Genomic DNA, 142689 nt, shown 5'->3' on the forward strand with positions numbered 1-142689 from the left:
CGGGCATTGTGGCAGGTGCCTGTAGTCCCAGCTACTTGGGAGGCTGAGGCAAGAGAATCGCCTAAGCCCAGGAGTTGAAGGTTGCTGTGAGCTGTGATGCCAGAGCACTCTACTGAGGGTGATAAAATGAGGCCTTGGCATTTAAAAAAAAAAAAAAAAAGACCCAGAGGCCTGAGGGTCAAACAAACAAACAAAAAAATATTTAAATTATAGGATGCTGAAGGTTCTAAATTCCACAGCTCTAAAAGATCAAGATGAAAATGAAAGTTTCCAATCCTTTAATTCCCTGGACAGGTTATTTCCCCACAGGGGGCCTGGTCTTCTGGTCTGTGAATGTTCCCAAATTTGAAAAGAAAGTTTTCTGGAGGCCCAAGACCCTCTTGTAACCTTTGGATCTCCAACATTCTGCTCCCAGCTCCTAATTTCAAGCTCTGCCACATTCTCTGGAGGACTCAGGTGCAAAGGAGACCCTCTGTTATTGGGTGGTCACCATCTAATGCCTGCCTTCTTACAGGCAAATCTTTCTTTTCTTTTCTTTTCTTTTTTTTTTTTTTTGAGACAGTCTCACTCTGTCACCCTAAGTAGAGAGTGCCCCGTAGTGTCATAGCTCACAGCAACCTCAAACTCTTGGGCTCAAGCGATCCTCTTACCTCAGCCTCCTGAGTAGCTTGGGATTACAGGTGCCCACCACAACACCTGGCTGTTTTTAGAGATGGTGTCTAACTCTTGCTCAGGCTGGTCTCAAAATCCTGAGCTCAATCAATCCACCTGCCTTGGCCTCCCAGAGTACTAGGATTACAGGCGTGAGCCATGGTGCCCAGCCTATTACAGGCATATCTAGAAGAGAAGAGAAGCTACTGGCGAGAATGGCACAGCCAAGAAGGGGCAGTTTGGACAAACCCCTGAGGGATATTCAGCTGCTCTTAACCCTCTCGATGCTATGTCAGTAGGAGGGAACAATAGCTTGGCCTGAACTGGGGATTTCTGCTTGATCCTTCTGGCTCCCCCATTCCAGGTGAGCCACACCACGGTCCTCTCTGCAGGACCCTCCCTCTCACCCTGACCCCATCCCGCCTACACTTTACCCCTGCCTTGCAGGTCATTCCCACATCGTGCCACCAGAGGGAGCCACTCAACAGAAAACGGCAGCAGCTGGAACTGTAATTCAGAGCATTTCTGAAATAGGGAGAACTTGTAGCTCTTCTGGAGGGTGGAGGGCTTCGGAGGCAGGGGAGAGATTGTCTCCCGCTTCAGGTCGAAGGACACCGTTGCAATAGTGGCTTCAATGGCGCTCGCAGCAGTGCAGAGCATCAGACTGGGAGGTCCCTGGCCCAGGCCCTTCCTTGCACTGACTCGGGAGAGGATCTGAGCCCAACATCCCACACGAGTCACCGTGACATGACTTCTTGCCCCAGGTGACTTGTGGATTACTACATTTTCCATCCTATGTGGTCCTTCTAACTTCTAGTGTGCGTTCTTGTAGTTCAGCAGTGAGGAGGAGGAAGATGACAACATCACATATTTTGGGAGTATCTACCCTGAGCCAGACACTGCTCAGCACTTTAGGCACAGTGTCTCATTTCCTTTGCTTTCTGTCCTCCACATAAATCATAACTACAATTCTTCCTATGAATCCCACATTCTCCCAGCCTTTGTCTCCTGCCACCTTCACAGCAACCCTAAAACCTAACTCACAGAAGAGGAAACTGAGGCCCAAATTGAAGTCACGCGTAATCCATTAGTCTCGTTCATCCATTCATTCACTAAATATACAACAAGTGCCTACCTTGTGTCTGGTGCTGTGCTGGCTACTAGTGACAAAGACCTTGGCCTTGTCCCCCAAGCGTTCAGAACACAGATAGTTCAGTTTGGCTGGTGTGATGAGAGCTTCCATTGAGGGCAGGGTCTGGGAGGAGGGACAGCAAATCCTGTCTAAAGTCACCTCTGGAGGCCAGGAGCTCCTCCTCCAGGACCAGGTAGCCAAGCTGAGAATGAGAAGACATTTCCCAGATGGATGGGGAGGGGGGTCGTAGATAGAGCAAACAGCACGTGCAGAGGAATGGGGAGAAGCTGTTCTTGGGTATGCCAACCTTTGAATTTCTTAGCCTCTTAAGCTGCCAGACCCTGGAACATGGTGACTCAGCCCTGTGGTCTTCCAACTTTTCCACCCTGTCCCCCCTCAATGCCCAGCTTCACCCCTAGCCAGGCCTTTCCATTTGACCTGCCATCCAGGAAGTGGAATAGATTGTCCAGCCAGACCTGCCACTGAAAAAGCCACTCAGAAGTATATCCTCCAGGCCCAGCTTTTGCTGTCCCCCAGCTGCAGAGTCCTTCGAGCTAGGGTCCCAGCAGAGATAAGCCACCCACCTTGTGCTGTTTGAACTCCTGATCCTCAAAACTCACGAGCATAATAAATGATGGCTCTTTTATGCCTCTAAGGTTGGGGAGGGCTTTTTTGCAACATTAGACAACTAGAACAGGCCAATCCTGGCCTCTCTCTCCCAGGGAGGAGGAACAGGGAAGTGAGATGGGTAGGAGCAGACAGCAGGGTCACAGATCCCCTCACCACCACTGACCAGCTATGGGCCTTTAGACGAGAATCTGTACTTCTTTCTGTGCCTTATTATTATTATTATTTTGAGGCAGAATCTCATCTGTCACCCCTGCTATGCTAAAGTGCCATGGTATCATCACAGCTCATGGCAACCTCAAACTCTTGGGCTCAAGTGATCCTCTTGCTTCAGCCTACTGAGTAGCTGGGACTACAGGTACCCACCACCATGCCCGGGTAGTTTTCTATTTTTAGTTGAGACAGAATCTCACTCTTTTCTTGCTCAAGCTGGTTTCTCCTGAGCTCAGGAGAGCCACCTGCCTCGACCTCCCAGAGTGTTAGGATTATAGGTGTGAACCACCAAGTCTGGCCAGTTTCCTAATATTTAAAATGAGTTAATAAGAGTACCCCTCATGGTGTCGCCATGAGGTTTCAATAAGCTAATACGTGGGAAAGAGTTTACATATATAGTAAGTCCTCAATAAAATTTTTTTTAAATTGTCACATGTACTTCATTTGTTCACTCAACAAACATTTCCTAAGCACTAAGTCTGAGCCAAATTTAAATATTTAAATTTATCCTCCCAGAATCCTTTGAAAAGAATTTTATCACCATTCCCTTTTTTTACAGACATAGAATCTGAGGCTCAGAAAGCAAGTAGGGGAATGAGAACACAAAAACCTTGCCCTCCACCAGGTGGCCACTTCCTGCACAAGGACCCCCAGGGGCACATCCCACTTGGTCCCAGGAGGTGAGCATCATGTGACATAAGCATGTTCAGAGCTCCACTGCTCGGCATGGCTCCTGTATTGCAAAAAACACTTCATCCGGAAAAGGAAGCAAATGGCTCTGAACACCAGAAAAGCCAGTGGACCTCACTCACATCAAATGGCAGTGAAAGCACATAAAGTTACCATTTTTCACCTATCTGACTGGCAGAAAGCCAAAAATTGAAACCACTGGGCTTTGGCTGGGCTGGTGGTAAGGCACCACTCTTCCCTGCCTTCCTCGGGAGAGGGTCACTTGGCCAGACCTCTACAGAAGATGAGTTGACAGCATCTATCAAGATTTCAATGCCCATGTCCTCCATCCCAGTAGCAATCCATGTCTAGGGATTTATCCCCCAGTTAGCCTGGCCCATGTGCAAAATGACAGGTGTACCTGGATACATGGTACAAAAAGCTGGAAAGATCCTCAGAGTGTAGAGCAGATCTGTTTCAGATGCAGCTCGCTGCACGCAATGGAGGGCCACATGGCTAAGCAGCAGCGCGAGGAAGCCTTTGACATATGCCACGGGGCAATTCTCAAGGTAGATAGTTTAGGGGGAAGGGCAAATTGTGGCACCATGTACATGGCAGACTGCCACGAGGAAGAAGAGGCGGAGGCGGGAAATACATGTGCATGATTCACGCACATGCAAACCTACATGTGAAAAGACACATTAGGAATCAGCAACAGTGATTGCTCAGGGTCGGGAGGTTAGAGTGGGTCGAAAGGAGACTTACTTTTCTCCTGTTCCTTTTGAATGTTACACCATAGAAATATATTACCAAGTATAAAAAAAGAAAAATGAAATACTTCATAATGGCTTTGACATAAATTCCAAAATGAAGCATTTTTCAAACAGTGTCTTGGACACACGTCCTTCAACTCAAGAAGCGAGCCCCCAACTTTAACTCTGGAGTGTGGTACCCAGTTGCTTGCCCCTGTCCCAGCAGGCTGTCCCACTGCCCCCTAGTGGCCTTCCTCCTGTCCACACAGGCACCGTTTCCACTTGCTGTGCAAACCTGATGTGAGATTCTGCTGAGACACGTCCAGACTAGACTCAGGGATGGATTGTGTGTGACTGCGCACATCAAGGTCTCTGTCAGCCCCAAAGTGGAGAGGGTAGAAGGCACCAGTGCGTCATACAGATCTGAGTGTTTATCCCAGCTCTGTGCCCACTTGGCTGCTTGCCCTTTCACTAACCCAGTGGGCTTCCCTTTTCTGCAGCTGTAAATGAGGCTGAAAGTGTAACTCCCCTTCTCAGGGGCGGTGGAGTGGTGGGACGTTGGAGCATGAAATGATGGAAGGTATGTAAAGCCCCAGCACGTAGTAGGGCTAAGTAATGGCAGCAATTGGTATTATAACTCCATTCATTCTTCCATTCGCCCATCAATTTCCTTGACTCCAACTAGTATCTGTCCTGCATTGCCGCCCCTCCTCCAGCAAGCCTTACCTGATCCGCCATCTCTTTCTCCTGTGATTCTCTCTCCCTCCCATCCTTCCACGTTCTATCTGACGCCTCGGGCCCAGCCCATCTCTATTCTAAGTCCTATCACAGTCTGGGCCACGAGAGGGCAGCCCTGCCCAGAACACAGGCTGAGCACGGTGAGGGGCCTGGAGAAAACCTCCACCCTGCACACATCAGTGTGCTTGGCCCCACCGCGTGCCAGCCCACTGAGTGCTCAGAGCGCTCTAGCTCACTGGAGCCACGTGGCTTCCCCATGCAAAAGTGCTCCTGTCACCACCCTTCCATCATCCCCATTTTATCTCTTTTTCCTTACTTGTGTTTTATTTGGACTTTGGGTGACAAGAGTTGAGACTTCATCATTTGTATCAATTCCTGCATAGTGCCCTTGCTTAATTGAATTGAATTGAATTTCCCGTTTACGCCACCCTGCCCTTTTCCTTCCCCTCCAGCCCAGGTACTTGCTCTGTTCTCCATCCTTGAATGTGAGTAAATCCTTTTAAAGCAGTAGGGATGTATATTACATTTGTGAGATTTTTTTTTTAATTCACAGAAATGGTCTACAGATTAGACTCTCCTGTGGTTTCCTTTTCCTGACACAGACATGGGTTACCATCTACTACTGGCTTCCTCAAACAGCACCGCAGTGATCCTCAGACTCTTCCTTTTGGACCTTTGGAAGAATGTCTCTAGGGTATCTACTCAGGAGGGCAGCGCCTGGGCTTGGATATACTTGGACTCGCGGTTCCTAGGTACATACTGCCCCGGTCCAGACACCAGCAGTGTGCGGGACTCCCCCCTCCCACAGCCTCACTAGCACTTGGTAGTTACCAGCTTTCTAAAGTTTGCCAATCTGGAGGTTGTGGGTCAACTATCCAACCTCATTTCTCTGAGGTTGAGCATCTATTCATGCACGTTTGCCACCCTCTCCCCATTTCACAGTGAAGCCACTGAGGCTCAGCCCCCAAGGTTGTAGGAGGTGGGGTCGAGGGGCACAGCCAAGTATGTGACAGGCTGAGGACCTGCTTGGAGCTCTCTTGTCCCTCATAGCAGCAGTAAATATGTTCATTTTCCATTCAGTTGAGGAACATTAACTGGCACCTTCATGATCTCAGGAGACTTCTGTCAGGGACAATGGCTTTGAATGAACAGAAGCCGCGCCTGTACATTTACCCACTGGCAGGAAAGAGGAATGGTTCAGGTTCTCACTGCTGGGTAGAGCAGGGCACCAAGGAGGAAGCAGGAGGCCAGAAGCCACCAGGACCACATCAGGGCTGGTGCAAGCTACGTGCCTCCCTATTCCTGGAGTAAAATCCATACTTGTCATGGTGGCCACACAGCCCTCCATAATCAGCCCCTCTCCCTCTTGGAACTTATCTCCCACCCGCTCCACCTTGCCCCCTCCAGCCACACTGGGCTTTCTGTGTCCTAAGCTCATTCTGGCCTCAGGACCTTTGCACTTGCTATCCCCTCTTCCTGAAATGCTCTCCCCAAGCTCTCCACATGGCTGGCTCCTTCTCTTCCCCTAAGTCTCAAATGTTGCCTCTTCAGAGAGAGAGGCCTTCCCTGATAACCTAATCTAAATATCATGCCCCTCTCCAAGTCCTTCTCTATTTGTGCACCTAACCCTTAATGAGACTTAAGATTATCTTATTTATCTAGCTGTCTACCTAATCGCAGTCTGCCTCCCTTGCCTGACTGTGCTTGGCTCCCACCCACCCACCAGACTACGTGCATGAACTCTGCCTCATTTACCACCATAACCCAAGGACCCAGAAGAGCCCCTGGCACATGGCAGACTTTCGGGCAATGGCTGTAGGATGAATGAGGGAAGGAAGGGAGGCATGCATTGAGGGGTACCAGATCGCTCACTCTCTGAGGCCCCTCTGTGCCATTCAGCAGGCAGCCCCTCAGGGAAGGGGTCCTTTCACAGAATAGGAAGCTGCTGCACAGAGATTCAGTCCCTTGCTCAGGGATGCACGGCGCAGGGGTGCCAATTTCTCCTACTCTCTGTACTATAGTCAGAAGAGCTTTTGTCACCCTGTATCCCTGCCCCTCATCAGTGGCATCTTCTTTCTTTAGACCAAGGTGACACTGCATATTGAATCCTATGGCCATTTGCCCAGGTCCCTCTCTGCCCCGCGTGCCTTCCGATTTCCCCTCCCCCAGTGACCCAGCCTTTTGCAGTGCCTGTGAGATGCATCTGTGTTTCTCCTGTATCCATACTTCACTCCTCTTTGCGCTGAGTAGTATCCCATTGTTATCCATTCACCTGTTGGTGGACAATTGTTTCCAGTTGGGGCTGACTATGAGAAAAGCTGCACACAAGTCACCGTCTGAACACCATTCTCATTTCCCTTTCATTACTCTTGTAGCTGAGAGCGGGACAGTTGGGTTATATGGCAAGTATATGTTTAATTTTATAAGAAATTGACAAACTGTTTTCCCAAGTTCCAGCTGTAACCAGCACTTGGTATTTTCAGTTATTTTTAATTTTAGCCATTTGAGGGGTGTGTAGGGGTAGCCCATTCTGGTTTTAATTCACATTTCTCTGATAACTAATAAAGTTGAGTATCTTTTTATGTGCTTATTTGCCACCAGTATCTATTTTAGGGTGAAGTATCTTTGTAAATCTTTTTCCCATTTTCATTGATTTATTTGTTGTTAGTGAGCACAGTGTGTGTGAGTATGTATGTGTGTGTGTGTACTGGATACAAGTCTTTTATCAGACACAACTTTTGCAAGTATATTCTCCCAATCTGTGGCTTACTTTTTCATTTTCTTAAGAACATTATTAGAAGAGAGGTTTTGAATTTTTATTAAGTCAAATTGGTCTTTTTTTTTCTCCTTGGTTTATGCTTTTTGTGGTCTTATCTAACAAATCTTTGCCTAACTGAAAGGTGGCTTTTCTAATAACCCAGCTGACAGAGGAAAAATACACCATCATAGAGAAAGTAAGAGACGTGAACTCACAGCACAGAGTTGCCCTCCTGAAAAGAAAATTCATAACACAACTACCCCCCTTTGTTTTGTTTCATTAAAACACCTGTAGGGTGGTGCCCATAGCTCAGTGAGTAGGGCGCCGGCCGTGTACACTGAGGGTGGTGGGTTCGACCCGGCCTGGGCCAGCTAAACAACAGTGATAACTGCAACAAAAAATAGCCGGGTGTTGTGGCGGGCACCTGCAGTCCCAGCTACTTGGGAGGCTAAGGCAAGAGGATCACTTAAGCCCAAGAGTTTGAGGTTGCTGTGAGCTGTGACACCATGGCACTCTACCAAGGGTAACATGGTGATACTCAGTCTCAGAAAAAAAAGAAAAGAAAGAAAAGAAACACCTGTAGCCTAACGTGTTATCTCTAAGAGTGTTTTTTCCATAACCTTGAAAAGTCCCGAGTGAACAGCAGGGGTAGGAGCTCCCTGCTCCAACTCTGTCTCTCACCAGCACCAGATTCCAGGGACTCAGATAAGCCAGAAAGAATGCCTGCAACTATCTCACTTTAGTTATCTGTCTGCTGAAGCAGAAAGAAAAGAGTATTTTTACCCTTTAAAAACACCTACCCACTTCTCCTTGGGGGACCCCAGCACTTTCTCCCTTTCTTCTTAACATGGCCATTCTCTCCCCCCACCTCTTTTCCTCTTTCTCTCTTTCTTTCTTGGGAAAATAAATATACTTTATACTTTTCTCTTTTTTTTTTTTTTCTTTTTTGTAGAGACAGAGTCTCACTTTATGGCCCTCGGTAGAGTGCGTGGCCTCACACAGCTCACAGCAACCTCCAACTCCTGGGCTTAGGCGATTCTCTTGCCTCAGCCTCCCGAGCAGCTGGGACTACAGGCACCCGCCACAACGCCCGGCTATTTTTTTGTTGCAGTTTGGCCACGGCTGGGTTTGAACCCGCCACCCTTGGCATATGGGGCCGGCGCCTTACCGACTGAGCCACAGGCTTTATACTTTTCTCTATCCTAAACCTTGAGAATTCTTTCTCCACCCACAGTGAGCACCTACGTGGTAAGTTTACACTCTAACTTTAACCCAAGACCAACAGATTTTGTCCTATGGTTTTGTTTAAAAGTTTTAGATTTTACATTTAGCTCTGTGAGTCATTTCAACTTAACTCTTCTGTATGGTGTGAGGTGTGAGGGGGTAGAGATTTATTTTTTAACATATGGACGTAAAATGCAATTTCACTTGTGGAATTATCATACATATATCCTCCCACAAATATACAAAATGGATGTATATTGCAAAATTTACCGAAAGAGAAAAACGTTGGAAACAGGCTAGCCCCATCATTTGAAGACTAGTTAAGTGCATGTTGGCCCCTCCACGCAGCGGTAAACATGCAGACCCAGAGCTGGTGTCCAGCCATCGCCAGGTGTTGTACACAGCTGAGATCTACTCTCGTTGGTCAGCGTCCATGCTGAACAGTTGTGTGATGTCCTGTCATCAACAAAAAAAAAAAAAAATGAGGGTCTCTTTATAGAGTGATGTAGGAAGATCTCTAAAACGGGTTGTTAAATAACAAAAGGACAGTGAAGGGTAGTGTGTGAAGTTTGCCATCGATGGGTAAAATATTCCTCACATACTCTCTTGCATGTGTAGATGATGTCTCTGGGCAGAGTCACTAGAAACTGAGGACAGGAGTTGCCTCAGAAAAGTGGGATTCATCTGGGGGTCTGGAGGGCAGGAGTGGGAGACAGACTCACTTTTCACTATTTCCCCTTTTGTGATTTCAAGAATTTGTGCTATGGATTTGTATTATGCACTCAGAAAGTAAATACAAAAGAAAAATAAAACCAAACCAGAAAGCCCTACTCCCCTGGGGATGCCTGGTCTGGGCGATTCTGTCCCATGTTCACAGTCCTCTCCAGTCTGGGGAATCCTCCCATGTTTTTCTTTAGGTTTCCCTGCATATGACTGCTTTTGCCAAGCCAGCATGATGAAGAATTCTTGTTTCTCAGATGGGGAAACTGAGGCTCTGAGCAGGACTGACATTCCCAAGGTCACCTGGCTCAAACCCAGGTACTGTGACAGGTGTCTACCAGGAACAGAGGGTCTTAGAACCAGGGAAGGGGCTCTCAGTCCCTCACCTTGGTAACCCAGACTGAGTCACTTAAGGTACTGCTCAAAGGGAGCGCATCTGGAAGCTATCGCCACCATTCCCCGCCCCCGCTGCAGAGGAGTGGTGGGTGGGGACCCTGGCCTGTGCATACATCTGTTTCTCATCAAGACTTGTGCTGGGACTAGGCACCCGCCCTGGAAATCCCATTTCCCAGCTCGGCTGGGCCACCCTCAGACCAGCCACCTCCCCACTGGGACCTGAGTAACCCCACAGCGCATCTGGAGAGACAGCCCGCAGAGCTGCCACCGTGGGCTTCTAGTTTCAGAATGCATGTCCCTTGACCTCTCAGAGCTTCAGGCGACCTTACTTGGAGGCTGAGTAAATCCGCTCGTGCAAAGCAGTGAGAATGAGCTGTTACCACCTAACACCCATGGCCTTACGGCACACCAGGGCCCACACAAGGGTGCAACCACCAGTGCACCCAGCACTCTTTCAAGCCCTCAATATGCTGACTTCACAGCAGCCTTCCAGAGCCAGATGATCCTAGGAGCTTGGCCTTTTGACAACCCGGCTGAAGCCCAGTTGAGTAACTTGCCCAAAGTCACACGGCCAGCAGACGGCATAGCAGGATTTGAACCTTGGCCTGTGACTCCAACCCCTGTCACCCCCACCCCACGCAAAGCCCTTGCTGTGCACCCAAACCCCTTCCCAGTGGGGCCCTGACTGCTGTGGGTGCCCGTGGCGGTGTCTCCTGAGATGAAGACTGATGGCGGCCAGCGTTGGCTGACAGGCGGGCGGCCGCAGCATGCTGGGAGAGGAATCTTGGCCCTCCAGCCCCTGGAACTCAATGAGAAAACAAGAGAGCCAAGGGGGCTGGGGACAACAGACAACCCCCCACGGGCCGGGAGTCTAGAGCAGCCTACTGGGGAGGAGGGGTCCTCCCGCATGTGAAGGGTACACGTTGTCCCTCCACCTGTGTCTTACAGAAAGGTGCCATATGAACAAAGAGGCAGTGGTGAGGACTTGCCCTGCACCCCTGTTAAAAAGAAACTGGCTGCAGCCCAGCTGTCCATCAAGGCAGTTGGCCCTACTATGGTGGCCCAGCCACAAGGTGGAAAACTGTGCGGTGATGACACAGCCTGACGCAGGGCTCCCTCGTGCACTGACAGGGCTCAGGCCAGAGCCCATTGTTGAGCAGACAAAGGAAACTCCAGGGTGGCCTGTGCAGGGTGTCCGCAGAGCTGTCCACACCGGGAGCTGGGAACCCTGAGCGGATGAGAGGACAGGACTTTAACTCTTAAAAGTGTTGTACAAAAATAAGAAAATGACAGAGCAGGCATGCAGCGCTGTGCCTAGCCCCTGGTGAGCACCCAGCGTCACGAGCCCCTAGTGACAGGTGAAGAGGGTTGTCAGGCCCCGACCCCCAAGTACCTAACTGAGGGCGGTTCTGATGCAAGTAGCAAGAGAGGTCCAGGGAGGCAGGGATGAGGTGGCAGGGAGCCTGGAGGCTCAAGTCTTCCAGTGATTTATGGAGTGATAACAATGGGCCAGGCACCTTCTCAGTGTGGAATCTTCCATTATCAGCCACATTTTACAAAGGAGGAAACTGAAACCCAGCAGGCTTCACTCACAGCTAATAAAGAGCAAAGTCAGGCCACAAAGCCAAGGCCATCTGACATCAGAGCCCATGCTTCTAATCTCGGTTAAGTCCTGAACCCGGGAGCAACCACTGGACCGCCCAGTCCACACTCTCCTTACAAACCTTCCTGCCCAACCTGAGGGCTGGACGGGGGTCTGAGGCCAGCCTGTAACGCACTCAGGCCTCTGCTCCCTCATCCTGTCCAGTGTGGAGTGAGGGCAGCCAGCAGTGGGTGGCTGCTAGGCCAAGAAAGCTGGGAGTGATTAGGGCCAAGCTAAGTTTTCTGGACAGAGCTGCCTTCTGCATTTTAATCAAGTGGGACTAGAAAGAGTTACCATTCTGCAGTGGTCCTGGGGCAGACAGGACCTCGCCCCCTGGAGAAGTGAGAAGGGCATAGAGATGGGGGTTGGGGAGGAGGCAGGGTGGGACAGGGAAGCAGGCAGCATGTGGAGGAACTGAGTCCTCTCGGCCCTTGAAGATTTCTTCCTTTCTCTTCCTCCTCCCTCCAAAAAAATCTGCCCAGGGCCAGGCACAGTAGCTCACACCTATACTCCCAGCTACTCAGGAGGCTGAGGTAGGAGGCTTGAGCCCAGGACTTGGAGGTTGCCGTGAGCTATGATGACATCACTGCACCCTAGCCCCACGTGACAGAGCAAGACCTGTCTCAAAAAGAAAAATTCACTCTCTCAGGCATTTAGACCATAGGGACAGTTTCTGGTCCTATCTTCTCCTCCTGGTGGAAACTTTCTTTTTCAGGGGAGTAAAGCTTGCATCCTCTCAGGAGGGTGCCCGGTGAGGGGCGCTGGGAGGCTGGAGCAGCTTAGAGGCTTAGATCTGGTTCCATTCCCCACCCGACTCCAGGCACAACACTGATCATGGGTTGAGGGTCACATGGAGTAGCAGCAGCAGGCCAATTGGAAAGGAGGAAGGGACCTCAAGAAGAATCTGTATTAGTAATACTAATAGCAACACCAGTGATCACAATGGGACACCAAAGCAATAGTAATGGCCCTGATTCCCAGCAGTCACTAGCACCAGGCACCGTGCGCTTCACCCTCACCATGACCCGGGAACTGGGCCAGGTTTGGGGTTTCCATTTATTTTGTTCAAAGCTGTGTGCTCAGCCCATGAATAATGGTGGCACATCGTAGAATGAAGATCCGAGGCTGCGCTGGAAGGATGCTGATGAGGACATGCTGCCCTCTTAAGGTTCTGCCCTCTGGAGAGTATCCTCAGACACCCTCTGGGCCTCTGTGTTCCCATCTGTAAAATGGGGCTAGCTGGCACCAGCAGTGTCTTCAGTGCTGGGTCAAGGGAGCAAATCGGCCCAGCCTGGAGAACAGCAAGTGCTTTTGAATACTGGCGGAGACTCCCCTTATTGTTACCATCATGTTATTGTTATTGTTAGTCCCTCACCCTGACTACTTGTCATCTGCCATGGGCCACTGTCTGGTGGTCAAGGGGAGATAGCTGGAGGGGAGTCTGGTCTGAGCACCGCAGCGTGATCACTGCTGGCTCTTCAGTGTCCTCCCTCCCACACTCTGCCTTTGCAGAAGCCACAGGGAACACCCTCCCCAACTGACCAGCCTCCACACCTTTGCAGGTGTCCTGGGTGGTGGACGAGCCTGAAAGACACAGTGCACTGACCCACACACAGGGTTATTTCTCACTCCCCAAGAACCCAATGCGGTGCTCCTGGTGAGTGAGCAGAACTCTCAGTGATTCCAGGACCCAAACTCCTGCCATCTTGTGGCTCCACTGTCTTCCCCAATGGCTCCAGAGATCTCCAGGCCTGAGTGCATCAACCCCACAGGAAGGCAAGGAGTCTGGTGGATTTTAACTTGGTCATGTGGCCTCTCCTAACTACAGGGAAGGCTGGGGAATGTGGCCACATGTGGGGTGGAGTTGGAGCAGGAGAGGTGGGGAAAGGTACCCAGTTGATCACAGCTGTATGGTTCCTGTCTCAGGTGGGAGCAGATTTTCTAACTAGGATCTTGAGATTGTCACGGTAGGGTTTGCAGAGAAAGTGCCCTGGGTGTTGCTGCTGGCCACAGGGCCACCATGGGGCAGGCACTTGGGCCACTCTTTCTTGTGCTATTGAAGTGGGTCCTTCTGTCCCCAGTTTTAGAGGTGCAGGTGCAGAGAGGTGAGATGTACCCAGGCTGCCTGCCTGCTGGCATGACGGAAGCAGGCATGAAATCAGGGTTGTCTGCTCAAGACCTTGGGGAGGGGAAGGGCTGTGGGGCACAGTGGCATTTAATGCAGTTTTTATGGCTTGTCCTTTACTCCCAGAAGGTCCTCTAGTTGGACAGTTCCTCTGAATTATGCCCCTCTCATCTCAAATAAAAACCCTGGAGGATTGCTGAGCCAGTATCTCCATGTCCCAGAAAATGACAAAAGAAACTTAGGCCAAGAACAGGGTATTTACAACCTCTGCCGATCCAGGGGTGTGGGAAGTGTAGCCAGCACTCCCTGTTTCTCTCCTTTGCTAACAGACCACTCCCCAACCTTTGCCTTGGGGAACCATCCCTACCCACTCAAAGTCTAGGGGTTGAGGGTGGCCCCTAGAATGGCCACTTGGCACAACCCATCTCTGGTGGCCACGACAATCTGTTCCAAATGGGAGCATGACCCCCTGGGAACTAATGTGATGTGTTCCTAGGAATTTTATGAGGACTTGGGGGCCAAAGAGGTATATAGGTCAGGAATTCTTTCAGCTACAAGTAGCAGGGAATGTAATGCTGAGGCTTAAACGATAGAGCAGTGTTTTCCAACCTAGTTTATCTCACGACACACTTGAACCTATAGTTAAACTTCCAAGGAACATTTAAATTATGTTGATCAAATAAAAAGAGTAAAAAAATAGACTTAACTGCATTTTGAATCTCTTTTGAAAATAATTTAATGATCTTTAAACTTTTTCTTTTTTTTTCCTTTTTTTTTTTGATCTTTAAAATTGTTCATGGCACACCAATAGAGGTTTGTTTTTCTCTCTTGGGAAGAAGCTGGACTTAGGAGTCCAACAGCTTTACAATGTCAGGCTACTGTGATGATGGGGGTTTTTGCCTTTCCTTCATGGTTGCACAATGGTTCAGGCTCTAAGTGTCGTGCTTGTGTTCAAGACAAAGTGGGCAGGGGAAGTTCCAGCCACATCCACTCCTGTTATCAGGGCAGCAAAATCTCTCCCTGCCACTGACTTCCATTTCTGTCTCGTTGGCCAGAACTGTGTGCTGTGGCTGCCCACCTGTGGGAGAGGTGGAAAGGTGAACGTTAGGCTACACAGCCTTTATAGTGAAAAGTTGTCTAAATAAATGAATAAATCTACTTACAGCGATCCCTGGGCCAAGGACATACCTCTGTCCCAATGTGGAATGAAAATGCCCCACTTAGGAAAACAAACAAATATTAGAATTTCTGTTCTCCATAGAACTTCATCTTGCTGCCAATTCTCAGAAAACTGTTCCTGCCAAGGAGAGATCTTTGTGGGGAAGGTATGTTTGCCCTTCGGAATTTCCAGGCCTATTTCTGCCTTCCTGACCAGCCCCACTATGCATCGGGCTCTGGTTTGAGCTTTCCTTCCTCTTACTCATTTAATCCTCCCACACTCCCTGCAAGGTAGAGACAATGATCTCACCTCCCCAAGGCAGAAACTGAGCTCAAGAAGTTTAAGTGACTTTCTCGGCTTCACTCAACTGGAGATGGAGGAATGAGCCCAGGATGCCCAAGGCCGGAACCCAGGGAGCAAGCTGCCTTCTGCAGCTGGTGTGTGTGGTGGTGTGGGCTAAGCTGGGATCTCCACCCTTTGGGTGTAGGGTCTAAACTGTTGGAGGCCAGGCCTTGGTGTCATCCACATCTTTAGTGCATGGAGAGATTTTCTGTCTAGCTGTGGAACCTTGAACCTAGCTTTGCTAACACTGTTTTCCTCAACCACAAAATGGGTTTCCTAACACCCTGTTACTCTGAGGGTGATCACAGAGGTGGTAGCACAGTTCCTGATCCACAGTGAGCCCTTGGAAAATGCTCCTTGTAGCAGCTGAGACAAGAGTAACAATAACCCCAGCCACTAAGGGCCAGGATTTCAACACAGGTTTTGGAGGGACACAGTTCAACCCACAGCAGTGAGGTTAGGCCGTCACGTTACCAACAGCCCAATAGAGTAAACTTTTTTTCATTCTCATGCTCCTTGTCCAATTTGGTAAGTCTGAGCTCAGGGAACCAGGGCTGGCAGAGTTTGAGCCCTTGATTCTGCTGCTATCTCAGCCCAAGGCTTCTGATTCTCCACAGTAGGAGAAGGAAGCACAGACAATCACACAACAGTTCTGAAAAGTGTTCACTCGCATTCCTCAGTCCAAGCAAGTCATGTGGCCATGCCTAATGTCAAGAGGAAGGGGCCCAGGAGAGGAAAAGACCTGGACATCTTGGAGAGATCTAAGGACGCTCGCACCAATGCCATTAAATACCAAGTCCTCACATTTGGATTTATAGTTAAATATTGATATCTTCTAGAAAACTTGTAGGGAGGAGTAATTTCTGGAGAAAGAGGCTGCAAGAAGGACCAAGGAGAAATGAGAAAGATCACAGGTCACATCTCAGACCACTGGGATGTGAAAGATGAGCTTCTGGGTACAAGTCTTTGTCATGCGATTCTGACATGTGCCATCTCATTTGGCCTTTACGGTGACTTTGAGGGGTGAATATGGAGTTTGCCGTTTTACTAAGGAGGAAATGGGGGTTCAGCCCCTTGTCCAAGGTTCACAGCCAGTAAGAGGCCAAGCAGAGGGTTCCCTGGACCTATATCGGCTCTTGCTGTCTAACAAACCATCCAGAAAATGTATTTCTCATGTTTCTGTAGGTCAAGTGGACTTTCCTCTGGTCTGGTTTGGGCCAGCTCAGCTGTGCTGGATGGTCTAGGGTGGACTCACTCCCAGATCTGGTGGATGGTCCGATGTCAGCTGAGATGACAGGGCGACCTTGCCAAGTGAGTCTCATCATCTCTCAGGCGAACTACATGAGGGCAGGAGGTGTCTCAGGGTCCCAGGTGCAGCAAGGGAGAAGGCTCTAGTGCATAAGCCCTTCCCAGCCCCTGCTGGCCTCACATTTGAAAATTTCCCGTTGGTCAAAGCAAGTCAGGTGACCAAAGTCAGATTCAAGGGAGTGGAGAAATAGTCTTTGCTTTTTTACTTTTTGAGACAGTGTCTCACTCTGTTGCCCTGGGTAGAGTGTTGTGGCATCACTGTAACTCACAGCAACCTCAAACTCTTGGGCTTGAGCAATCCTCTTGCCCCAGCCTCCCATGTAGCTGGGACTACAGGTGTGTACCACTATGCCAAGCTAGTTTTTTCTATTTTTAGTAGAGACCAGGGTCTCACTCTTGCTCATGCTGGTCTTGAACTCCTGAGCTCGAGCAATCCACCTGCCTCAGTCTCCCAAAGAGCTAGGATTACAAGTGTGAGCCACAGTGACCAGCTCTAGACTTTGTTTCTTAATAGGAGAAACTGTAAAGTCACATTGCAAAGGAATGTGCTTATAAGGATGGGTGGTATCTGTGGTCAATTTTGCAGTCTACCATGAAAACAACTCCTGGTGTCCAGCAATAGGGAATCAGTTAAGAAAATCCCAGCAGCACCCCAATGGAGGCTTGGAGCTTATGCTGCCATGGACCACACACTTACAGAATAATATTCTGCAGAGGAAAGTAGTCTATAATATATAGAGGTATTATTAAGTAGGAAAGCAGACTATAAAATTGTGTGTACCATTTCTCAGCCATCAGACTGGCACAGAGATAAGGCCTTACCAAACCAGGTCAGAGAAGGCAGGGGAAAGAGCATTAACAATGCCCAGGCCCTCCCAGAGTGAACTCAGCAAAGCTGCTTGGAGCATGATTTGATAATTGACTCAGTCTGGCCATTTGTATGTTCCATGTCCCAAGGGGAACAGTTCTCAGTTAGTACCCTAGAGAAACACTTACTCTTGGCACAAGGGGTCCTGTATAAGATCATAATAGTAGTACTATCAGGAGTAACAAGAAAATTGAATTGACTCAAATATCCATCTGCCAAAGTCTGGATAAATGAAAAGTGGTATAATTACATGATGCAATGCTACACAGCAATGAAAAGAAAATGACCTTGGTCACAAAATCAATAAGTGTAATTTAGATAGATCTGGAAAACACAGTGTTTAAACTGGACATTGCATTCAGTATAATAGCACATACTTAAGTTTTGAGAGCACAGTTTTGGGGCACTGTTTGTTTGTTTATTGTTTTGTTTTTTGAGACAGGGTCTCTCTTTGTTGCCCAGGCTAGAGTGCAGTGCTGCAATGATCGTTCACTACAACCTTGAACTCCTGGGCTCAAGGGATCCTCCAACTGCAGCCTCCTGAATTGTGACTAGACATGTGTGCCACCACACCCGGGTAATTTTTTTTCTTTTTTCTTTCGTAGAGACAAGGTCTCCCTATGTCACCCAGGCTGGTCTCTAGTTCTTGGCCTCAAGCGATCCTCTTACCTCTCAAAGGCCTGGGATTACAGGCATGAGCCACCACACCCAATCGGAACATAAAAATATTGTACATTATTTATATATCTATGTATCTACCTCCTTCTGGGCAGGGAGAGAGAGAAAATGAGATTGAGAAGGAATTACGAGGGGTACCAACCTTTTTTGTAATATTTTGTTTCTTTAACAATCTAAGACAAATATGTAAAATGGTGACACACGCCCACTTGGAGTGATGAATATTGGGGGGTGGGGGTATATATTATCCTGTGCACCTAGTTTTTTTCCAGAAAATAAATCCAAAATAAGTAAAACAAAATTTAAAATGATTTAGGCAATGTTCCTGTGATTGTTGTTTTGATTTCTTTTTTTTTCTTCACAGAATCACCATACACAAGAAATAGGCACCCATATGCAGAGGGAAATTATTTGGGAGGGGGAAACCTCCAAAATGTTAGCTGTGGTTTTGCCTCTGGCTGGCGGGAGCACAGGCAACATTTATTTTCTCCCTCTCACCAATGTGTCTTTTCTGACTTTGCTACGAGGGACATGCAGTGCTTGTTTAATAAAAACAAACAAAACACAGAGGAGCTTGTTGGTTCTCTGGGTCACAGGGTCCTCTGGGCCTCCATGGGGTCTCAGGTTCCAAAATACATCTGCCCTCTGACCTGGCAGGCTCATTCTTCCCATCCTGGAGGGAATGCCAGATGCCGGCTCACAAGCGGCCGAGCTCCCCAGGCCTGAGAAAGGACAGGCATGGCTGGTAGCCAAGGCCTGGCACAGCCAAGGGGGGCACATGCTCCACCCTGGTCCCCTCAGCCTCTGAGGCGGCAGAACCAGGGCACTGTCATTGTTCAAAAGGGAAACTGAGGCCAAGGAGGATACCCCAGTGGAAAAAACAGTGTTGCTAATAACAGAGGCAGCCGTGTCTGGGGCCTGTCTGGCTAGGACTGGGTGTCGATACGCTGGGTGACTTGGGACAAATCCCAGTGCATTTCTGGGCCAATTTCTCTGGCAGTCCCAATGGAAATAATCCTACTTCCTGCTGCACCTTTAGCTCTCCCAGGGTCTGAAGGACGTTTTCATGCAAAGAGATGCTGGATCTTTCCAGTAATAGCAAGGATAATAATAACAGCTACCAACTATAGCTCACTTTAGTACTAAACGCTTAAACGGCATTCTCTCATCTTCCTCTCCTGCGGCCCATTGTATTTTCCAAAAATGGCCTCCATAATATTCCCCAACCCCACATGCTCTTCTGTAAACTTGCCACTGCCCATCAAGAGGTAGAATGTATTCTCCTACCCCTGGAACGTGGGTGGGATTTGTGACTGCTTCTCTGAACAGAGGGCAGAGGATTTGACCCTGTGGGCATTTGTGAGGCTAGGTCACCCAGGTCATACGCCTTCTGCCCAAATCTCTCCCTTGAGATGCTCGCTCTTGGAAGCCCGCCACCAGGCCACGCGGAAGCCCCACCCACCTGAAGAGGCCATTACAGTTATCCAGCAGAGAGCCATAGATGGTGAGTAAATTGGTGAGTAAAAGAGCTTTCAGATGACTCCAGACCCTAGCCTGCAAGTCACTCCAGCTAATTCCAAGTGGGGCAGAGTTGAGCTATTCCCACTGAATCTAGCCAAAATTACAGGTTTATGAGTCAAATATATGTTGCATGGCTTTAAACCACTAAATGCTGGCATTCTTTGTTCCACAGCACTGGTAACTAGAGGAGCCCACCGCCATCTTGCCAGTGAGCAGTTGTTCTCACCTACTGAAGTGAAATAAAAATTCAATGCCAGGAATGTGGGGCTCTTGGTCCCAGGGGCTGGGTTGTGGGGTAACCTCAAAACCCAGCCCAGCACCCATAGGATCCAGCAATCGTGTCATGGTTCTCATTTGGGGTGGTGGGATGTACAGCTGGAAGACAGTTGACAAACAGACTGGTGTCCTGGGTGGAAAGGCTCTGGCACACCATGATACTGGCACCCCAAGATTCAGGCTGACAAACACCCTGAGGGATGTCCACAGCTCAGAGCTTCCCACCAGCACCCCAGCATGCTGCTATCCATGGCTCCAAGAGATGTGAGCAGCACAGTGCAGGAGGCTGGGCCTGCTTCAAACCACCCCACTTACAACCCAAGACTTTATAAGGCAGAGAGAGACAGTGGGGGGGAGGTGCTGAATTGTGGGGAGTGACCATCTCCTGGGAGTGGGAGACTCAGACTAGTGACAGTTCTCTTCTTTTGGATCCATATGCTTGAGGAACACAAACTGGAACGTGGCCCTCCAGGAATAACCTGTCCTCCAGACCCCCATCATTCCCAGGAACAGGACGATCAGTTCTCCCAGAGAAGTAGATCCCAGTATGTGACTTTGGACAAGTGGATTCCCTCTCTGGATATCAGTTTCCCTGTGAGCTAAATGCCAGGTAAGGAACCTGAGCATCCCCAGTTACACTGAGGCTCCACTGGCTCAAATGGGGAAGTGGGTTCACTTGGCAAGTGGTCAGGTTGGAGAGGCAGAGCGCGGATGGGCAGGTATTTTGTGCTCAGAAACGCCATCCCCCTTCTGGCCATTCAACTCCAGGTGTCCTTGAGAACTATCCCACTCATTCTCAGTCCCTCTGAGTCCCATGAGGTTGACAGCTCTCCAGGGCTCCATCACAAACAACCAGTGTCCCATCCCTCTGACTACAGGAGTTGGTTTATACATATGACTCAACCTGGAACTTTCCCTAGAGCTATAAGGAAAGGAGCCTTGCATTTCTGGGGTTACTAAATTGACAGATTGGAGCTGCTGCCACCAGTGGTGGTGGGAACTGTCAGAAGAAGAAGCCAACAGAAGAGAATAAGGTTCTAGAGCTGGAAGAAAACATTTCTACTATCATTCAAGTACATGGACCCACCCACGTCTGAGGATAGATACCCTACAGTTCTCAGTTACACTGGCCGATAAGTTCCCTTTTGTCCAAGCTACTTGAGCAAAAGCCAAAGTCTCCAGATGGATATAAGTGCAGTCTCCATGCTCCACCTTCATGGTAACTACAGGATGGCAAAGGGAAAATCAGCCTGGGGTTTGTGTTTGTATTTGGAGGCAAGACATTCAGAACATCCCCAACAGATCTTCCTGCTGCCCCAACCCTGGAGAGGAAAGGGTGACTACCTTATTCTCTATTTGGGGACTGCAGCCCCCACCCAGTATCAACAAACACTCATGAGGACTGCTATGAGCCTACCGTTAGGATAGGCAACAAACACAGAAATGAAACAGTGTGGCCACTACCCTGGAAGGGCGTTCAGTGTCAACGGGGACAAAGATCAGCAAACAAGCCCTTCGTGATGCAGGGTCAGTGCTGCAGGCAGGGGCAGGAAGGTTTCCCAGGGGAGGTGATGCCTGAGATAAGACCCACAAGAGAGGCAGAAGGGAGCCAGGTGAATGCAGGTGGGACAAGTTGTCAAACAGAAGCTACTGCAAGAAGCATAGTGATGAGGCCTCAGGAGGCAGGGAGCACAGGCAAGAAGAAAGCCAGTCCCCCTTCCCAGGGACAGAGTTCCGGGGAGAATGCCATGAGGCAGGAGGCCATATCCAGAGGGGACTTGTAAATCACAGAAAGAACTGGAGTTTAAAATGGAAGTATTTTAAAAGAAGCTGGGGCTGGATTTGTGTCTTAGAAAAATCACGCTGTGTCCAAGATGGATCAACCCAAGTTCCTTCTGTAGCCGTTGGTGTCCCTGCAGGAGAGGAAACACCCCGAGCTAAGAGAGTGACGCTCCAGCTGCTGTAACAAAATGCACTGAGCTGGGTGGGTTATAAGCAACAGAAATTTATTGCTTACAATTCTGGAGGCTTGGACCAGCAGATTTGACGTCTGCTAAGAGCTCTCTGCTTCAAAGAGGGTGCTTTCTTGCTCACGTGGCAGAAGGGAAGGGCCACTCTCTGGGGGCTTGCTTATAAGGATGTTAAACTCATTCACGACACAGAGCCCTCATAACCTAATCACTTCCAAAGGCCCACCTATTAATTCCATTGCCTTGATGATTAGGTTTCAACATATCAATTTTGGAGGACTCAAATATTCAGACCACTGCAGAGGATGATGATAGCTGTGATTAAATAAGCACATACTATGAGCCAGACTCTGTGCTAAACCCTTTACAGAGATCAGCTTTTCAACTGTCTTAACATCCCTATCAAGTAATTGCCATTGTCAACCCCACTGACAGAAGAGGAAACTGAGGGACAGACAGGTTAAGCAACCTGACAAAGGCCACACAGATGAGCCAGAATTCCAATTCAGACAGGCTGGCTCCAAAAACTTGCCCAGAATAATGAAGAGGGGGTAACAGGGAGAAATATTTAAAGAGTCCTGTTGGAAGAATAGGTCTGATTGGATGGCATGGCCAGGAGAGGATTGAGGGATGAGGGAGGGCTCATGTCTTCCAGTCAGGTCCTCCTATGTAATTTGTGGGGCCCAGAGCAGAATGCAAGAGCCAAGCCCTTTGTTCAAAATGTATTAAGAGGCTGGGTGTGGTGGCTCACACTTGTAATCCCAGCACTCTGGGAGGTTGAGGTGGGTGGCAGGTGGATCACTTGAACTCAGGAGTTCGAGACTAGACTGAGCAAGAGTGAGAATCCTGTCTCTACTAAAAATAGAAAAACTAGCCAGGTGTGGTGGCAGATGCCTATAGTCCCAGCTACTTGGGAGGCAAGAGGATCATTTGAGCCCAGGAGTTCGAGCCCAGGAGTTTGCTGTGAGCTGCAACTCCAGGGCACTCTACCCAAGGTGACAGAGTGAGATTCTATCTCAAAAAAAAAAAAAAAGTATTAAGAATTTTGAGATGGTAATATTCCCTTCTAGGCTTGGGGTCCTGGGTAACTACACAAGTCACACACTCAGGAAGCAGATTTGCTCCCAGGTTCCTGTTCTAGGTACCTGAAACAGCATCCCAGCCTCCTGCTCCTTAGCAGCCCAGCTCAAGCTCTGCATTCACTCATTCAGCAGATGTTTACTGAGAAGATATTGCATATCAAATGCACAGAGAAGTGAGTAATTAGCACCTTAAGAAGGATTAAGATGAAAAGGGGTTCTTGTCTAAGTCTTGGATGGGACTCAGGGCCTATGTGTCAGCAACATTTAAGCTACAAAATAAAAGATGAGTAGAAATTCTCCTGCCTGGGGCAGAAGGCACTTTCCAGAGGTGGTGGCAGCAATATCCCTCTTTTTATGCATGCTCTTTTTATGACAGTGGTACCCCTTCATCCAGAGGCAGGGTCTATATTCTCTGCCTTGAACCTGGGCAGACGCCAACCAACAGAATTTGGTGGAAATGCCACTGAAAGACTCTCGAGCCAAGGCATAAAAGGTGACGTGGCTTCTACCTAACCCTTGAGGGATGTGCACCAATGTAGCCATGAGTGGCTGTACAGGAAGCCTGGTTGGCTGAAGCCACCATGCTGAAGAGACCATAGGCAGGTGCTGACAGGTGGGGGAAAAAGCCTTCAGGATGATCTCTCCTCAGCCACCATCTGACTGTGACCTCATGAGAGACTCAGGCAGAACTGCCCAGCTGAGCTACTTCCAGATTCCTAAACCACAGAAACTCTGAAAAATAATACATAGTTTTATTTACTTATTTATTTATTTATAGATTTGTGGATGGATTTATTTATTTGTTTGTTTAGAGACAGAGTCTCACTCTCTTGCCCTGGGTAGAGTGCCGTGGCAACACAGCTCACAGCAATTTCAAACTCCTGGGTTTAGATGATCCCCTTACTTCAGCATCCAGATTAGCTAGAACTACAGGCACCCACCATAACACCCAGCTAGTTTTTCTATTGTCAATAAAGACAGGGACTCACTCTTGCTCAGCCTGGTCTCGAACTCCTGAGCTCAAGCAGTCCACCTGCCTCAGCCTCCCAGAGTGCTAGGATTACAGGCATGAGCTACCCTGCCCAGCCAAAGGTTATTATTATTTTAAGCCACTAAATGTTGGGGTAATTTGTTGGCAGCCATAGTAATGCAAAAGAAAATAAAAATCTCAAGACCACTCCTCCCAACTCCTTATGCAAAATAGAAGGTAAAGGTCTCAGGCACCTGTGAAGAACGGGCCCACAGATCAGTCAGAAGGAAATTCCTTGTTGGCCTCCTATAAGCAAAAACATCTAAATTGTAACTTTATGTCTAAAGGCCAGGTCTAGATCCTAAAACTAAAATCTATTCTGGTTCCACACTAGTAATGAATTACAAGTTCATCTTTACAGGTGCAGAACAGAGACAAGATCATACCTTCTTTCACCCACCCAGGGATGTCTACATAATTGATGCTTCTTTTACTTTTTTCTCCTCTAACATTTGCCTTATCTTATATAAAATGTAGATTTTTCTGGGTCTCACAAGAATGTAAACATTTTTTCCCATGACCTGCCTTTTTTTTTTTTTTTTTTTTGGTATGCCTTTAAGTACTGAAACTTCCAAATTCCTCTTTGGGAAAACAGCTTTGCCCGTGATTTGTTTTTCCCAGGCCCATCCACAACTTTTGCTTAGTAAACCTCCATTGATTGAGATTTTTGCCTTAGTCACTTATTTTGGGTCAACAGTAACTAGAACACTGATGAAAGGTGGGGGCAAGGATGGGTGGGGAAAATGCTCTGGATGGAGAATACAGCACATGCCAAGGCCCCACAGTGAGGAGGCAGTGGGGAAATGGAGGTGCAGAGAAGAGCAAGGCTGTCTCTGAGGCTTTCTAGCCCTGGCACACAGGCGGAGCACACCAGCCTGTCCACCAGGCATAGAACTCTGCCTAGATTCTTCCATGGATGGGTAAATCTGTCTTTTTGTTTTTGTTTTTTGTTTTTTATTTGAGACAGAGTCTTACTCAGTTACCCTGGGGTTGAGTGCTGTGGTGTCATAACTCGCAGCAACCTCAAACTCTTACAGGCACCCACCAAAATGCTTGATTAGCTTTTCTATTTTTAGTAGGGTCAGGGTCTCACTTTGAGGCTTGAACTCCTGAGCTCAGGTGATCCACCCACCTCAGCCTCCCAGAGTGCTGGGATTATAGTGTGAGCCACCACTCCTGGCCTGTAAACCTATTTTCTCTTCTGTGTGGAGAGCTGTTGGTGCAAATATGGGTCCCATGTTTGTTTAGCAAAGCCTGTGTCAGGGAGAAAATCATATTTTGTGCATTCGTTCATTCTCTCCTTCATTAAGACCCCCTGTGCCTACCATTGTCACTTGGTGCTTCACAATAACCTTCCCCCAGGAGGTGCTAATGTGTCTCCAGTGAACGGGTGCAGAGATAGAGGCTGAGAGAGCTGGGTCCTCTGCCACTTCCAGGAAGGGGTGAGTGGGAGGCAATGGGGTGGGCTCCCAGGCCAGCCTGGGGACTGAGTCTGCCCCCTTTCCCCAGGTCCAGGACAAGCACATCCAGGCTGTGTGACTGGGCAAATCACTGTCCTGCTCCAGCAGAGGTTCTGTTCTCTCCTCTGTAAAATGGGAGGATAAGCCCTGGTGTCACTGGGGTTATCAAACAACTCAGTCAACCATAACAACAGTCACCACTTACATTTGGCCCAGGCACTTGGACAAACTCTCCACCTGCATTAACACACATCCTCCCCACATGATCAGGGTGATCCAACTCCACTCACAGTGGAGGCAACTAGGGCAGAGCTGGGCAGGCAGAGTCCTGAGCACAGGGAGGACCCCACGGGTGCTGGCATCTGATGACAATCTGCTTTTTCGCTTCCTGACAGAGCCCCACACCTGGTGTAAAGTTCTCAGTCCCCGATGAGCCTCTAGTCTGCTGCTGCTCCCAAATAGCCTGCACCTGTTCAAAACTCCATCAGCTTTAGAAAAACAAAGGAAAGAGACAACACAAAACAGCCAGAGTAGCCTCCATTCTAGGAAAACAAGAGGGAGTGGGGAGAAGCTGGCACAGCCAGGAGAGGCCCAACCAACTCCTGAGCACCTCCTGCCTGGAGACCATGATCCCAGGATCAAACCCCTGCCCTTGTCAGGTTCACATTCCAGTGGGTTGGGAGTGAGAGAGGATACCCAGGAAAAGTGAGGTCTGAGAGAACAGAGGTCTTCTCAAAGAGACCCCAAGGACACACCTGCAAGGTCCTCCCTGTGGTAACTCAGCTCTTAGGAATTCATAGAAACTTAACGTCTTGGGACCTAGAAACTAACACTTGTTTCTGCTTCTGTAAAAGACTGCGGTTCTATAAAAGCCCAAACCTGCTTCTCCAGCTTGATTCAAACTGACCAGTGAGAAAGGTATCCATGGTCCAGACCTTTTGATTGGAGATAAAAAGGAGAAGACTGAGCCAGTCAGGGAGCACAGCCATTTTAGAATTTAGTCTGCCCTTGCTCCACCAGCCAGAACAAAGCCTTTGCTCTTTTAAACACGTTTAAACACAGTATTTTTCTCCTTGTCTTTCTGCAACAGGAGAGGAAGACACAATAACTGCCAGCCCTGTTCTAACTCAATTTTCATGCCCTAGGAAGTAGGTGGTATTATTTTCTTTGTTTAAGAGGAAATGAAGGCACAGAGAGGTTAAGTGGCTTATCCAAAGTCACACAGCTGACAGGTGGTAGAACCAGTAAACCAAAAATTCCTCAATCCCTTGCTGAGGACTCACACACATTCCTCCTGCAAGAGCTGAGGTTCACCCTGGTTTACCCTGATCAGGATGGGGAGGCCCAGAGAGGTGAAGCCAGCAGTGGGGGAGCTGGGATTTACAGCCAGCTGCCTCGGACTCCAGGCAGAGCTGCAGAGGCCGACTACACCCCAAGCTCTTCTTCGCACCACAACCTCCCCATCACCCCCACTCCCCACTCCAGCTTCAGGCAGTCCCAGGCAATCTGCCCCAGGTCACCACAACTTCTCATTACTGTCACAGCAACCCAGCCAGGACCTCACCAGGCCCCGAGGGAGAAGGAAGGATGGGACCAACTCCAGCTGAGGCACCCACTTCCCTGGCCTTGGAAGGATTTCTGGGTCTCTGGAAGCAAACTAGATCTGCTGCCTCCTCCCCGGCCTCACCCTCTGCCTGCCCCCCTCTGCTCTCTCTGGGGGTCACTTCCCTTGTATTCCGAGCCATAACAGGGATCCAGAACAGGCAAGGCAGAGGGGGCTGAAACTTGAGATCCTTGGAGGGCAGGGAGGGAAGAAACAGACAGAAGAGAGAGAGAGAGAGAGGCAGGAGGAGAGAATTCAGTTGTGCTTGGTTTTCCAAAGGGGACAGCCTTGGGGTTTGGTATTCGTTGTGTGCTCGCGTGTCTGTGTGCTGTTTTCTTTTCTCCCCTCCTGCAGGGAGGCCAGGCCCCGACTGGATAATAAAAGGACTCAGAGGCCAGGCGGGCAGAGTGAGGCCCGTGCAGGACAGGAGGAAGGAAGGGAAAGGGGAAAGAATAGAGGTGAGGGGTGTTGGGGTGGGGAGTAGGAGGCGGTGAGAGGAAGCAGAGCAGCTGTGGCATTCAGACAAGTATAAATAGCCTCCTGCGCCTGCCCCGGACAGAGCTCTGGCCCCCGGGGTTTGCAGCTGCAGCAGCTGGACAAGCAGGCCCGGTCGCCGTCTGCTCTGGCGCCCTGTGTGCTGGGCACAGGGCTGGGCGGTGGGCAAGCACGGCCCCTGGGGGCTCCGACTGACACCCCTCACCATTGCCACATCCCTGGATGCTCTCCCAGCCAGCCATGCTGCTGGCTGGCCTCCTCCTCATGGTGGCCACCACAACTGCAGCTCAACGGAGGGGACAGGAGGCAGGGGGGCGCCGCAGAGCACACCGAGTCCAGCACGGCCAGTGCAGCTACACTTTCGTGCTGCCCGAGCCTGAGCCCTGCCCGCTGGAGCCTGAGACCTTTGGGGGCCCCAACAGCCTCCAGAGGGATTCCCCAGCGGCTGCACTACACCTGGGGGACTGGCCAACTCAGCGGGTGCGGCAGCTGGAGAAAGTGCTGGAGAACAACACGCAGTGGCTGCAGAAGGTAAGGGCTGGGCTTCCAGGGGCACGGGGAGGGCGGCTCTGGGTCTGTCATGATTGGCAGGTGGAACGTCCATCCCATGGACCCTCCCTGGGCTCTGAGTTGTACATATTGGGATGTACAAGGCTGAGAGAGGGGCAGGGATGGACCTAAGGTCACATGGCAAGATTGGGCAGCGTCAGAACTGGAACCTGGCTCCTTAACTGCCATTCACTCATTTATCCAACAAAAACTCAATGAGTGCTGATTGCGGGCTGGGCCATCCTAGGTGCTAGGGACACAGCAGCACACAGAATAGAACGTCTGCTTCTGGATAGTGGGGGAAAGAGGCGATAGAGTTACCCATGGTGTCGGATGGTGAAGCAAAGCAAAGCAGGGCAGGTCTGAGGTCAGGGCAGGGCAGGTGATGCAGGCCGTGGAGACCCTGGAAGGACTCTGAGTGTCATAAGAGCCACTGCAGGGTGTTGAGTTGGGAGAGATATCCCTACTCTGGTTTTAATGGAATAGACCATAGCGGATGCAGGGGAGCCCAGGGGAATAGACTGAAGGTGGATGCAGGGAGCCCAAGGAGGCAGCCACTGCAGCCCCCAGGCATGAAATGATGGAGTCCTGGAGCTGGATGGGGTGGGTAGGGGGTGTGGTTGGTTGGATTCCCGGGCATTCTGCACAAGGTGCCGATCCCTCAGCTCTGCTGATGAAATGGATGTGGGTCGCAGGGAGCAAGGATTTGAGGGCACCACTGTGGTTTGACCCAAGACTAGGGCCACTGTAAGATCTATCCCCTGTCATTCTTTCGTCTTGATGCTCTGAGCACCTACTGTGTGCCCTTGGTGAGGCACTGGGTGGGCATGGGCGCAGGGATAACATCCTGGGACTATGATGACATCTGGGGGACAGTCCACAACTGGCCAGCACATGCAAGGGCAGTGCCTGGGACAGAAGCTACCAAGGAAAGAGAGTGAAACCAGGAGACAGACCAGGAGAGTGGTGGCTGTGAGGCTTAGGGTATGGACCAATTTATGGAGCTGTAGAATGTATTTATTAAACAGCAGGCAAATGCAACAGCCTCTACCATGGGGAGCTAAGTGGGTTCCCAAGGTGCCCTCAAGGAGCACCCTCTGCTTACCCTGTGGTCTCTAATTGTTTCAATCCTGCCCCCAATCAGTAAAGAATGCTTGCTCTCCTGATACATGCATATTTATTTAATATTTACACACATCTATCCATATTAATATAATATGTACATGGAATAACACAAATAAAAATGAAACTTTTACAAGATAACATATGAAATCATGTAAATTGAAGTTTTAAGTGTTTCCTCTGTTTTTCAAAGGATTGTTTTGTGCACAGCCTGGATTTATACATCCCTTAAGTGACGAGGCTGCAGTGTACATATCAAACACGCCCTGTTCACACACGCATGCACATGTACGCATGCGCACACACAGGCCTAGCTTTCCATCTTCCTTCCTGCCCTGAGCACTGGCTCAGTCTCTCACTCACCATCTTCCCATAGCCCTTTGCCCACCCAAATATCCACCCACCTGCCCTGTGACACTTTCATCCTGCCACCACCCCATGCCTATGTTCCCCTTGAGGGAGCTTTTGGCCTCAAACACTGGAACCCAATGTGATGAGGGTTCCATGCCGCACTGAAATCTGTGTGCATCTTACCAGAAATGAGGCATTCTCCAGGCCTCACCCCATCCTTGAGCTTCCATCTTCACTTTCCACCCCTACCCATCCTCCTCCACCCCTGCCCATCCTCTCACCAGACCCTTGACCTCCTAGTTCAGTGGATGCTGAGGGGAGAGGAGGGCCCCTCAGCTGCCTTCCCCACACCTGAAGAATCACCCGTGCATCCACCAGGCCCTAAGATCTTTCTTCAGGCTCAGAGAAAAGGCATTTTCCTCCTTAAGCTGAGGCCACCCTTCTCTCCACCATGGCTATGGGACCTTCCCTCATAGCTCCTGAACCTCCTCAAACTAGCTATCCCCTCCTGTGTTTCTGACAACTTCTCCCTCTCTGCCAGTCCTTCCTATCAGTATTTAATCACACCCAACTCTCTCCCACATTAAAAAAGAAAGGAAGAAGAAGAGGGGACGAGGAGGAAGAGAAGAGGGAAACACAAGGCTCTTCTCCAACCCACAGAAGTCCACATGTCTGCCTCCACTTCCTCACTTCCCATTTACTCCTTGCCCTAAGGTCACCTGTCACCCCCAGTTCCCAAATTCAATGGCCATAGCTCAGTCTTCATCTTGCTTGATCTCTTGGCAAACTGAACATTGGTGACTAACACCATCCTTCCGGGAACTCTCTCCATCATTAAGTCCCTATCTACAGAACACATCCGGACCAGCCACCTCTATCTCCTGCCTGGACAGCTGTCCCAGCTGCCACCCTGGGCTCCCTGCTTCCACTCCAGCCCCTTCCTCCATTGTCCACTCAGCAGACTAGGGGATCTCCCTCAAAGCCTAAGTTACATCCTGTCCCTCCTCCCAGGGTGCCCATCTCATTGGAATAAAAGCAAAAACTCTTACTCCCTGGAATCCCCCTCTCCCAGACCCCCACATGTGGCTCTCTCCCCAACCTCCTATCCACTCCAGTGTCATCTCCCCAGAGGCCCTTCCTCCTTACCCCATATCAATAACCACCCTCCTCTGTCACCCTCCATCCACCCCTTTTCCTGGCTTTGCTAGTATTGTTTTCTTAACACTTACCATTACCCGGTGTTCTTTAAAGCATTTATTTTGTTCTGTGAGCTCCATGTCTGTTTTGTTCACTAGGGGTCCTCAATCCTGCCCAACTATGGTGAGGTCCCAAAGGGTGTTCGGTATACCAGCTTCTAGAACAGTGTCTGACACATACATAGTAGATGCTCAATAATGTCTGAAGAATGAGTGAATGCACCAATGTTATTCCAACCCCTCAGGCCTCAGGTTTCCATCCTGCTCCACCAGGGCACCAAATTGGCATGAGATAGGAGCCTGGGCCCCACACCTATGACTCTGCCCGCCCCCCCGACATCTCTTCTCTGAGGGTCCATAGGTGTGTCAGTTCTAAAGCTGCCTAAGACTCAACTCCTCCCTGCCCTCTTTCTGCCCACCTGTCTCTGTTTAGGGTATGACACCAGCCAGCTGGCAGGCTCTCTGTGCTCTGGAGGCCTCCTGTGATCCCCACGTTAAACCCAGGCAGCAGGCTCATCCATCTTGTCACCCTGGGCTTCTCTCATTGTCCGTTCTGTCTTCCTGGCTCAGGCCTCATCATCTTTCCTGTGGACACTGCCATCACCTCCAATTTGGCTTCCACACCCCAAATCTCACCCTCCCATCCATCTTTTCATCCCCTGGATGCCAGGTGCTTTGGAAACATTGGCTGATTCAGTTGATGGATTTAAAGTGATGGATTTAGGGCCAGAGGTTATTGGGCCAAGTCTTCAGCTGGGGGTGGTATGTCCTCTCTAGATACCCATCAGCCTAGCCTGACAATCCTGGGAAGGGTCAGTCACGTTACTGTGGACAGCTGTGGGGCCTAAGAGCACTGATGTGAGAGTCCAGCTGACCTGAGTCTGCATCTTGGTCTCAGCATCCACTTGCCACATGGCTGCAGATGAGTGAGTCTCAGTTTTATCTCAGGAGAAAAGTGATAGTATGCAGCGGGTGGCTGGGACCACTAGTGAGATGCCCACGCACCACTCAGCCTGCTGCCTGCTTCATAACGATGTGGGCTAGAAAGAATACAGTGTGTGGTGAGCTTTTGTTTAATTCAGTATAATCCCTATTTTGAGTCCCTGCACTACGGAGGGGGAAGCTCAATCTTTGTCAAGCCCCCACAGGGGTCACAGGCATCCTCGGGGCTAGGAGTGTCAGCTGTCCATGTTAGTGTTCTCAAGCGGTCCTCAATCCCGCCTGTCCCTGATGGGTTCCCAGTGAATGTTTGCTAGACTATCTCCAGGGTTAAGAGCCCCTTGGGATGAGCACCTCTTCATGCCACTTGGCATTCGGGTCACTGCCAGATCACCCCATGCCTGTGGATCCTGCCACAAGATCAGATCCGTTGGCCTAGACACACTTTCCCTGAGTCTTTCACCTCCTGGGGCAGCAGCTTGGCCTGGAAGTGAGAACCCTGACTCTGGAACCCACCTGCTGGGATTCCAGGCCCAGTTCTTCCCCTTCCTAGCTGTGTGACCTGAGGCAAGTTGCTTCACCTCTCTGAGCCTGGGTTCCCTCACCTACAGAATGAGGTAACAGTACTATCTACTTCTACAAGGATTCAATAAGACAACGCTCATGCAGTACTTGGCCCTGGTGCCAGGTATACAGTTAGAGCTCAACCAATGCTGGTTATTTTCTTTTGAGGCTCTCCCTTGAAAATAGAAACATGAGTCCTGCAGCTTTGGGGTCTGTCCTCTCTGCAGGTAGGGCACATGACCCCAGGCCCATTTGAACAATCATCTTAGCCCGACCCCGACTCTCCACAGCCCCAGTTGGGGATGCCCACCAGCTTCTGTGGCTGTGGCTGTGGCCATAACCTTCCTCTGGTTCTCCTCTTGATCTGAGCGTACCTCAAAACGCTTTATGGCTTTTGCTTTAACATCCAAAAAAGAACAAAAGACTTTAAAACATTCTTATCTAATGGCAGCCTCATTATCCTCATGTTACCTTTAGGAACAAACAAGGTCTCAGAAATATTCTGTTCACCTGGGCAGACGCAGGAGCAATCCTCCCTGCCATGAACTCCCAGTGCTGCCCCCTGCTCAGCCTGTGCCCCTAACTACCCAGCACCCCCGCCGTTCCCCCAGAGTACAGGTGAGGAAACTGAGGCCAGAGCAGGGAAGTGACTTTGCAGAGTTGTGTAGTGGAGAGAGCCAACCTGGATTCTCCTTCCTGACTCTGGAAGTATCAGGAGGCAAAGGGAGGCCGGAACTGGACAGACTGTGGTGCTCCCTCTGCCTCAGAGTCTCCAAGTCCCAATACCCGACACTCTTCCCCCAGCATTCAGCCAGCTGGTGAGCACCGCCAGTGCTTGGGGTGCACGGGGAGCCCTGCCCCACCTGCTCCCTCTCCACTTCTTCCTCACTCTCCCCCCTGCCCCTGCCTCTTCCCTCCCCTTCCTTCTCCTTGGCCTCAACACCCCATCTCCCCTCCTCCCCCTCCTGTCCCTCTGCCCCTCCCACCTCCTGGAAAGCCCCTGCCCCAGTGACTCAGATCTGGAGCTAGCTGGTGGGCTGCACATCAGCTCTGGGCTCTGCTCCACCCCCTCATCTGGGTGGAAGGCTGCAGCCAGGAATGCCGAGGGGGTGGGGAGACAGAGCCAGCTGCAGCACAGACTTCCAAAGCTGGGCCGGGCGGCCCAGGGGTTAGTCACACAGCAGAATAGCTGTGGGACCCAGCACTGGGGGCGCTCCTCAGTGGCTCCCCTGTGAGGCTGGAGAGTGAAAGCAGCTGCTCCCGACCCTGGCTGTGGAGCTAAAAGAAGCAGAACAGGCAGCGCGTGCACACACAGCTCCCTCTTGTTGCCATTCCTGCAGCTGCCCGGGTCTCCCAACCAGGGTGCCATCCTCTGCCTTGTCACTGCATGTCTGCATGTCACCACAGAACAACCCATTCTACAGATGAGGAGAATGAGGAAAACCAGGGCCAGACACAACCAGGCTCCCTGGCCCACCCCCACCACCTTGCCCGCAGGTCTCTGAGGTCCCAGAGGCAGAGCAGACTCCACACCTTGAAACTGTGGTCTCCCTGCCCCCTTTCTCATCTGAACTGAGCACAGCTGGCCAGGGGTCCATGGCAGGTCTCTCTCTGCCTCCCTATCTGTCTGGGCCTCTCTCCGTCTCTCTATCTCTGTGTCTTTCTGCTTTTTGTGGGTCTCTCCCTTGAGCTTTCACAGTTGGTGGCCCTGCCTCACTGTCGCTACCTCGGTGGGCATCTCTGAGTCTTATCCTGTCTCTCTCTGCTCTTCCTCCCCTGTCCCCTAGGCCTCTGCTTCCCTGGGTGTCCACACTGGAAGCCCCAAGATTCATTGGCCAATGGCCAGTGCCTACCCCCAAGTCGGGCTGCTCAGCGGGGACCTATTACTCTTCCTTTTCTGTGACCAAAGTCAAACCCACAGGGGTCAGGGACTGGGTAGGGACCTCCTGACCTGGCACTGCCCCAGTCTCTGCTTTTCGCTCCAGGCCCCTGACGTCAAACCTCAGAATAACTCAGCCCCTTGGCCCCGCGGTCATGAGGCCTTGCCTAGCTGGATGTGGGTCAAGAAAGCGTCCAGTGGGAGCCCCGCATGGGGTCCTGGCCCAGTCTGAGACCCTCCCAAACTGACCTGGGACTCCCAGCTGCCCCCAGCCTCCCTGGGCTGCCCATAAATTCTCGGCATTTTCAGCCTTCAGTTATACAAACAAGAATTGAGTCTTGGTTGCTGAACAAAATATCTTAGGGTTTGATTTCTTAACCTTACCACTGGCTCCCTTCTGAGCAGTTTGGGGGATGGGGTAAGGAGAACAGCATCTGCTTTCTGAAGGAATGGGATTATTTTTCCAAGAAGGGGGCCTAGAAGCACAGATGCCCCGGCCTGGAGATGACCAAGCTGGCTGGTGCCCAGAGCAAGGCTGGAGTGGGCAACAGCAGCAGCAGCCCCTCTTGGGGCTTCTCCAGAGGGACCGCGTTTATTTGTTCAAAAGGCTTGGCCCAGCCATCCCACAGGGGCAGGGCCACATGCTTCTGGCTCTCTCCCCCATGGCTCTAGAACTCAGCCAGCCTGGACGGACACAGACATTCTCCCTCTTCTTCTCTCCCTTGGGCAGGAAATGCGAGAAAACAGGCCCTAGGTCTGCCCCTAAGCCAGCACCCCCACCCCCACCCCAGCCAGACCCTGGCCTTAGATTGTTTGCATAACCTCAGAGCCAGTTCTGAAATGTCTGGAATGGACCCCAAGAATTGGCTGTGGGGTCTGGGGTGGCCTGAGCTGGGGCCAGGGGGTCATGTCCCAAGGGTACCACTGACCAGCAGTTGGGACCCTGGGGAGGCACCTGCATCAATTCACTCCCCTTTAAAGTGGAAGTCAAAATGCTCCCTGCCCCCCAGAGTGAGTGTAGGATCAAAAAAAAGTAACACAAGTAATATTATGAAATAGTGAGTACATAATCCCTTACTGAGGACTGACTCTGTTCCACACATTGTCCTATGTGCTTTGTGGGGGTTATTGCATTTAATTCCCAAAAGGACCCAATGGCAAAAGATTGTCCATTAACAGGTGAGGAAACTGAGGCACACAGAAGTTAGGTGACTTTCCCAAGCTCACACAGCCAGGAAGGTGAGGTCAGATTCAAACATCTGAGGCCAGAACTCACCATCTCAGCGCTTAGGCCCGTTTCCTGGCTAATAAACAAGACATTTCCATTGTGGGTGGGTCCCTGGATGCCTAGCTGGGACCTGGGAACACAGAGGAGCCTGATCCCTAAAGGGGAGACTCACAGCTGCAAGATTTTTCATTTACCCCAGAGCCCCTGGACCAAGAACTTCTCCAGGGTTCTTCTGCCAGAGAAGATTTGGGGGGTACCTCAGCCGGCAGGAGCAGCTCTTAAAAGCCGAGGGGCTCCAGAACCTCTGTCTGGATGTCCTCTCCTCACATTATATCCCCAATCCCTAGCACAGGGCCTAAGGCCTAGCTGACTCAGTTCGAATCCCAGCTTGTTTCTTTTCTTTTTTTCTTTTTTTTTTTTGAGACAGAGTCTCACTCTGTCGCCCTGAGTACCATGGAGTCACAGCTCACAGCAACCTCAAACTCTTCAGCTAAAGCGATCCTCTTGCCTCAGCCTCCTGAGTAGCTGGGACTGCAGATGGCTGCCATGACACCCAGCTAGTTCTCTATTTTTAGTAGAAATGGAGTCTTGCTCTTTTTCAGACTGGTCTCCAACTTCTGAGCTCAAGCCATCCTCCCACCTCAGTCTCCCATAGCGCTAGGATTACAGGCACGAGCCACTGACCCCAGCCTCAGACTACCTCCTTATATCCATTTACAGATGAAAATATTCAGCCCAGGCAAGGGCGTAACTCAACCACACTCACCGGCGGGTCAGTGGCAGGGCTTGGATCAGAACCCAGGGTTGCTGACACCCAGCTGAGACATCTGTTTTTCCCTTCCAGTGGCAACAGAACACACAGCATGTCATGAACATTGTGAAAACGCCATGTGTCCTTACAGTTCTGGGTTATGCGTGGGCACACACACAAGTATGTATGGGCATAGTTCTGAACTTAATTCACCCAAGGAGAGTATTCATTTCTGCATTCACTCAGTCATCCCTTCCTTTGATGTTTACTGAGGACTCACTATGTGCCAGGCACTGTGCAGGTGACAGGATTCGACAGTGAGCAAGGAGGACACAGTCCCTGTCCCCTGTCCCCAGAGCAGGTAGCAGACCAACCCAGCAATGTCTCATATGCAATGATCAACTGAGATCCACGCTGTGCAAGATGGGCCAAGACCTGTCAGGGGTGGATAATGGGCACCTGATCTTGATGGAGGGAGGGCAAGATGACGGGCAGAGCTGAGATCTTGCAGTTCCTAGGCAAAGAAGGGAAGGGAAAAGCATTCCTGATAAAGGGCATAGCAAGTGCAAAGTCCCCAGTATTGAACTGGGGTAGAGGGTGGGCAGGGGCGCTATCAGGTAAGCACTCCAGCCAAGGTGACTTGGCAGAAGCATAGGGGAGGAGTGGCTCCCGGACAGCCTGGCTTTACCCGTGGAGAGCTGCCTGTCCTTAGACAAGTTGCTAAACCTCTCTGTGCCTTATCTGTAAAATGGGTTGCCAAGAGTTCCTAACTCAGAGGGTGGCTACAAGGACTTAATATACATGGTGGTTACAATAGTGCCCAACACACAAATAGTGTGCATTTGCCAAACGGACACACCACCCCACCTGTGCAAAGGCTGACACAGGTGACAGGGAGGTGAGCAATCTCAAGAAATGTGTTTTTCACTTTATGTCCATTAAACTTCCAGTTGTTACACATGGAAGGATACAAAAGATCCATCTTCTGGGCCTCATTTAAGACAAACCTCCCAAGATCAAGGTGGAGACATAGACAACCACCAAGGGAGCCTGTGAGGCAAGGACGCTGCAGATTCTCCCCATCTTCTGAGAACCACCCCACATCCCAATGACAGAGCAGGCCGTCCAACCCTTTTCCCAACATTCTCTTCTCCGTGTGGCCCTTTTACCTGGGGTGGAAAGTGGGCCCCCCATCCCATAACAACTGAGCCCCAGAGGCAGGAGAGTCACAAATTTTCTACAGGTATTTGCAAGCATCTACTATGTGCCAGGCACTGTGCAAGGCGCATGAACAAAGCAAACAAGAATCCTAGCCCCCGCGGAGCACAGATTCCAGTGGCTACTCCCTTTATTCCTCCCACACCCTCCAACGAGGCCCCTGAGGCTCAGAGAAGCCACATCACTGGCACAGAAAGGCAATGGCAAAGCTGGGACTTGGGTGAGTTCCCTGACTCTCAGCACAGTGCTCCGGGCCCAGACTAGACTCGGGGCTGAAGCTGGAAGGTTGGAGACGTTGGGACTGTGCGCGAGAATTGTGGTTGAGCTGAGAGTGGAGAAGCTCATCCTTCCAGGAGAGTCTGTTGGCCCCTGACTTTCTCCTCCCCTGGCTCCTGGCCCACTCGCTCTGTTTGCTCCAAGCCCTGACCCAGAAGAAAAGCCACAGAATCTCTTGCAGAGAGGAAAACAGCTGAGGAAGGCTGGGCCCTGCTGCTCAGACATGACAAGACAAACACGCTCTGTCTGTGCTGAGCCCCAGGGTCAGGCACAGGGTGGGGCCAGGGGATGGACGCAAGTCGGAGGAGGAGGGCCCAACCCCCACTGTCAGTGCACAAGCGCCACGTTGGCCTGTTGTCACAATGAGGAAACTGAGGCCTGAGGATGGCAGGGTGGGGATGTGACTTGCCAAACAAGAGGATCTCTAACGTCTATAAATTCTGGAAAAGCAGTTATCTATTGTGGCATAATGAATCACCCTAAAACATTTAACAGCTTAAATTATAGCAAACAGGCTCGGCGCCTGTGGCGCAGTGAGTAGGGTGCCTGCCACATACACCGAGGCTGGCGGCTCCCGGCCCAGGCCTGCGAAACAATGATGACAACTTCAACCAAAATAAAAAAATAGCCAAGCATTGTGGCAGATGCCTGTACTCCCAGCTACTCGGGAGTCTGAGGCAAGAGAATCGCTTGAGCCCAAGAGTTGGAGGTTGCTGTGAGCTGTGATGTCGTCACACTCTACCGAGGGCACATAATGAGACTCTGTCTCCCCCCCCAAAAATGATAATTACAGCAAACATTTATTACTGCTAGTTTCTGAGGGTCAGGAATTCAGAAGCAACTTAACAAGGTAGTTCTGGCTTGGGGTTTTTCACACTGTTACGCTCAGGTATCAGCTGGGGCCATGTTCATCTGAAGGTTCAGAAGGGGTGAGGGCTTGGCTCAGCCTGTGTGGCCCGTGAGTGGGGTTGCCTGAGGATGGGAGGCCTCAGCTTCTCTCCAGATAGGCCCTTCCATGGGGATGCTTGAGGGTCCTTGGGACATGGTCTGCTGCTTCCCTTGAGCAAGGGATCCAAGAGAGGCCAAGATAAAAGCCAAAAGGTAACAGCCTAGCCATGGAAATCACACTCCAACACTTCCACAAGATCCAATTGGTCACACGGGCCAATCCTGACTCCGTGAGTGAGGGAATGAACCAGGGCATGAGCACCAGGACAGGGATCACCGGAGCCACAAGCAGTCCACCGTATGGTTAAGGATTTGGTCTTTGGAGCGCAGAGGTCTGTATTTTAATCCAGCCTCTCCACTCACAAGCTGTGGGGCCCATTTTCTCAGTGCCTTCTTTTTTTCATCTGTAAATGGGGACAATGAGAGAGCTAAGGATTAAAGGAATTACATTCATGAGGCCCTCAGGCTACACCTGGGACGCAGCAGCCCTTCCAATCTCTCTCTCAGGAGACCCTGGTAGCAGCTGGGCAGAGCCTGGCCCATTCTGGTGACTACTTTCTCCCAGCACCCATACAGGTGACAATGACAACTGCAACCAAAAAAGCACATCTGGGTGGCTGGGCTGAGCAGGCTGAGCACCAAGCCTGTCTCATGAATTTCTGCAAAATTCCTCCTACAGGAACCCCAAGCTGCCCCCTCCTTCCGTGCTCCCTTGGGAATGCTCCTACCTACGCTCCAGCCTGTGTGGGCATTTCTTCCCCTTTCTTTTCCACCCTGCCACCAGTTGGCTTTCTGCTCCTGCCCCCATCATCTCCATCCCCTCAACCCTCACAGGGCTCCAGCAGCAGTGGGGCTGAGCTGCTAGAAACTCATTTCTAGCAGCCAATTATTCAGTGAAAATCCAGTGCCCCTTACATAAAACTGGCTCCTTTCCCAAGGATGTGATTTATCCTTCACAATAATCCCAAAAGAAGGTGTGAACGTTCCCATTGGACAGATAAGGAAACTGAGGCTTGGAGAGAAGACACTTGGCTGGGTTCCCATGGCCAGTTAGTGAAGAAGTTGGGATTTGAACACAGAGCCTAGGGTTCTAGTGACAGAAGTCTTACCAGGCTCTGGAGGGAACACCCATGGACCGCCATGCTTCTCCAGTGGCGTCACCCACCCACGGGGCCAGTCTCCTACCCAACCAGGCAAACGAAGCCTTCCAATAAGATCCCAAAGTTAGCTGGACATGGTGGCTCATGCCTGTAATCCTAGCAATTTGGGAGGGTGAGCCAGGTAGATTGCTTGAGCTCAGGAGTTCGAGACCAGCCTAAGCAAGAGTGAGACCCTGTCTCTACTAAAAATAGAAAAACTAGCCAGGTGTTGAGGCTGGCGCCTATAGTCCCAGCTACTTGGGAGGCTGAGGCAAGAGGATCACCCGAGCCCAAGAGTCTGATGTTGCTGTGAGCTACGACACTATGGCACTCTACCAAGGGCTACAGAGTAAACCTTGCGTTCACGCTCGCGCGCTCTCTCTCTCTCTCTCTCTCTCTATATATATATATATATTCCAAAACTAAACACTGCACAGAGATGCCCTTGACTTCCAAGGGGTCCTACAGATATTTTGGGGATCCCAGCTCCCACCTCAGCCAGCTCTGTCTAACTGGGGTCATGACAATGGAGCCCATTCTGGCCCACACTCTCCTGGCCTCCCTGCATCCCCTCCCCGACCCCCACATCCTCAACCATAGAAGCTCTAAACACTTTTTGCAACAAACAAGGCCCTTTGCTGTGAGATCATGGGCATCACTCCTCACTCCAGCCCTGAGGTTGTACTGCAATCACTCCCATCTATGGGTAGGGAAATGAAGGCACAAAGGCTGGAAGTGACAAGCTACAAGGCAACTCGCCTGGGGTTTAATTTCTTTGTGAAGGCCTTTCTTTCCTTTCCTGTTGTTCTGCGTGTCTTTGCCAATGGCTGCACCACAGAGCAGCACCGTGTGGTTTATTTCATAGCTATTTCTTCCAGGGGAGGGGACAATTCATCCATTCATTCAACTTAACGAATATCAGTGGAACACCTATAAATTGCCAGACACCCTTCCAGGCACCAGAAGAAAAGGCAGATACTATCCCTGCGCTCTCAGAGTTGATGTCCCTCTGGGCGCACCGGTGAGGAAGGCTGTGTGGGAGAGGTCTTGGGGGTCTTAACCTTTCCTGTGCCCTGAGCTCCTCTGGCATCTGTGAAGCTCTGGATTCTCACTCAGAAGAATGTTTTTTAAAATGTAAAGCTTAATGCATAGATTTACAAAAGAAACAAATTGCCTTGAGATTCAAAGGTCAGAATATTTTTGAAACATCTCTGATACAGTCTCTTTTGGGGGGTGGGAACAGAGTCTCACTCTGTCACCCAGGCTAGAGTGCAGTGGCATCATCATAGCTCACAGCAATCTCAAACTCCTGACTCAAACGATCCGCTTGCCTCAGCATCCCGAGGAGTTGGGACTATAGGCACCTGCCACAATGCCCAGCTAGTTTGTTTTTAATTTTTTCTGTTTTTAGTAGAGAAGGGGGTGTCATTCTTGCTCAGGCTGGTCTTGAACTCCTGAGCTTAAGCAATCCACCTGCCTCAGCCTCCCAAAGTGCTAGGATTACAGGCGTGAGCCACAGCAACTTAGTCATAAATTGCTTCTGTATTAATACATTAATACAAGATCCAGTGGCAGATCTAGGGCCTTTCCCCATTTGGGGGTCAGCACGTTGCAGACATTCACAGCAGCTGTGACGAGACGTGAAAGCACCTGTGGTTTCTGCTCATGACAAAACCACAGGCACTGCTGCCACCAACAGAGTAGCTGTGGCCTGTATTTGTCACCATGGGAGAAGCTAATTTCAGTTAGAGATTAGTGGGAAAGAAAGTCTTTTTTTTTTTTTTTTTCATCCAAGCCAAGGGGTTCCCTGAGTTCTATTCACCGATCCCTCAAGGGCCTGAGACATCAGTTAAGAACTCCAACTCCTAGTTTATATTCTAGTTGTTAGTGTATCAACTACGCTTGCCTACCCTCATTCTACCATTTAAATCCAAGCTATTTCAAAATATGTAATGCAAAAGGAAAGTGCCATCACCATCCCCGTCTTGTAAGCCGTCCCCCAGGGCAAATCACTACGGTTAGTACTTTATGTTCTTGGTCTTTGTCTGTGAACCTACAAAAATACATCACTTGGAGCGTTCCTGCACATAAATGTCCCCACACTCCCGTAAGATTCTGCCTCTTGGTTTTCTGACTTATGAGTGTGTCTGGGCATCTTTTCAGACCAACAACTAATGCAGCTCATTCACATTCTTTTTAAAAGCTATATTGTAATCCATGGTCCATACATCCTAGAATTTGTCATGGGGTGATTATGTAACTGGGCACCAGAGTCCTCTCAGGAATGCTCCCTACAACCTGGAGGGCAGAAGCTATGAGTAGCTTCATTTTAGAGAAAAGGCTTAGACAGGTAGAGGCACCCACCTGCCCAAGGTCAAACAGCCAGTAAGGCTGCAATTCCAACTCAGGCTCTCTCTACATTCATTTTCGTCTGCATTAAATGTATTTCCCCACCATAATCCTAGCACTTCTGGGAGGCCAAGGCAGGTGAATCCCCTGAGCTCAGGCGTTTGAGACCAGCCTGAGCAAGAGTGAGACCCTATCTCTACTAAAAATAGAAAAACTAACTGGTTGTTGTAGCAGACGCCTATAGTCCCAGCTACTCTGGAGGCTGGAGCAAATGGATCACTTGAGCCCAAGAGTTTGAGGTTGCTGTGAGCAACCAGGGGAACAGAATGAAAACTCTGTCTCAAGGAAAAATAAATACATTTCCCAGACGTCAGCCCATGCACCATTTTCCATGGGGGAGACAAGCAGGGTACATTTTTGTTATTCGTCTTCCTTCTGATCCTCAAATATCAGACTCTCTCACCTCAAGGCCCTTGCACTTGCCTTTTCTTCCATCTACAATTCCCTCCTTCCCCCTTTCCCAGTAGCTGGCCCCTCTCAGACTCTCATCCCAGATGGCCCTCTCTGGTGAGGCTTCCTCTGCCACCCTGGCTGAACTTGCCCCTGACCCCACTCTTCACCCTGTCTTATTTTCTTCACAGCACCCATCACTACTGCAATGCAACTGATTTATTTAGGGAAGTGCCTTGGAATCAGAAAACTTACCAATTTTGTTCATTTCTGATTATCTAATATTGAATACAGGGCCTAGCACCATGGTAGGTACTCAAGAAATAACTCTTGAATAAGTACATGAATGAAACTCAGAGGGTGAGGGATTAGCTGGAGGAAACATTTTTAATATTATAATACGTATTTTTATATGGGACATTTTATTGAACCTGTATTATCAGGTTTGGGGAGATTTTTTTGAGATATAATCCACATTGAGGAAAATCCACCCTTTTTATATACAGTTCTATGAATTTTGACAAGTGTATACAGTCATGTAACCACCCTGACGATCACAACACCATCAACACTCCGAAAAGATACCCTGTGCCCTTTTGCAATCAATCCCCACCCTTAGGCCTCAGGTCTTGGCAAGCACAGATTCCTACTTTTCCAGAAAGTCATGTAAGTGGAATGACAGTATGTAGCCCTTTGAGTCTGGCATAGTTCACTGAGCATAATATTTGTGAGGTTCACCCATGCTGTTCTCCACAACAATCGTTTCTTCCTTTTTATTGCTAGTAGAGTCCCTTGGATGGATGGACCACAGTTGTTCATCCATTTGCCAGTTGAAGTCCTTTTATATAAATAATGCAGGAGAGAAACAGGCCTGAGCAGACCTCCATGGGCACTGAAACTGCCCACCCATCAATACGCATCTGCCATGTCTGGGACACCTTTCCTTCCTCCTCTAGCCCCCGCCTGTGAAAGCTCTTTTCCTTTCCTTCAAAACCCTTTTCAATGCCCTTTCACCAATAAAGAGCAGGATTTACTGACCCTATGTCACAGATTTATAAAGCGAGGCTCAGGGAAATGTAGCACCCTCCAAGGGGCCACAAGGAGAGTGTGGCAGAGCCAGAACTCAAATGCAGGGCCATGGAGAGAGAACCAGTATTCAAGGGACCAAAGCTCAGCCTCTTTGCAGGCTGGAGGGTGGTGAGAGGTCAAGCCTCTGTCCCTATCCGAGACCTGAGAATTTTCCAGCATGAGGATGATAGAGAAAGGGCAGGTGGGGGTTGGGGGGGGCAGCTAGAGAATAGCAGATCCCATCCTAGATAGGTTCCTCCGTTGGGACACTTCCCTCACCCTTCCAGTGGGTTCTTGAGACCTAGGCCAGACCCAACCCCCACCACCCTGGCCCGTGAGCCCCAGCCTGGCCAAATGGGGCCCATCTGGCCTGGATTATCGGTTCCAGGGCCCATGCTGATGGGTGGGTGTGACAAATTGGGTGATGGGCTCCAGCTGTGGGTGGCTTTTGTCCTGCCCAACCACTTGCAGCCACAGGACAAGTGGGCGACAAGTGAGGATGCTTAGAGAGTTCCAATCACTACAGGTGACCCTAAGCTACTCTGGTCACGAGGCCAGCTCTGTAGACCTAGAGAAGCCTCATGGCAAGGAGCCTTGGAACCTTCCAGGCATGACCTTGGGCAACTCTCCTGGGCCTCTGTTTGTCCATCTGCAAATGAGAATCTTTGGGGAGATGTCCCGGAACCTCTCACCTTGGGAGTGGATTCACTGTTTGACCATCTGGAGCAGAAGCTCAGGGCCTGAGAGTCTGCATTTTAATATAGGTTCTAAGAGGTTCGTGGCATGTGGAAAAGCCTGAGACCAGACTCAGTATAGCTCTGCTTGCTCTTATCTGCCTGGTGGGCCCAACCATCAGAATCTTCTGGGAGCTGGTAGAGGGTTAGACAGAGGGCACGAGAGGTCGACTGATGAATGGAGATGATGGCAGCCTGGCCCAGGGTAAGGTGAGTGAACAGACTCAAGATTCATGTAGAAATTACAGTGAGCAGAACTTACTAATGGGTTGAGTGTGACAGATAAGAAAAAGAGAAGTCAGTATTGAGGTCTGGGTTTGAGCCTTCAGAACCGGGTGGGGACATTTACTGAGATGGGAAAGGGAACCAGGGAGGTGTTTCAGGGATGGGGTAGAAGGAGCTGAGGACTCAAGAGTTCTAGGTTAGACATGCTATGTTTGAGATGCTCACTGGAAACCCACACAGAAATGGCAATTTGGTGGGACATTCAGGAGGAGAGAGTCTGGGTGGGAGATAGTGATGGCCCCCTCAGCATAGGGAATAGGAAAGCCCTAGGTCTGGTACCCAGGGCATGGCCTGATGCATTTGAAGCCTTGGACTCTTTGTCATCTGGTCTTGGGTGAAGGTTGAGGATCCTTTCTCCAAAATGCATAAAAGCAGAAGCACACCAATAACATTGCCATTATAATCACAATATTAAGAATAAAATTTTCAACGAAGATGTAGCATTATCCACTGGTGGGTTTGATAACATCCACAATTCCAAAGTCATACCGAGTAAAAACAATATTTGAAGATGTTATAACAAAGTATTCTGATATGAAAATATTTGTGATTTCTACTGATAATGAGTCAGAGGACCCACTAGTATGTCTGTGGTTTGTGAGCTAAGCTCTTATAATGGAAGGAAATGCCAAATTTCTGTTATAGGTTAGTGGACAAAAAATATAATTTTTTTCTCACCCAAGTTCAGGGACCCTGTAGTCTCCCACTGAGGACCCCTGACCTAGGAAAGATTGGACAGAGAGACCAGAACCCCCAACATGTAGGAACCTATAAAGAAGAAGGAGAGGGCAGGCAGCCAGGGGACTGGAGGAAAACCAAGACATCTGGAAGTATTTCCAGCAGAAGGGAGGGATGCTGAGATGTCAAGAAAGACGAAAACACAAAAGTGTCCATGATGGGGTGAATTACAGAGTGAATGGGCTTCCCGGAGCTGGAGAGACACAACTGGGGTTATTCAGGAGGAAGTGCATTATGGGTTGTTTTCTTGTTATACTCAACATCTTTATGTATGTGTGAAATGTACCATAATTACATAATTAATGTTGTTCGTTTAAAAAAAAGATGAAGGGCCAGGTGAGATGGCTCATACCTGTAATCCTAGAACTGTAGGAGGTCAAGGCAGGTGGAGTGCTTGAGCTTAAGAGTTAGAGACTAGGGCCAGGCCCGGTGGCTCATGCCTTTAATCCACCACTCCAGGAGGCCGAGGTGGGTGGATTGCCTCAGCTCAGGAGTTTGAGATCAGCCTCAACTAGAGTGAGACCCCATCTATAAAAACAGCTGGGAGCTGTGGTAGGTGCCTGCAGTCCCAGCTACTTGGGAGGCTAAGGCAAGAGGATCGCTTCACCCCAAGAGTTTGAGGTTGCTGTGAGCTATGATGCCATAGCACTCTACTGAGGGCGACAAAGAGAGACTCTGTCTCAAAAAATAAATAAATAAATAAAAAGGAGTTAGATCCCACCCAGTACAAGAGCAAGACTCCATCTTTACTAAAAATAAAAAAACTAGCCAGTCATAGTGGTAGGCACCTCTAGTCCCAGCTATTTAGGAGGCTGAGGGAAGAGATCACTTGAGCCCAGTAGTCTGAGGTTGCTGTGAGCTATGATGCCAAGGTACTATACCCAGGGCAACAGAGTAAGACTATGTCTCAATACATACATAAGAAGAGGAAATATAAAACTTTTTTCAAAGGTGAGGGTGGACGTGGAGGTGAAAAGACAGAGACAATTAGTGGTAGAAGTTTCGTGTTGAGGGGAGAAGAGACAGTGGGGAAGCAGCCAGAAAACCTTCAGGGTTGGCGTGGAGAGATGGCCATTGGGAGCCGTGCTGTGTGCTGCTGGGGACAGTGGAGGAGTTGGGCCAGGAGGAGCAGAGGAAGGAAGGGGTCTCTCAGGCTCTCATTCCCCTCTGCCATCTCGACACCAAAGTCTCTCCCATCTCAGTGACAGATGGTAGGGTGCCACCCCTGATTTCCTAGGTTCAGTAGGAACCTTGAAATTTGCATTTCTAACAAGCTCCCAGCTGACGCTAACCAAAGGACCACACTTTGAGAAACAGAACTCCAATCAATACGACCATGACTACCCCTCCAGCAGCTGACAATGGAACAGCTAAAGTGGAGGGGGGAGATGAAGGAGGCAGGTTCTGGGGAGTCACCTCTCCCTAGGGAGCACTAGTGTTCCCGGGGACTCTGGAAGCAGCCCTGCAGGACCTCCGGGAAGACTGAATGAGTGGGCAAGGGAAGGAGCCAGGGACAAGATGGGGCTGGTGGTGAGAGGCCAGCAAGTGTGCCGAATACAGAGGGATGGAGGGGCCTGGCTCTCTGCCCTGAGGCACGGAGCCCTGAGAACACACTGTCCACCTTTACAACTTAATCTTGGTGTCACGCCATAAATGCTTCTTCTGCTTTCGGGAAAGAGAGCAACCCTGTCAGAGAAATGAACATTAGCACGTGGGGTCCCAGAACATCAGAGCTGGAAGAAGCCATGGAGACTGGCCAGTCAGCCCCGTCTGGCAGCTGAAGGAGGCCAGAAGATAGAAAGAGCAGCTTGGCTGATGGACATGCAAGCTCTTGCACCAGGGAAAGGCATGTGCCCACTCTCCCTGCTGGCTCACCCCGAGAAAGCAGGGAGCAAAGGGTACACAATCGGGGCCATCTCTGACCCTTGCTGCTCCCCTTTCCTATTGATTCCTTGAACACATCATTTCCTGAGCACCCCTGTGTGCCATGGGTTGTGCTAGACATAGAGACAAAGCTGTGGGTAAGACCAAGTCAGTGGCATCGTGGAACTGACATTCTAGAGCAGTGATTTTCAACCACTGTGCCACAGCACCCCGTTGTACTGTGAGAGGATCCTAGGTGTGTCGCAAAAACTTTTAAAGATCATTAATTGAATTATTTTTGAAAGAAGTTCAAAGCCTAGCAAGTTTTCTTACTCATTTTTTTGACCAACATAATTAAAATGTGCTGCAAAAGGTTTAACTGTAGGTTCAAGTGTGCCGTGAGATAAAAAAGATTGAAAAACACTGTTCTAGGGGGTGAGAAAGACAACAAATAAATATGTAGTACAAAGTCAGGAGTGGTAAGTGTTACGAAGAAAACCGAAATGAATGAGGGAGCAAGCCCTGCAGATGGGGCTGGGAGGGGATTTCAGAGGAACATTGAGAAAACTGCATTTGCAAAGACTCCGGGATGGAAGCGTGTTTGCCGTGTTGGAGGGATGTCACCGAGGAACTGTATCTGGAGCGAGTGAGTGAGACAAAGGACTAGCAGAGGAGAGGAGAGTGGCAGCCTTGCAGGTTAGGAAGGAACCTGTGGTCACTGCCCCACCTCTGAGGAAGACTGGGACCCTGGGAAGGTTTAGAGCAGAAGAGGGGGGTGACTTGACTTAGGTTTAATAAGATCCCTCAGGCAGCTGAGTAAGGGATAAATTGTGCAGGGCACAAGGATGGAGGCAGAGAGACCAGGGAAAAATCTCCTGGGACAGTCCAGGTGAGAGATGATGGTGGCTTGGCGTCATGCTTCAAGCCCCCTGGCTACTCTGTGCCCTTCCATGGAGAACATGTGCAGGGTGATGGGAGGCTCCCTCAGCCTACCCTATGACCCAAGCCCATGGTCTCCCACAGCTAGAGAGGTACGTCCAGATGAACTTGAGGTCGGAGCTGGCACAAGCCCAGCAGCACATGGTCCAGAACCAGACGGCCACCATGCTAGAGCTGGGCACCAGCCTCTTGAACCAGACCACCGCCCAGACCCGCAAGCTGACCAACGTGGAGGCTCAGGTAACAAAGATGCTCAAGTGGGACTGAGGGGCCTACAGCTGGCCAGGGTGGCTCACAGGCCAGCTCACCTTGCCTTGACTTCTGTCCTTGGGTAAGGTCAAGGCCTCCTCTGGGCCTGTAGCCCCCTAATACCTCCCTCCTCCATGACTTTTTCACAAACATTTCCCCCCAAACTATGAGCCCCAGGGATGGGCACTGGCCCTGGCTTTTCTGTCCCTGTGACTCCAATATCCAGGACTATGCTGGACCCTGGGTGAGAGGTGAGGGGTGGAGGGACACAGTCCCTCTGCCCTTAGGAAGTTTGCACAGCACAGGAGAAAGAAGGTGGATAAGAAATAATTCAACAGACCTTAGGGGTTGAGGACTCTGAAAAGAGGTATCTGAGCAGCAGAGAGAGGGAGGGATAAATGGGAGGGTGGGGAAGTGAATGGATGAAAAAGCAAATGATAGGTTCAGCACCTGGTGGCTCAAGCGGCTAAGGCACCAGCCACATACACCTGAGCTGGTGGGTTCGAATCTAGCCCCCAGATCATAAGCTCAGTTAGGGCCTGGGAGTGAGTGATCATAGCAACTACTGGCTTAGAAGAAGGTCAGCAACTTTCTAGAGTGGAAGGCACTGTGGGCTCCTAAGGTGGGTGGCAGCTGGGCAGGGCTCCTAAGCCCAAACTCCCCCTTCTGCTTGCTGGGGCAGGTCCTCAACCAGACGTCCCGCATGGAGATCCAGCTGCTAGAGACCTCCCTGTCCACCAACAAGCTGGAGAAGCAGCTGCTGCTGCAGGGCCATGAGCTCCACCGGCTGCAGGGCCAGAACAGGTGGGTGTTGTCCCCAGCGCCAGGCTGGGAGTTAAGGTTGGGATGTATGGTGGAAACCAGAGCTGAGGGCTGGGGCTGAGGCTAGGGCTGCAGCCAGGGCAGGAAGCTGGACTTGGGCCAGGGGCTGAGATAGTGGATAGGGGCAAGGGAGCAATTTGGGGGACTAGAGCTGGAGCTGGGACTGGCTAGTGCTGGAGGACAACTGAAACCAGGGCTGGAGTCCAGACTGAGGCTGGGATGGGGGCCAGGCAGACACAGGGCCTGGCCCCATCACTGGGTGGGACAGGGATGGGCACTTTCCTGGGACTCAATACATCTTGATTCATTTATTCATTCATTCCTTTCTTCCTTCCTTTCTTCCTTCCTTTCATAAATTTAACAGCTTTGTTGAGATATAATTTACCCACCATACAATTTACCTGGTAAATTTTATTGGCTTTACTTCTTTGTAAATAAATTAATCTGATCCCATCCACCTGCTTCCCTTCCCAGAAGCAACCACAGATACCAGGCTCTTGTCTGTACTGTCAGAGTCTCCGCATTTATAAGCAAATATACACCAGGGGAACACCCTTTAAATTACAAAGAACAAAACCGTCTCAGAGTATAGATAAAGCAGAGAAATCTGAGGCTGATTTCATCTCCATTTCAAGCTGAGTGGAGAAAAATCTGCCAAGGTCAGGGTTCTGGAAGAACCTGAGTTCAGTTCTACCCACTGAACCAGCCACAGGCCTGTCAACAGGGCAAGATGTTATTATTACTTACATGCTGGGTCAGGATAAGGCCATAGGATCACCCAGCTCCCTCTGATCAGTGTGCAATTAATGTCAGTTTGCCCACCCCAAGGTCTTGGTGGCAAGCACTGGGACACTCTCAATCACTCTGAATTGGTATCAGATGCCTAGAAATCAATGGAGATGGAGGATGTCATCAGTCAACTCTTGGCCCATGAAGACAGTTAGAATTATAGACTCTGAGTGTGCCCAAATTCTCTCTCTTTCTGCAGCATAATTCGAGGTTTGGAGGAAATCCCTTCTGACCTAGCTGGATTCATTTTCTTAGTCTCCAAAATGGGTCAGCACACCTGAATGGATGGTAACGTGTCTCCCTCCCAGCCCTGCCCCTCCATCACCTACCCACCTGAGCCAGAAGTGACCACTGTTCCTAGTATCTTCCACTCATTCAATCAACTGTTATTTTTTGAGCTCTTTCTATGTGTCAGGCACTATTATAGATGCTGGGGATACAGAAGTGAAAAATAGACCAAAGTCCCTGTCTTCATGGAGCTGACGTTCTATAAGCTGATACTCCAGGGTTTCTTATGAATATGCAAATGTACACAATAAAGATCCCCAACTTATGATAGTTCAACTTAAAAATTTTCAACTTTATAACCATGCAAAAGCAATAAGCATTCAGTAGAAACTATTTTGAGTACCTTACAGCCATTCTGCTTTTCTCTTTCAGTATAGTAATCCATAAATTACATGAGCTATTCAACACCTTATTATAAAATAGGCCTTATGTTAGATGATTCTGCCCAACCATAGGCTAATGTAAGTGTTGTGACAATGTTTAAGCTAGCATATTCAGTAACTTTGCTGTATTAAATGCATTTTTTACTTACAAGATTTTCTTCTTCCTTTTTTTTTTTTTTTTTGAGACAGAGTCTCATTTCATTGTCCTGGGTAGAGTGCCATGGCATCATAACTCAAAGCAACCTCAAACTCTTGGTCTCAAGCAATTCTCTTGCCTCAGCCTCCTGGGTAGCTGGGACTATAGGCACCCACCACAATGCCCAGCTATTTTTAGAGATGGAGTCTCACTCTAGCTCAGGCTGGTCTCAAACTCTTGAGCTCAGGCAATCCACCCGCCTCAGCCTCCCAGAGTGCCAGGATTATAGGCATGAGCCACCAGGCCCCCTTGACTTCCAAGATTTTCAACTTCTGATGGGTTTATTGGGCTGTAACCCCATTGTAACTTAAAGAGTGTCTATCTGTACTTTCCCTTCTTTATCCTTTCTAAGCCCAAATGTAGCATACCTCGTTGCCATGTTTTGTTTTTGCCTAGTCATCTGGGAAAATGTATTATAACTATCTGATGTGCTTGCTCACTCTGTCTCCAAGTTCACCATGTTCTGTGCGGCTGCTCCTGTTTTCATTTCCCCAGTCCCCAATTAAGGGCATCCAGGTTGCTTCCGGTCTTTAATCCAATCGGTGCTACAATGAATAACATTTCCATCTCTCATTGCACACATATGTGACAAAATAAAATCTGAAGGGGCAGCGCCCATAGCTCCGTGGGTAGGACGCCAGCCACATAAACCCAGGCTGGAGGGTTCGAACCCAGCCCCAGCCAGCTAAAAACAATGACAACTGCAACAACAACAACAAAAATAATAAAATAAAATCTGGAGGATAAAATGCCAAAATTCATAAAATTCTTCTTTGCTTTTAAATCCATGACAAAAAGGCTTCATGTTTATTATGGTATCAGCTGGCAACAGAGACCTGTATAAAATAAAAGTGAAACTTGGTCTCCCCATCCCCCTACCCCCGACCTGGCCCCTATTTCCTCTTCCACCCAAAACCCAAGTCACAGCACATAATGGATTTTCTTTAATATTCTCTCCAAACACAGGGACCACTGTGGTCTGTCTATCCCTTCCACAGCCTTCTGTGTGTCCGCCCATATTTCTCTTTTACATTGGTCTCTCTCTCTCTCTCTCTCTCTCTCTCTCTCTCTCTCTCTCTCTCTCTCTCTCTCTCTCTCTCTCTCTTTCTCTCTGTCTCTCATCTTCCTGCACATGGTGTTAAACTATAGGCACCGATTTGTCAACCCCAAGTCCTGGGCATTTTTCCAATCTGTGCAAATACACGCTGGCTCCTTCTTCCTGGCTGCAGAACAGTTCGACGCCCAAACACAGATTCGGCCAGTCCTGGCATGTAGGCTGTTCGTAGTTCTCTTTTACAAGCACTCCTCTAAGGTTTTGCTTGCCCCTGCTCCCTGGAGAGTATCTCTGGGAGTGGACTGCTGAGTCAAAGGGTGAATATACTTGGAATTTGGCAATGCCTATCTGATTGCAGCCCTGCAACCCCACTCATTCCTCTACGGACCCCAGTCCATCTTCCTCCTCGGTCTGTGCCTGTAGCAGGCACGGACTGCTGGGCTGTGTAACCCAGGACAGGGTGCTCCACCTCTCTTGAGCCTTGGCGCGGGTCTGAAGGGACCCCAGGGCCCAGGGGAAGCCACAGGGACCACAGGCTCACTGCCGTGCGCTCTCTGCTCCGCAGCGCGCTGGAGACGCGGGTGCAGGCTCTGGAGACGCAGCAGCAAGCCGAGCTGGCCAGCCTCCGCGGCGAGAAGGAGCGGCTGCGGCGCCTGCTGGGCCGTCAGAGCGGCGCCCTCGCCGGCCTCGAGCGCAGCCTGCGCGCCGCCAGCAGCAACTCCAGCCTCCTGCAGCGCCAGCAGCGCCAGCTGCTGGAGTCGGTGCAGCGCCTGGTGAGCGCGGTGGCCCAGGGCCCGGGTGAGCAAACGGCTTGCGCCCCAGCGTGGCGGGAGAAAGTCGGGAAAGGGGAGGAGACCCTGCTCGCCCTCGTGGTTCTCTCTGGGCCTGGGCCCCATGGCGGGAAAGGAACAACAGACAGTAATAACATGGCAAACACTACAGTCCTAAAATGAGCCACTTCAGACTCTGGCGCCCCCGATTCCATGGGTGATCTTGGGCATGCCCCGTCCCCCTCTTGGCCTCAGTTTTCCCCTCTGTTTAGTGGAGGTGATGACAATGACAAAGACAAAAGCAGCCCAGGATTCAGCTCCAGCTCTACCCCTCCCTGGGCCTCAGCTTACCTATCTATAGAATGGGGAGGGTTGCACTCAATGCACCCCAAGGACTTCTCTAACTGTAATGTCCCAAGAAGGCCAAAGAGAAGTGAGGCAGCATCTCTGGCCCTGGCTTGTGGAAAGGGAGACCAATGCCTGGCATACTCCCTGCCCTCACTGGCGTTTTCTAAGGGGGTCCACCTGGGTGGCCGAGGCATTCCTGGTTCCAGCTTCAATCATTCAATCAACAAACATTTACTGAGCATCCAGTGGACAGGACAGTTATGGCCTCTATCTCTTGCAAAAATGACCACACCCCTGTCTGTGGGTCCCAGAAGGAAAGAGAAAAATGTGAATTTTCAAGTGCCTACTATGCACGTGCCAGATATTCTGCTATTAGTGTTCCTGAAGTTTCCAGGCCATGAACGGCCCAAGGGCTGTGCTAAGGAGAAGGGACTTTATCCTAAGGCCAATGGAAGACTTAGGAGGCTTTTGAACAGGGTGGTTCTATATTCAGGAAGTTCTGATAGAACCACAGAGTAGGCAATGCCTTGGTAGAGAAAAAGACCAAGGAAGGGGCTCCTACTAACCCTGGGTCGCCACAGGAAGAGACTAGAAGCCTTTAAGGCACAAGGATTCAAGCGACAGTGACAGAATTCCAGGCACCTCCATGGCTGACAGGGATTTGCAGGCAAAGGATCCTACCCTGGTTTCATCTAAGTCTGGCAGACCCTGCTAGGTGAAGGTGTGAGGCCCAAGGAAGTCACAGCAGAAGTGGGTGCCCTCCAAACCATGAAATGTGGGGTGATCCAAACCCATCACCAGTTTGTACGTAGCCCCTGGTAGCAAGGCTGCCTGAATTAACCCACATGTGGGTTTCTTGTAGCTCAGCCCAAGGCACAGGACCTGGGCCCAGCATCTCTCCCCACCAGCCCACCATTAACCCAGTCTCCAGCTGTGGCTGAATGTCCGCTCACCAGGCTGGGTGGGAGGCTATGCTGAGCAACTCACCTCGGGCACCCTTTGCCCAAACACCCTGTCCTCCTCCCCATTGTCACCAAGGAAGTACACCAGGGAGCTGCTTTGCCCCGTCTAGATGAAGAAACTGAAAGAGGGTGTAGAGCAGAGGCCTGGATGGGACTGGGCACAGGGACCTGGTGTCCCTGAAGCATGGCAGAGAGGGAGCACCCCACTGAGCAGGTAGAAGCTGGTGAAAGAAGAGGGTCATGTCTCCTGCTATTTCCAGGCACCAAGGAGCTAGGTTCAGAGGTTAGAAGGGCAGGGACACACGTAGGAAAGACCTGACCTGTGCTCAGTATAAAAACAGGATCCCTTAATGCAAACTGTGTGCCCAGCCTTATGTCTGCATGATAGTGGAGAACCAGGGTGGGGTGTGTGGTAGGAAGGGCACTGGCTTTACAGTCCATGGACCAGAATTCAAGTGCTGCATCTTTTACAGGGATTTTGCATAAGTCATTTAATTTCTCAGAGCCTCAGTTTTCCTCACCTATAAAATGGTTTCTTGCCCAGATGACCAGATCAGTGTGTGGACGTGAAGAGGCTCAGCACAGTGCCTAGGACCAAAAGGGGGTGGAACTGGTACAAATTACCAGCCCAGAGATTCAGAAGGGCCTATGCTGGGGTCAAAATCGGTTGTATTTTAATAGCAAGTCTATCCTATTCTTACACACTCCCCCACCCCAAGTATTTTTGCTGGCCCCAAATTGCCTCTAAAAGTATGTAGCACCTAGGAAACGCTAAAATACACAGTGGGTATTCCACTTTTATTGTTACTGTTATTATTGCTGTTACTGCTACTGTTGTGGACTAAGAAAAATAACAGTGGACAGAGGCTTAGGAAGGGTGGTTGGAAATCTCAGGTCAATGTCCAGCTCTGCCCTTGCCTCATTGGGTGAAGTTTGACCCATCTCTGCTCACCTATAGGCCAGCTCCCCTCCCCCCACCCCACCCCCGCCCCCATGCTTGGCCTCAGTTCCCCATGGGCAGCTAGAGAATGCCGACAGGTGGGAGAATGGAGACCCCTGCCCGAGAAACGTCTATGCACAGGCTGAGATGGATTTGTGATATGAGAACAACAGCCTCCTTCAGATAAGTACCCCAGATCCAGGATCTGAGATCCAGCTTCAGGTGTGAAGCCAAAACAGGAAGTCCCGCCTCCCGGTAGCCTCCTGGTTCTTTATTGGTGTTGACACCTATCCATCTGGAATTTTACCCCCTCCTTAGGTACCTGCCCAGAGAGATGGATAATGGTAGAATTAAAGCCCAGGCCTTTAACTCCATTCTACTAATTGAGCAGAGGGGATTTTAAATCACTGCAGTTTATTTGTCAATAGCACTTTTTCCAGGGCCTTGGTACATCTGGGTTGTTAAATTAATATCTCTTCCTTTTGGCTGGAGACACCATCTTCCAGCTTCAGCCCCGGTATCGTGAACGGCCCACTCGGTTAGGCTGCGTGGAGCCGTGTGGTCTGATGCCTTAGGAACTCCCTTCACTGTGGCTTTTACTCCTAACCTGGTGATGTTGGCGTAATTCACCAAAATGACAAAGACAAAGGGAAAGAGGAGAGGCACCCGATACATGTTCTCTAGGCCTTTTAGAAAACATGGAGTTGTTCCTTTGGCCACATATATGTGAATCTACAAGAAAGGTGGTATTGTAGACATCAAGGGAATGGGTACTGTTCAAAAAGTCATGCCACACAGTTGTTACCATGGCAAAACTGGAAGAGTTTACAATGTTACCCAGCATGCTGTTGGCATTGTTGTAAACAAACAAGTTAAGGGCAAGATCCTCGCGAAGAGGATTAATGTTCGTATTGAGCATATTAAGCACTCTAAGAGCCGAGATAGCTTCCTGAAACGTGTGAAGGAAAATGATCAGAAAAAGAAGGAAGCCAAAGAGAAAGGTACCTGCGTTCAACTGAAGCGCCAGCCCGCGCCAACCAGAGAAGCCCACTTTGTGAGAACTAACGGAAAGGAGCCTGAGCTCCTGGAACCCATTCCCTATGAATTCATGGCATAATAAGCATATAACATAGCACACAGGAGTACCAGTGGACCTGTGTTTTTAGGAGCAAGAACCTATTTATTCCCCATGAGCTCATGGCATAATATGTGTACAGCAGGGGCACACAAGATAACAAATAGTCCCCATGTAACAATGATACAAGGTGCTGAGACCTACTTCCCACGAATTCAAAAGTCAATCAACACTTTGTCACATTCAATGGCAAGGTGCCTCCCTGAGCTGCTGGAACCTCTTCCCCTATGAATTCATGGCATGGTAGATACAAATAATAGCATAAAAATGTTTCTTGTTCATTCACTACAAGTGTGGTTTTTTCCCCCCAAAGAAGTATTAAAGAAAATTTTAATGTGTCCTAAAAAAAATAATTAATATCTCTTGATCTCATGCAGTTCAAAGGGAAGAAACATGGGCCCTCTAAAATTAGTTGTTGATTCCCAGAGAGGGTAGAATGAGGGAACCTTGTCCAGGGCTACAGAAAGGTCCAGCCAAAAGTGCCGGTCTGATCCAACTCCCTTTCCCCAGCACCTCCCAGCCCAGAAACGGGCACAGAGCAGACAGGCTTGCTCTCTGCTTCTTTCCCTCTCTCTTCTAGCTCACTTCCAGCTGACTTTTGTTTTATCCCATTGCAGCCTCCATGAGGGCAGCTGAGCAGGTGTTTCATGACTGCGCAGAGATCCAGCGCTTCGGGACCAATGCCAGTGGTGTCTACAGTATCCATGTGGGCAACATGACAGAGCCCAGGAAGGTTAGGAGGCTCCCTGGGGACCAAGGCTGCCAGAGCATGCTGAGCCCAGGGCTTCCCAGACATATGCCCCTATCAACACCAGGCTTTGTCCAACATCTGTGATACTAGAGAAGGTGGGAATGGCCCTGCCTTCTGAAGCCCCCACCCCATCAGGGGTCAGATCATAGGATTAAGCAGAGGTTCCCAAAGTTGGAAGTGTATCCTTCACCAAAATCTTCTCCAGAGATGTTTTTAATTGGAATAGCAGGAGATGGTTCTGTGTAGGGTAAGGTGATGCTAACTGATATTACAAATAAACCCTGAAATTCTAGGAGCTTAGCACAAAGAAGTGTCTTTCTAGTTTACATATAGTCCAGGTGAAGGCTGGAGTTGGGGCTTTGCTCCAGATGGGAGATTAGGAACCAGGGCTGATGAAGGTGTCCCCATCTTCAGTGAGTGACTCTCAAGGTTGCCCTGAGCTTTCAGGTCAGCCAGCAGACAGGGAGGGGTCAAAGGGAAGTGTGGATGTCCAGAGAGAGGGTTTAGGGCCAGGCCCCAGAGGGGGAAAAGTTTGGGCAGCAACTATCCAGGGCTCTCATTTCATAATTCCCTTTTTCAGTTCCTTTCAACCTTTGTGAATATATCAAGGAGAATGGCTCAGATGTGTCCAGATGATCTTGAACACCTCACACCCTTGCTAAACTTTCCTCTTAACAAAAAAAGATCAAGCCTAGGGCCCTGTGCTAGCAACAATGCCTAGCTAGAATTTTATTGTTTTGTGTTCATTATATTTTCACAATTTTCTGAATAAAGGCAAATGTTACTCATTTTCCATCTATGGTGCTGGTAAGATTTCATTTTAAATTTGATTTAATCTAAATCTTTAAGGGAAAAATAAAGGACACAATTTTTCAAAGTAAATTTGCCATGTGAAACTAAGTAAATTCAGCTCCCTGGCAGCTCGGTCCCCAGGAAGCCTCCTAAAATTGCTATGTGAAACTAATGGAATTCAGGCAGGTGTAAATGGCTGAAATTTGGCAGCATTGATAGAGAGGAAAGAGCTGGTCTGGAAATCAAGAGATCTAGACTCAAAACTCAGCTTTACTTTTGACTCATTTGCCTTAAGCAAGTTCTAGCCCTCTCTGGGCCTCAGTTTCCTTTCCTTCACTCTCTGCTATCTCTATTACAGATGCTACTGTCTTCTCTTCCTTAGCAGCTCTTTCCCATCTCGGAGCCTCTATTCCTCCACTAGAAATGCCATTCCCACTCACCTCTACCTGGCAGGCACATCACTATCCAATGCCTTCTTCCAATGCCACCTCTTCCAGGAAGCCGTCCAGGGTTACCCAGCAGCTCCTTCTTGGGGGTCCCTCATGGTAGTTGCCCAAATATACACAATCAATATTCTATCTGCCCTATCATAGCTTCCTCCAGACCGAGCGAGCACTGAGGGTTCATTTATCTCTGACTTGTTGATTCCTTTAGTCCAGATACAGGCACCATATTTGTGTTTACTAAACATCAAGCATGTACTAAACTGGCTGGAAAAATACGTGAACAAAGGTTAGGCTGAAATATCAGTTGCCACAGACATAAGTTCCTTGAGAGAATGAACTCTTATCCATAGTGGCATCCCTACTGCCTTGAACAGAGCCTGGCATGTTGTAGGTGCTCAGAAAACTTTTGTCCACTGAATGATGGTAGTAACAGTATTTCCTGAGTCTACACTGTGCACTAAGCACTTTATGTCTATTAATATTTAATTCTTACAGTGCTGGGTGTGGTAACTTCAGTCTGTAGTCCCAGCTACTTGGGAGTCTGAGTGGGGAAGATGGCTTGAGCCCAGGAGTTCAAGGCTGCAGGAACTGTGATTGCTTCACTCCTCTCCAGCCTGAACAATAGAGCAAGACCCTGTCTGAGAAAGAAAGAAAGAGAGAGAGAAAGAAAGAAAGAGATGGATTTTTAAAATCATTCTTATTTTTTAAATTTAATTTATTAAGGTTTTTGGAGACAGAGTCTCACTTTGTTGCCCTCAGTAGAATATCATGGCATCATAGCTCACCGCAACCTCAAACTCTTGGGTTCTAGTGATTCTCTTGCCTCAGCCTCCCAAGTAGCTGGAACTATTGGCGCCAGCCACAATACCTGGCTATTTTTAAAGATGAGGTCTCACTCTGGCTCAGGCTGGTCTCGAACCTGTGACCTCAGGCAATCCACCCACCTCAGCCTCCCTGAGTGCTAGGATTACAGGCATGAGCCACAGTGCCTGGCCCCTTAAAAATCATTCTTACAGGCTCACACCGGTAGTCCTAGCACTTGGGGAGGTCACGGTGGAGGATTGCTTGAACAAGAGCAAGACCCCATCTCTACTAAAAGTAGAAAAACTAGCAGGGCATTGTGGCAGGAGGCTGAGGCAAGAGGATAGCTTGAGCCCAGGAGTCTGAAGTTGCTGTGAGTGAAGTTGCTCTGCTCTAAACACTTTTACAGGACTCATCTCATTTAATTCCCACAACAATCCCAGTTTGGAGAAACTGAGGCACAAAGAGGATAAGATATGAACCCTATTTTCCAAATAAGAAGGTGGCTCTGAAAGGGCAACACCCACCACTTTAGAAAAATGATGACAACAGATAAGAAATTTTAATTGGGTCTTCTGTTGCCCTTGACCGCCAGGCTCACCTGTTGCTCTGTGGGGGTCCATCAGCTGAGTCACATTTGAGCCAGCCCAGACCAGGCTCTGGGGCCTCCAAGAGTTTCCAGCTGCCCCCCCAACTCCATTCCCTCCAGGTGTTCTGTGACATGGAGGCCAATGGAGGCGGCTGGACCCTGATCCAGCGCCGTGAGAATGGCAGTGTGAATTTCCAGCGGAACTGGAAGGATTACAGACAGGTAACACTCTGCCCTGAAACCTGGGGCAAGGGGCTGGGTGTTTGAAAGGGGACTGGTTGGCCCTCCCCCTTCCCAGAAAAACAAATCAGCTCACTTAATGCCAACCACCTTCAAATAGATTTACCTAGTACACTTTTACTTTCCAGGTCCCCATCACCTGAATTTGAACACTCTTTTCAAAAGTTTTGACATATATCCTAAGAAAGAAAGTTTAACTTTATTTTCATTTTCATTTTTGGAAAAGATAATATATATACATTGCTAAGAAAAAGAAATCCTAAAGAATACAAAGGATGGGACGGAAAAGCAATCTGCCCCACCAACTCCTGACTGCATTGCTTAAGTAAATTTCCTTGTCTTTCTTCACATCCATGGCTGTGTCTGCACGAAAAGTTCTTTCACGTGGAATTGTGGGCTCCAAGACCACATGCGTCTTGTAAGATGAGAAATAGAACCTGATTGTCTTCCAAATTTTTAATTAAATTTTGAATAAAGAGTTTTATTGTAAGCTGACTTAAAAGCGCCTAAAGTTTTCAAAACAAAATAGAAAAAGATATCCATAAAGTAACAGCACAATTAGTATTTGTGTCTGCTGGCTGTTCATTTGATAAATACTTAAAAATAAATACCACATTATCAGTGTTCTTGAACCAGTCTTTAAAATGGCAAAGAGGACTAGAATGTCCAGATGCATAAATACGCAAGAGTGCGGAATATGAACCACTAAGCTAATCAGTGGCGCATCGTGACAAAAATGGGGAGCGGGGCATTGGTACGGCCCTGTCCTTGGTGCTGAATTGTTGTTCTAGCCAAAGAGCTCTGGAACAAGACACTCTTATACTCTCAGCTTTACGTTTCTAGTCGCTGAAATTTTGCAGTGGCTGCTGTCACTGGACAAAGTATGCTCTATTTATGTAGGTGATTAAAATTTTTCACTTAATTTTTATTGAGGCTTAATACACATGTGGCTAAGTGCACAAATCTCATGAAAGGGGATTAGTGAACTTTTACATGACCACCATTCAGAGCTAGACGTACACTTCCAGCACTCCAGAAGCCCCGCTTACGCTCCCTCCCAGTCAATGCCCCCCGAAGGTGGTGACTATTCTGACTTTATTACCATAAATTAGTTTTGCCTATTCTTGAACTTCTGAGAAATGTGATTATAGTTATTTCGACAGGCTTTTACATTTGCAAATGTCTTGGTCTTTTTTCCCTAGGAGATGGGGGGCTACCACCCCACAGGCCTGCTCACTCTGTACTTATGGGTTTGATCATTAGGCACAGTGGTTTTGGATAAGTTGCCCTGGGGCCTGGCCCAGCCTCGCTCCTCTGCCAGGGGTGTAGCCTCCCTCCTCCCTACTTTCCACTCTCTGTAGGGATTCGGCGACCCAGCCGGGGAGCACTGGCTGGGCAATGAGGTGGTGCACCAGCTCACCAGCCGGGCAGCCTACTCTCTGCGTGTGGAGCTGCAAGACTGGGAAGGCCATGAGGCCCACGCCCAGTATGAGCATTTCCAGCTGGGCAGCGAAGGGCAGCTCTACAGGTGGGCTTGGGCCTCAGGGGTGGTGGGCAGGCTGGGGTCCCTGAGATAGTCACTACAGAGTACACCAAGGGTCAGTCCATGGGCGTCTCCTGTTCTTACCATCTGTCCTCCATTTGGGCACACGTCATGGGGTCTGGAGGCGGCTGGTTAGCCCTCAGCACATTCTGGCTGCTGGGTGGGGTGGAGAGAATGTTGCTAGCACCAGTATGCTGGGAGCAGGAAGGGGCCTTCCAAGGTCAGTCACCCGAGCCAGCCATTTTATAGAGACCAGAAGGAGGGAGGTGACTTGCTCTGGGATGGGTTGAAAGATCCCTGAACTGGGAGGTGGGAGACCTGGGCTCATTCTAGCTCTACTACAGTTTGCAAATGTGGGCAAGTCAAGGTCTAGCTTTTCTGCATCTTCACTAGCAGGATGGGCTTGAATATGAGGATATTGTAAAATCATCAAGGTTTTCCATTCCTTCTTTAGCCAGGTTCTTGGTGTTTAGGAAAAGAAAGAGCACTTATTGAGCACCTACTATGTCCTACGCACATTACTTCATTTAATCCTCCCCATAACACTTTCAGGTATGCATTACTGAACCTACCTTAGTAATATGGAAACTGAGGTACTGAGTTTAAGTACCTCATCCAAAGGGTACTTAACTTACTGTTAAGTACAAGTTAAGTACAGTCTGGATTTGAACTCAGGTCTCCCTGCCATGGTGTTGCCTTTCTGGGAAACTCAAGCATCTCAAAGATAAGTCTGGGTGTTGGCTATCTCTGAACCAGGACAGAATGTGATCTATGGCCTCACACTCACCAGGATGCAAAGGACCTCACACATCACCTGGCTCTTCAAAGGCTGCCAGAATCCTCTCCACAGTTGCAGTCACCATTCAGATGCTGGAATACCTCCACTACACTGGAGGTTACTTCCTTCTAAGGAATCCCTGAACCTCCTGTCCCAGAATCCCAAATCTCTCTGCCCTTTAACACATTTTATACCTGATTCCACTTCTGAGTACTTACTATCATGACCCCACCTCTCTTCTTATTAAATTTTCCCTATTTCCCCCAGCTAGGTAGGACCCACCACAATCTAATAATGTTCCTATTTAAAGTGCAAGGTCCAGAGCTGAATGGGACACATTTCCTGAGTCTAGGTTGGGGAGAGCTGAGCTTGATGCCCCCTACTCCTCACAACTGACCAAGGAGTACACACAATACCCTGCCAACTGGTACTTAAGCCACTGACCACCAAGCAAAGATTTAAGTCCTAATTTCATCACTATTTCCCTGAATGACTCTGAGCAAGTCCCTCCACCTTCTCATCTGTAAAATGGGTGCCCTAAGTGTAACTACCACATTCAGAGTGTTATGTGTCTTAAATGAGACACCACACATAAAACATTAACACATGATGTGACATGTAGTAAACATTCAGCAAATAATACAATTGCTGTCCTGAGGCAGCCCTTTATACCCTTAGCTGGCCTGCTCTGTGTGACCTGGGACCAGACCTGTCTTATTCACTGCTGTTTCCATCCCCAGTGCCTGGTATATGATAAGTGCTTAAGAGAAAGCTGTCTTTCCTATACACATAGCAATTGAGCAGCAACTTCTGTGGTCCCAAGTGCAGGGACTACTATTTGTCTTGGGGATGAAACATCAGAAGAAGCATCTCATTGTACTAAAGATACAGGCCCTGGAGCCAGACTACCCAGGTATGGGTCCTGGCTCCATCACTTACTGGCTCTTAGGCAGGTTACTTAACCTCCACGTGCCTCAGTTTCCCCATCTGTAAAATATAGTGTCTATATCATAAATAGGATAATCTATAGTAGAACACATAGTATATAGTAAGTGTTAAATAAAAATTGGAGATATGCAAACAATATATTCAAAGGCAGGAATATAACATTTCTGCCATCTACCCAATTATCCATAATATTTGTGTCCATCCATGCAAATACGTACATGTCTGTTAGATTTGGATCCTCTTGCCGTGCTTTCACATGTGAACTTGATGCCCTCTCTGCCTGTCCGTCTGAGCTGTGGAGAGCTCCCTGCCCACAGCTCCAGAGAGTTGTGCCCACATTTACTTGACCTTCTGCAGAGCCTTAAATAATATTGAACACTCGCCCTGTGCCAGGCGTGTGCTGGTACTAGTCATTTTAGGAAGAATTGGAGTGGGCTCTACCTCTCAAAGTCATTCACAAGTTAAGTGTGGGGTGTGTGTGTGTCTGGGGTTGGGCATGTCCACAGGCAACCCCATCTGTCCAGGGAGACAAGAGGTGCTGAAAAGGAAAGCACGGGGGACAGGGAGATGAGTGTAGCCAGTGAAGACTCCTTGGAGGAGGTGACACCTGTAATGAATAGGTATTCTTTAGACAAAGAAAGGCTAGGAAGGGCACACCAGGCAATGGGGATGTTCTGAAAAAAAGCAGAGAGAGAGTTAACAGCCAGCCATGCCACACATACCCTAAACAGGAGCGAGACTCTTTTAAGTTCTGCTAGATCATAAGGAAAAATGTCTACTTCTTCAGGAAAAGCCTAGAGGGATTGTGGTTGGAGATCCTGGAAAGCATGGGGGTGGGGGAGAGTAACAGAGCAGGCATCGGTTCCCCCACCTTACAGGGTCACCTGGCTGGTAAGGTGAGGAGGATCCCCATAAGGAAGCCCAGAGGTGGAGCGTGTGCACAGTCAGCAGCTGGGGGGCAGGGGTGGGGTGGGAGGAGCTCCTCGGTTGTCAGATACAGGTGTGGGGACCTCATGGAGCCTGGTTGGTGTACATGTTTAAGCCTCTGAAGAAATGGCCACCGGGTGGGGAGGATGAGAGAAGGCCCAGACAGGGCCCTGGAGTCTGCCTTCCACAGGTGCCCACCACCCAGGCCCAACAAGCAGAACAAGAGGTGTGCAGAGAAACTGGGGGACAGAGACACACATGTACCTTGGAGGGCCTCACCACACCCCTGGGCTATATGCATAAGACTGCAGAGAAAGTGGCCGGGGCAGGGGACTTCAGAGCACACACACACACTATACTCACAAGCACACACAAAGACACACCTAGACACGTGCAAACATGCCTTTCAAGAACTTTCACAAGTACAACACATACAAGCCCAGGTACAGAGACAGATTCCAGAGCACATGCTCAGACTCACAGTAGATATCCCAGCACAAACTCAATACTGACACGCGTGCACACACAGGCATAAGGTATACAATCCAAATGCTCACAACTATGGGCATACAAACTCACTCACGGATCCACAGATGCAAAGAAATTACACCTTGTGTGTTTTACTTGGGGACTCCCAAGACACTCACCTATTTGAATTTCCTTAGGCCTGAGCCATGGACACATTTAAGAGCATCTGAAGTGGCAGGTCCCTGGCCCATGACTTGGGGTCCTCCAGAGGTCACAGATCCTGATCCTGCCTTCCAGAGGGGATGGAAATAGAGGTAAAGGCTGAGTAGATGACTTAGGAACAACAGAGGGGCTGGTGTTGCTGGAGTCAACCTGTGAGACCAGACACCTTTGCTCAGCCTTGATTCTACTGAGCCCCAGATTGAATGTGACCCCAAACCTCAACCTCAGCAGAAGCCCAGAACCTGGCCTTGAGCTGACATCACTGAGCCCTGAAGGGAGCACTCAGTGGCCACGAGAAGGGTGGGCCAGCCTGCCTGTCCCCACTACAGGGAGCCCCTGGGCAGGCGGGCAGGCCTCTTTGCAGGGGGCATTTGCAACACCAGTCCTGTGAGCCCAGAGTAGCAGGTGAAGAGCATAGTTAGAACATCATGGCTGCTCATTGCCATCTGGACCCCAACGGCTGCACCCCTGCCTCCCCACAGCCAGAGCCCGTGGGTGAGAGGTGTGAAGACTGAGCCAGCCACATGCTCAGGCCCCACACTCCTTCTGGACACCACTGGGAGACTCTGCAGAGCTTCCTTGAGCTGCAGGGCTGCATCTGCCATGCACTTGCCTCCGCCCAGCAGGACCTCCTGAGCTGCTTCCAACCTGGCTCCCTGCCACAGCTGCCCCTGCAGGCCCCTCCTACCCCAGCTACAACCATCCTACATCCTCTCCAATCAGCACAGCCATGGGCAAAGCGCTGAATAACAACAAGCGCTCACCATGTAAGGCAATTCTCTGCGTGCTTCACACACTCACGTCATTGAATCACAGTAACAGATAAGGTCGACACTGTCAATATCACAGACAGTGACATTATCAATTGACCAGATGAGGAACCTGAGGCTCAGGGAGGCACAGCAGTCTTCCCCAGATCAGGCAGCTATCTAGTGGCAGAGCTGGGATTTGAATACAGGGTTCTTCCCCCAGATCTCATGGTATTTATCATCAGGCAGGCACGGATGTGCCCAACAGGGCCACAGAGCCTGGCAAAGAAATATAAACGTCCTCCAGCTGGCTGCAGGCCAATGTCGCAGAGCTGGGCTGCCCCATGGCATAGATCCATGGGGGCTGTTGTGGTCAAGGAAGTGGTGGGCAGATGTGAGGAGGTATGATGGGGCTGTAGACCCCAACTCAGGCTGTACTGGTCTGGCATCTGGCTCTGACCTCATTCGCCCTGAGACCTTGGGAGGTTTCTTTGGCTTTTAAGATGTTCATTTCCTCATGTGTAAAATGGGAATAATGGAGTGTTGTAAGAGTGATTTAACCCATGCAAAGCACTTTGAACAATGCCTGGCACATAGTAGATGCTCAAAAAAAAAGTTAGTCATGTCCTCATTATTATCATCATCATGATCATTCTCACGTCTCTCCAAGACTCAGGGCAATGAGATGAGGGAGGCCAGGCACACAGTAGGGGCTTTTTCCCTGGGAGGCAGCAGGCAGAGGGGACAGCCCAGAAGGGGAAATAGTGTAGCCTCCCTACCCAGGCCGGGGCTCCTCCCCCTAGGACAGCCAGTGGGAAACCCAGCCTGGGACACAGCTCCTGGGGAGGCTCTTTCTCAACACAGCTGCAACCTGACTCTGAGCCTTTTCTCCCATGTCTACTTCTGGGTGGCTCCAGGCTTTCCCTGAGCGGGTACAGCGGCTCAGCGGGGCGCCAGAGCAGCCTGGTCCTGCAGGGCACCAACTTCAGCACACGCGACGCGGACAATGACAACTGCCTCTGCAAGTGTGCCCAGATGCTGTCTGGAGGTGGGTGCAGGAAGTTTCCACCCAGGGGCTGACCTGAATGGACACCCACGTTCCCTCCCCCGGGCCTGGTGCACCCAAATGCTGTAAGGAGGTGGATGCAGGTTAATGCCCATCAGTAACTTCTCCCAGTGGGTCCTCCAGGTCCCCTTCAAGGTCTCACCTCCCAAAGCTGCTCCTCAGTTTGCCTGAGAGCGATCAGGCTGGGGGGACACTGAAGGTGGGGCAGCAGGTAGAGGCACAGTGTCCTATTAGTCCCTACCCCCGCCCTGAGGATACCCCCTCCCAGGCCAAGCAGGAGCAGGATCGGGAGACAGGTGAACAGAGGACAAAGAGTGGGATATGGGGATAAGTGACAGCCAGAGACAGAGTGGGAAGGACAGAGGCAGAGGAGAGATCTGGGACAGAGACAGGGACAGATGGAGGCAGGGAGAGATGCCAAGGCTGCCAGCAAGCTACAGAGGGGACAGAGGAGTGCAGAGGGGGAGGCCGGGAGGCGGACACAGCATGTAAGAGAGACCGAGACAGGCAAGGCGGCAGACCAAAGACGGAGAGAGCAGAGGGAAGGAAGACACAGGAAGAGACACAGGGAGACGGACACAGCTGAGAGACCGTCAGACAGGGAGAGACAAAGTCAGTGTATGAGACTCAGAGAGAATGAAAGACACCACTAGAAGCAATGGGAGCACAGTGTGGAGAGGTGGGGGGAAGGTGGAGGGCAGCAGAGGAGGGAGGGAGGGTCGCAAAGGGCTGGGGGAGAAGGTGGGGCAGCCCCTCCCCGCCGGCCCCTCTCAGTGCAGGGCCCGTTGTCCATCCCCACCCACGCCCACCCAGCCGCATCTCCCGCGAGCTGCTTCCTGGAGCAGGTAACAGCCCCAGTCTTTGTTCTCTCTGGGGAACAGGGGCTGCTCTCACCCCATTGGCTGGGCCAGCATTCCCCAAAGCCTCTTTCTTTCCTCTTCCACCAGGGTGGTGGTTTGACGCTTGTGGCCTCTCCAACCTCAATGGCATCTACTACCCGGCTCGCCACCACGTGCGCAAGCTCAATGGCATCCGCTGGCACTACTTCCAGGGCCCCAGCTACTCGCTGCGTGCCACTCGCATGATGCTGCGGCCCGTGGGCGTCTAACAAGCAGACACGCCCCAGGGCTGGACCACACAGGAAGAGCCTGGAAAGCAGGGCCCAAACACAGGACACAGTGCCAGGATTTTGTTCTCAACACCCTGGGTCTCTGGAGCCAGCCTCCTTGCCCCAGAAGTCCAGAAGAGTCACCTGCCACCCTGTTGCCTTCAGTCAGTGAAGTGTTGGGTCTTTGGGAGCCCCTGCCTCTGTAGTACACCTCACCCCTCTTCCCTCCTGCCTCCTGCAAGGACTTCATGCCAGCCTAAGAGTCATAATACCCTGAATGAGCTGAGAACAGGCCCAAGTTGGCTCCTCAAGGTACATTGGGATCGCAAGCAGGTGGGAAGGTATTTACAGGCAGGAAGCCAACCAGAGGAAATTTCAGATTCTGTCTCTGGGGTTGGTGAAAAGGCCATTTCCCCTTCCAAGCTCCTGGTCTAAGCTTTCCTACATTTGAGATGTCCTTGGACTTCTTTTCAGGCTGAAGGGGCTATAGCCACCCCCTAATGATCTCCCCTCCAACCTCCCCCACTCCTAGGCTCTCATGTCTGGAGCTCAGGGGCTTCAGGAGACATAAAAGACATTATTACTTCACCCAGAGCATGTCTTAAAGTGTGTTCCATAGGGAATAGCTAGGGATCTTCTCTAAAAGTACCTATGATCAGCTGGGTGTGGTAGCTCTCGCCTGTAATCCTAGCACTCTGGGAGGCCAGGGCAGGTGGATTGCCTGAGATCAGGAGTTTGAGACCAGTTGGAGCAAGAGAAAGACCCTGTCTCTGAAAAAAAGCCAGGCATTGTAGCAGGCACCTGTAGTCCCAGCTGCTTGAGAGGCAGAGGCAAGAGGATCACTTAAGCCCAAGAGTGTGAGGTTGCTGTGAGATATGATGCCACAGCACTGAGGGCGACAAAGTGAAATTCTGTCTCCAAAAAATAAAAATAAAATAAATAAATAAAAGTACTTATACTCAAGTGAGAGAAGGAAATAGCAGGTCGAATCAAAGTGAATGGGTATGCTTACCTGCAGGACTTGTCAGAGCCTTTAATATGTTCATGTGCCTTGCGACTGCCCACAAAAGGACTAGAAGGGGCAAATTTCTTCAGATTTACTTACTTAAAAATGGTTCCTGTTTGTTCCAGAGCATCTCTCTAGGCTGCAGATGCCCTGGAAAAAGCTGGTCCTCACATGTCATGAGGAGTCCCAAGGCCCTGTCCTCCATCCCCAGCTATACTTAGCCCATTTAGGCTACAAGGGCCATAGTAACTGTCTCAAATAGCCTCTGTAAACAGCTGGAAGGAAGCTGTGTGTTAAAACAAATGTATACGTCCCTGAAGAAGGATCTAGAACTAATCTGTGCTATGTGCTAATGTTACTCCAAGACTGCTTCTGGCCCCATGAAGCCGATCTCTGCCCATGTGGCTGCCCTCAGGTCTCCCTGAAACCCCATCTCACCCAGGCTCAAGCAGAGGGATTTCTGGACAGAACAGCAGTCTCTGGGTCCAGATCCCTCCTGCCCCCCAGCCAGAACCCCTGGCCTCCTCTTCCCCAACACACTCATCAGCAATGCTATATCTGGGGCTCTGTGGGAGAGAAAATTGGGCTTTTGCCTGAGTCTGAGGGGCCAGGGAATCCCTCATGAGCTTCTGTCAGAGGCTGGAGACAAAGAGGGTCCACAGCCACTCTGTTCTATCACTGTGTCACTCTCTCAGCCCTTTGTCATCATTGGCTAACACCCAGGCTCAGTCAGGCCCCACCCATCCTAGCCTAGAGTATGCCTCTGTGTCCAGAAGTGGGCCTGGATGAGAGTGGACCATCAGGAATGGGACACCTTAACCCCACATGACTCTGCCCTAGCCTCTGAGTAAACCCAGCAAAGATGGACTTTAAACTTCTTCAAGGGAAACAGCACTTTCTCCACCTAAGGATGTTGTTGCTAAAGGTGACATTTCAGGCAGGATGGAGAAAGTGTTTAGCGGCAGGCTGCTGAAAGCTCAAAGTGCTTTATGCACCATTTGCCCAGTAGACCTTTACTTAGCATCTTACTGTGTGCAAGGTGGTGCTGTAGGCAGGCCTTAGGAGTACAGGGGGGAGAACCTGTATCCTGATTTTAAGATTGGTCATTTTTAAGCACCAAAGGAGGCAAGAAAAGCTTCAACTTTCTCTGCTGCACCCCTTTTAATAAAAGAATTTGTTCTTTAAATTTTGGATTCAGTCAAAGGCTACACTTAAAAACCTAGAAAGCCACATATGGCCCCAAGGCCATAGGTCCCCCCATCAATTGTAAAATAAAAATGGTAAAACTCCCTCCTCACTGGGCTATGGCGAGGGGGGAAATGGACGATGTTGATAAAATTCTTAACAGAGCCTGGCTAGACCAGGTGCCTAATAAATGTTAGTCCTCGATGAGGTGAATGGGGTAAGGAAGGCATCCCCCCAATGCATGCCATCCCGTCTCCCAGACCCAGATGAGGAAAGGGCAGTTTATTTTTGTATCCACAGCATTAATCTTTGCACTGCAGAGTTTACAGGCTGGCTACATGCTGGAGAGGAGGTGGGGCAAAGCTGTGAGCCCCTGGGTCGGGGGAAGACCCAAATCTCTGTTTATATTCCAGCGTCCTAAAAGGCCAGAATGCTGATTTGGACTACACTCAAACACCTGTTCTTTTTTTTTTCTTTTGAGACAGAGTCTAACTCTTTGCCCTAGGTAGAGCGCCATAGCATCATAGTTCACAGCAATGGCAAATTCTTGGGCTTAAGAGATACCTTTGCCTCAGCCTACCGAGTAGCTGGGACAATAGGCACCCACTACTACCCCCGGCTACTTTTTCTACTTTTAGTAGAGACAGGGTCTCACTTTTGCTCAAGCTGGACTCAAACTCCTGAGCTCAAGCAATCCACCCACTGCTGCCTCCCAGAGTGGTAGGATTACAGGTGTGAGCCACCGTGCCTGGCCAGACACCTGTTCTTAAATATTCATCTTTCTTTCCTTTCTTGTTTCCTCCTCCATGCCAGGACTCTCAGGCACAAGAATAGAAACTCAATCCTAAGGAGCAAATTGACACATGTAAATGGAAAGTCTAAGGGTGGATGCAGATGACTTCAGATGATGTCCACTCCAATTATAGGCCCTATCATCTGTCATGGTGACTTCATTCTCAGCCAGCATCTCTTCTGACAAGAATGGCTCCAGCACCCTGGGGCTCACATCCTCCCAGCTCAGCATCCTTGATACAGGGAACTCCCCTGTCCCAGTGGTTCTAGCAAAAGAATGGTTTTTCTCTGACCAGGATTGGCCCTGTGTCCATCCCTGCACTTGTCACTCTGATTCTGATTGGCTAGACCTAGGTCACATGATTATGCCTGGAACCTGGGGTGGAGTCAGTCCCACTCAAGTCATGATGCTGAGGAGGTAAGAACAGGTGTTCACCTTTCCTTCTTCCCTGTCTCTGACTCCCACCTCTCTTGTCTCCATCTCTGTCTCCTCTCCGCCTCTCTGACCCCAAGGCCTGGCCCCAGGCTCCAGCTTATCCCCAGGTTGCCTCAGACTATCAAGAACAAAGCTGTGTCCTGCCCAGGGATATTAATCCTGTTCACAGAGCTCCAACCTTCTCTGAGTCTTGGTTTCCCTTTGAGGCAATAAGGATGAAGCATCTGCCAATCTCTAAAACCCTTTCTGACAGTGACGCTGAGTTATGATGGCTGCAGACAAGACCAGCTACAGGACCGTGGGCAGCACAAGGCCCTGTAGAGAGTGTGGCTGGTACAGCCTTGGACCCAGACTGGGTCTCCTGGAGCCACAGCTCATAGGAGGTGGTTTCTGGGATACCTGCATCTGCAGATTCCCATGCAAAATCCTTTCACCTCAGACCAGTTTTCTCCCCATTTTAGTGATGAAGAAATTAGGACTCGGAAAAGGAAAGGGCTCAGAGAGGGAAAGGGCCTCACCCAAGGCAGCACAGCAATCACCACCTCCACACACTTGCATCTCTGAGCTACCTTCCTCCTTCTGCCAGAGCACTCAAGAGGCATCTTGCACTACCACAAAAATGTTGGAGTGGTGTCCTCTCCACTTATATCAAGGGCTGAAGGAATTTTCTGGAAAGGTCTCTACAACAGTAGTCTTTGGTACTGGTACCTGAAAGGTCCTGATGGAGCCAGCCAGGCAGAAGACATTGTTTCTGAGATGTCTGCACGTTCCTAGCAAAGGCAGTTTCCACATGGGGGAGACACTTCACTGTGCACACCCAGAGACAACAGCCATGGGCAAGGTAGAAAGTGGCCCTTTGCAGGGGGAGGGCATGGCAGGATGGTTTATCAGGATTTCAGCTCTTGTTCTGAGGGTCCCTTTCCCTCAGTGTCTATGTGGGCCTGCACTTCTCCCATTTAAAGATGCTTCAGAAAGCTAACCATGTTGCCTTGGCAACACCAGCATCAGCATCTTCTGATGGAACAGAGCTTCAAAGAATGTGGTTTGGTTCAGGCCATCTCTAGAATAAATTTTCTACCTTCTTATATCAGGTAGATGTAGAATCATGCAACTAAGTCTCTCATGTGTCCTGAGGGAAGGGAGGGTTAGCAGCTTTCAGCATCGGACACATTCCTGCCTTACCTTATGAGATTGTGCTGAGCCCCCTTGGGATGTAGAGAACCTGGGATCTGATTCACAGGGAAGTCATGAGAATTCAACATGATGGCAGACATCCCAGCACATTTGTTCATGCATTTATTCATTCCTTCATTCATTCCTTTAATGTATTGAGGACCTGCCTGGGCTTAGGTAATGGAGGTAGAGTAGTGAACAAAACAGACATCTACCCTCCTGCACTCAGAACTGAACGGGCTGAGGGAGACAGTGGCAAAATCCAATTAAAAAAAATACAGTAGGACCTCATGGGATTGTAACAAATCGGTCAACATAAGGAACTAGGCCTGCTGTACTAATACGTACATGTAGTGCATGTCCAGTCTATGAAAATTAGGTCAACATAAGGAGGTGGTCAACTACAGAGGTTCCACTGTAGTTTAAAAGAACAGATTAACAAATTAGTTAACATATTGCATATGAAGACAATAAGCAGAGTAGAAATAAGAGAATTACAGAGGGTTTAACTTAGGATCAGGGAAGACTCCTCTGAAGAGATGATATTTAAGTTGGGGGCTAATCAGGTGAGAAAGAAGCAGCCAGGTGAAGAGCTGTGGGTACAGGAGGCCCACTAATGGGAACAGCAGGTGCAAAGGCCCTGGGGTGGTACATGCTTGGCTAATTTGAAGCACCACAAGGAGGCCAGTGTGGCTGGAGCCCAGTGAGTGAGACAGAGTGTGGTGTGAGAATGCCTCATCTGAGCACCTCCATCCAAGACTAAACCCAACCCAACACCCTCTGAGGGCTAAATCCAGTCACCTCTCTGCCTAACTCCCTATGAATTAGGTACAAATAGGAATTTCTCCTCCTCATCTCTAGACCCCAATTTCCCTGACTATAAAATGCAGGTCAGGGATCATTAACCATCTCTGCCTAAAAATCACCCAAATGCTGATACTGTATCAATCTGGGTTAAGGGCCTATTATCTCCACTGCCCTGAATTGGGTGCACTGGGGAAGTCAGAAGGTGGAAGAGAAAATAAAGGCCTTGCCCTTGGGCTAAATGGGGAATCAGGAGGGTCACCTATGCAGGACTGAGACTTGGGTGGGAACAAAAGGCACCTCCTCCCTGCCAACTCTACACCTACCATCTCACGGAATCCTAGTAAGTTCTTTTAATAGCCCCATTTTACAGATGTGAGAACTGAGGCTCAGAGAAGTGAACAGTGCCTTGCCTGAAGTCACACTGTGGATTAGGATACAGGCTAAGCCACTATAGCAAAAAAAACCCTAGAATCAGAGAGTTAGTTAAACATATCTCTGTCATGTATGTCTGGAGCTGAGCAATCCGTGGCTGGTGCGTCACTCTGCCATCCTCAACAGCAGCTTTCTTCTCTGGGACCAGGCTCACTGTATCCAAAGATGCCATCTCCCAGGAGCAGAAAGGGAAATAGGACATCCAGCGCAGCCCATCCCTCCAGCACAGCCTGCCGCTCTCGCCCCAGCCTTGCCTTTTGCCTGGAGGATCCCAGCAGCCTCCAAGGGTGCCCATCTTTAGGTTTGCTCCCTCCCGGCCCATAATCATGTCATTTCCCCTGCCGGGTACTCTCTAGTACCATGAGAATAAAGTCCAATACTCAGCCTGCAATCAGGACTCTTTATCACCTCACTCAATCCTTCTCCAGCTCCATTTCTGCTCCAGGGGTTCTTAGTATGCGGCTCAGAGGTTTCAGGCCTAAAGTGTTCCTTCTGAAGAAAGGGTTCCAGATGATCGTCAATTGTCCTAGCAGAAGTTTCCACATCACCTTTATGTCCCTACAGCACCAAGTGCAGGGCCAGCCTGCAGTGGCTGCTTTAGGTATGTGATTTACTGGTTCTGCACAAAGCTGAGTCCAAATCCCACTTCTGCCCCCTTACAGAGATAACAGCAGAGCCTCTAAAATCCGTGTGCAGGATTAGCACATTGCAAGGCACCTAGGACAGGGTCTGTACACAATAAGTTCTCTCTAATAATTTTTTCGTGCCAAGTGCTATGCAAAGAGTTCTCTTAGGACACTCATGGAAGCCCCATCATGACCCTAATGGACAGGTGTTATCATCATCACCCCCTTTTACAGGCAGAAGTGAAGTCACTTGGCTAAAATCACATAGAGAAGGGTTAGGGTTATAGAGGTGGCTTTGGACCCAAATCACCTGCTCCAGAGCATGTTTTATCTTGATCTCGTGTTCCCTTATGTCCAAGGTTAAGGAAAAATCATTAAGTCCCTAAGCATTTGTTGAGTTCAAGCTGGCTAGTGCTTGAAACTCACACAGATAAAGGTTCGCTGTCCCTGCAATTCCCTCCTGGGGAAGAACTGGTTCTGGGGACAGGGGACAGGACCCCTCTTCCCAGCTTCTGACTTCCTGACTCTCTTGCCCTGGCATCAGCACACATGGCCACCCGTCCTGCCACCCCAGCTCTTTTCTGAGTAGAACTGAACTTTCTTCTTATTAACCTCCTGGGCCTCCTCCACTGTGCCCTGGAGGGGGAGGGGAAGGGACTCACCATGATTGCTGATTCTAATCCAAGAGCAGGGAGAGCAGTGGGAGCCTGGCAGGCCCCTTCCCTCAGCCATCACCTGTGCCCTCACCCCCAGTATCTGGGAGGGTGTCAAGACCATAGTCACCCAATCTGTGTCCACAAATGACAGAGGTCTGGACCAACCCTTCTCTCTCTGGGCCTCATTTTCCTCATCTGTAAAATGGGTGAGCAGCCCAGCCCTGCTTGCTTCACAGGGTCTCCATGAAATTCAAATAAGATTATCCCTTTCCTCAACAAGTATTTGAGTTGCTACTATGTGTGCTAGATGCTGAGGACACAGCCAAGAATATAAGCCACTGACATCTGCTCTAAGGTTTGGGGTAGGTGAGAAGAGACAGAAATTCAGTATAAATCAACCCAACAAAAAAAGAACAGTGTGGTTAGGGAACTAGAAGGTGCTGTTGGAGAAAGGACACCAAGGCAATTGGGGAAGTCATTGTTGAAGGATGAGAAGTTAGACGATGAAGAAGTCTCTAGGCAGAGGGAATGCTGTTCCCTCTGCACTTGCAAAGGCCTGGGGTTGGGGTTGGGGTGGAGCTTCAGATGGGTGGGGCGGAGCTTCAGTGGGGGGTGGGGATGGGGTTTCAGAGGGGTAGAGCCTTGAGCCCAGGCAGGGTCTTGGGTGCCAGACTGAGAAGAGGATGTAGCCAACACATGAGGAGTGCGTGGGGTAGCCCAGAGCCTGCAAGTTATCCTACTCTCCGATGTGACGCTGTGTATGTAACCTGGACAAGTTACTTCCCTTCTCAAAAACTTGGTTTTTACTCCCGATGAAATAGACACCATGGTATCCTATTTTGCCAGGGGTTTTGAGGATTAGAAAATGTATCCTCTTGAGTACAAAAGACGTACATCAAAGAACCTCTCCATAACTGATAGTCACTGTTATTTTCAGGGCAGCCTGTGGCATTTCTGGGGTTTCCCATTATTTCCTGTTTCTTGACCACCTGTCATTACTGAAACTTGCTTGGTAACAGATGAGTGGGAGCATATCCAAAAGGTTACAGAGAAAATTTTAAACTGACAGAAGCTAATCCATGTATTTGTTCCTTTCCTGTCTTTTGAGAAAGGACCCCAGGCTTCCATAGGAACCTAGTTTGAGAACAACTAGCCCCATAGAAAGGTAAAGGAGTCTATCAAACTTGATGTCTTTGCAATGAATTCTGATGAGAATGACAGAAAATAAAGGGTATACAACATATTAGTCCCTTCCTGGAAATGGCAAGAGGAAAATGGATAAATAGTGGCAAATTTATACCATAGAAAGGAGCTTTCATTGGGAGAGGGTGTTAGGATAAGAGGTGCACATGTCTTCAGTTTGTAAAAATTCATCAAGCTGTACCTTAATTTGTGAACTTTTCTCTATATATATTTCTCTATGTGTTGGAGGGATTACACATATACAAATATAGACACAAGAAAGCCACTTGGGGAAAAGTAAGGTTGGAGAAAAAATTGGCAATAGCTAAAAATAATTAAATGGGCAGTGGTCTTCATTTCTAGGAATCTACTCTGAATATAAATAACATTTGCACAAGGTTATTCTTTGTGACTTCATTCGTATTAACAAAAGGTTAGAATCACCCTGACATAAACTATTACATCTATTAATATTTCTGCACATCAAATGACCTCAATTTTAGTAGCAAAAACCAACTACCATGTATTTTACTATGTTCATGGATCCCCAGGTCAGGAGTCCAGGAGGCTTGTTTCTGTTCTATGGGGATTGGACATCAGCCTGGGCACCCACAGTGTGCTTAGCTTATACTCACTTTGAGTCTCACCCAACATCCATGCACTGTGGGTTCTCCAGAGTTCTATGCTCATGGGTCATTGTGAACACTATATGTTCATGGTGAACACCCATTTACATGTATGTCCTCTGCTCACATGTATGTTCCATGTTCTATCGGGCTTGAACTCCAATACCAAGTTCAAAGATAAAGTTAAGAATTTCAGGTTGGCGACAGCTGAGCTTTAAAACAAGAGTGGAGCCCTTCTGAGCATGGGGCCCTATATACAAGGTAAGCATGTGGCAGGCATCTCAAACATGTGTGTTGGTAGGATAACAAGGAAGTGAAGCACATATGTCCCCTACAGAGGTGCATGCTCCACCATCACATCAGGCTTCATTTACAAAGCCCAAGTTCAAAGAAAACCTTTAAGAATTTCAAGACTACAGCAACAAGTGTATAACCCTTCTGAGGACTGGGCACTGAGAGACAAAAGGATCCCACGTCATGACCCTGGTTCTGGTATGTCTTCTCTCCAGATCAGACTGACTAAGATCCCAGTCACATAATTACCTCCACTTCCCAACAGCATCCAGCCTAGAGAAAAATGCCACATCCTCAAACCCTCTTTAAAAATCACCTAACACAAGCCCTTTCTAATACTCTCCTACTGAGATACTCCAGGGTTCCCAGTGGTGTGTATTCGCTTGCTGTGATGAATAATAAACCCACCCCTCTAACCACAAATGTGTTCCTGGTGGTCTGAGCCTGGAGGGCTTGAACAGAAAATGACTTACTTGTATGTATTCATAAAATGCAGCATCAACTCCTTGGCTTTATAGTTCTCAAACAACTAAAAAACTGAAACAAAATTATGCCTTCAATACTACCACTACAAAACTAATAATAATAATGCTTAAATACTAATTGCTATTATTTATTTATAATTATTAAGATTATTGTTATTTATTCACCCAAGTACTACTATATGTACTGCCCCTGCCTCACTAATTCAGTTCTCACAACCTCCCTGAGAAATCTGCATCCATTTAGGATTAGGTTTGACTGCCTATAGCAGAAAATTCAAATGACAGACTTACAGAAGAAAATGCGGCTCGGCACCCCTAGCACAGTGGTTATGGTGCCAGCCACATACACTGAGGGTGGTGGGTTCGAACCCGGCCTGGACCAGCTAATCAACAGTGTCAACTGCAACAAAAGAAAATGGCTTTTACTACATAAAAAACTACCCTGAAGTTTAGTGACTTAGAATAACCATTGATTTGTTCATGACTCTCCGGGTGACAGTTTGACCTGAGTGCAACTTGCCTCTGGATTCATCGTGTGTCTGCAGTCAGCTATGGTCCACAGCCTCACCATGGCTGTCGCCTGGCTATAGGAAGAAAGGCAGAGGCAGCTGGTCTCTCTGACCTCTCCCCCTCCAGCAGGAAGCCAGGGCTTGTTCCCATGGTGGTCTCGAGTTCCAGGTGCTGTAAGAGAACAAGCCCCAGGGCACACGCCCTTTTTAAACTTTTTCCCATTGGCCAAAGCAAGTTGCATGGCCAAGCCCAGATTCAGGGGGTGGAAAAAGATGAGGTCTTGCTGAGAGAAGCTGCAACGTGTCATTGCAAAGGGGTGAGCATACAGGAACAGGAGGAATTTGAGACTGTTATTGCTAAACATCTACCTCTGTTTGTTTTTCTCACTTGTGAAGAAGTCTGAGGGGCCAACTGAAGGAGCCAGAGGTAGAACAATTTATGCGATAAAATAAACTAGTACTGGATTATAGCCCAAACGTAAATATACATGAGTCCATACTGATACAAATAAATGATTAAATAAATAGTTAGAAGAGATAAATCTTTCATGCAAAAGCATTCCAAATAATTCAAGAAGATACCCTAAAGGATGGGAAACACAACTTCCCACTCCTTAAGTGTGCACTGCACATAATAACTTTTTTGCAGAGAGTACAGTATGGACAGAAGGAAAAGAAAAAGAGTGACTTTACAGTGGGAAAATGCACCAGTGATCAAAGTCAACATGCACAGCGATACGTCATATTGACAGAATGTACCCCTGATATAATGTGATGTGAATGGAAATTGCCTCCACGAACACATCCCTATCATAAGAAGATCATCAGAAAAATCTCAGTCGAGGGACATTTCACAAAATACCTGACCAGTAATCCTCAAAACTGTCAAATTCAGCAAAAATAAGAAAAGTCTAAGAAACTGTCACAACCAAAATGAACATAAGGAGACATAATAACTACTAACTGTAATGTGGGATCCTGGATAGAAGCTTGGAACAAAAAGGGATATTAGGGGAAAACTGAGAAAATCTGAATGAACTTTTTGGTTAACAGCAATATAACAATATAGGTGCATTAATTGTGACATGTGTATCACGCTAATACAAGATGATAATGATGATAGAGAAAACTGGGTGTGGGGTATATAAACCCTCTCTGTACTATGTTTGCAATAACCTTTCCATCTAAACTGTCCCAAAATAAAAGGCTAATTTTTAAAAATAAGTCCAAGAAGAGTCAGTCCAGGGCTGGTGCAGTCTCCATGGTATCAGCAATGTTCCAGGTTCCTTCTAGCCTCATGTTGCTTCAATCCCATTACGGCAGGGCTTCATCCTCAAGGTCACTTCTTGATCTTAGATGGCTGCTGGGGCTCCAGCCATAATGCCTGAGTCCCATATAGGATGAAAGAGAAAGAGGGAAAATGGGTTTTCCTCCTAACCAGACCAGCCTCTGCTAAGGATAATTCCCAGAAGTCTCACCTAACAACTCACTCATTGGCCACCAGTAACTTCAAGAGAGGCTGGGAATATAGCCAGTTGGGTACATTGTCATCAAGAATAAAAACAAGATTTGGTAAAAAAAAAAGAGAGAGAGAGAGAAAGAGAAATTGCATGGGCAAATAGCCGTCTTTCAGGTGCTATTACAATTCCATTTTAGAGATGAGAAAACTGAGGATCAGAGAGGTTGAGTGACTTGCCCATGGTCTGAGGACTAGGCAAGAAGGAAGACGGATTTGAAGTCAGAAATCATGACTCTCAAGCCTGCAGCCCTGATCATTAATCTATATCATTAATATAACATTGTTAATTTAATGATGTGGAGGATGTTGCTTTGCTAAACCTGAATTGCCACTAACAGTGTGAATGGGGACATTCCACTGTGATGCCATTAGTTTTGGTTCTTCACACACTGTCCACCCAACACTGTGTGCTAATGACTTTGTTCTCCCAGCACTTGGCTGGATTTCACCCACAGTGCAATTTCTTTCCACCCCTTACTTCATCACTCAGCTTCCATTTAGTAGGAACCCTTTACATATCAAACCACCTCTGCCCTTTTCTCATCACAGTGGTAAAGCATCCTGGACAAGATCATGGGCTCATTGTTGACCTTGTTGCAAGTTACTTAACCTCTCTGTGCCTTGACTTCTTGCTCTGTGAACTGGGAATGCTGATGGTATCTATCTCATACAGTTGTTGTGAGAGTTAAATGAAAAATAGATAAAAAGTGCAGAGCAGGGTGCCTGGCCTGTAGTTCTTAGCAAATGTTATTCTTTGGTGCCAGCATGTTCCCAAGTCCAAATACAAGCTCAGGCAGGACTCACCTGTGGCCATGCGGATGATTCATGAAATGTCTAGATTACTTTTTTAGGATTATAATCAAAACAAAAGCAAACAATTCAAAAATTCCTATGGAGAACTCTTTAACCATTGCCTCCAATACCTCCCCAGATACCAGCTCAAATTTAGAGCAAAAAGCACCAGTTTTTCAGATCTGGCTCAGACTCCAGCTCTGCCATGAACTTGTAGTGTGACCTTGCACAAGTCCCTGTCCTTCTCTGGGCTCAGATTGCTCATCCTCTTTAATGGCCCTGCCAGGGCCAAATGTGAGAATTACTTGTGAAAGGAATTTGTGAGCAAATAATTAGAAACAAACTTTCTAGCTTGGAACTTTTTCTCCCATGGGCTGGGATTTGTAGGGCTCAGCTCTCCTGGGTCTGCCTTAAATCTGTTGTGTGGCTTAGTAAAGCCCCTCTTCTCTCTGGTCCCCAATTTCTCCATCTGCTTCCATCCCACATGGAGAGGCTAGGTGACTTGCCAAGGTCATGAAGCAGTAAGTCATGGAGAACCAGTTCTCTTTCTGCACCCACAGCTGCCTGTGTGGAACAGAAGACGGCTGCTCTACTCCACAGTCTGCCCTCAACCTCGCCAACACTCTGTCTCCCCATCACCATATCGGCCAAAGAGAATTAGATGAAAAACACCCACAGAACCCAGTAGTGAGTTTATGGAAAGGCCATACCAGGAGCGGGGAAGAGCAAGCCCCCAGCGTGAACAGTCCCGCAGAAAGAATGGAAAAGGGCAGTTCTGGGGCACTCAGTTGCAGAGTCTGTGGCTTTCTCCTCTTTTCTCCTCTGCTGGCAAGGAAGGACACATCTCCAACCACTCTCTGCCCATGTGCTTTCTATTCAAGCTCCATTCCAGACACAGACTCCTGACTGCCCAGCCTGCAGCCAGACCAGTGAATCAGCTGTGGTCAGAAGATGGTGTGCACAACTCAGACATGGCCGATGGTGACATCACAGTGATATCCACCCAGTTTGTGTCCATGACATACCTTCCCGCCTCCAGGCGTGTGCACAAGCTATTGCCATGCCTCTAGAGGGAAACAGTAAGTAATTCCCAGAAGCAGAACAGAAACAAATGCATATTTTCATTCCCCCAAACCTTTTGTAAGCACAGTAATACTTGGGGCCTGGCTTTAGGTGAATGCAGAGCCAGAAGGTTGGAGGGAAAAGAACTAATTTTGTTTTCACTGAAAAGTGTGTAAGCCCAGCCCAGCCTACTCTTCTCCAAGGAAACCAAACTTCTTCGCCATGTGGGCCTCTGCCCTATTGCCCTTCCAGCAGGCAGATCAAGTTCACCCATTAGGAATGGTGGTAATGATGATGCTAATGCAACTAGCTGACAGTTTCTGAGACCCTCTACAAGGTATCTGACCTGCATCTCACAGGTAAAGGTAGGTAGTATTATATTAATAGCCCCACTTTACAGGTGAGAAAACTTGGATGGCTGGTACAGTGGTTCACACTTATAATCCCAGAACTCTGGGAGGCGAAGGCGACTGAATTGCTTGAGCTCAGGAGTTCAAGACCAGCCTGAGCAAGAGCGAGACCCTGTCTCTACTAAAAATAGAAAAACCAGCTTGGCACTAGCTAGTCTCAGCTACTCAGAAGGCTAAGTAGAACTACAAGAAAATCCCCCAAACACATCTAGGATCATTTAGCAGACAGGAAAAGTGAGGCCCACGAAGAGGAAGAGGTTAGAGACATGCCTTTACGGAGCTCCTGCCCAGAGTTCCACTCTGTCACCTCACTGACCTTCTGGAGGAAGAGTCTCTACTCCCATTTTAGAGACTTGGAGACTGCATCTTGGCAAAGGAAAGTCTCTTGACTGAGTTCCACAGATGGTATGGGGTAGAGCTGAGATTCTAGCCAGCCCCTCTAACCTAAGCCTGGGTTTCTCCTCTTTTCCCTGGGGTCCCAGACAGTCCTGGCTCCTGCACCCTTGGGCTGTGCTCTGCTGTGGGGGTGAGGGCTCTACTTTCCTCCTGGCCCCCACTTGCCCATGACTAGTGGGGAAGCTGCCCAAACTTGCTGCCTGGGTAGCTCAAGGTACTCAGTGGGGGCCAGGAGCCAGCTCTTTATGAGGCCAGTGCCTCCACAGAGGAGGGTTTGGCAGAGGTGCAGATACTGCAACCTCCTGGGAGATAACATCCTGGGGCTGGTAGGGCCCCCAGGGCTATGGCAGCTTCTTCCTGATGCTGCCTCTCTGCAGGAACCAGGCTTCAAGTCCCATTCACTCCTTGGGCCTCAGTTTCCTCCATCTGTTTTTTTTTTTGAGACAGAGTCTCACTTTGTCACACTGCATAGAGTGTCATGGTGTCACAGCTCACAGCAACCTCAAACTCTTGGACTTGAGCAATTCTCTTGCCTCAGACTCCCAAGTAGCTGGGACTACCAGCACCTGCCACAACACCCAGCTATTTTTAGAGACAAGGTCTTTCTCTGGCTCAGGCTGGTCTCAAACTCCTGAGCCCAGGCAATCCACCCGCCTCGACCTCCCAGCATGGTGGGATTATAGGTGTGAGCCACCACCTGACCTAGTTTCCCCAATCTGTACATGAAGGGGTTGGATTCAATGGTTGCTAAGTCCAATTTTAGCTCTGATGTTGTGTCTGATCCCAGGATGCCAGTATTAGTCATCCATTGCTGTGCAACCAATTATCACAAACTTAATGACTTAAAACAACACCCATTTATTATCTTACAGTTTCTACAGTTCAGAAGTCTGGCATGAAATAACTGGATTCTCTGCTCAGGGTCTCGCTAGACTGAAATCGAGGTGTCAGCTGGGCAGCGTTGCTTTGTAGAGGCTTGAGGTCCATGTCCAAGTTTATCCAGGTTGTCAGCAAAGTCCAGCTCCTCATGGTTGCCAGGCTGAGGTGCATGCTGCCTTCCTGGCTGGGGGCTCTTCATTGCCACCTCAGGTCCTAGTCATTCCTCATCCCACGTCCACTATGTCCCCTATTGGCTCTACCTCCAGGGCAGACCCCAAATCGGACACTCCTCCACCCTCCACCACCTCCACCCAGTCCCATTCCTTCATCTCCCACCAGGACTGTTGCAGTAGCCCCTCCCCTGACTTTCCTGCGGCCCTTTCTCCACTTGGAAGTGGGGATTGGAAGGGTTGTTAAAACACAAGTCTGATCCTGTCCCACTACTGCTCAGAACCCTCCCATGGGTTCATTGTGTAAAAGCCAATGTCCTCACCATGACACACTTGGCCCTACGCCATCCAGCCTCACGTGTCCCCTCACTCCTTCCACACTGGCTTCCCTGCTATTCCTCAAACACACCAGGCACACTCTGCCTCTGTTCCCTCTGCCTAGAACACTTCCCCACAGATATTCCTCACCTCCTCCACCCTCTATAGAAATACCACCTAGTCAGTGAAGCCTGCCCTGACTACCCTGTTTAAAAGCACAATCTCTACTTCTATTAAAATAAAGTGAAACATACACTGACCATGAGGCCAAGCAATTTCACTCCCCAGTAATTACCCAAGAGAAATGAAAGTATATGTCTGCATAAAGAGCTGTTCATGAATGTTCATAGCAGCTTTATTAGTAACAGCCAAAAAAATGGAAACAACACAGACGTTCATCAACAGGTTGAATGAATAACAAAATACAGTATCCAGACCATGGAATGCTACCCAGCTGTGAAAAGGAACCAACTACAGAGACACACAACATGGGTGAATCTCAGCTATATTATGCTGAGTGAAAGACCCCAGATTCCATTTAGAATTCAAAAAAAGACAAAGTTATAGTGAAGGAAACTGCTTGGTGGTTTCCCAGGTCAGGAGTGCAGTGGGAGTAAGAAATTGACCGCAAAGGGCACGAGGGAACATTGCAGGTGATAGAAGTCGTCTAGCACTTGTTTGTCGAGGCGGAAACACAGGGACACACAACTGTCAAAACTCATTCAAACTATATATACCTAAAACAGATCAATTTTATTGCATACCAATTATACTTTAATTTTAAAGGGAAAAACCCTAGACTCCTCCTGCCTGCCTTCCCTACCCTGTTTTTCTCTGGCATTTTCACTCTCTGGTTTGTATTGTCTGTGTCCCCATGGGAACATCAGCTCCACTAGGGTAGGAACTTCTATCTGTCTTGTTCTCCACTGTATCCTCAGTGCCTAGAAGAGTATTGGGCACATAGTAGGTGCTCAGGGAATATTTCATGAATGAATGACTTCAGTCCCTGAAGGCTCAGAGTTAATTGCCTGAGAGGGCTGTTTTGAAATGTCCATACACCCACCCGGAGGTTGCAAGACTAACATGGACGGGAGGGCCTGTGAGACTGTGGGAAGTCTCACCATCCCCTCCAGGGCTGCGTCATCACTCAGGCATTTGGATGACACCATTCCAGGGGCTGTGTCATCCCCACCAGCCCAGAATCTCATGCCATTGGCTGGCGTTTCCCATTGTTGTGTGCGTGTGGAAACCAAAATATTACCGTAGAGGGTGGAGCCACAAACCAACCTGGGCAGAGCCCAGAATGTGGCCGGGGGTTGCCCGGGGTGGCGGCCAGCTGGGCCTACAGGCCTGATGTTTATCTCTGTGTTTCAGTTTTCTTGTTTACTTTCTTTCATTTAACTTTAAATTTATGTTTATTTTTTTTGCATTGATAATACATTCACACAATTCAAAAGATACAAAAAGTAAAAAGTGAGTCTTCCCTCCCACCCCTGACCCCAGGGCCTGCCACTGTGTAAGGTTCCCATAGAATTCTCCAGAGAGGCTGTGCCAGGACAAGAGTGTGCAGACGCATGTCCCTGCCTCCACAGGCAGCAGCACACTGTGCATGTCTCTCCTCAACCTGCTTTGTTCTCTGACCCATGTGTCTTGTGATGCCACACCAAACGCATCCAGGAGGTCCTGAGGGCTGCATAGGGTCCCAGTGCTTCCTGGACCCGAGTTTATTTAGCCATTTCTCATTGATGGACAATTCTAATCACTTGCTGTTGCTAACAACAGTGCAATAAATGACACTATATGCTTGGTAGGAGAGTCTTTTTACTTGCCCAGGTTTAAACAGTGGGAGAATAGCTTGGCGCCTATGGCTCAAGTGGGTAAGGTGCCAGCCACATACACCTGACCTGGCAGGTTCGAATCCAGCCTGGGCCTGCCAAACAACAATGACGGCTGCAACCGAAAAATAGCCTGGCGTTGTGGCGGGCGCCTGTGGTCCCAGCTACTTGGGAGGCGGAGGCAGGAGAATCGCTTGAGCCCAGGAGTTGGAGGTTGCTGTGAGCTGTGATGTCACAGCACTCTACCCAGGGTGAGAGCTTGAGGCTCTGTCTCAAAAAAAAAAAAAAAAAACCAGTGGGAGAATAGCATACTGAACATTTTTCAAAGCCTTGATTCTCATGAGAACTTGGAAGCTGTAGTCCACTGAGCCCAAGGTCATGGGTGATGACAGTGGGGCTGGGAGAGCCTCTGCATTCACCCCCACCCACCACTCATCTGCCAAGGGGAACACTGAAAGCCAGGCAGGCAGCAACACACCTGCCACCAAGCACAAGCACCGCCCAACCTTGGAACCCAGAGGAGGATGTGCTGGGGCCTCTGGCCTCCCCAGCTCTGTGAACTTGGGCATGTGCCTTCCCCTTTATGAGACAATGCTGGAGGAAACAGGAATAGTACCCACTTCACAGTGCCACACCCTCCCAGGAGTGAGCTCTCCTGGAGCTCTTGGTTCCGTAGCCCACACACAGTAGGTGTGCAGGGCTCAACAGATGTTCATTAGTTGGTTTGTTATGTTGTTCTTCCAATAGTTTAAATGTTTAAATATTGGCAACAAATTAAATTTGCAAAAACCTAAGCCATTGGCTGGGGTTTCCCATGGTTGCGTGCGTGTGGAAACCAAAATATTACCGTAGAGGGTGGAGCCACAAACCAACCTGGGTAGAGCCCAGAATGTGGCCGGGGGTTGCCCAGGGTGGTGGCCGCTGGGCCTATAGGCCTGATGTTTATCTCTGTGTTTCAGTTTTCTTGTTTACTTTCTTTCATTTAACTTTAAATTTATGTTTATTTTGGTAGTCCTCCCATATGATGGTAGTCCTGATAGCATCCAGGATGAAGGGATTTGTCCTATTGGAAGACATGGAGGTGGGGCTGCCCAACAGTCCCCCAGTTCAGAAGTAGCAAAGGTGGGATTTGAACCCAGGTTGCCTGGCTCTGGGCGCTCTTAATCACCACCCTTTATGTGAGACCCGGGGTGCTGGTAGTGAAAAAGGGCACTGTTTGGTAGTAAGACACACACACACACACACACACACAAGCAGGACTGGGCCAGATTTGGGCTGTAGTGTAACCTCGGTGAGGCAGCTGTCCTCTCTGAGCCTCGGTGTCCCTGCCAGTAGAGTAGCTACCATGCAGAGCTGAAATTAGAAACAAACCAAGGAAAAGCTTTGCAAACTACAAAGGCCACAGGCCTGTAGGGGATTAAGGGATTTGTCTTGCCGATTGGACACTGTGGGAGGCGTGATAGGTGGGGATGGAGGTTGGGGCATCCAGCAGGCCTGCTTTCCCCAAAGAACCTTCCAGACCTGTGTAGCCCAGCTATCAAGTAGTCTTGGTCCCAACCTAGCACCAGGCTGGCTGCCTCCAGACAAAGGCCCCTGGCTCCAGCCAGACATTGCAGGAAGGGTGGGGGGCACAGACAGGGGCTAGGAGAGGCCATTTTCAAACCCAAAAAGCCAGAGAAAGGACCCCAGCTCCCTCCCTCCCTGTAGGCTCTGTCTCCTCCACAGCCTGAGGTCTTCCTTTGCCATTTGAGAACCTCCCTAACCATCACAAATCCCTCCCAGCTCAACTGGAGAAAACAAGGAACAGAAGGCAGAATAATTTATCTGGGTCACCCAGCTAGAATTTGAACCCAGACCTCCTAATTCCCAGGAGCCAGTTCTGTCCAGGATGGCTTTCCCTTATTCATTCAACCAATGTTTATGGAACACCTTGTGCTCCCCGAGGCTGGGGACACAGCCTAGAGCAAAGCTAGTCCCCTCTGCTGGAACTTCATTCTAGTGAAAGATCTAGATAAGAAACAGATAATGTGGCCTCTTTTACTATAAGTCAGGAGGTAGTGTGTGCTAGAAAGAAGAACAAACCAGGCTAGGGAACTAGAGACTGCCAGATGCTAACAGCTTAGCCAGTAGGGAAGCGGGGAGTGGTTGTGGCAAGTGGGTCAGGAAAGGCCTCTCTGAGGAGGTGACATGTGGGCAGAGGCCATACTGAAGTGAGAGAATGAGCCATGTGTATATCTGGAGTAGGATTGATACTGGCAAAGGAAACAGCATGTGCAAAGGCCCTGAGATAGTAATGTGCAGGAGGTGTTCCCAGACCAACAAGGAGACAGTGTGGCTGCAGAAGTGTAGGTAAAGGAGAGACAGGAGTAACAGTGATAGAGATCATGAGGGCATTACAAAGTGCAGTTTGACCTTTGGGTTTTATTCAGTCTGCTTGGCAAGATAGACCCTCAAACTGTTCAAAGGTCCCACATGAGCTGACCCTTGTATTTCAGGTCCAGCCCCATTCACCTTCTCTGTTTCTAGAATCTACTCCTCCCATCACAGTTTTTGCACGCCCTCAATCTAGAATCCTTTTTCTATTCTTATCCCTTCTTCTCCTGAGTAATTCCTACCTATCCTGCACATCTCAGCTTAAATATCTCAGGCTTCCCAGGTCTCCCTGGCCAGGTTGGCAATCCCTCTTTCCAGGACCTACTTTTAGTGGTCGTAAAATTATCTGGATGATCAATTAATGTCCATCTACAGCCTACACTGTGACTTTCCCCAAGACAGGTGCTCTGGTCCATTTTGTTCACTGTAATGTCCTCAGGGTGTGCCCAGTGCTGGGCACATAGCAGACCCAGTAAATATGTGTTGCCTTAATGAACAAATAAATAGCACAAATACTTTATAAAGGTCATCTCATTTCATTCCATCTTTCCAGGTTATAGGAGCTCAGAGAGGGAGGTAACTTGACTAAAATCAGATAGTAAGTATGGTAGAGCCAGGATTGGAACCCAGGTTTTTCTGATTCCAAAGCTAGAAATGTTCCACAATTCTTTACCTGGTGCACACAGGTAAATTATTTGAAAATGAGCTACAATAATAATTCCTCTGGGTGGCTCCTGTGGCTCAAAGGAGTAGGGCGCTGGCCCCATGTACCGAAAGTGGTAGGTTCAAACTCAGCCCCAGCCAATAAATAAATAAATAAATAAATAAAATATCAAAATAGATATTTTTTAAATAATAAAAAAATAATTCTTCCATGCCTCTACTCATGCCCCTTTGTAATGTGACTAAAAGATGGAGCCTATTTCTCCACCCCTTGAATCTAACTTGGCCATGTCACTTTGGTCCTTGGGATACTTCGTAATCATGAGACAAGCAAAGGCTCAAACAGCACTGTGTGTTGAAGCTTGTCTTCTCTTGCCGAATGTGGAAGCCTGAAATCACCATGTGAGTGAGCCCAAGTCAGCCTCACCAAAGTGAACTGGGTGCCCCAGCAAATAGCCTGCCGACTGCCAGACACAAGAGGGAGACCACAGCCCCAGCTGACTGCCAACTACATGAGTGAGCTTAGGTAAGACTAGATCTGTCCAGCTAAACCCAGGCCAGACTGACAATTCACTCAGGCTAGTAAATTGTTTGAGCCACTGGGTTTAGGGCGGTTTGTTATGCAGCAAAGCCTAGCTAAAGCTCGTGCCTTGTGGACACACACTCTGTAGACAACACACATACACATACACACACAGATGTGCACAAATGGCCATCCACAGAAAATCCATCAGCACCCACACAGACATTCACAGGCCCTTTACAGGCAACATACACACACGCCCAGCCATTGCCCAACCCAAATACCCTTTTATTTAGACCACTTTCCTGGCTGCTCACATGTCAACGTAAACGTTAGTCTGGGAATAGCTGAATCAATATTGCCCAAGCTCCAGATTCCTAGCACTGTGGGCTGTGCATGGAAAAAGCACCCAACAGACCTTTGTCAAATTAATGAATGAATAAAGCTAATGAGCCGGAGATCAGTCCCAGTAGACAGACAGGAGAGGACAAGACAGCTCCAGGATGGGGTGGGGACAGGAGCAGGGGGACTACCTGTGAGAGTTGGTGCAGTGTATGGTTAGGAACTGGGCTCTGGAACCCAGCTGCAAGGGTTTGAGTACTGCCTCTGCAGCTGTGTAACCTTGGTCTTAGACTCTTTTAGCCTTAGTTTCCCCTCTGTATGCAATTGGAATGAAAATATTAAATCATCCCTCAATGGGTCTTTGGGAAGATTCAATGGGATAATAACAGCTGTTACTTTTGCCCACCAGGAACCTCCTCTGGGAAGCCCATTCCCACCTCCCCTTGCTCCCTTGCCATCTACAGCCTCCTCTCTCTCCAACAGCCCTTGTGAGCCCTTTGAGGGATGGGAGACCATTGCTATGTACCCATCACCCAGAACACAGTTCCAGACCACATGATTAGAGGATAATCATAGAATAACTAAATGATCCCATTTCACAGGTGAGTATATCTGGGCTCCCCAAGGGCCTAAGATCCCTAGACCTGGAGCTGTCTGGTTCTCTCCTGTCTGGTCCTACCCCTTGGAGTGAAGGGGTACCCAGGCCTGGAAGTGGACCTTCTGTTTTCACTCCTCTTAGAGACTCACGTGGGCAAGAACATCACCTGACTGGCTAAATTCCTATTCAGTGACCAGCATAGCTCCTGGCACACAGTGGGTGCTCACAAATGGTGATCTTACAGATTGTATTTGAGATTGTATTTTTTTTTTTTTTTGTAGAGACAGAGTCTCACTGTACCGCCCTCGGGTAGAGTGCTGTGGCGTCACACGGCTCACAGCAACCTCTAACTCTTGGGCTTACGCGATTCTCTTGCCTCAGCCTCCCGAGCAGCTGGGACTACAGGCGCCCGCCGCAACGCCCGGCTATTTTTTGTTGCAGTTTGGCCGGGGCTGGGTTTGAACCCGCCACCCTCGGCATATGGGGCCGGCGCCCTACTCACTGAGCCACAGGCGCCGCCCTTGAGATTGTATTTTTATAGGTGGCTCCAATTCGCTGTCGCCCTGGGTAGAGTGCTATGGTGTCATAGTTCACAGCAACCTCCAACTCCTGGGCTTAAGCAATTCTCTTGCCTCAGCCTCCCAAGTACCTGGGACCACAGGCACCCACCACACCACCTGGCTGTTTTTTGGTTGTAGTTGTCATTGTTGTTTGGCAAGCCCGGGCTGGATTCAAACCTGCCAGCTCTGGTGTATGTGGCTGGTGCCTTAGCCACTTGAGCTACAGGCATTGAGCCAGGTGGCTCCAATTGTTAAAGGTGTGTGGGGTGAAGCAGGCACAGCCTTGTTAAAAAGCACTTGAAGAGTTTCAGGAAGGAAATTGAAAACAATAAATTATCTGCTACGTGTAATGTAACTATTGGGCAACTGAGGGTGTCAGACAACTGAGAGAATTAAGGATGAGTTAAGAGGAAAGAAACAAAGCAAATGAAAAAAGCAAAGCAAGTAGTAACTCAAGGAAGAATGAAGAGTCATACAAGAAAGGAAATGTAACCAAAATATATGACTTGGGCTTATCAGGAAACAGTACGTACGTAGTCACACTATAAATAACACTGAAGATGCACTTTAAAAATTATGGCAAATGTAGATTAAAAGGAGAAAAGATGAGTACAAACCGATCTTCCTTGACAATAATGATAAGACCACTCCCTGGGTGATGTACATTATAATGGGAGCTTTACATCTTGAATCCTCCTAGCAATCCAATAACCTACATACTCTTATTACTCTCATTTTACAAATGAGAAAACTGTGAGGAGGTTAAGTCACTTGTCTAAGGTCATACAGCCAGTATGGGGAATGGCAGGGGTCCAGAGGCAGGCAGTCAGGCCCCAGAGGCCACATTGTAAAGACATCGAACCACAAAGTCAGTCAACATTTGCCAAAATTAATCAAGAAAATGGCAAGAAAGGCAAGCTATTTTAAAACATGGAGGAAAGGACCAGAAGAAGTAGTTTAAAAAGTTGAAAGTGGGGTGGCACCTGCGGCTCAACAGAGTAGGGCACCAGCCCCATATGCCAGAGGTGATGGGTTCAAACCCAGCCCCGGCCAAAACTGCAAAAAAAAAAAAAAAGTTGAAAGTGGTTGCTTTGGGGGAGCAGGGCAGAAGTGGAGGACAGGGCAAGGGAATGGTTTTCATCACTGTCATTTAATTTATATAGTTACAGAGCTTGTATGTCCGTGAAGAAGACAGGAACTAGGCAGAAGGGGCAGGAATTCACAGGGGAGGGACACACGGGATGGTTCATGGTGATGGCAATGTTCCTCATCCTAACCAGGGTTTGACAGTAAGATTTTGTCCAAATTCAGCCAGTAGTACTATTAAGATCTGTGTATTTCAGGAAGCGCCTGTGGCTCAGTGAGTAGGGTGCTGGCCCCATATACTGAGGGTGGTGGGTTTGAACCCGGCCCGGGCCAAATTGCAACAAAAAATAGCCAGGTGTTGTGGCGGGCGCCTGTAATCCCAGCTACTTGGGAGGCTGAGGCAAGAGAATCTCCTAAGCCCAAGGGCTGGAGGTTGCTGTGAGCTGTAATGCCACAGCACTCTACCAAGAGCAACAAAGTGAAATTGTCTCTAAAAAATAAAAAAATAAAAAAACTGTGTATTTCACTATATGTAAACTTTACCTCCAGAAAAATAACTGTAAATAAAGATTGAACTCCAGCTAATAACATGTATACTGAAGGTTTTAAGGGACATACATACACTTCTGTTTACAACTAAATTCGAAAAGCTTTTTAAAAAGTTAGTTGTGTTAATGGATAGATAAAGGGATGTGTAGATGGATAGAGTCCTAGCAGCGATGTCCAGCCTTCAGCTGTGGGCTTCATGCAAATTATTTGAGGCCTGTTGTGCCTATCTGTGGTGTCAGATATTACAAAAATGATGCATAGGCTTTTTTTGTTTTTTTGCTCATCAGCTTTTGTTAAGTGTTTGTGTATTTAATGTGTGGCCCAAGACCACTCTTCTTCCAATGTGTGACAGAAAAAAAAAAAAACAACCAAAAACAGTTGGACACTCCTACTAGAACAAATATGTCAAAATATTAACAACTGTGCATTAATAAGTAGGTATATATGAGTATTCATTGTGTAATTCTTTCTTTCAACTTTTCTTTATGTTTGAAATTTTTCTTTTTTTTTTTAGAGACAGAGTTTTACTTTGTCGCCTTCAGTAGAGTGCCATGGCATCACAGCGCTCACAGCAACCTCCAGTTCTTGAGCTTAGGTGATTCTGTTGCCTCAGCCTCCTGAGTAGCTGGGACTATAGGCGCCCACCACAATGCCTGGCTATTTTTTATTGCCGTTTGTCCGAGGCCGGTTTCAACCCACCACCCTTGGTATATGGGTTTGGTGCCCTACCCACTGAGCCACAGGTACCACCCTGAACTTTTTCTTGATAAAATGTTAGGGGAAATATATGAGTGAATTGGCTCAGCTCCTGTAGCTCAGTGCTTAGGGTGCTGTCCACATACACCAGGGCTGGTGGGTTTGAACCTGGTCCAGGCCTGCTAAACAACAATGACAACTACAACAAATAAATAGCTGGGCATTGTGATGGGCACCTGTAGTCCCAGCTACTTGGGAGGCTGAGGCAAGAGAATCGCTTAAGCCCAAAAGGAGTTTGAGGTTGCTGTGAGGTATGACGCCACAACACTCTACTGAGGGTGACATAGTGAAACTCTGTCTCAAAAAAAAAAAAAAGAAAATACATGAGTGAATTATCAAAAAAAATAATATTATAGTTTTTAAAACCTAGATGGAGTGTTCTGTCTTGAGCCTGGATGGATCAGCCCACCTCTACAGCCCCACCATGTTCATGTCCGTCTGGGTCAGGGAGTGAGCTGTTCCCATGCTCTCTCCTATGTCTCCACCCTACCCTGGGATGCTAAGGTCAGGGACCTAAAGCCAAATTCCCCAGCCCCTCCCTGCTTCCCTGCACTCAGAAAGTCAGACAGGATAGGGCTCTCTTCCCCCAGCCCCCTTGAATGCCTCAGTAGCAAAAACAGAACCATTTCACCAGGACAGGAACAGACCCCTGCAGCTACATTCCATCCTCTGGCAAAAGGGTAAACTGAGGTCAGAAGGAATGCCTTTCCCAGGGCCCATCACACCTTCAAGACAAGTGAGCAACCAGGTTGCCTGACTCCCAAACCCAAGTGTATATAATTAGCTGGTGGGAAATGGGTCAAGGAGCAGATCTCATCTCTGCCTAATTAGGAGCTAGGCAGCTGGGGCCAGGCTGGCCCCTGGGAGCTGCTGCAGAGGCCAGGCAGCCTCAGGAGCCGGGGCAGCAGCTGCAGCCCTCAGAGGGGCTAAAAAGCAGGCCTGCTGCTCACTATGGCTCACACTCCCAACTGGAGGCAGAACAATAGAGGGGCTGTTTCCACAGAGGCTGGCAGGGTGGGAGCAAGACGGGGAGTGGCAAAAGCTCCCAGCCTGCTCTCTCCCCAGATCCCTGCAGGGAAAGCTGGTAGGCTCCAGAGTCCTGGAAGGGTGCAACCTCCCAAGACCAAGTGGCACCTGTTGGGAAAGTTAAGACTCATTCTAGCACCTTCCCCACTTCCAAGATCCCTCTCTGCTCTCTTTCCAGCAGACTCACCCAGTGCCTTTTTCAGTTACCACTGGCCCAGCTCCTGGGGACCACCCTGGTGTCAGGCCAGAAGTCTCTGAACGTACCTGATTTACACTGTGTGACTATTTATAGCCTTGCCCCTCAGCTGCCTGTTCTTTTCTCCAGGATTGGGCAGGGACCATGTCTGTCTGATCCACTGCTGGGTACCCAGTAGTTGCTCAATAATAAAATGGCTGGAAGGAAAGGCTGCCAAGAAGAGGAAGAGAAGTAGGGGGCATGTTGGGGGATCAGAACCAGGGATCCAGAGTGTGCCAACTGGGGAATGTCTGGCAAGCCAAGTTGTCTTGCAGACCTGCTGTGTGACAGCCCACAAGTCCCCACTCCTCCCTGAGCTCAATGTCTTGCTCTAACAATATACCTGACGCTTAATGTCACTTTGAGGATTCAGTGAGAGGATGAGCCCAGATGTCACTCTGAGGAGTCAGTAAGAGGATGAGCCCAGCACTGAAACCTCCTCTAGAAACAAGAGGAATCCTGTGACCTGAATTTTAATTTCTTCACATGTAAAATGCAGTCCATCTATCCACTTTCTTTAGTTGCCAAGTCACAGCAAGGGACAATAACTTGCACAGAATTCTAGCAGGGTTACCTGGCAGATCTAGTCTTTAACACCTTCAAGGGATACCACCTCTGCAGAGCCTACCTGGATTATCACACACACACACACACACACACACACACACACACACACACACACACACACACACCATGCCCTGCTCCTTCACTGTCAATACTGCTGGATTCCTGGGCCAGGTCACTGCCCTCCTCTTGCTTCAGTCTCCCCATCTATGTCACAAGGAGAGGTAGACTTCATTCTCTGAGCTCCAGAAACATACTGTTCTATAATAATCCCTTTTCTCCTTCTTTCCTCAAACTTCCCAGGCCCATCTCAGGTCCCTAGGGGCCAGTTGGGCACACACAGACAGACAACTGGGCTGACCTGGATGTTTGTCAACAGCCCAACGGAAATCTCTTTATGCTTAAAATAAAACCTACATCAAACCTGTCACCAGGGCCCCCATTAGAGCTTCCTGTTTCTGAGTGTCACAGCCAAGACAGCCTGCAAGAGAGGAAACACCACCCTAGGGGGTGGGAGAGGCCACCCCAGGCTTTCACCCTTTATGTGTCCAGCCCCAGCCCTGGCTACTTCACCAGCCAAGGATGAGGGGTACTGGCAGGCAACCAGCTTAGAGGGAAACTGGAAGGACCTGAGACCTCCAAGCCCAGTGCCAGGCCCTCCCCAATCCCCAGCTCCTGGATTATAGCAGGAAGGGACCAGATAACATCAATGCCCCAACTCAAGGAGGGCTGTGCTGCCTAACTCCCACTGAGGCCAAGGAGGGAGACTGGCTTTTCCAGGATCACCCAGAGTTGGAAGCAAGGCCACTCACTTTGTGCTGTCCAGCCCAAGCCCCTCTTCCTCCAAGAAGTCCCAATTTCCAAAACTACTATATGACTTGTGTGACCTCAAGTTCAGGGTTTGCCCTCTCTAATCTTCTTTTCCCTTGGGAACTGGGCAGGGGGTGGGGGAGGATCCAAGCTCCCTGCAGTCAGTCCTTTCTCTGCAGGTCCCCTTCCTAGTGCAGGGGAAAGACCCAAGTCCTAGCCCCAGCTTTACCCTGACTCACTCTGGCTATTACCTCCTCTGTGGAGGCCTACCAGCCTCCCAGGGGAGTTAGACAGATCACCCGCCCCACCCCCACCCATGGGGCATGTCTCAAGCCAGGCCAGTTGCTAACCTCATGCCCCACCAAATTGGGGGGTGAAAAATTACTAACTTTTGAAGGCATCACTCTAAGACTTCTCACACCCCTTTCCCTGTGAACACAGAAGAGTCTGAAGGCCCAGCCCTTGAATGACAAGCATTTGTGTTTATTAACCAAGGAAAGGGAAGTCAGAGCAATGGAGACTCCCAACCAGGCCCTCCTGTAGTGCACCTACCTAGGCCTGCTGCCAAGGACTCAGAAAAACAGTAGATAAGCCCCCTCCTCCCTGCCTCCTCTCCAGCGTACATTCCTGGGAACCAGAACCCATTGGGTAAGAAAGAGGAAGTCAGCAAAGGACAGAGGCTAAGGAAGGAAAGAGGAAACAGAACCACTGGTGAGACAGGGTTGGTGAGATTTCTTGGCCCCTCACTCTCAGCGGGGATGGTGAAACACCCCAAATGCAGCCCCAAAAGAGGAGCCAAGCAGGGGTTAACTCGTGTCAAAAACCCTGTAAGTGGGGGTGGGGGTGGCATCCAAAACCAAGAGCAACTCTCTCCAGGGTCAGTCCTTGCCAGAGGACGTGGGGCCATCCAGCTTCTGTCTAAGCCTTTGCCTTTATACCAAGTTCACAAAGGGACTAGCATCTGCTCTGTTCAGATCCAGGGAATGGATGCAAGAGAGGTCAGGGGCCAAGTGCCTCTCTAAGATCTGTCCTGTGGCGATTTCCAAGTCCAGTGGAGGCCTAGCCCTCTGAGGCTGGGATCTCCCGTGCCTGCCTTAACCCATACAGCCACTTGATCACACGGGCATTGCGCTCTACCACCGACACGCCGTAGGGGACGCGTTCCCGGGCCCGCTCCTCAACAGTAGCCGAGCTGCGGCGGGAACAGCCTCCGTCAGAGCTGCACGGCCCCGCACTGGGCCCAGCCAGGGACACGATGTCCGAACTGGCCCGTGCCAGGTGAGCCACACCCAATCCCCGTGCCTCCTCCGGGTCCAAGCCGCAAAAGTTAAAAAAGCGCTCAAGGTCAGCTGCTGCCCGGGAGAAGCGCTCACTCAAGTCTGACTTGGAGCGTTGCAAACCCGGTGGCCGGCCTGGGCTGGAGGTGGCGGCAGCGCTCGGTGACGGGCAGGGCCGGGTAGGTGAGGCAGGCAAGGGGCGGACGTCCACTCGGCGCACTGCAGCTGTACTGGGTGGTGGGCGTGGAGGGGTGGCTGGCGGGGCCTGGCGGATTCCCTCTGAAGGCCCAGGAGTACGGCTGACCTCAGCAGGGGACACAGGACTATCACACAAGTTGATGAGGCTGCTAAGAATGTCCAGGTCCAGTTGGGGCCGACGGCCAGGGCCAGGCAGAGTTCGACGGCTGGGTGTGAGCACTGTGCGGCGAGTTCCAGGGCTAAAGAGTGGCTGTTTGGACAGCAGGGGCTGCACAGGTTCCTGGCGGGTGTTAGCCACGTGTATGCTCTTGACGTACTTGGCCTTGTCAGCCTCCAGGCGTTCCACAGCACTCAGTTTCCGGGCTCCACTGTCTGCTGGCCTCCGTAGCAGGTAGCCTGGGACCTTGGTGCGCAGGCGGAAAGGTAGGGCGGGGGCGGTGGGGGCTCCGGGGCTCAGCGTGTCCACAGGCATGGCTGTTACATACCCCGAGGGCTTCGGTCTGAGACTGGAGAAACGAAATAACAAAGGTCCAGGCAGAAAGTTGGCAGCTGGACGCCCGCAACGGCTGCAATGAAGTAAAGAAAAAGGACTGAGCGCGCTCAGACAAAGCTGAGCCAAGCTAAGACGCCTTCCCTATTATAAGGTACAGGCCACGCCCCTGGTTCACAGAGAACCAATCAGCAAGAGAACACAACCGCTGAAGGACCAGGCCCCACCCACACCCCGCCCTCCTACCCCGGGAACCAGGCCCAGCTGAGGCTGAAAGAAAAAGTGCGAGAGAAGACCTGGGCAGCCCCAGCACAAAAAAGACCAATAAATAAATTAAAATGGAGCACAGCAGACTCTAGGTTCTGTGCTGGGACAAGCCAGTTTCACCTTTGTCCTCTCAAGAGCTCCATTTTTCAAATGGGAAAATTGAAGCCCAGAGAGGACCCAACTTGCTTAGGCTAACCCAGCAAGTGGATGGTTCTGCCCCTTATTCCCAAGCAGGGAGGTACTGGCACAGGAGTGTTAGTGACCAAGAGAAAGGGCTCCAACCCCACACCCCACCTCGCTTGCCCACAAGGAGCCTACCAACTCCACCCAGGCAGGAAGCTGTCCTGTGCCATCCACCAGCCTAGACATGCCAAGCCCCAGGCACAGGAGCAGAGCTTGTAGGGGAGGAGCAGAGAAAATCCCCACTCCCACCCCCACAGAGTCCAGACATTGTCAGCTTGACTATAGACCCGGATGGCACACAGTGATCCATAGATGCCTGTCAGGTGGAAACATAAGCCCTGAGCTATGCTGTTAGGAGAGAAGCCGGAAATGCCCCAGATCACACAGCCCTGCATGGAGGCACCAAACAGACTCTTGATCTTTCAGCACTCACAGGCAAGAGGGCCCATGCCTTGGTGCACAAGCATCTATATGGTTGCCCAAGTGTCAGGGCCTGCTGCCCCAGGCACTCCCCCGTTTCCAAGGAAGGGATGAGGCCACAAAGAACCATCCCTACTCCGAGGCCCCTTGGAGATGAGAACCTTCTCATTTGTAAAATGTTCCAAATCTTCTCATCCATAAAATGTAGGGGATAATGTACTTAGTCTGAGTGTTCCTCAAGAGGATTTGCAGTTCAAGCCATTTGATCTGTGCTGTCCAATTCAATAACCAATAGTCACATGTGGCTACTCAACCTTAACATTAAATTAAATAAACACTTGAAATTTGATTCGAGCCACTCAATAGCCACATATGGCCAGTGGTCACTGTACTACACAGCACAGAATAGACCATTTCTATCCAGGGCAGAAAGCTATATTGAATAACCCTGTGTTGACATCAAGAAACCCAGGAAGGAGTGAGTCTGAATTGGGGTAGGGAGGCAGGGGCCTCTACTATGTGCCACACATTTGACACCATCCTTTCCTATAACCTGCCACAGCCCTGTGGGTCATTGTTACCCCCATTTACAGACGAAGAAACTGAGACTCAGAGAAGTAACTTCCCCAGGCCCCAGAGTAGATAAATAAGCACAAATTCATATGAAGTCTGCTCTGATACTAATTTCAAAACTGCATTGTTTCTCTCCAAAGCACTCCCAATCCCCCCTCCCATTTCTTTTCTCCTCATCATCTATACAAGTAACATATAATTCACTCTATTATGATTAGAGTTGTTATACTCTTTGTTGCCCCTATCCCCCTAAAATATCAGCCCCATGAGGGCAGGGGGCTTTGTCTGCTTTGTCATTCACTGTATCTCAGTTTCAAGATATTGCTGTTGACACATAGCAGGTAGCCAATAAATATTTACTGAACTGAAATACCTAAGGGAGCCAGGTGTGAACTGGCGGACTGGGGATGAACTAGATATGGGCACACCCAGACGGCTGTCGGCATATGAGTCCAAGGTGTAGTGTTCTAGGAAGGTGGAGATCCAAAAGTGCATGAAAATGCTAGATTCTTAACTGTGAGCATATTCAATAAAAATGGTTTTTAAACTATTACCTGTAGTGGACAAATAAAATATGTTTGCAAACTTATCTGCCCCTTCCTCTTCCACACAGACCCCCTACCCACCAGCTTGAGAGCTCTGCAGCAATGGTGGGCTAAGAAGAGAACTTTGGGGCTACTGTCCCATAGCAGGTGCTACTCCTGAGGTAGAAGAGACGGTGTGGATGGGCCTGGGACTGGAAGGCTCGCCCCACTCAGGGCCCACCCCCAGGAGACCTCAGGCGACAAAGGTCTGACAGGAAGGGTGGCCTAAAGGAGCCCTGCAGAGGCAGCCAGACTCTGCCCCACCTCCTAAACCAGTCCAACCCGTTGGCAGTTCTTTCCCGGGCACCATCGGGGAAAGAGGGAGGGAAAGAGGTCAGACGGGCAGGGCCAGGGCAAAAGCCCCACACACAGCCCGTTTGGTTCCCCAGTCCCCGTGGCCTGATCAGCTGACCCCAAGGTCCCCGCGGGCGGGGCCTGGACACAAGTAAGGCCAAGTCCGGGTTTGGGGCCGCAGGTCCCCCGGCCTCTGGCTCGCCCACCTGCCCGCTGTGCGCCTTGCGTAAGCAGCTGCACCTCTTAACAGATTCGGTTTCCTTATCTGTGAAATGCGGTTAAAAATAGACCTTCCCGGGCCTCCAGGTCACAGTAAGGATGGAGAGATCAAACAGGTCGAGGACTTTCCTCAGCATCTGACTATAAGGCGGTGCTCCGTGAACCGTGCTCTCCGTCTCTATTGTGGCTTTGGCGAGCCCAGTCCTTAGGCCAACCCTCAGGCAGGGTCTCCAGAAGGGTCTGTCTCAGCCCGACCCGCGGGCCAAGGAGGCACAAGGTAGAGACTAGCCGGTGAGCTGACCCGAACAGCCCCGCGTCACCGTTAGGCAAACGGAGGTAGAGCGGCTCCTGAAAGGTGAAGTCAGGGTCCCAGTCCCGAGATGAGACTCAACGTCCCCTTTGAGGCCTCCTCTCCTCCTCCCCTCTCAACGTCCCTTCCGCGAATCCAAAAGCTGCCTGTGAATGCCCCAAACACGCTGGCCGGCCGGGGCCCTTCTCCTCAGCCTCCCCCAGGCACACATCCCCTCCTCGCCTGGCGTCGGCCTCCGGACCGCGGAAGGGAGTTGGGAAACTGCGACCCCCGGTCTGCTTCTGCTCTCCCTCACTTCGGGACAATCCTGGGGACTCCCGGCGACCGAGGGGGCCGCGGGCAGAGCGGCGCGCGAGTGTGACACTCTGAGCCCGGGGTGGCCTGGCTCTCAAATGAGAGAGCTGATGGTACGATTCCGGCGTCCTGTTCAGGCCGAGAGGTAAATTTCTGCCCCGTCCCCGCCATCCTGGGCAGGGGAGGGTGCCCGGGCTGCCCCCTGCGCCAATTGCGCGCCCCGGCCCCAGCCCGCACGTACCTGGCCGCGCCAGTGCAGCTGACCCGCGCTCCTCCGACTCAGCCCACCTAGGGCTCAGGTAACCCGCGTTTGCGCAACTTCCGGCGGCTCCGGGCATGGGAACCCGCCAGCCCAGGTATCACCCGAAGGGGGAAGGTAAGCCAGGCACTGCCCAGAACCCGAGCTCTGGCGCGCTGGCAGCTGGCGGGGCTCAGGAGCCAGATACGATCAGATCCAGATCCACCCTGGGAAGCTCTTCCGGGAGCCGGGACCCGCCCACCGCACATCTGGCGCACGGGGTCCGGGTGGCGGGTTCAGGCAAGCTCATCCATCTTAGAGACAGAAAAACTGAGCCCCCCCCCACCCCCATGTCACAACGACCACCAGTGAATGTTCACTGTGCCAGGCATGGGGAAATGCTTTTCTTGGATTAACCCATCTTAATCTTCCCAACAATTCCTACGAAGTGCGCTCTATTATTCCCGTTTGGCTAATGGAAAACTGAGGCGGGGACTGGCTGCATCCCTAGCCCAAAGTCACCCTGCAAGGGCCAACCTAGGCGCTTTCCCTCCAGACCAAGCCTTAACACAACCATTTTCTACCTGTGTGTCCCTGAGCCTCTCTGGACCTCTCTGGACCACCATTCTGTCAAGTGAGGGCAGTTCCACCCTCTAGGACAGGGCATGTGAACTCTAAGAGCCTTTAGAAGCTTTGTGCAAAGTATAAACATCAATAACAACAGTCAAAACAGTAGTAATAATAACTAGAATTGTTGAGTGCCAGGCACTGTACTCATGTAAACCTCAAACCCTCCTGAAAGGGAGGAGCTATTTAATCCCATGAGACTGTAGCCCTGCAGAAAGGAATCCCAGAGGAAGGTGACTTCCTTCTGTCAGTTGCAGCCTATAAATCACTTCAGATGAGCATATTTGGTTAGGCTATTTTCCATGGGGATCCTGAGGCCCAGAGAAGGAGGTGACCAGGCCTCAAACATGAATCTTGTTCCGTGTCTGTGACCAATGGGGGCTGAGCCGGGACTGGGGCATGGGCATGAGGAGGCTGGAAGTGACTTGGGTCAGTTTTCCTTCCCTGTCAGCACTGCATCCTCCTCCAGATTTTTCTACTATATAGTTATGACTTTCCCTTTGTCGTTAATAAATATCTTATGGGAAGAAAAAAAAAAGCCAAGGTCTCTGGGCACCAAGCCTCCGCAGCAATCACCAACCCTGCTCCTGGCCTTTATCAACTTGCCCCTCTCCTTCTCCAACCTGAAGTCACAGCCATGCACACGGGGCTCTGGCCCCTTCTACCCAAGCCCTGTTCTTTCCCCAAAGACACCATGTTCAAATCTCTGCACATGCTGGTTCTGCTGCCTGCAGTGCCCTTTCCCACTCTACCCCTTGGCTACCTCTCTAGGGGATGGTATGGACTCCAGAAGCCATTCAAATCCCTGCTCCACCAGTAACTAGCTAGGAGACTTTAGCTAAGATTCTCAGCTTCTCCATGCCTCAGTTTCATGAACTATAAAGTGGGACTCACACTGATGCTTCCCTCCCAACATGAGGCTTGTGCATGACAAATATAACCAAGTGTGAGCTGTGATAATCATTCATTCAAAGCAGACCCTCCATGGCTCAGCACCCATAGCACAGTAGTTACAGCGTCAGCCACATACACCGAGGCTGGTAGGTTCGAACCCCGTCTGGGCCAACTAAACAACAATGACAATTGAAACCAAAAAATAGCTGGGCATTGTGACAGGCACCTGTAGTCTCAGCTGCTTGGGAGGCTGAGGCAAGAGAATCACTTTAGCTCAGAAGTTTGAGGTTGCTGTGAACTGTAACACCACAGCTCTCTACTGAGGGCAACATAGTGAGTCTGTCTCAAAAAAACAGAGCCTCCAGTGCCCAGCTCCTGGATGAGTCCTTCATCAGCCCAGAATGCTAATCTACTACTCTCAGGGGTTACAAATCTAAGAGTAGTACAGGTAATGGTTAAAAGTGCTGTCACTTGAATAGACATTTCTCTACAGAAGATAAACAGACAGCCAACAAGCACTAGAAAAGATGCTTGACATCATTAATTGTTAAGGAAATACAAATCAAACCACAGTGAGATACTATATCACACCCACTAAGATGACCATTACCAAAAAATATACACACAGAAAAAAAAAAAAACATGTTGGTAAGAATGTCAAGAAATTAGAAGCTTGTGCATTGCAGAGGAAAATGTAAAATAATGCAGTCACTGTGAAAAATTATGGTGGTTCCTCAAAAAATAGAGAATTACCGTAGGATTGATTATCCAGGAACTCCACCTCAGGATATTTACCCAAAGAAATTAAAAGCAAGGACTCAAACAGATATTTGCACACCCATGTTGGAAGCAGCATTAGTCACAATAGCCAAAAGCAACCCACGTGTCTATCAAGGGATGAATGGTTATGTAAAATATGGCATTTACATAAAATAAAATATTTTCAGCCTTAAGAAGGAAATTCTGACACATGCTACAACATGGATGAAACTTAAGGACATTAAGCAAAGTGAAATAAACCAGACACAAGAGGACAAACACTGTACGATTCCATTTATATGAGGTACCTGGAGTAGTCCAATGCATAGAAACAGAGAATAGAATGGTGGTTGCCAGGGGCTGAGGGAGGGGAAATGGGAAATTAGTGTTTATTGATGGAGTTTCAGTTTGGGAAGATGAAAATGTTCTGAAGATGGATGGTGGTGATGGTTCTGTAACAAGGTGAATGCACTTAATGTCCCTGAACTATATATTTAAAATGCTAAATTTTATTTTATACACATTTTACCACTTTTTTTTTTGCAGTTTTTGGCCGGGGCTGGGCTTGAACCCACCACCTCTGGCATATGGGGCCAGCGCCCTACTTCTTTGAGCCACAGGCGCCGCCCACACATTTTACCACATTAAAAAAAAAAATAGAAGCAGGGCAAAAGCTGGAACTCTTTGGATTCACATTCCACAACCTTGTGCAAATTGTTAAACCTCTCTTGTGCTCAGTTTCCTCTCCGCAAGATGAAAATAACAACAGCAGTAAACTACTCCACATCACAGAGTTGAGGGAAATAAATTCATACATGGACTTAGTACACAGCAAGTGCTCAAGAGGTGCTAGTGATTTTTATTCTTTATTGAGGAGGTGAGAAGTGTGGTTTCCGATGCTTATAATAATGTTCATGACCTTCTGCACTCCCTACTTGCCTTCCTTCCACCTGCTTCTCTCTCTCCCTTCAGTGAAAGGAAGCCCAGCCCAGACTTGGTAGCGACAGGGAGGCCCTCACTGTCCCAGAGGAGGATCAGGAAGGCTCCAGGCAGTGGCAAGGGGGCCAGCCAGTAGGACAGCCCCAGCTCAATTTCAGTCCAGCTGTCCAGGTCAGAGACACCCAGCTGGGCATCCTCCAGGGCCACGCCAGGCCCTGAGCTATTTCTGGAGTCCTCCCAGACACTCATGCCCTGGCCTGCCCAGGAGTCAACTGTGCCCAGAGCAGCCTTGCACAAACCTCAGGGAGAAGTAAGCAGACTGGGAGGGGTGTGGGTGCTGATGCCTGGGTCCACTGATATGCCCCCTCTACCAACTCAATCTTCTTGGCCTCATTTAGTACCTGAGGTTGCAAAGTGAGGACAGAGGGGCTTGCAGTGGGGACTGAATGAGAGAGATTTCACATGTAAGGCCTTAGGAAAGGGCCTGACACACAGAATGGGAAAGGTGAGGGGTGGGGCAGACCTACAGCCAAGCCTGCTTCCTCTGCTAGACTGTCCTCTACCAAGGTCTGAGCTCACCATCATGGCTTCTTAGCTCAGAGATGTGGAGAAAGCCCAAAGTCACACAGCAAGTCAGTGACAGAGCAGTGGTTTTATATATATAAATATGTATATATATATATATTACACACACATATAATTTTTCAGCCAGATGACATATGCACAAGTCTCAAAACTCTAACACTATAAAGAGAATGAAGTAAAAAAAAACAAAAACAAAAAAACTCTCCCCTCCCTGTCCCCTAGTTCTCCTCCCTGCAGGTGCCACTGTGACTAGATAGTTGTGTATCCTTCCAGGGAGATTTTAGTCAGATAAAAGCAAGTATGAACATATATTCCTTCTCTTTTCTTACACATATGGCATCATGCTGTGTGTATATTTTCATCTTGTTCTTTTTACTTTATGTGCTGTTCTTGGTGCCACATCAATATATAAAGAGCATCCACATTTTTTCCACAGATACACAGCATAACTTCTCCTCAGCCCCTTCTGATGCCACTTTCTGCCTATTATGAAGCACACTGCACCTACGTCATTTTGCGTAGAGTGGGATGGCTCAGGGAGATGCTCTTGCAACTGTGACAGAGATGGTAGAACAATGGTCCACAGAGGCTGTCTGAATTAACCTTCCAACAGCAGAACGCACAGAAAATGGTCAATAAATGTTAGCGTTAGTTATCTTATCTTGACTACTGAGGTTGGGGCACCCCTACATTCTGCTTGTGGTGAGTACCTCAATTTCCTCATCCTAGGCCCTGCCTTACATCACATTCCAGTAGGAAAAGATAATAAACTCACTAATAAGTAAAACATATAGGATATGAGTTAGAGTAAATGCTTTGAAAAACACAAAAGGGAGGTGGGAGCAGAGGTTCACGCCTGTAATCCCAGCACTTGGGAGGCCAAGGCGAGTGGATTGCCTGAGATCACAGGTTCGAGACCATCCTGAGCAAGAGCGACACCCTGTCTCTAAAAATAGCTGGGCGTTGTGGTGGATTCCTGTAGTCCAAGCTACTTGGGAGGCTGAGGCAAGAGGATCACTTGAACCCAAGAGTTTGAGGTTGCTGTGAGCTAAGACGCTACCAAGAGGGAACAAGTTAGATTCTGTCTCCAAAAAAAAAGAAAGAAAGAAAGAAAAAGAAAAACACAAAACATGCAAGGGGGAAAGGTAAAGCAAATAAATATTCCTTGAAAGAATAAATGAAAGATTTGTCCACTTTCTGAGCTCCCTGAACTCCCCTCCCCAAGGTCAGGAGGCAAGTCAAAGAGAGAAGACAACTAACTCCCTTGTGAAGAGATGCCAGGCTCTCAAATCCTAGGATTGTGAGTGTCAAGGATTCTAAGATTGAAGCCAGAAGGACTAAGAGCCAACCTCTGCGTTGCCAAGAGGCTTAACTTTCTTAGAACCTCAGTTTCCCCATCTACAAAAAGAGACCAACAATAGCAACCTGAGGTAAGGGGGGAGGGGGGGGAGGGGAGGGAGGAGCAGGAAGTGTTCCCAGGTAGCAGAGCAGGATCTGGTTTAGATCAGATGCTCCTCCTGGGAGAGTCCCAGCCCCACTCCCACCCCAGTCTCTGGTGACTAGTGGCTTTAGTTTAGCGGCTGACTGGACCCCCTCCCACAAATTGGGCAGGGAGCCAGAGAATCTGCCACCCACCCACTTCTAGCTCAAAAAAATGTCAGTCCTGTGTGTCCCCAAGAAGAAGTTCTCTGAGAGAGGCAGCGCTGGGATTCAGAACCTCATAGGCAGAAAGGCCTGAAATGAGCCCTGCGTCCAACTCCTGACGTTTTGTATAAGGGAAGACAGATGGCCAGAAGGGGTATCGCAAAGATGGTGCGAAGGAGTGGGATAAGTAATACAGCCGGGGTGGGGGTCGGGGGGTCCACAGACCCTGTCCCTGATGATAAAAGGCTGAGAAAGTGACCACCAGTTACCCGTCTGGGCCTCTCAAGGGAAATCTGGATCTGCCTGGACTAGAGGTGGAGGTGGAGCGGAAAGACTTGAACTGGATTCTCTGCCAGACCTCGCCAGACCAGCACATTTGCCTCTCTGAGCCTGAGCCTCCTCATCTGTGAAACGGTACGCAGATACGACGCCGGGAGAACGCATACGGCAGGCTCTAGGTGAACGGAGCCCCGGGTCCCCAGACTCGCGCCCCCGACCACCCACACCCTCACCTGGAGCCCGCGCTAGGCGTGTCCCGGCTCCTCGCTAGCGGGTATTGGAGAAGCTGACAGCTCGGACCCGAGCCAGGAATGGCTGCACCCAACGCAGACCAGGAGACCCCGGCTCCGCGTGGGAACCTCTAAGGGTCTCTTTGAAGCTGCCCTCCACACCTGAGATCAGCAAGTGGCCCTGACTACCGGCAGGCCACCACTAGGACTTAGGTCCCTGGGGCTCTGAGAAAGGGGAAATGAGGACGATGCATTCCCCTCCCCCCCCCCACCGCCGGAATGGTTCGCCCCGGACTTCCTGATTGGCTCCTCGCTTCCGTTCGAACGCCGCGCCGCCCGTGTTGCCAGGCGACCGCTTAGCTTGGGCCAGCAGAAGGAAGCTAGCGGTCCGCAGCCCTTCATCGCTCCGCCCAGCTGCCCCCACGTGCTTCCGGCCTGTGTTTCGGCCGCTTGCCTAGTTCTTTCCCTTGCTCCTCCCTCCGCTTCCAGCTGGAACTTCCGCTGGGTCTTCTGGATCCCCAGCTGGAAGAGCACCAGCTAGAGCCTCTGAGCGAGTTCCTAGTCCTGTCTTTGATGCTAACTCTCTGTGACCTCGGGCAAGTCCCTTCCTCTTGCTGTTCCCCTAACTGCGTAATGAGTGTGTTCGTTTTAAAATGTGCATACCCAGCAATTCCAGAATTTGCAAAGGAAATGACCAAAGTATGAGCAAGGATTAATATTTTGTCCAGTATTATTCATCACAGCAAAATGATAGAAACAATTTCAACACCTACAGAAAAGTGATTGATTATGTAAGTCCATTCTATGGAAGAGCTAACTTAATTGTGCTTTTTATTTTTATTTTTTTGAGACAGAGTCTCACATTGTCACCCTCGGTAGAGTGCTGTCGTGTCACAGCTCACAGCAACCTCAAACTCAGGCTTAAGCGATTCTCTTGCCTCAACCTCCCAAGTAGCTGGGACCACAGGCGCCTCCCACAACGCCCAGCAATTTTTTTTTTTTTTTAGAGACGAGGTCTTTCTCTGGCTCAGGCTGGTCTCAAACCTGTGAGCTCAGTCAATCCACCTGCCTCAGCTTCCCAGAGTGCTAGGATTACAGGCATGAGCCACCGCGCACAGCCTTAATTGTGCTTTTTTCATGCCAAGTAGCTTTACACAACGTGAACCACTTGTCAGAGTTCATGACATAACTCTCTGAGACAGTACCTTTATAATCCCCATTTTCTGATGAGGAATGTTATGCAACCATTAAATGTGATGTAGTTAAAAGATATTTGAAGATACGGGGAAATGCTAAGAAAGTATTAAAAAAATTTTTTCAGGTTGATATGAGAGTACAAACAACCAGGTCACAATATTTGAATTTGTTAGGTAGAGTGCCTTTTGTAATTGTATCCTGCACCCAAAATGTGTGCCATATACCCCTACATTGTACCGATCCAGTGGTAGCACCCCAATCTCCCTTCCCCCCCTCATTTTCCCTCCCCCCAACTTGAATTGAAATGAGTTTTTCTCCTATGTGTGCATAAGTTAGATTGTCTACTGGCTCTGGCTTCATATTAGTATTGAGTACATTGGATATTTGCATTTCCATTCTTGTGATACTGATACCGGAATTTCTTCTTCAATAGGTTCTTGGTCTCTTGGTCTTGATGATTTGAAGAATAAATCTGCAAACCACATATCAGTGGTAAGACAGGATTTATTTACAGAAAAGAACACAGAAGTACCAGAGCTCCTGGCAGAGAGAGAAAACTCAAGTCGGGAGAGAAAAGCATGAGCTCTCTCTCTGTCTGTCTGTCTGTCAGTCTCTGTCTAGGCTCTTTGTCTAGGGGTATATATAGTCACATGAGGCCCTTGGTAGTTAACATTTAACGTGTCTGGTACATCCTGTCTGGGACATGTCTGGGTCATATGTCTGGAACAATGTGTCTGGGACATGTCTGGCCCTCAGTAGTTACACTTAGCAGGGCTTGGTAGTTACATTTAGCATGTCTGGGACATGTCCTGGTCATGTCTGGAACAGCATGTCTGGCCCTCAGTAGTTACATTTAGAGGGGCTTGGTAGTTAGATTTAGTGTGCCTGGGACATGTCTGGGTCTCTGGGTCACAAATGAATGGCTACAATCCCGTTCATTCCCAGGCCTGGGAAATGGGGCCCCCTGCACACCCTCCAGCCCACTGGTTCCACTGCTTGCTGCCACCACACCAGCATCGCCAAGGCGAGGCAGCTGGTCCACGCCCCCCAGCTCTACGAGCTGGCTGGGATGCCACTTGTCCTGTATCAACACTTTACTGAGAAGAATGTGTTTCAACACCATCTGGGTTAATGCAAAAGATGTAAAGTCACCATCTTTTTATGGCTGAGTAGTATTCCATGGTATACATATACCATAGTGTGTTAATCCTTTCCTAAGTTGATGTGCATTTAGGTTCTTTCCACATCTTAGTGATTGTAAATTGAGCTGTGATAAATAATCTAGTGCAAATGCCTTTATGATAAAATGATCTTTTTCTTCTGAGTAGATGCCTAGTAATGGTATTGCAGGGTCAAATGGGGAATCTATTTTGAGTTATTTGAGGATTCTCCATAAGGAAGTATTAAATTTTTAAAGTACACCATGTTTCAAAGTACTATGTACTATATTAAATACATAACTATAATATCATATGTATAATCATTTATATTAAACTGCAGTTACTTTTTTCTTTGCATTTTTGTGGACTTTCCAAATTTTCAACACTTGAATATATCAACAAAACCCATTTTTTAATAAGGATTAGAATTAATTATAAGGAATTATAATTAATTACCTTACCCTTCCAGGTAAGGAAATTTTAGTTATCAGTCACTGCCTGAGTCTGCATTACTAAAGTTGGAGCTAGCTTCTGTGTTTGTTTGTTTGTTTGTTTTTCTTGAGACAGAATCTCACTCTGTCTCCATAGGTAGAATGCCCTGGCATCAGTCTAGCTCACTGCAACTTCAAACTCTTGGGCTCAAGTGATCCTCTTGCCTCATCCTCTCAAGCAGTTGAGACTACAGGCATCCACCACCATGCCAAGCTAGCTTTTCTGTTTTTAGTAGAGACAGGGTCTCGCTCTTGCTCAGGTCTCGCTCTTGCTCTTGCTCAGAACTCCTGAGCTCAAGCAATCCACCTGCCTTGGCCTTTCAAAGTGCTAGGATTACAGGTGTGAGCCACTGTACCCAGCCCCTAGCTGCTGTTTTCTATTCCAGCAAGTGTCTTTCATCCTTTGATTTAATTATCAATAATTGAGCACTTACTGTGTACATGCCTTGGGCAGGAAGAGGAGAGGGCTAATAATCTATAAATAGTCAATCATGTTGAGACCAACCTGAGCAAGAATGAGACTGTCTCTAAAAAAATAGCCAGGCGTTGTGACGAGTGCCTGTAGTCCCAGTTACTCAGGAGGCTGAGGCAAGAGAATCACTTGAGCCCAAGAGTTAGAGGTTGCTGTGAGCTATGACGCCACATACTCTACTGAGAATGACGAAATGAGACTCTGTCTAAAAAAAAAAAAATTTGGTTAATAATGTCTGTGCACTCCAGCATGGACTCCAACCAAATCAGAACAGACAACAGTCATGAATAGGGAGTCTGGCTGTATCTGTGAGGACTAGCTAAATATCAAACCTGGCCCTAACTGTGCTCTCTGCTAGATTGTGTTCAGGGCTTTACACACATTATCTTATTTGACTTCATGACTATATGAGGAGAGAGATCCTGTTATTATTCCCATTTTATATCTGAGTAGATAAGGTCTGCCTGAACCACTCTCTTACACCCCCTTGCAAACATAACTGATTGGCAAATGGAATCCTGTGATCCTATAAGACATAAGAGAAAACTGAGCAGGGAAAATCCAGGGTTCATCCTTCCTGGTGATTTATGCAACTTAAGGGCACTTCTTTAAAAAAAGGAATATCGGCACCTGTAGCTCAGCAGCTAGGGCGCCGACAACATACACCAGAGCTGGCAGGTTCAAATCCAGCCCAGGTCTGCCAAACAACAATGACAACTACAACAAAAAAATAGTCGGGCGTTGTGGCGGGTGCCTGTAGTCCCAGCTATTTGGGACGCTGAGGCAACAGAATTTCTGTGACACCACGGCACTCTACCAAGGGAGACATAGTGAAACTCTGTCTCGAAAAAGAAAAAAGGAATATAAAATTATAAGTAAATTAAGTAATAAAGAGAATGTTTATTTAGAAACAGACAAGAAACTCCAAAAAATGTCAAATTCCACAGACATTATAAAATCCAGAAAACATTATTTGTATTCATTATCTGTTTGACGTATACATCTGTAATATTTCTTTTTTCTTTTTTTTTATTTTTATAGAGACAGTCTCACTTTATCGCCCTCAGTAGAGTGCCATGGCGTCACACAGCTCACAGCAACCTCCAGCTCTTGGGCTTAGGTGATTCTCTTGCCTCAGCCTCCCAAGTAGCTGGGACCACATGTGCCCACCACAATGCCCAGCTATGTTTTGTTGCAATTTGGTTGGGGCCGGGTTTGAACCCGCCACCCTGGGTGTATGGAGCCAGCACCCTATCCACTGAGCCACAGGCACCGCCCTGTAATATTTCTTTTTTGAGATAACGCCTCAGGCTGTCACCCTGTGTAGAGTGCTATGGCATCATAGCTCACAGAAACCTCAAACTCTTGGGCTCAAGTGATCTTCTTGCCTCAGCCTCCCAAGTAGCTGGGACTGACTATAGGTGTCTGCCGCAAAGCCCAGCTAGTTTTTCTATTTTTAGTAGAGATAGGATCTCACTCTTCCTCAGGCTGGTTTCGAACTCCTGAGCTCAAGCAATCCATCTGCCTTGGCCTCCCAAAGTGCTAGGATTATAGGCATGAACCATCACAGCCCATAAACTAGCTCTGGCTCCATGTATACATTTCAAACCTCTCCTCTACAACCATACCCTTATGAGATGGAGCACTATAAGACCTCTCATATATATAGGTATTTGACCTTTGACCCTGCACCTTGACATTCCAATACCAAGTGAAGTCTGCTCAATGTGCTCAGTAAGGGTATTCCCGGAAGCCATTTCTATACCAAGTCAGTTAGTAATAATTTAATTATTCACAAAAGTGACTGGAAATAATATAAATATATCCCACTAATCCCAAACTAAATGTAATATCCTCTTAGCCAGATGCCCAAACTATTTTCTCCTACCTCAATATCATCTCCCACAAGAAGTCAGAGTAGGAGATAGTGTTTTTAATAGAGTGAGGTTAAAATGCCTTACTTTGGAAATTCTTTTTTTTTTTTTTGGCCAGGGCTGGGTTTGAACCCACCACCTCTGGCATATGGGACCGGCACCCTACCCCTTGAGCCACAGGCACCACCCAATACTTTGGAAATTCTTAATGAAGCATATGACCATGTGAACTCATGCCAGGGTGCCTCCCAGACCTGGCTTCCCTGTCATTAAATGAGAATGACAACAATGGTGTTGATCAGATTCTTCTCGAGGATGTGTGACTTTAATCAGGGGTTGGGAGTTTCCTGAGATGCATGGATAAAGGCCCTGCTGACCCTGCATCTTCAGGGTTTGCCTCTGCTCTGCATACCCTAGAGCTTAGAATAAACAAGACACAACAAAACCCACAACCCTCACTTCCAGATTAAGAAAGTGAGGCAAGCAGAGACAGAACCATGCCAGGAGCCCACGATAGGCCATATAAAGATAGATCATTTGGGTACACTCATGTGGGCATCTTCATGTGCCAACAGCAGACTGGTGATGTTCTCTATTTTCAAGAATTTATTAAGCACCTGGTACCAATTCAGAGTAATTCAAAGCATCTCAATCTTTCCCTTCCCCCACCTTAGGCATGGGGAGGGAAACCCCATAAGAATAATAAGGTAGGCAAACTGTCATTACCTGCACCAAGATCAGAAGGAGCTGGGCGATCCTTATGGCCTAATCCTGGCCCAGCACATAAACACAATAACATCTTGCCCTGTTGACAGGCCTGCAATCCCAACTACTTGGAGGCTGAGTCAAGAGGATCTCTTGAGCCCAAGAATTTGAGGTGTTGTGAGCTGTGACGGCACAGCACTCTACTGAGGGCGACATAATGAGACTCCGTCTCAAAAAAATAAAAAATAAATAAAGGCCAGACCAGGGCACTTCACCTATGTGACTGGGAAGTTGGTACAGATATAGATTGGGGCCCTCTGTTCACTCCAAAGGGCAGCGTGAGTATCCTCATGACGTAGCAGCTGGCTTCCCTCAGAACTGGTAGCCCCAGAGATCACAGGAAAGGCTGTAATGCATCCTATGGCCAACCCTCCAAAGTCACCGCCATCATTTCTGACATATTCTATTGGCTGCATATGTGAGATGTGAGATAGAGACGTATCTTAGAGATATTGCAGGTTCCGTTAGTCCCAAACCACTACAAAAAAAGTGAGCATCACAATAAAGCAAACGTTTTGGTTTCCCAGTACATGTAAAAGTTGTATTTATTCTATACCATACTCTAGTAAGTGTGAAGTAGTAGTATGACTTTCAAAAGTGCATACTTTAGGGGCGGCGCCTGTGGCTCAAAGGGTAGGGCACCAGCCCCATAGGCCAGAGGTGGCGGGTTCAAACCCAGCCCTGGCCAAAAACTGCAAAAAAAAAAAAATTAAAAAGTACATACTTTAATTAAAAACACATTATTGTTAAAACACAACCCATGTGACTGCTAAAAAACGCTGATCCAGAGACATGAAGGGAGCATGTACTGTTGGGAAAATGGCACCAGTAGATTCGCTGGAGGGAGGGTTGCCACAAAGCTTTAATTTGTAAAAAAAAAACCCCACGGTATCTGTGGAGTACCATAAATTGAGGTATGCTGATATATTGATGTGTATTGGTGTGGCCATCCTGGAAGAATGCTCTCTGCTGCTCTGGATTATTCCAGTGCATAGCCAGGGCTGAGGACAACTGAACTGTAGCCCCGCTTCAAAGACAGGGAAACAAGGCAGGTGGAGAGGAAACCTGGCAGCAGCCAGAGGAAACATTTGGGATCACAGGCAAATTCCTGTATCTTTCTAAGCCTCAAGTTTTCTCGCCTGTAAAGTGAGAGTTAATCACACCTGCCTCCTAGGCCTGTGAGAGGCACAGGCGGTGCCTGTGGACCACCCAGCACCCTGTCCGACCTTCAGCATCCTATGGCTGTTGTGCTTACAGCTATTCTTAGGCAGTTGCTTGATCAGTATGAGTTCATGAGGCAGTGTGTCCTGAGGTATCACCACCTGTCTAAAACCATCCAAGGCTCCCCAGCATGCCCCGAAGACCATGGTCTTTGGGAGCTGACCCTTGTCAACCTCGTTTGCTGCCACGCTCCCCTTCAGCCCATCTGCCTTCAGCCACTGGCCCTCACACTGGTTTCCAAATACACCAAGCAACCTCGGGCCTCAGGGCCTTTGCACTTGCTGTTCTCTCTTTCCCCCACACAGACACACACTGCTTTCTCACCTCCTTCTGTGCCTCCTTCAGGTATCTATTCAGATGTCACCCACTCTTGAGTACCCTCTCCCCACTCCACCCATCGTTCCTCTTGTGTCTCTGCACGGTGCTCCAGCCTCCTGCCGTGTGGTGTGTCCCCAGCCTTACACGCTGACTGTCTTTTCCACTAACTGTGAGCACTCAGATTGCAGGAGCCAGCCACCCTTCTCTTGCCCACTTGTCCTGAAATTAGAGGTTCACCATGCACATCACAGTATAGAAGCCTCTGAGAAATACTGATGCAGAAACACCTTCTCTTTTCTTAATCCATGTTGCCCAAACACTTAGCCCTGAAGCCCTATGTTCACACAACACTTAGGAAACAGTCCACAAAAATAAAACACTATCACCAGAAGGTGGGTATCCAAGTTGTGACAAGGGACATTTCCACCTCTGCCATTGCCCCCCTTAAAGCACAGAGTGCTTCCTCTGAAACCAGACTGCCCAGACACAGGGGCTGTCCTCTGTACTCAGTTCCCACAGCCCATGCCTCTCCAACCACCAAGTCTATGGAGAACCAGGTTACACCTTCAAAAGAATTGGGTTCAGCAGCAGCATCCCATGGTCACATTCCCGGTCCAGAGACAGACCCCATCAGCCTAGCCACACTGTGGGCCCATCTTTAAGGGGAATGATAACTTCTCACCTATGATGTAAGAAGTCAAATCAAGGGCGGCGCCTGTGGCTCAGTCGGTAAGGCGCCGGCCCCATATACCGAGGGTGGCGGGTTCAAACCCGGCCCCGGCCAAACTGCAACCAAAAAATAGCCGGGCGTTGTGGCGGGCGCCTGTAGTCCCAGCTGCTCGGGAGGCTGAGGCAAGAGAATCGCTTAAGCCCAGGAGTTGGAGATTGCTGTGAGCTGCGTGAGGCCACGGCACTCTACCGAGGGCCATAAAGTGGGACTCTGTCTCTACAAAAAAAAAAAAATAAATAAAAAAAAAAAAAAAAAGAAGTCAAATCAAGTCCTTGAGATGATAGTGGCAAAGCCTTTAGCACAGGACCTGGCCAGAGCATAGCTCTACAAATGTGCATTTTGCTAACAATGTAACAGTGCTGCATGAATCTGCTTAGGTTGTCAAAACAAAGTACCATAGACCGCAGGGCTCAAACAACAGAAATGTATTTCTCCCAGTTTTGGAGGCTGAGGTACAGGATCAAGGTGCTAACCGATTCAGCTCCTGGTGATCCCTCTCCTCCTGGCTTGTCTCCACCTTCTCCTGTGTCCCCACATGGCCTTTCCTTGGTGTGTGCATTGGGCAGAGTAAAGGGTGGAAGGGAAAGGAGGAGAAAGGGAAAAGAAGGAGAGCAATCTCTTTTGCTTTTCTTATAAGGCCACTAATCCCAGCAAAAGTGTCCCATCCTCATGACTTCATTTAACCCTAATTTTTACCTCCCAAAGGTCCTATCTTGTAACACCATCACATTGGGGACATATGTACTTTGGGGGCACACAAACATTATTCCATAACAGAAATTATACAGAGCAGCTCTGTATGTGCAGGCTCCTGACTAGATCTCTTCAGATCCTGGCTAAAAATATACATATTCACATGCTGGAGACAGCTGAGCCAGATGCTAGTGCTATCAACCTCATGGTCTTGGCTCTCAAGTCAATAAAAGGTGGCATGAGATGAAAGTGGAATTTATACAGGCAAAGCTTTGCAGGGAAGAGGAGTGCTTTTGCTAGAACAAAAGGGAGACAGTGCTGGTTAAGGAGCAGCCAGACTGGCTCTCTGAATGAAGGGCTGGGGACCTTTTAAAGAGTAGAGAGAGGAAATTTGATGCTAGTATTCAAAACGCAGCTTACAGAACTACCTTCTACTCAAGTTGGGTGTTAATCATTTTCAAAGCTTTTGTTCAGTGTTGTAAAAGATTTAAGCTTTGACTCAAGGTTCAGATAGGTAGGCAAAGTCCACCCCCTGTACTATCTCACCAGCAGAATGATTAGGGATTTGGCCGCAAACACTCTTCTCAGGGGTATGGATAGGCTGGCACCTCAGGGAAGCAGAAGGAGGTGCCAGACAGGGCTGAGGACTGGGAAGAGACTGGCCCAGCCTGGCCCATCAGCTCTCCACTCCTGAGGCCTTCGCACGCCCGCATTCAGAAATGAGGTTTGAGCCTGAAATTCCAGAGTTTTTAAATCTTCCAATCCTTAGACTCCCTTCAGTCAAAATGCCTAGACTCCCACCATCCTTGGCTCTTAGAGTCACAGACTCTGAAAGCTGAAGTAGCCCTCAGGCCACCATCTAATGCAAAGGAAAGTCAGAGCAGGAAGAGAAGGTCTATTTTTTTTTTTTAGAGACAGAGTCTCACTTTGTCCCTCTCAGTAGAGTGCTGTGACATCACAGCTCATAGCAACCTCCAGCTCTTGGGCTTAGGGGGGAACCTGAGTAGCTGGGACTACAGGCGCCCACCACAACACCCAGTTATTTTTTTGTCGCAGTTTGGCCGGGGCGGGGTTCGAACCTGCTACCCTCAGTATATGGCGCCCTACTAACTGAGCCACAGGCACCGCTGAAGAAGGAGGTCTTAATACAACAAGGTTAAAATCAAACCCAGTGTTTCCCAAAGGAGGGGAAGGGAAGGATGACAATTTTAAATTGTATGCATCAAATAAATCCGCTAAGGCAGCGCTGCCTACCAGAACTTTCTGTGAGGATGCAATGCTCTCTATCTGTCCAGTACTATAGCCACGGGCCTCGCAGGGCTCCCAAGATCTTCAAATGTGACTAGTACAACTGAATAATTAAATTTTTAGGGTTGGGTGCGGTGGTTAAAGTGCTGTGCACCAGGGGTAACAGGTTTGAACCTTGCCTGGGCCTGTTTAACAAAAAAATAAAAATAAAAGAACTTTTCATCTTAATTAATTTAAATGTTAATAGCCACACAGGTTAATGGCTGCCATGTTGGGCAGTGTAGCTCTTAAGTCAAAGTTATTTCCTCTGCAACAGCTGGTTTTGGCTCAGCGCCTGTAGCTTGGCCCCTAGGGCACCAGCCACAGACGCCTGAGCTGATGGGTCTGAATCCAGCCTGGGCCTGCCAGACAACAATGACAACTGCAACCAAAAAATAGCGGGCATTGTGGTGGGCACCTGTAGTCCCAGCTACTTGAGAGGCTGAGGCAACAGAATCGCTTAAGCCCAAGAGTTTGAGGTTGCTGTGAGCTGTGACACCATAGCACTCTACCCAGGGTGACATAGTGAAAAAAAAAAAATGCTTAAAATACAGCTCGTTTTAACCTGGATTAAGTTGAAACACATTCTTCTTAGTAAAGTATCACAAGAATGGAGAAGCCAGAATCCAATGTACTGAATACTAATTTAAAGCCAGTATATGATCTAATACACACCCACATAAGAGAAAAATTCAAATCAATTCCAAGGGGTGGGTGTGGGTAACTAGGGATCAGGGAGGGGGAAGAGGGAGAGGGACAGATGTGCTCCCACTTAAGGGGCACAATGTTAGGGTATGTGGCACACCTCTCGGGGAGACACAATTATAAGAGGGACTCTACCTAACAAATGCAAATATTGTAACCTAATTCTTTGTACCCTCAAATTAACCTGAAATAATAATAATAAATGAATAAATAAAATCAGGCCACGTGTAGTAGCTCATGCCTATAATCCTAGCACTCTGGGAGGCTGGCGAAGGTGGATGAATTGCCTGAGCTCACAGGTTGGAGACCTCATCTGTAAAAAAAAAATAGCTGGGCAGGTGGGCGTGGTGGCTCAGGCCTATAATCCTAGCACTCTGGGAGGCCGAGGCAGGTGGATGGCTTGAGCTCACAAGTTCAAGGTCAGTTTGAGCAAAAGCAAGACCCTATCTCTACTAAAAATAGAAAAACTGAGGCAGAAGGATCGCTTGAGCCCAAGAGTTGGAGGTCGCTGTGAGCTATTATAAGCCACGGCACTCTACCCAGGGTGAGAGGTTGAGACTCTGTCTCAAAAAAATAAAAAATAAAAATAAACAAATAAATAAAATGCAGCTGGTTGCCTCAGAAAGAAGGCCTTAGGTTAGTGTTTCTCTGTTGGAAATACCTCCTTATATTTGCTAATTTGAACAAAAAGAGAAAAGAGGAGGCCCCAGACTTGGGGTTTAACTGAATTTTTGTTTCTTTCTTTAAAAACTTGTTTTTTTTCTTTAACTGAATTATACATACAATAAAACTCATCAACTTTAAGTGTACACTTTGATAATTGTTGATAAATGTGTATACTCTGTAACCACAACTACAATCAAAGAATAGTTTCCATCCTCCTGAAAATTTTCTACACCTCTCAGTCACATCCCTTTCCCCTACCCTCGCAACCACTGATCTGTTCTTTTTCTCTCTAGTTTTGTCTTTTCTAGACTATCATGTAAATGGAATTATACATGTGTGTCTGGCATTAACCTTGTGTGTCTGGCATCTTTTGCTTGAAGCTAGACTAGAATTTAATAACATTGCTTTATTTTCATTTCATTATTTTCCCAGTATTTTTATAATTGTGGCAAATGAAACTGGTTTTCCATTTACAGAGCTGATAGGAAATTTCTTTTTAAATTGTATCTATTTAAGTAAAGGAGAGTAAATTCATTTAAAACACATTAAATCAATATGGCAACGATTACAACAGTGGGACACCAGTAACTAGTATTTGGGACAGTTACATTTGCTACATGGTGAAGCCAAGGCCCGGAAAAGGACGGTAACCTGGCCTGGATCACAATGAGCAGGTGGCAGAAGCAGAAAAGAACAGATGGAGAAGGTTGGGAGGACAGACTTGGGTCTCCCCTAGGGCTGGGGATGGGGACTCTCCCCTCTTCCATTCTGCAGCCCGTGCTAATGGAGAGGTCGAAGGTCAGAGGCTGGGCCCCGACAGATGGGATTTTGCTGGGGTGGGGGTGGGGGGACTTTGTTCTCGTATCTTCCAGACCTCTCAAGAAATGACCTTGTCTCGGTGGCCCCTCCCCAGCCCCAGATGCCAGGGCCAGGCAGGAGAGGTGTGGGGAGTGGGAAGCAGAGCTCGCCTGAACTGGAAGGTCTAGCCTGGGGACCAAGTCTTTACGGAAACAAACACCCAAGATCAGTTCAAGCCTTTCCAGCTTTCAACTTGACCCCTGCTGCTTTACATGCAAATCAGATGCAAATGAGCCTGCAGCCAGGGAGCCTCCCTTCCTCTACCAGGGGCTGGGACTGGCCCCAACTCCCAGAACAGCTAGGCCCAGGGCCCCCGTGCTCCCCACCTTCAGACCCCTCATGCTGGGGCAGCGTGTGACATGGGCTCTTCTGGTCCCATCTGTTGGGGCCCAGCCTCTGACCTTCGACCTCTCCATTAGTACAGGCTGCAGAATGGAAGAGTGGAGAGTCCCCATCCCCAGCCCTAGGGGAGACCCAAGACTGCTTCTGCTAGACACTGTGTCGGAGCCTGGGTCACTCTTACCTCTCCCCATCCGTCCCCTACCCAAACATAAATCAAATCCCATCTCTTCTCACTCTAAACCTTCCATCGGTCCCCACGGCTCTGGATTGCCCTCCTGTCCTGCCCCAGCCCTGACTCCTATCACACCTCCTGGCTGCTGCAGCCCCCTGTGCCTGACCTGTCCCTCTGTTCCCACTGTTCACCGTGGAGCCTGCACACACACTGTTCCCCTGTCAGGAAAGCCTTTCCCGAGTTCTTCTTCCCCTGCCTGCTCCTTCTCATCCATCTCTCAGCTCAAATAAATGTCACCTCGTCAGCAAAGCCCTCTGAACACTCTCCTCCATAGCCCCTGTCCTGCACACCATGAATGACAGCTGGAATTATTTCCAGTTGGTTTTCTTGTGCCTCTTTGCCTCCCCCACCAAATGTAAGTTCTACAGGGGCACAGGCCTTGCTGGTATCTCCCGTGCCTGGTACACCACTTGGCACAGACCAGGTGCTCGGTGAATTAAGGAAGGGCCACCATGCCCTTTTGAGAACCTTGAAAAGGCAGGCACATTGGAGTGGGAACTGTAGCAATAAGCATTTGCTTGTTCATTCAACATATTTGTTGCACTCCTATTATGTGCCAGACACTGAGGCAGGGGCTACGGAGACAGCAGTAAGCAAGACAGACTGCTCTCTGCTTTCCATACCCACACAGGCGCCAGGGTAGAGACACAAAAGCCCGCAGCGGGGACAGTTCTGAGTGATCACAGGCAGCTATGGGCCCCAGGAGAGGGGCCCCGATTCCAGTCCAGGGGCCAGGGCTGGCTTCCAGGTGGAGATAACTTTGGGGCTGAGGCTCAAATAATAAACTGGAGAGGGCTGGGGTTGGGTGGGGAGGGTGACAGAAAGATGTCTGGGGCTGGGGTAGGTAGGATGCCAGGTCACAGAGGTCATGAGAGTCCCCAGAGCTCTTCCCAGTGTGGAAGACAGGACACAAGGAGAGGGCATGAGTCACCTCCTCAGCAAAGGTGAGGAAGGGGAGGCAAAGAAGCACAAGAAAACCAACTGGAAATAATTCCAGCTGTCATTCATGGTGTGCAGGACAGGGGGCTGTGGAGGAGAGTGTTAAGAGGGCTTTGCTGAGGAGGTGACTTGGGGTTTTGACTCGATCCCCCTTTACAGACAAAAATAGAGCCTGAATCAGATCAGGGACAGGCCCACCCCCTCCCAACTCTTCCCACCTCATCACCATGATCTTCTAGGACACCAGGTCCTGCCCCAACCTTCTGAGGCCTCAAACACCTTCCTCACCTGGGGAGAGGGCCACTTTCCTATCATCCCACCCCTGCAGATAGCCCTGACTTAAATGACATTGACGCCAACCTGGAGAAAATGATTTCTGAGTCACTTTCTGGTCTCATTACAGCAGTATGAAAGGCTCTTTGCTGCAGCTCTGTCTCTACCTTAGAGCCACTGATGTCCTCTAGAACAAACAGAGAGTAGCTACAGCTCTGGGCCTGGGTGCTATTGTCTGGCTAAATAAAACAGTGCGTCCATTTCCAGAGATACCCTCTATTCACGCAAGAAGATAACTCACTTTTAATTTAGTGTATCAAGTTACCTTTACAATAAATCCTTTGTCAACTGGAAAACACATTATAAGGACAATTGGGGAAATCTGCTGTGTATTACACATTAGATATCAGAAAACTGTTAACATTGTGGGGTGAAATAATGGTTCTCTGTTGTTCAGAAAAATAAATGGTCTTGGTTTTTAGAGATGAAGACTAAAATATTTGGGGATGAAAATTCATGATATCTATAATTTACACAGAAAAATGCTTACATTATATCTGGGCATTGGGTATATAGTTTATAATGTTATTCTCTATGCTTTTTTTTTTTTTTTTAAGAGACAGAGCTTCATTCCATCACCCTCCGTAGAGTGCCATAGTGTCATAGCTCACAGCAACCTCCAGCTCCTGGGCTTAGGGGATTCTCTTGCCTCAGCCTCCCAGTAGCTGGGACTACAGGTGCCTACCACAATGCCCGGCTATTTTTTGTTGCCATTTGGCTGGGGCTGGGTTTGAACCCGCCATCCTCGGTATATGGGGCCAGTGCCCTACTCACTGAGCCATAGGCGCCGCCCAGTTATTCTCTATTTTCTGTGTAACTAAAATTATTCTAATTCCAGCTAAGTAAGTTGATCTAAAGAATACAATCATCATGGCTGGCCCTGGGTATGGTCAAAATTTCAAACATGAAATGAAAATTAAAGAACACTGGTCAAGGAAAGAGGAAATTTCTAGGTTAGGAAAGCCACCCTGCATATGGGAGGCCTGGGGGCCCCATGCATCCCTTCCTCTGTTGTGGCCCCTTCCCCTGGGACACCCTGATCCTCTGCCCCAGCTCTGGCATCTGGTCTCTTCCGGGCTCTGAGGGCCCAGCTACTGACTGTCACCCTACCCCAGTACATCTGCACTCAGGTTTGGGACCAGACAGGAGGCCAACAGCTTAGCTGTCCACAAACCCTGGGAGGCCCAGTCTCTCAATGTCTGGGGTGGGGAGAGGGCAGAAGGGCCCAGCCCCTCCTCACCATCCCATCCCACCCTTTTGGAACCAGGCCTATGCATCTGTTCTTTCACTGTCCACTTCATTGACAGGCAGGGAAACAGGCAAGACCCAGGACACACAATCCTGCAGAGGGAAGAGGTAGAGAGAAGGCCAGGGGCATGGAAAGGGGCAGCCAGCCAGCTGCTGGCCCTCAGCAAGTCAGGGTCATAAGCAAGTCAGGGTCATAAGCCAGCCAGCTGTAGGCCCTCAACAAGTCAGGGTAGGAGACAGAATCCCAGAAGTTTGAGGTCTCTGAGATGAGGGACTCATGTGTAAGCTGTAACCTCCAACTCCAGGGGAGTTTGCTGGGTTTGTAATCCCCAAACCCAGCAAATGTGAATTCTCTCCTCCTGTGTCCCCTCCATCAGTGCCACCCCAGTCTCCAACTCTGAGGAGGCACCCCTCTTCCTTATTGCTCAAGCTGAAATCTCAAAATCACTTGTGACTCCTTCCTGTCCCTCATCAGTTGCCCCTCCTCAAAGTTTCCCCTTTCATTCATTCAGTCAACAAATGTTTATTGAGCTTCTTCTGTATGCCAGACACACACAAACTGGGTTCCAAGGCCTCCAATGTGCACAATATAGACATAGTCCCCACCCTGAGCCAACATTGGTGGGGAGAGTGACACCAAACAAGATACATGGAAGAACACATAACACAACATTAAGGAGCACAGTGAAGGCAGCTGGAGCAGATAAAGCCTGGAAGCAAGGGAAGGAGAAACCATGGGGCTACAGGGAGAGCCCCAGGTGGCCAGAACAGCCAGTTCAAAGGCCCTGAGGCAGGAGGGAGCAAGGAGGCCAGTGTGGCTAGAATGGAGAGTTTGGGGCGAGGGCATGAAGAAGCAGCCAGATGCAATGGGGGCAGGTTCTCAAGAGCAGAACTGGGCAGGGCTGGGAGGGTTCTGAGCAGAGAACGGACAGGCTCTGACTTTGTTTCAACAGCATTTGACTGAGAATGGGGTGAAGGGGACAAAGGACAGAAGCAGGATAGTCAGTGAACAGTACTGAAATAGTTTCTCAACAGGACATGAAGGAGGTGGGCGGGGTGGTGCAGTGGAGCGGGTGGAATGGCAGGATTCTGGATCCAACAAGATCTAGGAGGGATCAGATGGCAAGATCAGGTGTGGGGAGGCCCCAGAGAAGATCGGCAGCTCCATTGGGCCCACGTTGCCCACTGCATTCCTGGTCATGGGACATAGTCAATCTCAATAAATGGTTACTGAAAGAGAAAGAACAAATAAAGGAAGAGAGGATGAGAACCCCAGCCTCAGGTTTCCTCTTCGGACCTGAATGGTTTTCCCTTTTTCAAACACGTCAGATGACGACCTCTGGTGGCCAGTTGTTGAAACTGCAAGCCCTTAGGCTGTGGGCCTTTAAGAACGGAAAATGGATCCAGGAAGATACCTAGCTATAAAAACCAGAGCCCACACCCTAGCCCTCACTCACTCACTCTACAGGTGAGGATGTTGAGGCCCACCTAGGGTTCCTCCTTCTCAACACCTCTGCTGCTGCGCCTTCTGGCCTCCCAGCTATTGTTTTTCATCGCTGCACAGAGTTTTCAGGGAATCCCCTACACCCCCCAGAAGGATGCTGAGGAGTGGACTTGCAGACATCTCAGGTTTCCTCACACCAACTCCCCACCCCAGGTTGGAATTTCCACCACCCTTCACTCCTGGATTCTTGCCCTAAGGTCTGATGTGGAATTTCTTCTCCCTGCCCAGTTCTTACAGCTTAGGGGTAAGGCCAGGCTCCATGATTTATCATATTCAGATGCCCCCAGTCCTTCCGAGAACTTCAGGCTGTCATTGTTCTTCACCCAGGACACAGCCACGCAGAGGAAAGGAGGTATGGTCTGAGCAGAGCAGAGGGGCTGCCATCTCCCTTGAGCTGTATGTAACACTTTTGTTGATGCAACAAAAGATAGCATTTGATTTTTTGTGTTTCTTTGTTCTTTTTTTTTTTTTTTGAGACAGAGTCTCAAGCTGTCACCCTGGTTAGACTGCCATGGTGTCACAGCTCACAGCAACCTCAAACTCCTGGGCTTAAGCAATTCTCTCCCACCACAACACCCAGATAGTTTTCTTTTTTGTTGTTTTAGTTGCCCCGGGCTGGGTTCAAACTCACCAGCCTCGGTGTATGTGGCTGGTGCCCTATTCACTGAGCTATGGGCACTGCCTGATTTTTTGTGTTTCTGTTGCTTCATTTTTCTTATTTTTAATAATGTTTTAATTTTGTACTACACAATAACAGGGGTCCTGTGTGGTGGCTCACACCTATAATCCTAGCACTCTGGGAGGCCAAGGAAGGAGGACTGTTTGAAGTCAGGAGTTTGAGATCAGCCTTAGCAAGACCAACAGCCCATCTCTATTTTTTTTTTTTTTTGTAGAGACAGAGTTTCACTTTATTGCCCTAGGTAGAGTGCCATGGCATCACACAGCTCACAGCAACCTCCAACTCCTGGGCTTAGGCGATTCTCCTGCCTCAGCCTCCCAAGTAGCTGGGACTACAGGCGCCCGCCACAACGCCCGGCTATTTTTTTGTTGCAGTTTGGCCGGGGCTGGGTTTGAACCTGCCACCCTCGGTATATGGGGCCGGCGCCCTGCTCACTGAGCCACAGGCGCCGCCCACCATCTCTATTAAAAATAAATTTTGAAAAAAATTAGCCAGACATGGTGATGTACAACTGTAGTCCCAGCTACTCGGGAGGGTGAGGCAGGAGGATCACTTGAGCCCAGGAGTTCAAGGTAGCTGTGAGTTGTGACGATGCCATTGCACTCTAAGCCCAGTGACAGAGTGAGACTGTCTCAAACATCCAAACAAAACAAAACAATAACAGCTCTACAGACTCCTAAAAATTAAAATATTTCAGTTAAGGCTACAGTTCCCTTTGATCACTCTCCATTCCTCCTTCCTGTCTCCTGTCTCCCAGGACAATTCCAAAGGTAACCACTATTGTCAAATTGAAATTTACCCTTCCAGGTTTTTTCCTATGAATCTACATGTGGTGAACACACACACACATATATCCTGAAAGGTACTATTTACCCTAGAATTCCTTTTTTCACTCTGTTCTGGGCTCAATTTGGGAATGAGGTGGTGTTGGCTTTGGTGAGGTGTGGAGCTGCATCATGCTGCAGGCCTTTGGGGAAGCAAAAAGGGGAAGAGACCTCTAAAACCTTAGCTGGTTTAGAGGTCCCTTCAGAAGCCCCATTCTCTAACCTTCTTCTCCCTCATCTCCTTTATCCACTCCCCTTTCTTCCATCTCCACCCTTTTCTTCTGGTAGCCTTTAAGCCCCACACCGGGTACCAATAAAAGGTTCTTCTTCAGCATTTTGAGCCCACTGCGCCACCGAGTGGTTTCTCTGAGTAAACGCAGCTGCGCCTTCAGCTCCTAATCCCTTCCCGCTACACTACAGTCTGTTCCCCAAGCGCCGCCCACCGATCCCTGCGGCGAGAGCCTCCTGTGCCCGCCCTGTGGGCTCAGACGCCGCTTAGTAGATCCCTTCCCTGGGCAATCTCCCGGTGGAATGTGAGCGCCATCGTGACATGCCAGAAGAGTTTGTAAGTTTGAGAGCACAGGGTGCAGCACTTTGTGGGGAAATAAGTGGTCCAGGAGCAGCTCCTTTGAAAGGCAACTGGGTGATCTCTCTCGAGTTCACTGCTGGGAATTGATCCTACAGGTATTCTGCACTTTGGCAGAAGGACGGACTGGCAGGATGCCAGTATTGCAGTATTGTTCTTGATGGGAAATGCTAAGCGCTCAGTAATGGAGGTGGGCTAAATGGATCCCGAGAACACGGTGCAGCCGGAGGAAAGAGCCTCGCCAGACCCACCTCTGACCTTGCCGGTCCCTTGCTCCACTCCAGCTGTGGTCCTCTCAGAGCAGGGCGTAGAGACAGCCTCCCGCCTTTAGGCATTTCTGTTCCCCTCCCTAGAACTCCCTCCGCATCAGAGTGGCTCTATGCCCCGTCCCCACACCCCCAACCTGCCCCCACTGAGTCCTCCCGCCCACTCCAGGACTCTTCTACAAAGCACACCATCTAACACACTAAATAATTTCTTTCTTTATTATGTTTATCATCCATCTCCTTCTACCAGAATGTCAGCTCTTCAAGGGCAAAGACTTTGTCTATTTTGTTTCATTTTACATACCAGGCACCTCTCATAGCACCTAAGGTAGAATTGACAATGCATATTTATTGAATAAATGAATGAATTTGAATGAGTGAAGCTGATGAATGAAAGTATGAATATACAAGATATAGAAAGATCTGTAAGAGATATTAAGAGGAAAAAGCAAACTTTAGAATGATGCGACCTCCTGTGCAAATAATGTGGATGGGATCTTTTCCTGGAAACTTAAAACTGTTCATAAAAATAAAGTCTATTTTTTTTTTTTTTTTTTTTTTAGAGACAGAGTCTCACTTTGTCGCCCTCAGTAGAGTGGTCTTAAGCAATTCTCCAGCCTCAGCTTCCCGAATAGCTGGGACTACAGGTGCCCACCACAATGCCTGGCTATTTTTATTGTTGTTGCAGTTTGGCCAGGGCCGTGTTCAAACCCACCACCCTCAGTATGTGGCCCTACTCACTGAGCCACAGGCACTGCCCAAGAATAGTCTATTAAATAAAAACAGTTATAAGAACTCTTTTTTTTTTTTTTTTTTTTTTGCTGATTACAAAAAAAAGGAGAATATATTGGTTGGGGTTCATTCATGTGTGGCAACAAGCATTTATTAAGCTCCCAATATATACTGGTTATATTAGATACAAATACCAGGATAGGTTACTTTGGAGGTGGCCATTTGACATGGATTTTGAAGTATGGATTGAATCATGCCAGAAGACAGAATAGAAAGGATTTTTTTTCTTTCCTTCCTTCCTTCCTCCTTCCCTTCCTTCCTTCCTTTCTTTCCTTTTTTTGAAACAGAATCTCACGCTGTGGCCCAGTCTAGAAAAATGCCATGGTGTCATAGCTCACAACTTCAAACTCCTGGGCTCAAGTGATCCTCTTGCCTCAGCCTCCTAAGTAGCTGGGGCTACAGCAGTCCTCCACAACGCCCAGCTGGTTTTTCTTTTTCTTTCTTTTTTTTTTTTTTTTTGAGACAGAGTTTCACTGTCATGCTCAGTAGAGTGCTGTGGCATCATAGCTCACAGCAACCTCAAACTCTTGGGCTTAAGCAATTCTCTTGCCTCAGCCTCCCAAGAAGCTGGGACTACAGGCACCTGCCACAACACCCTGGCTGTTTTGTTGTTGTTGTTTGGCAGGCCTGGGCTGGGTTTGAACCCACCAGCTCAGGTGTATGTGGCTGGCGCCCTAGCCACTGAGCTATAGGCACCCAGCTGGTTTTTCTATTTTTAGTAGAGATGGGGGTCTCACTCTTGCGGAGGCTGGTCTCAAACTCCTGAGCTCAAGTAATCCCCTCACCTGAGCCTCCCAGAGTGCCAGGATTATAGGTATTGTGTGTTAGATGATTTGGGCCAGGTCTGCTAGCATTCAGGGGGAGGAAAGGAAGTCAGTTGCCCCCCTCTTGATCTTGTGATCAATTCAGTCTAGTTTTATGCAGGTAGAAATCCCCTTCCAATGCTTTCTAATCATTAATGGCTTTTAATTCAAAATAATTCAAAATATTCTTTATACCAAGTAGTCATATTTTGGGGTGAAATTTCCTAAGCTCCTTCAGTAGCCTGGAGGAGGGAAGCCATTTTCCCTTCCCCTACAAGGAGGAAATACTTTATGTCTGTCAAAGAAAATAAAATTTCTGGACCCTCTACATTTATTATGCCAAAGGGGAAGTTAAGCCCTGGACACTCAGTCCTATAGCCTGCAGCAGGGCTGTTTTCTTCCTTTAGACCATGACTGTTACTTTCTGTTATGTTGGTACAATTTAGCCATTGTTCCCTATTTCTCACTCAAACCTACACTGCATGGTGCATGAGACCCAGACCCTCGTGATAGAAACCTCTTTACAAGGGAATGGTTAGCAACCCCTTGGAATGTAGCCAGTAACAGCCAATCAAATCTCTGTACCTATATACTTCTGGTAATTACAAGAATATTGGTTGGAATTCATTCATTTCTGTATGCAACAAGCATTTATTAAGCTCTCAATGATACAGGCTTCCCCATTCAGGGCTGGACAAGGGACCCCATTTTCTAGGCCTGACCAAATGGCACTCTGAATACTAGCAGAATAGGAGAAAAGCAGTTTGGCCAGTATTTCATATGGACAGGCCCCTCCTGAAGTGGAAAGCACACATCCTGCTCCTTTGCTGTGCAAGAAGCTGCAGGGGCTGCATTCAGATGTTAATACATTCACTAGTTAATCAACATAGGGAAGACGGCCAGGTGTGATTTTTATTCCCAAGACCTCCCTGTTTGCAAATGGCATATGAACCCCTTGCAGAAGACTCACTCGGGTTTCCCACTTGAGTCTCCCCCATCAGCTGCCAGAGGTTCTGTTGCTCTTCATTCCTTCTGTATTCCTTTCCGTCTAATAAATTCTGTCCTGTCACTGCTCCATGCAGCCCGTGGGCTCATTCTTCTCTCTGAGACCAAGACCAAGGACCCCCTGCTGAAGGAAATTCGGCAACACCAATATATACTGGTTATATTAGATACAGATATCAGGGCCGCTTTCTTCAGAGCCATGCACAAAAAACATTGTGATGCTTTCAGTGGCTCCATGTTTGCCTATACAAATGACCCTCAGATTTTGCCACTTTGGAATTCTGACCCCGTTCTTTGGAGACCATGTTTTCTGAGCAGCGATCCTCTAACTTCATTTTGCTTGAATAAACTCTTATTTTAAATTGGATTCGGATTCTTTTGACTATTTTAAGTTGACAGGTCTCAGAGACATAGGGATTTGCTCTCAGGGGAGCCTGGAATGCTGGTCCTCCACAGGGACTCCAGCAAGGAGGTCACTCCCCACCCCAACACTCCACCAGATCCCACCCAAGTGGTGCTCCCCTTCCAACTCAAACAGGAAGTTCCCCCTCAGGTCTGACCCATACACCTGCTGCTATGGTTTCACCTTTGGCCATCTCCTCATGGGTGACTCAATGTTATTTTTATTTTATTTTATTTTATTTGTTTGTTTGTGTGTTTTCTTTATTTTGAGACAGAGTCTTGCTTTCTTGCCTCCAGTAGAGTGCAGTGGCATCATAGCTCATGGCAACCTCAAACTTAAGGGCTCATCTGATCCTTTTGCCTCCTCCTCCCGAGTGGCTGGGACTACAAGTGTCCACCACAAGGATCGGCTAGTTTTTAGAGCTAGGATCTCACTCTTGCTCAGGCTTGTCTGGAACTAGTGAGCTTAGGCGATCCACCCACCCCACCCTCCCAGAGTGCTGAGATTACAGGTATGAGCCATCATACCCAGCCCTTATTTTTATTTTTATTTTTTTAATTTAAGATTTTAAATTTTATGTTATTTAAATTTAAGAACACATCCTTGGCTGGGTGTGGTGGCTCAAGCCTGTAATCCTAGAACTCTGGGAGGCCAAGGTGGGTGGATAGCTTGAGCTCACAAGTTCAAAACCAGCCTAAGCAAAAGCGAGACCTCATCTCTACTAAAAACAGAACAACTGAGGCAAGAGGATTGCTTGAGCCCAAGAGTTGGAGGTTGCTGTGAGTTATGATGTCACCATGGCACTGTCATACTCAGGACAGCAGTTTGAGACTCTGTCTCAAAACACACACACACACACACACACCGTTAACATGAGCCTTGAAAGAGTCTCTGTTGCTTACCATATTAGAAAAATGCTTAAACCTCACGTTTAATTCCTTTCTCAACTGAGACCAAACCTTGATAGCTTTATCTCCTGCTCTTTCTTATAGGTTTAGGCTTTGCTATTAAAATCAGAACTGCTTACCATGCTCTAAGCACTTATAGTACATCTGAGCCACCAACATTTCCATACGAATTCTTCCATTAGAATATCCTTTTGGGGGGCGGCGCCTGTGGCTCAGTGAGTAGGGCACCGGTCCCATATGCCGAGGGTGGTGGGTTCAAACCCAGCCCTGGCCAAACTGCAACAAAAAAATAGCCGGGCGTTGTGGCGGGCGCCTATAGTCCCAGCTGCTCGGGAGGCTGAGGCAAGAGAATCGCGTAAGCCCAAGAGTTAGAGGTTGCTGTGAGCTGTGTGACGCCACGGCACTCTACCCGAGGGCGGTACAGTGAGACTCTTGTCTCTACAAAAAAAAAAAAAAAAAGAATATCCTTTTGGGGCTGAGCATGGTGGCTGAAGCCTATAATCCCAGCACTGGGAAGTCGAGATGGCTAGATCACCTAAACAGATAGATCACTTCAGTTCAGGAATTCAGAGACCAGCCTGAGCAAGAGCGAGAACCCATCTCTAAAAATAGCCGGGCATTGTGGTGGGCACCTGTAGTCCCAGTTACTTGGGAGGCTGAGGCAAGAGAATCACTTGAGGGGCCAGGCCCAGCACAGTGGCTCACGCCTGTAATCCCAGCACTCTGGGAAGCTGAGGTGGGTGGAATGCCTGAGTTCACAAGTTCAAGACCAGCCTGAGCCAGAAACCCCTATCTCTAAAAATAGCCCAGCACTGTGGTAGGTGCCTGTAGTCCCCTACTTGGGAGGCTGAGGTAAGAGAATCACTTGAGCCCAGGAGTTTGATGTTGCTGTGAGCTGCAATGGTACAGTACTCTACCCAGGGTGACAAAGTGAGATTCGGTCTCAAAAAAAAAAAAAATAGGCATCTATAAAGGTCTCTGACCATCACTGAGACACTGGATAATCATTCTTGTGATTCTCCCCATGGGCGTGGTATTTGGAAATACACATTTATCTTATTAATCTGCCTTAATTGTGTGTTGATCTTTCAACGAACTTTTCAGGAGCAGGGAGGGCAAATTTCCCTCACCCTTGCACTGAAAATTACATTGACATAAAACGAATTAACAAGATGTGAACTAAAATAAAATCTTAAGCCTCCCCCCACAGCAACTGACTGATGGGAACCCCCCGCCTTGGCCAAAGGGATCCCTAAAACTGAGTTGCTAGCCCAGAGAGAGGAGATCAGACAGGCCTCATCAAGCCCCCTCCTATTCTTAGAGATGCCCTTTTTGGCTCCATAACAGGCCTAAGGGTAATGTGAGACCTCCCTGCAGGTCCTCAATATACAAAACAAACCACTTGAGCCTGCACGGTACTTTGTCTCCGATTAACAAACCCTTATCTTAAGCACCCCTTTTCTCTGACTCCTGCTCTTTTACACAAAGCCTCTTTCAGCCAATCGTCAGCTAATCAATCTTGAAATCCACTTATAACCTATAAGCTCCTGCTTCCAGATGTCCCTCTTTTGGGGGCTAACCCAATGTATGTTTTCCACATATTGATTTATGATCTCACCCGTAATCCTGTCTCCCTAAAGTATATAAAACCAAACTGTAGGCTTGGCGACCGTAGCACAGTGGTTACGGCGCCAGCCACATACACCGAAGTTGGCGGGTTCGAACCCAGCCTGGGCCAGCTAAACCAACAATGACAACTGCAACAAAAAATAGACAGGTGTTGTGGCGGGTGCCTGTTGTCCCACCTACTTGGGAGGCTGAGGCAAGAGACTCTCTTAAGCCCAAAAGTTGGAGGTTGCTGTGAGCTGTGACTTCATGGCACTCTACCGAGGGTGACATAGTGGGACTCTGTCTCAAAAAAATAAAAAAATAGAAAATAAATTAAAAAAAAAACTGTAACCCCACTACTTCAAGTCCACGTGCTCAAGGGTCATGGTCCAAATTTGGCTCAGAATAAACCTCTGTAAATTTTACAGAGTATGGCTTCTTTTCCATCAACAAAGAGAAAAACCATATTTAGTTACATATGTATGCGTGAAAATCTCACAAAATATGAGGCTTAAAGAAATGTCAGATGACTGAAGTTTAGGGAATAGGGGTGTGGAGCTTCTGGGGAGTGGTGGAGAAAGAAGTTACCCATGTTGAGAGGAGGAATTGTGTGATGAATAAAGGTTGTGTTGTTATGCAGATAAAAAGTCTCTCAAGTAATAAAAGTTGCCTGGAGCAGCTCCCTTCCGGGTGCAGACACTTTTACTAATGTGGATTTCCTTTGTGGATGTGAATTTCTTTCACTAGAGGACAGCTTTTCAGAGCAATTCCTGTGTCTGAAGTTTCTCAGAATAACCAACTCAAAGTGTGCCAAAAAAGTATATTTTGGGGAGGCATATTCTGGTCTCCTGCAGACATAGTTTGGGGTGGTGTGTCCTGAGTTCCAAGAGAACCAATACTTCCCCAACCCTAGCCTGCTAAGTGAGGAGTCACTCTCACCTCTCATCCCAGGCATTTGCCTGAAGAGTGATTGCTCATTAAGTAAATGAAAGTCTTAAGAGAAAAGGCAAAAAAGAAGTCCAGAATTATTTGTAAAAGTCAACATGCAATGAGCATTTACTCAGTGCCAGTGTTACTGGACCAAGGGTCCGATCACCTGTCACTGTCAGCCAATATGCAGAGACAGGGATAGGTCTTCCAAACTGTCAGAAGGCCAACAATTCTGGAGGGCAGCAAGAGTCGCCTCTCTAAAACTGTAGTAAGGACCTGAGATGTTTTGGGTGGTTCCACCTTGAGTTAGAGAGCCTAATAATCCCTTCCCAGAGACAAAACCCACAAAGACCTAATAACCTCACCCCTGCGGAGGGACTGCATTCATTCGTTAATATACTCATTATGTTTGTAAAGGCGTTTTTTTCCCACCTACCATAGTAAAGACTACAGTAATCCTTATTTTAAATAATAATTAGCACAACTCAGTGACAATCTATTACAGTATTACCAATTCAAAAGTTAATTCCTGGGGCGGCGCCTGTAGCTCAAAGAGTAGGGCACCGGCCCCATATACCAGGGGTGGCGGGTATATGGGGCCCAGCCCAGGCCAAAACAGCAAAAAAACAAAAAATTAATTCCTGGCAACTTCTGACTGGGGTCTTCCCCTTTGCCAGAAGATCTGTTGCTGTTTTATGCTTTACTCCTTCTGTATTCCTTTCTGTCTAATAAAATCCTATCTTACACTGGAAAAAAAATAGTTTATTCCTAAACTATTCAAGATGGCATCTTTAGGGTAGGAGCTAAATTTACAAAACTGTAAGAATGGGAGACAGAGAGTGAAGGTCAGGCAGGACCTAAACCAACCAGACCAGCTGTGTCATGTAGGCCCTAGCCTGCCTGACTCTGTCTTATTTTCACCATATGCACTCTTACCAGGACCTGTGTGATGTGTTATACCACGTAGTGCTAGTTTGAGTCTGGGTTTGAATCCTAGCCCCACACTTAACAGTTGTAGTGCCATGAGCAAGTTCCTTAACCTCTGAGCCTCAGTTTCCCCATCTGTAATGTAGGGAATAAAGGTAGCACCTGTCATAGTGATACAGGATTTCCCCACTCAGGGCTACTCAGGGACACCCCCCCACCCCCCATTCTCTAGGCCCAGGTAAGCTTAGAAATCAGACCCCCATCTCTAGGCACAGACAGGCTGCCCTTTCCAGGCCACACTATCTGGGTTCTAGCAAGGTCATGAACAAAGCAGCCTGAAATGTGTTGGGTGGTTCCACCTTGAGTCAGGGAGCCTACTAATCCCTTCATTGAGACAAAAACTACAAAGACCTAATAACCTTGCCCCAGCGGAGGGCATTAATTCATTTGTTAATGTACTCATTAAGTTTGTAAAGGCGTTTTTTTCCCACCTACCAAGTCCTGGCCCAAAAGTAGCATATACCCCTAGGCTGGGCGCAGTGGCTCACACCTGTAGTCCTAGGACTCTGGGAGGCTGAGGCAGGTGGATACCTGAGCCCACAGGTTCAAGATCGGCCTGAGCCAGAGCAAAACCTCGTCTTTAAAAAAAAAAAAAAAAAAAACTAGCCTGTTGTGGCAGGCACCTGTACTCCCACCTACTCAGGAGGCTGAGGCAAAAGAATCACTTGAGTCCAAGAGTTTGAGGTTGCTGTGAGCAATGACGCTACAGCACTCTACGGAGGGCAACAAAGTGAGACTCTGTCTCAAAAAAAAAAAAAAAAAAAAGTAATATATACTCCTAGACAAAGGGCCCATGTGGGAGACTTCCAACTGGAGTCTTCCCCTTTGCCAGAAGCTTTGGTGTATTTTTACTCCTTCTGTATTCTTTTCTGTCTAATAAAATCCTGTCTTACCACGGATCTATGGTCCGTGGGTTCATTCTTTGAATCCCCAAGACCAAGGACCAACTGAAGAAATTCCGATAACAATAAGATCATAGAAAGATTCAGTCAGATATTAACTATTACTATTTGTCAGAGTACCTCAGTGAACATCAGAGACTAGCTCTGCCATGTATGAGTTGTGTGATACCATGCAAGACTCTTGACATCTCTGGGCCTCGTATGTAAAATGACTTATCAGTTTTGGAGAGTAATAATATTTCTCCAAAAGGCTGTGAGGATTAAATGTATTAATTTATTTCAAGCCTCAAGTACACGCTGATGGTTAGGATTCCTGCCCCATATGAAGAAGGTGCTTTTGTTACCCCCACTTTCCACATGACTTTCTTAAGTGCCAATATTTGAGCTGTTTTGGCTCCAGGGGGTCTGCTCTTCCGGGGGAGGAATAGTGCCCCCAGGGTAGGGCCAGAGCCAATTGCTTGGGCAAATTTTTTTTGGGGGGGGGCAAATTTTTTGCCTTCTAGGGATCAACCTTCATAAAATCTGGATGGAAGAAAGCACTCGATAAAGAGCCCTTTATTGTTACAGTTGCATATCAGGAGTTTCTTCTTAGCTGGGCTGCTGGGCAGATTCCAGGCACACAGTAGGCTCTTAGCCATGCTGGAGCCCCACCCACCCTCCGCCTGCCTCCACCTGGGGGCGGGGACAGGTTAGAACTAACCAGGCTGCCTCCGGCCCCGCCCATGCAGAGCCTCTGGGGAACTGAACCAGAAGGTGAGTGGGCAGAGCTGGGAGGCTCAGGTGCAGCCAGCTGCTGGCTGGGGGCACAGGGCACGGCGGGGGGGTTGGGGGGAGTGCTTGTCTGGGGCCAGCAGGTGGCTGGTGGCCTTTCCCCTAGTTTCACACTGCCGGGTGGGAAGAGGCCTGAGAGATAGAAGGCTGAGGGGCCTCCTCAGCCAGAGGGCCAGTCAAGTTGGGACAGGCTGAGACAGCTAGGTGAATCCAGACCCCTCGTGCCTTCAGACTAAAAGGCTGGGTCTCCATGGACCTTTCCCAGGCCCCAGGACAACTAGACTAGATGAGTTTCGCTGACACGAGGGCTGGTAGTTGGGATATGGACCTGGTAGGGAGGTGGACCTGGCCCTGCCCAGACTGGAGGAAGCTGCTCCACCAAGGTCAACCCTGTGGCAGGCTGGGGCCCTTCTTGGCCCTGAGAGGGAGGTGAAGGAGCGAAAGAACTCAGGTCTGCTCCTTGTATCTCTTTCCCTCCCTCCTCCTCAGCAAGGCTGAGCATTCCTAGACCCTTCCACAAATAGAAAAAACAAGGTCCAGAGAGACCAAGCAGCTAACCCGAGGTTGCACAGCCAGTGGGCACAGGCCCGGATGACTGCCACAGCCTGAGACGCCGGTGGGCAGTGTGCAGGAAGCACAGCCTCCTCTCTGGGCATTGTGGTTTCCCCACTTCTGTGCAATGGGGACGTTGAGCTAGGATGAGTTCCAGGGCCACTCTGAGCAAGGAGAGGTGGAGAAGATCTCCTGCTGCCTGGAACCCCAACAACATTGACACAGACCTTTGTGCAGGAACAGCTTGTGTCCAGTACCAGGGCTGCCACCTGGCTGTGCCCAGGGGCCACATTGCTAACTCAACCGCACAGCTGGCCAACAAGGCTTGGGGCTTGCTGGTTGCCACCTTATCCCTGCAGAGCAAGAACCCAGCCCTGGTGCCAGGGGGTCAGGTGGCCCAGCCCTTGGCAAACCAGATGGCCACCTGGGGACCAGAGAGAGGACAGGGGCCAGCTCACATGAAGATTACATTCCCATGGGAGAGACCAGCACTCAACAGATGGACATAGATAAACTTCAGTAACTGAGCTGGTGTCTGATAATACTAGGAAGGAGTAAAGCAGCCAGCAGGAGGGTGTGGCGGAAGCTGCGCCGGCTCTGGCTGTCAAGGTAAGGCAGAACGGGGTGGGGGAAGATGAGCCCATCCACACCACAAGGGTGCACTTGCCCTGGGCAAAACCGGACACCCAACTCCCTTCACTCTCTTGGCCTGAACTCTGCTTTTGATGCAAAAGTTCAAAAAAGAAACTTTTGTCTGGAACTGATCCTTCTGGCTTCTGAGCATCTTAAGTGTTTCATTCAAAGACTTGGGTTTCTATTCTCTCACAATTGCAGAAGAGGCCCTGAGTCCTTGGGAAGTGGATGTCTCTTGGGTCCTCCTCTCTCCTTCTCAGGCCTGGGTCTCGGGAGGCCACTGGGTGAATGGAGAGATCCTGCTTAGTGGGGTCTCACAGAACCCCACATCCCAAGGCCTTTCTCAGCTGGTTAGCAGGGCTGGGTCCACAGCCAAGTGTGCCATGGCTGACTGGCCATATGACCTCAGGCAACCCCCTCTCCCTGTCTGGGCAGAAGTTTCCTTGTCTGTAAAATGGAGCTAGTGCCCACCTCAGGATTTGTCGAGAGGATGTGATGGACTGCGTGTGTAGAGAGTGTAGCACGGGACCTGGCACAAGAAGCGGCCAATAAACGGCAGCCGCTGTTGTTATGGCTGTCGTTGTTCTTTCTCGTCTTGAGCAGCTTCCTAACAGGCTGTCAGCTTCATTCCTGCTTCCTTCCTGGCTTCTCATTTTCCTTCTCACCTAAACCAGCATGATCCTGTTAGTAGAACCTTCTCTCTCCTCTGCCCATGGATGGAGATTTGGCTCTATAGAAAACAAACAAGATGGGCAGCACCTGTGGTTCAGTGAATAGGACGCAAGGCCCATACACCAAGGGTGGCAGGTTGGAACCCGGCCCCTGCCAAACTGCAACAAAAAATAGCTGGGCCTTGTGGTGGGCGCCTGTGGTCCCAGCTTCTCGGGAGACTGAGGCAAGAGAATCACCTAAGCCCCGGAGCTGGAGGTTGCTGTGAGTAGTGTGATGCCCTGGCACTCTACTGAGGGCGACAAAGTGAGACTCTGTCTCTAAAAAAAAAAAAAGAAAGAAAGAAAGAAAACAAACAAGCTCTCCCACAGGAACTTGGCTGGCCTGCCCTGTCCCCTCCTCTGGCCCTGTCACTCTGCTGCTGTAGCACACTGGCCTCCAAGCTGTTCTGTTGGGATTGTTGTTTTGAGACAGGGTCTCTGTCACCCAGGCTAGGTTGCAGTGGTGTCATCATAACTCACTATAACCTCTAACTCCTGGCCTTAAGCGATCCTCCTGCCTCAGCCTTCTAACTAGTTGAGGCTACTTAGTTGTGGCCCACCACAACACCTGGCTAATTTTTCTATTTTTAGGAAAGACGGGGTCTTGCTCTTACTCAGGCTGGTCTCAAACTCTTGGCCTCAAGGGATCCTCCTGCCTTGGGCTAGTCTTGAATTTCTGAGCTCAGGCAATAATCCACCCACTTGAGCCTCCAAGAGCGCTAAGATAACAGGTGCGAGCTATCTCACCTAGTCTCATATGTATCTTTTAAAAGCCTGAAACATTCAAGTGTCAGCATTCTGAGTCTCTTGCTAGTTCTCAAAACCAACCAGGCCTTCTTGCACATGGAGTTCTCTCTGCCTAGGATAGCCTTCACTGTCATTGATGGCTGTTTCTCGCTGTGTCCCCAGGTCCATGAGCACATGTCACTTTTGAGGAAAAGGAGGATTTGTGTGTGGGCCACACCACCACAAGCCTGTTTTCCATGTAAGACAGACTCATAGTACCAAATCACAGTCCCTTAAGTTACGCAGCAGTGGTGGCACCTGGGTCAGAGCCCTGAGAACTCTGCTCTGTGGGGAGTAGGGATTCAGGCTTTGGGTGCCTAGGACTCACCGTACATAAATGGAATTCAGACTGCTGCCTTGTCTGCCCTCATCTCCCCATCCAGCCCTCTGCAGGGAAGCTACTGGGGTTTGTAAATGTGTAACTGGAAACCCGGCTGAACTCTCTCATTAGTTTAATGGCTTTTCAGATGGTAGCGGTAATTATTTACTTCTTCCTCTTTGTTGGTATATCATTCATTGCCTCCTCCATATCCTTATTTATTTTGTGCTGTCTGCTGCCAGAGCCTGCAACAGTGTCACCTTCTTCCTGGGTACTGTAGACTGTACTGAGCTTTTCATTGCCCCTGGAATGTCTCAGGCTGTTTGGGGAATGCAGATATTCGCGATAGTTCTGACTCCTGTGAATTACAGTCTATCAACACGAGATGACTGTGCCTCTAATGCGCACTCTTGGCACCTAATTCTGTAAGGAGAGCTCCTTGCTCCTCTCTCCCTCCCTCTTTCCTCTGTGTGAGTGTTTTTATATTTCTCTAGAAGACTTTTGCTCCCAAGTTTACTCATAATCTGTTAGTGTCTTTTTAAGGTGTGTAAAAACAACTGCTTTTGTTAGATTTTGATTTTTTTCTTTTTTTTATCAAATCTCATTTGGGACAAAACCTGAGTTTCAGAGTCAGGGAATAAATAGGTGGGATTCATTAGTTTTGGTGACTATAATTGGTCAATATATATCCTTGTACATATATCTCTTGACAATCAGCCAGTGTTTTGATGTATAGAGTCACTTAAGCAAGATAGAAGTTTGTTTACAACTTAGAACAGCAGCTCAAACCTGTAGTCCTAACCTATAGGAGGCCAAGGTGGGTGAATTGCTTGAGCTCGTGAGTTTGAGGTTGCTGTGAGCTATGACGATGCCAAGGCACTCTACCCAGGATGAGACTCAAAAAGAAAAAGAAAAAAAGAAATAGCACTAAACAAACAAAATAGTTCAAGAGTAGCAGAAGAGGGCTGGTGTGGCCGTTCTCTGCCATAGAATCCCAAAGGGGTCTAGTCTCCATCTAACTCCCACCCTGTCTCTCATGGTGGAAAAATCTGCTGGTCCAGATAGCAGGATGGAGGAAGAGCAGAAGGGCACATTCTCTTATTTTTATTTTTATTTATTTATTTTAGAGACAGAGTCTCACTTTATCACCCTCGGTAGAGTGCTGTGGCATCACAGCTCACAGCAACCTCCAACTCCTGGGCTTAGGTGATTCTCCTGCCTCAGCCTCCCAAGTAGCTGGGACTATAGACGCCTGCCACAACGCCTGGCTATTTTTTATTGCAGTTTGGCCGGGGCTGGGTTTGAACCCTCCACCCTCAGCATATGGGGCCGGCGCCCTACTCACTGAGCCACATGCGCCACCCACACTCTCTTATTTTTAAGGAGATTTCTCAAAGTCCTACAACTTCATTAGCCTGTGTTTGATCACATGGTCATGTATAGCTACAAGGAAGGCTGGAAAAAGTTGGGTGGCCATTTACCTGATCTGGTCTCTGTAACAACTAAGGAAGAATGGAACAGTGTAATGGGAAGCAGCTCGCAGCCTCTGCCTCAGAGTATCACACGATGCCTGCCCTTCCTTTCTCCCTCCTTTTTTTGTGTCCTTCCATATTGTTTCACCAGTCATAGGCAAAAATCTACTAGAGTTGACGAGGGGCAGCTTTTTGCCATGGGATTCTGCCTGCTTTAGCCAGATTCTGGTCTCAGGAAGGGTTGGAGAGCCACCTCTGTTTCTGAGTGTCTGGCTCCCATCGCTGCTGCAGGGGAGAATGCTAGGATGGCCAGAGGCAGAGCCCGGGGTCTAGGACTGAGAGAGGTTTAAGCTGGGCACCGCTGCTCCTACTTTGCCCCAGGCAGTGAGCAACCCTGCACAAGCCATTTCTTCCTCTCCAGAACAAGAGCTGGACTTACTCCGGGTCTGTGATACCTACCAAAGTGGAGGGGTGGGGCTGTGCCTAAATTAAAGAGGGCAGGAGGTGTGGCGGGCACCATGTAGTCCCAGCTACTGGGGAGGCTGAGGCAAGAGAATCACCTAAGCCCAAGAGCTGGAGGTTGCTGTGAGCTATGACTCCACAGCACTCTACCAAGGTCGACAAGGTGAGACTCTGTCTCTAAAAAAAAAAAAATACAGAGGGCAAGAGGGATACTTGCCATGTGGCATGAAGCCTAGTGTGGCCGGGTCTCCCAAAATATTCCTGAGAAACCAGACATCCTGAATTGCATGCCTTTCCCCATTTACAGATTACAGTGACTAATTGTTTTTTTTTTTTTTTTTTTTTTTGTAGAGACAGAGTCTCACTTTATGGCCCTCGGTAGAGTGCCATGGCCTCGCACAGCTCACAGCAACCTCCAACTCCTGGGCTTTAAGCAATTCTCTTGCCTCAGCCTCCCGAGTAGCCGGGACTACAGGCGCCCGCCACAACGCCCGGCTATTTTTTGGTTGCAGTTTGGCCGGGGCCGGGCCTGAACCCACCACCCTCGGTATATGGGGCCGGCACCCCACCGACTGAGCCACAGGTGCCGCCCTACAGTGACTAATTGTTTAGAGCACGAAACAAAACAAAATAGAGCTGCCTAGCTCTGGCCAGTGAGTAATTAATTTACAAATCCTGAGCTAAATCATCAAGAAAGTCCTTTCCACCTTCAAAATCCCAGATTCCCGAGCAGCCCCTGCCCTCAAAGAGCTTCATTCTCACGTATCTGCCGGCACCCACCCACACAAGGAAAACCTTCGGTGCAGGGCCCCGGGGCCCCCGTGAGAACACCTGAATGGGGATGTTGCTGAGAACTTGGGTGTGGACAGAGGAAGGGGTGGCACAGCTGGGCAAAAGTGTAGGGGTGAGTAATGCCTGCAGCTATTAACCGGCAGCTTCTCTTTGCTCTCTGGGGCCTCCTGGCCCACCCAGAACTGGGCCCAGATCATGCTGTTAAGCCAGCTTCCTGAGTGAGGGAATAGTCTAAGTGACATGCCCCCTGATAGGAGGTGGCAGGGCAAATACCAAAAGCAGGTCTGACTGCATTCCACCCTAGTGGTGGTGAGATGGTGGGCAAAAGGGAAACTCAGCCCAGCAGCACTGATCCCCCAGCCCTTTCCCAACACTGGGGAAAGTAAAAACAAGAAGGATGAAGTAATGGGGCAAAGATTAGGAAAAGAGGATGAGGCCTTCTTGGTGGTGCTACTGGCACCTTAGGGTCCTGCTGACTCCATTGTTCTAAAAAATGCTTTTCTTGCTGAACTAGTTGACCAGTAACTGTTATTAACCGTAAGCGCCATAAATTTGCTTCTGAATATGCCAGTTCTGAAATCTGGTTGCTTTTGTTTTGTAGCCTGCATAAGTTACCCTATAAAAACTCTGTCCCTGGGTGGTGCCTGTGGCTCAAAGAGTAGGGCACCGGCCCCATATACCGGAGGTGGTGGTGGTGGGGAGTGGGTTCAAGCCCGGCCCCAGCCAAAACTGCAAAAAAAAACAAACAAAAAACAAACAAACAAAAAAAAACTCTGTCCCCACGCTGGTCATTGCTGCTCTTCTGACCTCAGAAGGCAGTCACTGGCCAGTCTTAAATAAAAAGACTCCTATTGGCTTTTTCAATTTGTCTGGGGGTCTCATCTCACGCACCATAACAGTGGCACTTTCCAGAGAGATAGAGGTGGCTAGGGTGGCACCTGAGGAATGTGTTCCCTGAGTGGAGGTAAGAAGAAGGAAGTCCAGGCCTGAGTCAATTGTGTATGTGGGAATCATGGCTGCGAGGGAGTTTCCTGGTGGCACAGCCCCAAGGGACACTCCCACTTGTGATAGAAGGAAGCAGCACAGAGTGAAAGACCTGCAGGACAAACTGAGGGATTGAGTGGTCACCCTAGGCAGGCCATGTGCTGCAGGGGATCCAAAGTAGATCCCAGAAGAGGCCTTGCACACCTCTGGGCCCTCCTCCCATCTATAAAAGGGGAGACTTGGCCCAATTGACATGTCTGTCCAAAATAGTGCACAGACCACTGGTGGTTTCAGTCTGTACCTCATGGAAGAAACTCCCCCTTTTGTTTTTCCAAGACACATTCTTGCTCTGTCATTGGCTAGAGCACAGTGGCATCATCACAGCTCACAGCAACCTCAAACTCCTGGGCTCAAGTGATCCTCCTGCCTCAGCCTCCCAAGTAGCTGGGGACTACAGGTGCCCACTACCATACCCTGCTAACTTTAGTATTTTTAGTAGAGATGGGGCCTTGGTTCTTGCTCAGGCTGGTCTTGAACTCAAGTAATCCTCCCACCTCCACCTCCCAGAGTGCTGGGATTACAGATGTGGGCCACCAAGCCTGGCCCCTTTCTCCTTTTTTATTTATTTTTTTTTGTGTGTGTGTGTGTGTTCAGGCTTTATTAAGCATCAGACCAAGACCTAGCTGAGGGAGCAGGGCCTGCACACCAGAGAGTCTTGGTCTTTCAGGGCAGTGCTGGGGAACTTGGGGTCCATTCTGGCTTCTGAAAGCACAGACAAGCACTGGTAGGAAAGATGGTCAGGTTGGCATTAGGAGAGAGACAGGTGATGTTGTAAGGGAGACTTGAAGGAAAGTGTGGAGGGGAGGTCAGATTAGAAAAGAGTAGAAAGAAAGATAAAGGAACAAAAAGGCCGGTGCCAGGCAGTGAAGAGAATCTGGCTATTCTCCAGGGCCTCAGGCAGCAGGCATCTTTCTCCTTTTGTAAATTCTCATAGTCATATATTAATTTTCGTGTGAATTAGAAAAACAGTAACTATATCACCACCAAATCTGCCATTTCACAATAATCATAGCTGACCCTTATGAGTGCTTATTCTGTACCAGGCACTGTGT

At 48.9% G+C, this 142689-nt stretch overlaps 2 protein-coding genes across 11 annotated transcripts; one reads left to right on the forward strand and one right to left on the reverse strand.

Annotated features, from left to right (window-relative positions):
* Positions 1 to 27157: 27157 nt before the first annotated feature.
* On the forward strand, positions 27158 to 69519 carry ANGPT4 (angiopoietin 4). 5 transcript variants are annotated; one of them, XR_008376582.1, is made up of 9 exons: positions 27158 to 27970; positions 48110 to 48265; positions 48957 to 49078; positions 52372 to 52604; positions 56579 to 56694; positions 59347 to 59562; positions 60942 to 61108; positions 61578 to 64558; positions 64949 to 65116. XR_008376582.1 is itself a non-coding variant. In XM_053574496.1 (9 exons), the coding sequence occupies exons 1-9, from the start codon at positions 27662 to 27664 to the stop codon at positions 67387 to 67389; spliced, it is 1611 nt and encodes a 536-aa protein (XP_053430471.1). In that variant the 5' UTR covers positions 27160 to 27661; the 3' UTR covers positions 67390 to 69519. The 5 variants fall into 5 exon arrangements, 4 of the variants coding, with proteins under 4 accessions (XP_053430474.1, XP_053430473.1, XP_053430471.1 ...); XM_053574496.1 differs by lacking the exons at positions 61578 to 64558; positions 64949 to 65116 and adding exons at positions 66133 to 66263; positions 67229 to 69519 and having other exon boundaries at positions 27160 to 27970; XM_053574497.1 differs by lacking the exons at positions 61578 to 64558; positions 64949 to 65116 and adding exons at positions 66133 to 66263; positions 67229 to 69519 and having other exon boundaries at positions 27161 to 27970; positions 59461 to 59562.
* FAM110A (family with sequence similarity 110 member A) lies at positions 58120 to 106582 on the reverse strand. 6 transcript variants are annotated; one of them, XR_008376583.1, is made up of 2 exons: positions 106372 to 106582; positions 58120 to 58588 (listed from the first exon to the last, which is right to left on the reverse strand). XR_008376583.1 is itself a non-coding variant. In XM_053574500.1 (2 exons), exon 2 carries the CDS (start codon positions 97009 to 97011, stop codon positions 96124 to 96126), a length of 888 nt encoding a protein of 295 aa, XP_053430475.1. In that variant the 5' UTR covers positions 97012 to 97105; positions 106372 to 106582; the 3' UTR covers positions 95477 to 96123. The 6 variants fall into 6 exon arrangements, 5 of the variants coding, with proteins under 5 accessions (XP_053430475.1, XP_053430479.1, XP_053430477.1 ...); XM_053574500.1 differs by lacking the exon at positions 58120 to 58588 and adding an exon at positions 95477 to 97105; XM_053574504.1 differs by lacking the exon at positions 58120 to 58588 and adding an exon at positions 95477 to 97045 and having other exon boundaries at positions 106372 to 106387.
* Between the last annotated feature and the right edge of the window lie 36107 nt (positions 106583 to 142689).

This window comes from Nycticebus coucang, chromosome 21 (genome assembly GCF_027406575.1).
Source record: "Nycticebus coucang isolate mNycCou1 chromosome 21, mNycCou1.pri, whole genome shotgun sequence".
NCBI lineage: Eukaryota > Metazoa > Chordata > Mammalia > Primates > Lorisidae > Nycticebus > Nycticebus coucang.

What these genes read in the sequence shown, in the direction of transcription:
- FAM110A (XM_053574500.1), bottom strand. Translation starts at nt 97,011, where the DNA reads ATGCCTGTGGACACGCTGAGCCCCGGAGCCCCCACCGCCCCCGCCCTA.
- ANGPT4 (XM_053574496.1), top strand. Translation starts at nt 27,662, where the DNA reads ATGCTCTCCCAGCCAGCCATGCTGCTGGCTGGCCTCCTCCTCATGGTG. An exon ending in ACACGCAGTGGCTGCAGAAG is followed by an intron (nt 27,971 to 48,109) that starts GTAAGGGCTGGG and finishes GGTCTCCCACAG; the next exon opens with CTAGAGAGGTACGTCCAGAT. An exon ending in CGCGGTGGCCCAGGGCCCGG is followed by an intron (nt 52,605 to 56,578) that starts GTGAGCAAACGG and finishes ATCCCATTGCAG; the next exon opens with CCTCCATGAGGGCAGCTGAG.